Source organism: Pelmatolapia mariae, linkage group LG20, assembly GCF_036321145.2.
Source record: "Pelmatolapia mariae isolate MD_Pm_ZW linkage group LG20, Pm_UMD_F_2, whole genome shotgun sequence".
In the NCBI taxonomy this organism is placed as follows: Eukaryota; Metazoa; Chordata; class Actinopteri; order Cichliformes; family Cichlidae; genus Pelmatolapia; species Pelmatolapia mariae.
The window spans coordinates 39,941,844-40,086,022 of NC_086244.1; the positions used below are offsets into that span (position 1 = coordinate 39,941,844).

Below are 144,179 nucleotides of genomic sequence, written 5' to 3' on the forward strand. Positions count from 1 at the left end.
CAATTTTTTTCACACAGGACCAGGTAGGTAGGTTTGGATAACCTTTCTCCCTTAATCAATGAAATCATCAATTAAAAACTGAATATTGTATTTTCTTGGGTTGTCTTTGTCTAATATTAAATCGCAGGCTGCGATAAAAGACATCAAGAGATTGTACACAGTGTAACTTTAAGAAAAAATACAAGCCTGACCATCAGATTGGCTGATGATGTTTCATAGGCTTGTTGACTCAAACATTTGTATCAGGTGTCAGTAAACTGATGATATGGGGCATGTATCTACACTCGTTACATCCATTGTATATTCAGGGAATGTGACATTTTGATGGGTTTTAAAGAACTAATTAAAAGTTTGAGATATATTTTCATTCTTTATTTTCTTACTTAGATTTTTTTTAACATTTACTGTGTGTGTGTGTGTGTGTGTGTGTGTGAGAGAGAGAGAGAGAGAGAGAGAGACAAGTAAAAAGCATTTATAGAATACAGTGCAGTATAAATCTGTGTGTTTATATGTTTGACATGAAAAAGTTTTTGGAGTGGCCTAGTCAAAGTTCAGACTGATTTGATTGACATGCTTTGGCATGACTGTAAAAAGAGTGAATAAAAACAATTCTGCAAAGACACGTGGGCCAAAATTCAATCAGAGAGATGTGAAAGACTCACTCACAGTTATTACTTGCAGATTGAAGTTCTTGCTGCTATGGGTGGCACAACCAGTTATTAGATTTAGAAACCAACAAACAATGCATTCATTTTTATCAGCTCACAAAGTTCTAGTTTTTACTTATTTATTATCATTATTCTCTACCTATTTATTTTGATGACTTCCTAAATAGTTCTGGTCAATAATAGTGACAATAATATATATTTAATCATTGTGATCATGTTACCTCTCTTAGTTATAAACAGATAACATATACTGAATATAATTATTACACATCACTCTTGATGTTATAACTATTTACTGTCATTGCATTGTAATTGTCATATATGTATCCTGAGGCTGCTGGCATCTCGTGAATTAAAACAGTCGGAAGAAATAAACAACTTGAGCTATTTCTTTCACTGCTAACTTTCAGTAATACCTTCTTAAGTTGTCTGCTTGTTTGAACTTTTATTCTTTTGTTTTTGACAGCAGATTGAGAGTTGACAGTCCCATGAGCTCTGTCTCAAACACTACATTTGCAATTACCTACCAAACCAAAAAAATCAAGTCCTTTAACATTATAAGGTATACTCAACATAAACATATATAATTATAATATTTTTTTCATGTGTAGATATTCATATACTTGTCTCACAAATTATCATAGACAAACACTTGGTAATTTAATTTTCTCAAAAGTCAACTCTGCAGTAGCTTTTGAAAAAGACATAATGGGATTAAAAAAGAGAAGACAGATTGCTAAGCCTGCTGTTTTTTCATTTTTTTTCTGAAGAGAGAATCTGTCAGAAAAAAGAAATGCTGATTCTTTCAGTCTGGGATCAAAGCAAGGACAAGGATCTCTCCAACTATTATTATTATTATTATTTTCACTTCATAACAGTTCCAGCTGGATTGCGGGCTTCATTCATTTTATTGTTGGTTTGGAAGTGCACACTTCTCTACACACAGGAAAGCAGTAAAGATGTATATGATATCTAGGTTCTTCATGAAGATACATACCTTAATACATGTATTTGATAGAGAGGAAGACAGACTTACTTAAGACAGAAAACTTGAAGAGGTCAGGCTACAGGATAGCACAGAGACTTTGATCATGGCAGTACAAAAACAGGCCCTAAGCACCAGATCCATAAAGGCAGTCTCTTCCCTCACACTGTGCGTTCTGTTCCTAGTTCTCAGTTCCTAGTGCTAGTCATGTCTTTGTTTGTACATAATTCTAAGTTTGTGTCATTCAGCAATAAAGCTGTGCTTGAAATTATGTCTGTACTTGGGTCCTCACTCTGCCTGCCACACAGCCAGCATCTGACACCCCCCCAGTCAGCGGGGGGTGGGGCACCCTTTAAGCAGGAGGAGAGCATTGTCAGGGAGAACCAACAGACAGGAGAAAGGAAAGACAAACGTGCAGAGAGACCATAAACAACAAAGAGGAGAGAACGCATTATGTGTGAGAGAAAACAGAAGTTAATGACATGGAATAGTGACACATGAATATACACAAGTAGTGAAAAGAAGTGAGTGGAAAATAAATATTTAGTACATTATAAGTCCCTCAGCCCATGAGCCCATAGCAACATAACTAAGGGATAGTTCAAGGTCACCTGATCCAACTCTAACTATAAGCTCCATCAGTGGGGAAGTTTTAAGTCTAAAGTAGAGAGGGTGTCTGTCTCCTGAACCCAAACTAGAAGCCTGGAAAACTACTGTAGCCAACAGGTGGTCTCCATCTACTGTTCTCTTCTCTGTCTGCCTCCACTTTAATGCTGACAGTAAAACATTTTGTCACAGTATTGCTATAAGCATACAAGGCACACTGAGAAGCTGTTTCCACTGCGAATACAGCTTGTATGAGGAAAGTAACATGAACACAACCACATGATTATGGAAGACAGAAGGTTTCTATGGCAACTGGGAGCTCTCCATTGTAGAATCAGATCAGCAGAAGAATTGAAGGAACAGGAGCTGAATAAAGAAAATCAGCTGATGGCTAATTGGATAATTTCAGGACATTGTCATTCTTGGTGAGCTTTAGACCCATCTAGCAAAGTCTTTCAGCAGATATTTTGAAAGTCTGGCAACAGATTCAGAACACACTGAAGTTTCTGCAGGACTTATTTTGTCTGATTTTCTGCACAACATTTGTACATAAGCTGCAGTCAGGTTATGAAACAATGGACCGTTGCTTATTGGCATTCCAACCCTTCAACAAGGGGGGAAGACAGGAATCAAAAGAGAAAGTGTTCTTAGTTATTTCACAGCTGAAGAAAATACTCAGGATCTCAGAAGAGAAAAATGACTTCATGACCTTTATGCTTGTCTTTTGTTGTGGATTTCTTTCCCACTTGTGATTTTAATGTTTCATATGGTGTTCTTCATATCCCTTTGTAGTTATCTTGAATCATTGTAGTCATTTTGCATCCTTTCATTCTCATTTTTAGGTTTTTTGGTTGTTACATTTTTTGTTCTGCATGGGTTATTGCCTTTTTGAGTTTCTCTGCAACTGTTTTGCTTTACTTTCTCTTCTTAGTCTTTTGTGCTTTTGTGCAGTTGCTCGGTCTCTGTAGCACTTCTTCATCTCTTTGTAGCTGTCACTATCTTTGTACTTTTTTATGTGTCTTTGTGGTAACTTTCTGCTCCTTTTTCCAGTCATATCAATACCCAAAAAATAAAAAAAAGAATCCTAAATTTCAGCCCCTTTGCACTTCACAAACAAGAAAGCATTAAACACCTGACATCCCAATGAGTTTAAATTGTTCTGATTGCTGTGCTTGGTTTATTTCATTTGCTTGTTTCTTACGCTTCCACATTACTCTTTATTTTACTTCCATCCCTCACTCCATTTTCTGCAAGTTTTGTGTACCACCTCGCCAATCACACAGTTAACAGTTCCCGCTATCCCATACACAGTTTCAGAACTGTGTGGTAAAATGCCAATGTTAATTAGTGCTAGGCTTTCTTTACATCAGCCAGTTTGAGAAAACTTAAAATCCCAGTCGAAGAAATCATGATTTTGGTCATTAACCTTCTTCTTTAATTCTCTGACATATAATTTGATTGTTCGCCTACCCCAGTCAGGATGCTGATGCTGCTAACAAGACAAGAGTGCTGACGAACAAACAAACAAAAACCCTCAAACACACCCCCCAAAATGCAAACCACAAAAAAACTGATTGACCGAGTTTGCAAATATATTTTATGGCACTCTCTAGTGCTGTTTATGTTTCATGGGATAGCGGGACATTAAAACTCAGTTCAGTTCAATTCAGTTTATTTATACAGCGCCAAATCACAACAACAGTCGCCTTTATATTGTAAGGCAGACCCTGTAATAATACAGACAGTGTTCTGTAATAATACTCTTAAATATGGACATCATACATGTGCATCCAAGTTTGACAGCGTCCTCTAAAGAAATCATGAATAGGTTTGACCAAATATACGTGAAATAAATGTAGATTTTATATTACATGTTTTCTGCTTCATTGGCAGCATTGTGGAGACAGACTTGACAGTAAATCAGGACAACACAAAAATCTATTCTATGCAGTTGTATTCTTGTATTCTTACAGTCATACATTGTTTTTCTTAGAAAATATTAAGTTTTAACCCTTGCATGCTGTTCGGGTGACATTTGATCTGTTGATATTTTTTGACAGTAGTAAATATTATTCTTTTAGCATGAAAACTTTTTCTAAAGTATGTCAAAATATCTAAATATTTTTAAATTCATTTTAAATTTAAACCACTATACAGGAGCTACAAATGCTTTTACCCTGAGACCGTGCGGATCAGATTTGACCCCCATCTATTGAAATACATTTAGACCCACAAGTGTGGTTAAAATCAAGTGAAATGATGGTTTATGTTTGCTTTATGGGACTGTGAGAGTTCAAGGGAGATCTTGACACAGTCTTGAGAACTGCCCAACCACATTTGCCCAGGTTCCTACACAGACAGAACATTGTTGGTCTTTGAAAGATCACGGGGCAATCTCAAAACAGGGAAATAGTAAAACAGCATAAAGAGCCCTTCACTTACACAACCTCAATGGCAACATTGCGCTCTGAAAGCCAATATTTCCTGTTGCTTGCATCACACACGAATGGTTTGCTGCTCCATCGAGCAAAGCGCGGTGACAGAGCTCTGTCTGCGGAGCATTTGAATGCTGTGACATACATTCGCGCAGTAGAATCAATTTATTCTAAGCTAACTGAGATTAAACTAACTGAGAGTTAAAACAGAGTCGTTGGAGATTCGTAAGACTGAACTGCCAGTGAGCGTGGGAAACGGGGAAAGTCTCACACAGGCAAGGTTTCCTACCACTGCTGTGAATGCACAGACTAGTTTACAATAAGCAGTTTTTGTTTTTTGTTCTAAGTGTTGATTAACAGTGAATTATTATTGATAATTTTAAAAGGTAGTAATAAGAATTTTTTTTATGATATAGCCATAATAAATTCTTGTTAAGATTATTATTTGTCATTTAAATCTCATGTAAATCTCATTAATCTGAGCTTATTTGTCTTGATGTCGAGCTCTAGAAAATAATTTCCGAATTTTTTTGATTATAAAAAATAAACAGATGAAACATAAAATACTGTTTATTGCAGACTACTTTGGGTCAAAATTACCACGAGTATTTGTTTTGAAACAATTAAAAAATTTTCTATCACATAAAGTAACACCTTTGTTCTCCCTAAGTGACTCTAAAAGTAACTGGGAATATTTTTCTGGTATTATGTTGTGTACGAGTGAAATTATTCCCAAATTACGCTTCAGCTTCAGAACCACAAACTTTCCTTTGTTCTTATCAGGAACACTATCTGCATGTTTTCCAAACCTGCATTTTCCAGCTTTAACTTGTCCTTGCCATATGCCATATTTAGACTGCTTGCTTGGCTTATACTGTTTGAAAAGCCACCAGATGCTCATCCGCTGTGACTTTTGGAATATAGATGAGTGGCTTGTTCCAAATCACTCTGATCATTGCCAATTTCTCTTGTTGTTGATGGCCTTGTCTTGCATCACAGTTGTCAAAGTGAATCACCCCTAACAACATGTAAAATTTATTGACTCTCCAGACTCTGCATCCCATGAATTGCTGGTAGAATCATTTCTGTATCTGTACACACCACTCAAAATTAGTCTTTCTGGGATACCTCCTTCCAGTTTTCTTTGTTAGCCTGTTTACCCTCTAAGGTGGTCAAGTTTACCACTATGGTTTGGTGAACTTTGTCAGGATACTTGTTAACATGTTGACGGCGTCCAGCCCCAAGCACGGGGCGATCCGCGGTAACTTGTTAACGGAGATTTGCCGCGTTATGGCGTTAATGTCATTTTAACGAGATTAACACTGACAGCACTAGTGGGAACACAACGAATATGACTGCACATTTACGCCGACATCATCCTAGTGCAAAGACAAGTGGAAGCAGACAACAACAAGCAAGTATGCTACAAACTTTACCCGAGTCATTTAGACAGCCGTTAGCACATGATTCTCCTTATGGGGACCTGATATGTTTAATATGCTGCTGAGAATATACCCCAGAAGAAGGGTATAGTATAGCTTTTATTTTGGAAAGAGCCATTTCTCTGCAATAAACTCTCTTTTCCAAAGATGAGGGATTTCTCGATCAGATAGATTTATTTTTTTTAATTACTTTGTTGTTTCAGCAACATTATATTTAAAAACTGTACTTTTGAGTTAAAATATATATTTATAATTTTGATAAATGACAAATTAAAAAGGCATGAACATTTTTTTGTATCAAAAAAATATCGAACCGTGACACCAAAGTATCAAACCGAACCGAACCGTGAATTTTGTGTATTGTTGCACCCCTAATTTTCAGCTTAAAGCCTAACTTTATTCTCAGGTGGGGATAAATTCCAATTCTTTAATTTAATTGTAACAACAGTCTTGCTATCGTCCTTATCACAGAATTGCGCCTCATTGGTCGTTTATTGGTCTGTGCCATCCGCAGCTTGCTTCCTTCTCTAACCTCCAAAAGTTGATTCTGTTCATCTGGACGTAGCGTTTTGTGGGAGAAATGTTTCGTCACTCATCCAAGTGACTTCTTCAGTGTCAGCTGACTGCAGGTTTCCCCTGCAGATTAGATAGATTGGGGAAACCTGCAGTCAGCTGAGACTGAAGAAGTCACTTGGATGAGTGACGAAACGTTTCTCCCACAAAACGCTACGTCCAGATGAACAGAATCAACTTTTGGAGATTTACTTACCTGGATGATTGAGCATGCATCAAGACGTTCCATCTCTAACCCATCCTCACTATCAGTTTCCTGGTCTCTGTCCTCTTCACCAGTCTAATAATCAAATATGTAGTGAAGAGCCTGACTTAGGGTTTATCGTCCAACCATAGTACGGTCATATGGTGGCTAACTTCTTAGCTAGTGTTAGGAAATATCATGGTTTGGGTTAACACACACTCCATCACAACAGTAAACCTGCTTCTTTACAATGACAAGTTACTTACTAATGCTATAACCTGGACTTCAGAGCATAGCAGCCAAAGGAAATCTTATGCATAAGTCAGCCTAAGATAATTTTATTTTACTGTGGTTTCTTTTCTCACTATTTCCTCTTTGAATTTATTCAGAAGGCTAAAACTTCATGTGGTTTCTTTGTTTTTAGTTGCTTTTGTTTGTTTTACTTTTTTATGTTTTGCTCTTGCAGTTGTCTAGATTTGAGTTCACCTGTGCCGTATTATCTATGGTGTGTATGTGTGTGTACTCTGTTCAAGCTGTGGCTGCTACACAAAATGTATTGTGCTAGAGTAACAATGTGAATTTACACAGTTTTGGATGACATATAATAAAAAGCAAAAAGCCAAAAAAAGATGTATAATATACTCAAGGGCTTAAACAAAGCAGCAGTAATAAAATGTAGCAAGCCAAAGGAAACAAAAGATCTTTTTTCATAAACTGTGTAGCGCTCACCAGCTCAGAAACAAGCTGAGACTCTTGAGAATAGTTGAAAGGAGCTGATCTAAAGAATGAAGTTTAGCTGTGGGGAGTAAAGCAGGCGGCAAATTTAAGATCAGGCAGACATCCTTGGTTTGGCTACAGGATATAATGTCAATCCCCCCAGAATGTAATGAGATTACAGAGACCAAGATGAATTACTTTTATTGGTAAAGTTAAAAAAAGGCAAGGGAAGACTATTTTTCTATGTTAAATAATACTAATAAGCACTGGGCCAGAGATCAGATTAAGGCTTCAGGTGGGGAATGTCTTAACTTTCTAAACTTTTAATGGATACAATTAGTTCGATAAAATCTAAAGTAGTAGTTCCTGATTTTTTTATTGATGCCCCCAACCCCAATCATAATATTTGATCTTCTTTTATGCCAGTCTCTGTAGATGAGCTTTTAAGGACAGTGGTAAAAATTCAGTGTTCTTCAAGCTGCGTGGATATGATACGCCCAAAGTTGCTGTGTGTTTTGGATGTCACTGCCTGTTCTCTGTCCTTTGGCAGTCTTCCATAATACTTAAAGACAGCGTGCATGCCTTGATTCTTCTGACTACAACAATTATAGACCAGTCTCAAAGTTACCAGTTTTTTGGATATCATTGTCTACTGGGACCTATCCTGTTTTCATTATATATGCTAACAGTGTCTCACATTATACAGAGATACGACATTTCATTCCACTGTAATGACACCCAGCTCTATGTCCCAGTAAAATCACTGACTTATCTAACCTTACAAAATCTCTAAGAAATATTAAGAAATTAAGGCATCAAGCCTTCTCTATGTCCCACCTTTAAGAAAAAAAAACACATGAAAAAGTTCACCCAGGCTTGTTGCTACCAACTTAGGAATATTGGAAGGGTCCATTCAAGGCTGAGTTTTAGTGACACTCGGACTATCATCCATGCTTATTGCTGCCTCTTGATTAGATTATTATAATACTCTTCTAACGGGTATCAATCAGAAAGTATTCATTGATTTCAGATTGTAAAAATTGCTGCAGCAAGGCTTATTACAAGATCATAGAAAAATTAAATTGTTGCACCAGTTTTAATGACTCTACATTGGTTGCCTGTAACTTTTACAATTGATTTTAAGATTGTACGTGTTACTTTTTAAGCCCTTCGTGGCTTAGCGCAAGAATGTTTATTAGACTGCTGCTCCCGTATCAACCAGTGGACAGCATGCAGAAACCTGTTAGCTGTTCCAACCTTATGCTTAAGGACAAAGCATGTGAAGCATGTGTTGTTGTTATTCCACAGGGAAGCTATAATCAACAAAGAAAAACAAAACAAACAAACAATAAAACCTTGTATTAGTCTTGAGTTTTGTTGTGGATATTTCTAGTTCTTGGTTCTTGTTTGATTATGTTGATTCCCTTTTGTGTCTAGTCTTTCCCAGTCTTGTGTCTGTGTTTTGTGTCTCCTGTATGATATCACTCTTGTCTCCATGTTTAGTTACCCTTTCCGTCTCCCCAGTTGTGTCCCTGTGTCTGTCTGGTCTCTCCGTGTCCCATCTACGTGGTTGCCTGGTTCACCTGTCTTTTCTAGTTAATACGTCTTTAGTTCTCCTCCCTGTTTTTATCCCTTAGTGTAACCATGTCCTGCGTTTCGTCCTTTTGCTGTGTCTTCATATCTTCAGGCCCTGTGTCAAGGTTACATCTGTTAGTGTGGGTCTCTGTGTTTGTGTGTGTGTTTGTGTGTGCGCGCACGTATGCGTGTATATGTGTGTGTTACTTCCTGTTTAATTTTGATAGTCCCTTGTCTCCAGTGCGTAGTATTCAGTTTTGCTTCCCCTGTCTTGTCAGTTACATGCTGTTCAGCTGCGTCCAGTCTACCCTAATCTCCTTCTGTATGTATACTGTCTGCATCTACCACTGGTCCTTATGGCATCCTTGCTCATGGTGAAGGGAGGACAGGCTGTTTAATCAGTTTGTTACAATCCAGCTCAGTTACAGTTTGCTTTTGTTTTCTCTGCAGTTTTGCCAGTGCAATAAAAGCTGTCATTTTAAGTTATCTTCTGTTTGCTCAGTCCCGCATTCCGGATCCACACTCTGCCTGCCACACATCCGTTTCATGACACTTTCTAACAAAACAAACCAATCGTGTAACCTCCTTGGCAGAGGTGACACAATAATTTAAAGCCGTATGCGTGGAGAATACAAACTCACAAGAACAACACAGGAGAAGAGAAATGTAGGACTTTTCAGGTAGTAGTCAGGGTGATTTTTAAGACAGTTAGCTCCATAATAACAAATCATCAGTGTATTCTCTATTGTCTATTTTTTCAAAAATCCAGGGTTCTGCTCAGAGGACTCTACAGCATAACTCAAGAGGTTGGCTAGAAAAAGTAGAAGTGAGCTTTCAAGTTCATGAAAACTATGTAGACAAGGAACAGGCTGAGGCAAAAGGCAGAGTAAATTCAAGACCAAAGAAGCAGAGACCAAGCAAGCAGTGGCATCTGGTAAGTATATAATGAGCTGAGGGGAAATACACTCAGGGGGTTGATTACGAGAGTAGATGCAGGTGAGCAGAGGAGAAGGTGATGCAGCAGGTGGGAGAAGATGACAGGTGGGAGTAGCTGGTCTAAAGAGGTAGGGAATAGTTCATTACAGTAACAACAGCAGCACAGGTTAGCTGACCACAGCCTGTAGACAACTAAAATCAGCTGATAGCTGTGAGCAATAATTTAATTAATAACTAATACTAGCAGTGTGCAATATACTAATATAGCATGAGGTCAAGTTAGCTTGGCACAATAATAGCTGGTAGAAATGTCCTTCAAAGCTTTCTTATTTTGAATACATTTCAGGGACATTTTTCTCAGTATAGAAAACTTTCTTGACTTACAGAGTAAATGAACAGAATGTTTTTTTTTAACTTTTACGTATCTCATCTTAAGTAAAGATGTCTGTCTTGCTACCTCTGGTACACGGTAAACATACACAATCAGACCCGAGGAGATACTTAGAATAGTTTGTTTTCAGATGTTGGTTTATACCACTTTATACCACACACAGCCATAAAGTGTAGATTATAGTAGGAATGTTAAAATAACAATATGACAACCAAACATCTAATTTTCGATCACTCATCCTTGTTTAGGTAGCAGGTGACGCTGTCTAAGCAGAGAAGCCCAGACTTCCCTCCCTCTGGCTCTCTTCCAGCTCATCTGGAGGGACACAGAGTTGTTTCTAAGTCAGCCAAGACATCTCTCCAAAAAGTGCCTTGGGGCCTCCTCCCAGCAGAACGTACCTTGCTTAGGAAGCATCTTATTCAGATGCCTGGATCACCTCAACTGGCTCCTTGTGATGTGGAGGAACAGAAGTTCTATTCCAAGATCCTCTTAAATGGCATAGCTCCTCATCCTATCTCTAAGAGAGAGCCCAGCCACCTTTTTACGGAAACTCTTTTTCCCTGCTTAGTATCTGCAACCTCATTCTTTCAGGCACTACCCATTCTGTCCATTGTGGACACTCCCATTGAAAGTCTTGGCATCTTCAGGAACTGGAAGTAAAACTGGCCGCATCATCTGTGCTTAAATCACACTGACTGAAACAAAATATTTCAGAAGAAACTTCAAATACATTATTTTACACTTTAACGCACAAGAAGGTAAACTTTAACTGGCTCCGACTGACACTTGCAGATTTACATGACAAAAACGGTCATCAAACCTTGTATCCTGTGTACAAACAAAATGTTTACAGAGAGGCTGACCCACCAAAATTACAAGCTTGCCGCCTGACAATAGCAGCAGATTGCTCTGGAGCAGTGGTGTAAGGCTGTGGCAGATTGGCTTGCTGATCAGCTGACTGTTCCAGGGTCGGCACTGGCCACTTTTACTGGGTGGCTGACAGTTGCAGCATCGGCAAATCTTGATACCAACGGCCAATTTTGGATCTCAGCGCTGAATAAACTGTTATTCATATTAGATAATGGAATAAACTAACAAATGGTTTGGACTGCAAAGAAAAAAGAAGGGTATCCAAAGAGGGCTCAGATAGGCATGGAGACAATATGCAAGCCCTATGCAGAGAGACCGCAGATGGGGTTTGAACTTCTTGCTGCAAAAGTGATAACCACTGTACCACTGCATTGCCCTGCTAGTGCTATTTTTAATTCAGCTGAAAATAATTTTCCAAATATGTGATAAATAAGTATTTATTATCTTGCATTACCTTAATTTGACAGTTTTGACCTGATTTTCCTACAATAATACTATCTTCTTTTAAAAAATATATTTCAAATTTTAACGTACATAGTAGTATAAGTAGCTTTACTTAGTCTGTTAATATGCTTTTAATTAATAACCGTATGGCATAATTGTTGTAATAAAATTAGCACATAAACATGTTGCTAATATAACCACATTATACTATTATGATAATTTATTTATCCTTGTATAAATGGCATTGAGATTAAAAATGTCGTTTTCAAGAGTAACCTCTGTAAAGAGGCAGTGGATGTTGTAACAGCTGAACATAATCACACAATAACAATGAATAAACACAATATCCAAATTATACGTAATAAATAATCAAGGTCACTCATATGAAGACCTTTTGGAAAGCTGTGTGTCTTTACTTTTGAAGATGAATACCATCTTAGAGGACCTGCATAGAGAAGTGACTAAGTAGTTAACCAGGCAGCAGCAGCGCCTGAGAGCTGCACCTGACTATTGGCCTCTTTAGAATCTGGGCACCTCTGTGTGCCTCAGACTGTGGCTTAGTTGTGAAAAACAAAACCAAAAACTGTAACGACTGTGTCACAGTCATGCATTCCAGTTTTTTGAACATTTAACAAAAGCCTTTGTTTTATGGATGCATGTTTTTGCACATAATGCAGGTGATGGCTTACATTATTGTCACTCCCTCTGAATGGGGAGCTTTATCAGGCGTTGGTTTTTCGGTTAAGCCGATTAAATACTAGCTTTTGAGATGAGCAGTATTTCCAGACTATTTCACATAAAACTCCTTGCAAATTTGGATGTGTTATATCTCTGCCTTTGTCTCATTCTTTTTAACAAAGTTGAAATTAAGCTATAAGTTTCATTTAAATTTAAGCAACATTTTTCTGATGCCACAATCTTTGTATTACAAGCCCCCAACTTCCACCACCAAAAAAAGCTGAGTCCTTTAAAATTATTGAAGCAGTAGGATTTGCTGATAAAAATAATTAAGTTGTCTCCATGACTGACACACTATGGATGATGGCCAGATAGCGAGAACAGCGTGAGTGTGTGAGAGTGAGAATGTATGCAGAGACTGACATTTCGACTTTCTCTTTCATTGTGACTGATGGTCTTTGCTGGATGAACATGATTATAACAGCTACTGTTCCTGCTAAAATGACTTCAGATTAATTAAATGTTGCAGAATAGATTCGGATTCAGGAAATCAGAACTGGCTCCAACAATGAATGTTACATTTCCTAGGAAAAAAGAAAAGTTATACCTCATTTGAGTTGTGGGAATTTATCTGGGCTGAGAGCCAAAAATTAGTGCTTTGCTAGTTCAATGGAAACACTGTTTTTTTTTCACTCACAAAGGACCTAAAGACTCTAGGCATCCATTAACTGTAGGGATTAGTTCACTTCTTATTCCGTATGCTGTGTTTTTCTTTCAATTTTTCCTAATTACTGAGACATACAGTTTAAGATTAGATGGGAAGAAATGTGAATGGGATTAGAGTCCAGACAGTACTAGAACATTTATTAAGTGTGACCCACTTGCAATGAAAATCACATGTTATTTTATGTGAGTCCTTGTGTAACCCTAGACTCCTGGATAGGACAGGACTCCAGGACAGAGCTGGATCTCTTCACCAGTCTATTAAGTCGTTTCCTATCCCTCTCTGTGTAGCAGATTGAGCTGACTTTGGCCCTTTTTCTACAGAGCATGAATGTTTCCTGACCAGTCCAGTCTACTGTTTACATGACCATCTTTTAATAGTTGTCGGAGAAGAACTAACAACCCTCAAAAGTTGTTTCTGTTCATCTGGAAGTCACGTTTTCAGTGAGAGAAACGTTTCGTCACTCAAGTGACTTCTTCAGTCTTAGCTGACTGCAGGTTCCCCCAGTCTTATAAACAGTACATTTGCATAAGGACTGAAACTAGCACCACTAACAACGGCCATGAGGTCAGTTTCATGATCAATAATATGCAAATTGTCATGACTCTTCTGTGTTATGCCATCATCTTCGCCAGGGGTGTTTGGTTTCCCCGATGTATAAATCATGGCAATCCTCCTGGCAACTCACAGGGTACACTACATTACTCTATTTGTGCTGTGGGACCGGATCCTTGGGGTGGAACAATTTTTGTTGCGGTGTGTTTTGGGGTTTGAAACCCACAGAGACACGGTGTTTAAAGAAAATGCAGCTCAGCTCCCGTACACCTGACGAGGGATCACTAAAGATTTTCGTGTAGGTAGCAGTTGTCCTTGTCTCCTGGATCGTCTGGAACATTTTTTAAGGTGGCTTCCCAGCTTTGACCAATGTCCAGCTGGGATAACCACATTTATTAAGGATGTCTTGATGTGATGTTCTTCTGCTTTCCTGGCCGCTATATCTGTGGGGATAGTGTTCGCTCTGCGTTGTAGATGATGGTGAAGATACCCAGTTTGTGCTCCAGTGGATGACGAAAGTCAAACCTTAAATACTGATAGATAAAATGTTGTTAAACAACACATTAGTGTTTTTTCTTACAGTCACGCAGACTCTGGATTCACTGATGCCAGCCAAAATTATTTGAGTCCTTTCACAGGAGGATACTAATGGGCCTAAAATTACAAATTTGTGCAGAACATTCACATAATTACAGAATAAAGCTTGAAAATGTTTTCCAGTGATCTCTTTGCACCTTTCATTCCAATAAATGCTGCATCTTGCTATGTGCTAACTTGTCTGTTTACAAGGGTATCTGTTAATCTGTTAATACAGCTATACTATTGCCAGCGCTGAGAGTTCAGATATAGGATTCAAAACAAGGTACACCTTATATAACCTTTAATTTTCTACCACACAGTTGTTGACTGGAAGACAAAAGATAGAGTCCTTGGCTTTCTGTGAAGATTTCTTATCTGAGAAAATTCTGAATGGCTTTTTTGGTCTCCAATCAGCTCGCTGGCTACAAGCTAAATCCAGTCGAGTCCTTTGGTTTAAACTAGATTAAAACCAACAATGGTCTTAAAAATTATATATTTTGAAATAAAATAATTAAACATACTAGCCGAAAATGGTTTTTAATTTAGTTTAAAACAAAGCACTCCACTGAATTAGGTAGTAGCCAGCGAGCTGATTGGAGACCAAAACAGCCATTTAGAATTTTAGCATCCAAGTCCAAGTCCTTTTGTTATTGCTGTGATTCTTCTGGGTCAGGTTTTTTGGGTGTAGCCAACCCTCCAGGATTCTTTGAGATAACTGATCTGAGAAGAAACTGAAATTTTTTGGGCAAGCTTTGAACTTTACAAATTCTACTTATTTTCCATGATTCGGGCCCATTTTTCCTTTCATGTAATGTTGTTGTCTTTTTCTGTAAATGATTATTCATGTTGAAATTGACAAAAAAATTACAAGTGAATAGAGTTCATCAAACCAAGTTCTCTGAGCGTGTTTCATTAGTCAACCACTTTGCTCTAACAGTTGAACCTTAGCAGGTGGTTCAGTACCCATATAAATATTATAATCTCTATCCTAACTATTGAAAGGGGTGTTACGTGTGTTTTCTACTTTACAACAAATTAGAGCAAAGCATAGCAACTTCATTGCATATTTTGGTAAGTTCCTTTTACAAAATATTATGCTGATCATGGCTATGTTCCTTTATATTTTCAGACCTGTTCAGTGAAGTGCTGCAGAGACACGGGGGTATGCATGACAGGGATTTTTAATTACCCCGTTGGGTCTCAAAATGGATTCACTGTAGCCCCTGTCATAACCAAGGCCAGGATAAAAGCGGCATTTGACATGCTGAACGCTTGCTTTAGTTCCCTACGTAGTCTTAGAGAATCCCCTGAACAGGCCTGCTGGCTGACTTCTGTGTGTGGCGTGCTCCACAATAGCAAATGAACAAGCCCCACCTGTCTCCCAACAACTCCAACATGTTATTAACCCCACAACCCTGCAACACTTCACCAGCAGAGCCACAAGAGAAGCCATCAAACTGTAATGTTTTTCTTAATCAAAGAAAAAGGGCTTGTTCTGAAAACTTGAGAAGTATTTGTTTTACATTTAAGTAAATAATGACATTGAACTAGATTTCAAGTTCAAGATTCTCCAAATCAAGTTTAATTTGTTATTATTATTTATCTCTTTATTTTTTACTGAGTTTATGGTTCCCACTATGTAGTTCCCACAGTTCCCTTGAATAAATCATTCATAATGTCTGCTTTAAACTGAAAGATGCACAGCACAGTTGTTTGACTATTTACTAAGTAATGTGATTTTTTTTTAAAAGAAAGGTTCAAATGTCACCAAAAACTCTGTGTAGACATGGTGATGACACTGACTCCTCCTCCAAAATTACCATGCCGGTAGAAGGAATTGAGCCCTTGAAGCAGTTGCAGAACACAACCATAACAACTTCAAATTGCAGCCAAGTATCCACACTTTGACAACCTAAGATGGGCAAACTCAAAACTAATTAAAATTGTTATGTATATATAGCAGATAAGACGCTGTCTCATCATCAAGGGCCTGCTCCTGAGAAAGAAAAAGTGTAAATGGGTGTGTTTCTTCCATGATAAGCTGCTACATATGACATACGTAAGTAGCCCAGAGAGAGCTTTACCTCTCGGTGGGACAATGTATGAATGGATGTGAAATCAGAATAAACTGTATAGTAAACTGCATAGTATTGACTGTCTAAATGAGAATTCTGTGTAAGCTAATGTTGTTCTGTTAGCAACATATCAGCTTGACACATACTCTGTATACATAACCTGTTTTATGAGCTGCCACCTGGGCCTGACAATACATCCTCTTAACCCCCTTCATCAAGTGATGACCTTTAACTGTACACCAGTGCAGCTCATCAGTGCGGCTGTACTTATTCCCTGTTGGCTGTGAGCAATTTCAGCACCACTTATAATTTGTCTTTTAGAATTATTTAACCAAAAACCCAGACTGATAGCATTAAAGCCCTGTACTCCTAAGCTAAATCAGCTTACCACTTCTGTTTTTATTTGCTCCCAGGTTAGTTAAATTCCCCAAGCTCTGCAGCTGAAATGAAAGCCTGACGTTGTTATGAGAACATATAAGAAAATATTACTTTCATTTCATTCTTCTAATATAAAAGTTTGTTCTTTGTTCGTGAAGTATGTTTCAATCCTGCTAGCAGATACGTCCATGTTTTTAACAGGTTTCAGGCTGCAAACACCAGGTCACATGAATGTGCTTTTAGCTAGATTGGGAATACCCCCGGTTGACTTATTGGGTTGGAAATTACCTTCACATTCATTGTTTAATCAAATTGCTAATGTACGGCTAAGTAAACCCAGATAAAGAAAACATATCCTGGGTATGTTTAACTTGCTTTAGAGTACAGACCTCAGGTGTAGCGTTTTCTTCTAATAGACACCACTCTATTACGCAAGGTTAAACGTGTATTTTGTTTAATGGTCATACCAAGTTGGCCATGAATGCAAAGCTGATCAAGTGTTTAGAAAATATAGGGTAAACCACTGAACAGTACAGTAATTTCAGTGAACTTTATCGTTAAATGTAGCTTGTAGTCCAAGTTGCTTTGAGAAAGCCGTTAGAATAGAAAATCAGAGCATATGAATTCGACTCCGTGTTGGTGTAATTCAGTTCTTACACCAACACGCAATTTAAACACGCCATTTAACCTGGCAAGGATGTGTTTGAATGGTGGACCACATCTACTACGTTGCTTTCATATGCCTCAGCTCATTTTCTTTTACAAAAATCTCAAGTGAAGCTTTTAAGAAAAATCTAAACATGTACCACAAATTATCTTTTTTTATCCAGTTTAAGTTTGACAATTTACCTGCCACACGAGGCATTATTGCTGTATCCAAAGTCTTACAAACTGAATCCTGTGGTTTTTTTCTCTTATTCATGAGTGTCCTCACCTTCCATTTGTTGCATGTTAATATCCAAGCTGGTGGCAATCATCTGTCAGTGCGAATGGAAAGCAATCCACTAACCCTTTCAGCCCATGTCTATTTCAGCAAAGAATTAATATAGCTCTTTGTGTAGAATGCATGTACGTTTTTATTAAGGATAAGAGCTTGGCTGTCCTATGAAGAGTGGAAAAAAAGACAGTAGCTATTTCTCCTTTCATTAAAGCCAAATAAATCATTTTTTCAGCAGGCCTTTTGGAGGATCTGACCAGTTTATGACTGACTGACTGATAACTTATTTCTTCCCTTTCAGCCTGGAGGCTTCTCAATTCCACATTTTTGGCAGAAGATCTATCTTCTTAGAAAAGTAGTTTTAAGACTATAGACTAAAAGTAAAACCCAAAAGCTTTCAAACACATCACTTTTTGTTTTGCCCCTGGCTGTAGAAATGAGTTTGGGGATATAGTGTCCACGTTCAGTCTCTGTCTGATGAAGAAAAATCTGAGTCTCTGACTCTAGCTTGTCAGTCTAGTACCCACCTGACTCAAACAGGCTCTTCTCTACACATTCCTCAATCATAAAGTACTAATCAACAACCAACAAGAGACAAAGAGGAAAAGTGGACATATATATATATATATATATGATGGTCTGTACTGGCACAAAATGGCGCTAAACATGTTCTAAAAAACTTTGAATTTAAACACCTATTTCTCAAATCCAGGCCGCCCCTCCCTGAGCCTGGTTGTGCCAGAGGTTTCTTCCAGTTGAAGGGAGTTTTTCCTTCCCACTGCCACCAAAGTGCTTGCTCATAGGGGGTCACATGATTGTTGGGCTTTTCTCTCTATGTATTATTGTAGGATCTACCTTACAGTATAAAGCACCTTGAGGTGATTGTTGTTGTGATTTGGCGCTATATAAATAAAATTGAATTGAATTGATTATCCACTTTAATTGTTATTTGTTACTTCATTATTTTTGTCACCATGTCTCCTCACATTCAGTGCAGCATCATCACAATACAGCATGGCTAATAAAACCCATTTGACTATGAAATTTTATTTTACTGTTATGAATAAAAGGATAAGGAAAAAAAATCATGCAAATTGCTTCGTAGATCCCAGGCCATGATGCCAGTCATAGGCCAGCTTTTGTATAATGCACATTATATGCACATTAAGCTATCAAACGATTTTTGTAATGTTGATTTTTATTACATCCACTGACCTCCAGGGCTCTATTTACTAGGAGGGAGTTTTTTCTTTTCTTCTCTTGTTTGTTTGCAGGCCTGCTGTCACACCTTAATGCACAGCTTAAGTCACTTCCTCCTCATTAGTGGACTAAAAGCCTGCATAAAAAAAGCCATACTCATTCACTGCCGTGGGTGGGGCATCTGTGAGGTGGTGATTCTGCTGCTGTGAACTGTAATCCTGTGTACCCAGCACTTCTGTGGTTAGATCTCTTTGTTTTGGTGAACTGGGTTAAGTTATTTTGTTTTTTAAACTAGTTTTTTTTCTGTTTTCTGGCCAGCCAGGGAGTTCAGGCATTGCACTCTTGTTTTGTTAGTTGAGAATTGTTTTTACTTTCAGTCAGAGACACTTTTTTGTTTGTTGTTTTGACCTTGGAGAACCCGAAGTCTATAGCTTGCTTTCTCTTCTTTTTAAGTCACGTGTGGGACACTGAAATTGTGAAAATAAATTACTTTAATACTGAGACAGGTTTGTTCTTTGGTTTTAATTTATGGGATGCTAGAATTACTCTGTATGTTTTTACAATGAATGGTCACAGTGGCTCATTTGATTGGGTTTTTCCCCAGCACCCTGTGAGCTCTGTCCATTAGATGTATTTTTTCAGTGCAGACACTGAAAAAAGCTTTGTGTGTTAGATCTGTTTTCACCCCCTGTAATTCAAAGCTTGTTTTGCCTGCAGAATCCATCAAAATCTTAATACTTTTATCCATTTTCGAGTTGAGCCGAAATACCCATTTTTCATGTAAGCTTACTGTATCTGAGCAGGAGCTTGGCTCACCACTTTATTGCTTTGCCACACTGAGGTATCTTCAGATCATTGTAGTATCTATATCTTTATGTTGGATATGTCTCTTTTGATCAATCCGATTGCCAAAAGCTCAACTGTGGAACATTATTTCTTGCTACTTACCAAGTCATGTCTTTGCAGGAAAGGATTATAAATGCAGAATACTGAGTCAAACTTCAGAAAGAAAAAACAGCCTTTTATTAAGGCAGACTAATGGCTACATAAAGAAGGAATCCCGGACTATTAGCAAAGGACCCAAAACAACAAAATTTTGTTTTTAATAATAAAAATGTCAAACTTTCAAAACCATGACGACTATGATGCCAAGGTTAATTTTTAAATGAATAAAATGATCTTGTTGCTAATGATTTTATTATGAAATGTTGGACTCAGAATTGATTTTAAAGTTGGTTATTTTAACATGACAGTCTGCTGAAAATGAATACATTTCAGAGCCAAACTCATGGCTATTAGAGGGGATGCACTTGCAGCTACACTGGCTTCATTCCTCAGTCCCAGAGGTTTCTGCTTGTTAAGAGCCTATGGTCAGACCCCCTGATTATGATGTTGGTGTCAGAGAGGAAAATAGAGTTAGACAACAAATTAGAAAGACAACAGCAAGGGTATAAACAATGATTCAAAGTATGAAAAAATAAGCGAAAAGTACTGAGCAGTAACTTTATTTATGTTTTTTTTCTGATGGCTTAATTTTTATGAAAAAAAGGCCATTAATATGAACAGAAATGCCTGCATGCCAGCCACCTGAACATAATTAAGAGTGCTACTTAATAAAATCTACAAGTTGAAAGGAAAAACACGTTTCCTTGCCTGTGCTCCTTGTCAGGGTCATGCTTGCCTGATAATCTGGTTAGGGTTGAACAGTTTCCAGTAAATCCCAGGAATGAAGCCAAATCTGGAAACCCTCACTATTCACTGGCCCAACACTATCTTTCATCATAACTTTGGATTAAAGTTACTGAGCATGCCCAAGTTTTGAATATAGGGGTTAAATAAAGGCCATCTGAAGCATACTCATAAAGTATATAAAATTTGGTGATAATGTCAGTACGAATAATGTACTGCAAGTAAACTGTTTGAATTTATATATCTTTTTAAATGCCCGTGAATGGCAGGTCATCTCAGGAGGAAAAGGACATTTCCCCGAACAACTCCAAATTAGGTGAGGTGCAGAGGTCAAATCAATACTGAATTCCCAGAGACAGAATGAGGCTTAATCAAACACATGAGATCAAACAGCAGCCAGTGTTGCTGTTGCTAAATGGCAAAAGCTAGAGCCTTTATGGACAATAATGTCTGTCTTTAATTTATTGAGTATTAATGGCATTATTGAAATAGAAGCTTCACCTGTAGTTGTTGATCATAGCATTTGCAGAGGTAGCATCTCTGTGGGCACAGCGACATATCTATTCACTTGCTTTTTTGGTTGAATTTAAGTTTCGTTATATCTCTTCAACACAATACATTTCCTTTTTTTGATATGAAGACATAACAATTTCTATTACACATTTTGTTGGTGGCTGATTGGTTGATTTCGTTTTTTTATAATTCTGATCTGGTATGGCTCCCCTATAGGCTAACTGATTTGAGGTGAGAAGGTGGACTAAGAATGACACGGCAGGAGGGAATACAGAAGTTAAACCTTACGCGATGATGCAAGGCTGAGTAAAACAGAGAAACTAGTGGAAGATTTCATGAGAGCACGTTGACAAGAGACGGGAACTGGCAACACCCGACCCTGTTGAAGGGTGTTTTTTAATGTCTTGATTTCAGAATCACACACACACATATGTCTACTGAACAAAAAGCATGAAGAAGACAGAGGAAGCTGTTTTTTTCTCTAAAATCTTCCCTAACTTTGCATCTGCAAACCCACTATGATTAGCCTGTCAGCTAAACATGTAAATATAATCCAACAATAATTATTATTTCAACTTATAAAAACCCTAAAAATCAGAACATTTATATTCTTCAACGTAAACGTTGGTTATATTTTATTTTACAAAGTGAGGGAATGTGTTCAAGTGGAGTTTGATGTTTCCTTATACATGAAAGAATGAGTTCCAGTAACTTCCTTAAAGTAAGGAATACAGATTATTAATTTAACACTGGTATAAGATTGGTAGTCAGTATTGGCAGAAACCCACAGCCAAGGTATCTGAAAAACTGGAAATACTAGTTGAACCAGTGTCATCCGCAGAGAGTTCTTCCTTCCTACCATCCCCAAGCGCATCCTCCTTCCTAGGTGATATTCAGTGTTGTAGTTCTCTCTCTCATATATATGTTGCATCCTTACACTACAATGTCATTAAAAATGTCTGTAACAAATACACACAGCAGCAAGAACTAACCAAGCTGCTGCAACAGACAATCAAAAAGCCAAATAAGAAAAATGTGAAATGTTTTTCCTGCCAATTTGAACTTCATTGTGTGTCTCTCTGTTGGCAAACTCAAGCAAAATTGCCTCAGCATCAATTCCAATATCAGGATAGCTGTTCATCACTTCAATTCCACTCAGTGCTTTTGTGAGTCATCATATTTCTGAGATATGTATTACAAATATCATAAAACAGCTGAGCATTGCTTGAATGCCAGATGTCACTAATGTCACTCTGCATTGTTCAAGCTCCATATATAATGTTAGCAGCATTAATGTTTGCAGACTCTGAATCTTCACTTCCCAGAACAGTTTGTGTCTCATCTTCTGTTTTCAAAAGCTTTAAATTTTTATTTACTTATTTCTGTCCTGCTTCTTTGCTAGATAGGTGAGCGAAATCCAACAATGCTAAAGTGGTAATTCATCCCAGAAACATTGACTGTGTAATGATACAGTGAAATAGTCTTTGTGTGTGTTCCTGAACACAAACTGGTTCATAAACTATAAAATGGCTTTACAAGTGTATTCTTCACCCCTCAATTTGGCATCTGTCTGTTTTTCTTTTTTTTTTCTATCAACATCTTCAATTTATGTTATGTCGTTTAGTGTCTCATGTAAAGTGAGAAAATGCAAGCACAGATTTGATATTGACTGGGTGTCAGATTACCAAAAGATATGGTGACAGCTTTGATTTCTACTGTGTTAAAAACAAAATTCAATCCCACTGACGTCATGATTCTCTACATTGAGAGGCAATGACTGATTGGACTGCAAATAATTAGCCCTACTTGTGCTGATGGATTGGACCTGCCTTGATAACTACTCTGGCAGCCTCAGATCTGGTCTCCTACACTTCCCTTTCTCTTTTTATTATTAAACTTGATTAATTTAGACAATGGATTTCAGAAGATGCTGCTTTGTTAATTAAGAGTTTTATGACAAGCAGTCAGTGATGTCCAAATGTCCTGTTGGGACTATTGTTTCGCTGCCATTACCATATAATTAGTTCTTACTAAATGTGTAATCACTTTACAGCCCACACTCTGTTCCTTTCTGCCTCTCTTTCTCTCTGACTCTTTAGTTGTTTTGGTACCCATTTGATTTTAAGTAGTGTTTTGGTGTGCAAGCTGCACTCCAGAGAAAAATAACATCTGTTTTTTGTTAATGATTCCTTCAGCCTAAATAACAAGTGGTCCAAATATATATCTGATAAATTTGTAACTTTTGAGCACTGCTAAAATAGATAATAATAATACATAGTACAAATATTATGACATATAGTATGATAATATAATGCCAAAATGCAAGAACAGATGAGAAACAAATTTACTGACATAATCAGTCTGAACAGGATTGCAAATCCTTTTTTTTTAAAGGCTTTTGGGATCATAATAAGAAATAGATGGGGCAAAAATGGCATCCAAGGAAGAGTTCCAAGGTGAAAATCACAGATGATTAAAAAGAACACAAAGGCTCATCTCACATTTGGCAAAAAAAAAAAGTAATCATGGCTTTTAATGACCCTCAAGACTTTTGGGAAAATACTCTGACGAGACAAAAATTTGAAGGGTTTGTGTGCCTTGAAGCTCAAGCACATTCGAGTTATGTAGCAGGACAATGATTTGAACCCCACCCACAAACACACAAACAAATAAACAAACAAATGAAGGTTTGGGAGTGGCCTAGTCCAGACTTAAATCAGACTGAGTTGCTTTGTGTGTATTAGATGCCATTCCTTCAAGACTGCTTTAACAAGTCCTACCATTAATTAATGCTTCAATCTTAAATATGGTCAGTATATCTCTATTAATGGGCTACGTACCACAGTTCATTAAGTGGGCAGTAATTAAACTATTACTTAAAAAGCCATCACTTAGCTCATTATAGGCCAGTATCAAACCTTCACTGTATCGCAAAAATTCTTGAACGAGTAGATGTAAAACAGTTAACTGATCATCTGCAGAGGATTGTGCTAGGACCAATTCTTTTTACATTATATGTGCTTCCCTGAGGCAGTATCATTCAAAATATCATATGGGTATTATATGATACCCAGCTCAATCTGTCAATGACACACACACCTATAAGCAGGGCTATCTTAAAGGTAAAGACCTGGATGATCTCTGTCCTACTTCTAAATTTAGATCAAACTGAGGTTGGTTTAAAAGTCTTAGAAACCGGTGTCTAACCAGATACTTACTCCAGACAGCATTACTTTGGCCTCCGCTGAGAGGAATCTTTGAGTTGTTTGACCAGGATATGTCAACAAATATGTAGGACTGCTTTCTTGCATTAAACTCTAAAATGAGAAACATCCTACTCAGAGTGATGCTGAAAAATGAGTTGATGGATTTAATAATTCTAGCCTCAACTAGGGTAATTTATGATCATCAGGCTGTCCTAAAGTTGATAAGTGAGGGTACTGACAGGGACTAGAAAGAGAGCATATTTGTCTGATATTGGCATCCTTTAATTGGCTCCCTGTTAAATCTAGAATAGAATTTAAAACCCTTCTTCTCACATACAAGGTCTTGAATAATCAGGCTCCATCTTATCTGAAAGACCTCATAGTACCATATCAATATAGCACTTAACTGCTGGTTCCCAGTTCCTAGGATATTTAAAAGTTGACAGGAAACAACTCCCAGTTTGGATGTGGGAGACAAACACCCTCTCTACTACCAAGATTAGGCTTAAAACTTTCCTTTTTGACAAAGCTATAGTTAAGGCTAGATCAGGTAAACCTGGATCCTCCCTTAGTTATGCCTCAGGCTTAGGCCAAGGCTTAGGTTGCTGGGGTCTGATTCGTGTTCACTCACCTTTTTCACTCACTATTTGTATATACACACACACCACTCTGCATTTAAGCATTAGTTATTATTAATCTACACAGTATGTGTTTTATCTTGTCGTCTTCTTATAAACATCAACCAGATGACAGATGGCTGCCCTTCCCTGAGCTGGGTTCTGCTGGAGGTTTCTTCCTGTTAAAAAGGAGTTTTTTTCCTTCCAATTGTAGCCAAATGTTTGCTCAAAGGGGGTTATTTTGTAACACACACACAAAAAGATTCTAGGTCTGACCAACCGTCTCAGCTGTGGGCAAAAAGATGACAATCAATAAAATTCTAAAAGGTAATTTATTAACACAATAATCAAAAGGTAAAGGCTAAAACAGTCCAGTGTCCCATTTGTGGATTAAGTAAAAACACACAGTCCAAGGCCAGAGCCAGCTATGCCACAACGCCAGATGCACTCCACATGTTGACTTCAACAGGGTTAGCGGTTGTCCTCTGAGACCCACCACCCTGTCACTAGATAGCCAGTGGTCACTCCAGCCTCTGCAACTCAGCTGCCTTTAGGCTGTGGCATATAATAGGCCCTGGCCTGCACAGAGAGACGAAATAACACCTTCACTATACAACTTACAGCGCAGAACCCAGCCATCCCAAACATATCAGGTTTCATCACATTACATACCTGTACAGAGAGACAAAATAACATAGCAATGTTTGTAGTGTGGGCTATAAGTAGACTAGCGTTTCACTGCAATCAATTACACCTGCCTCTAATTAGTCCAACCCCATTACAGCCAATGGCTCACCAGAAATGGGACACACACACACACAACCACTCCCAACCCAGTGCAACTTCACACAATAATATGGAGATGAACTAATACGACAATATGATTGTTCAGGATTTCACTCTATTATTGCAAGTATCTTTAATGTACAATACAAAGGACCTTGAGCTGACTGTTGTTGTGATTTTGTGCTATATAAATAAAACTGAACTGATTTGAATTGAATCTGTTTATGTTCAACCCCCCACCCTCTAAATAGCATTCATAAAAAGAAATTCAGTTTGCCACTGTGTTATTGTCTTTAGGCGATATTGATGAAAAAATGACCATCTAATCCTCTGATACACAGACATTGTGAAGGTAAGATTCTGAACAGTAAACCTAAACACAATCTCCCCTGAATTGCCCTCTGCAACATTTTCAGCAAGATTTGGTAGAGGGGTGTCATTAGACACACTACACTGAGCTACTGCACAATTACAGGAATGCTTGTGCTTTTACAGTGTAGGAAGCCTCCATTTGAATATTTGTTTATGTGTGTGTTATATCAAGTTCTTACTGAGCAGTGTGAGCAGTGTTTAACATGTGTAGCAGAAATATCAAGGAAAAAACACCACCATTAGTCCTCACTGATGAGCTTCCTGTATCTTGGATTGTTGCTCCTTGATTTCCTGAAGCCTCCAGGCAATGTAATGGCCTCTTGCTAAGACTCTGTCCTTAGTGACATTCATTTACAGTACACATATTAATATTGTAGGTCCTTTACCCTACAATATACGGTGACTCTTGTTGCAAATTGGCACTATACAAATAAAACTAAATTGAACTGAACTGCTAATACTGTTCTGTTATAGCTGCAGAGAAATGACATTTCAGCACCCTGTTGGTTTATGTTCACTGATGTATTGTTTGTCCTAAACTAAATGTCCTGTGCCAAATGGTTTGAAATTAATACATATAGCATTATAACTCAGCCTAAGGCAAATATGCTGTGGGGCCTTTGTTGGTTCATTGCGTTCCAATAAAACAACTCTTGCCTGCTGAGATTTGGACTCTGCGGGACCTCTCAAGGTGTATTGTTGTATTTGTCGCTAATATAAATTTTTTCCCAGTACATCCTCTACATCTGCTTCATGGTTTGTTGTTTCCTGGGTATATGTCACAGTTGTCCAAAAGGTCGTAACACCTTCAACTTCTCCAGGTTTCAGGAAAATAAGAACTGAATGTGCACTCTTTTTATAAAAGCGTCTCTATTTCAGCTGGTGTGACTGGTGAAACACCACTGTAAAAGAGTAAATGCAGGCCATTTACCAAAGAGTAAATGAATGTCTCACTTTCTGGTTTAGAGAAAGTCACATTTTATGAACTGCTGTAGTTCACCAAGGTTATTCCCTACTCTTCTCAGCTGACTGTCTCCAGCTAACTCTTACTTTAACGATAAACTCCTTCATCTGTCAGCTTATAGTGTAATAGACCATGCTACATCCGCACTATATCCATACTATCAAAAAATGTTTTATGCTGTAGTAATATTTCAAGGTTTCATTTCAGTTTGGACAAACAGTGTTATATATTTTGGAGAATGTTTTGCTTTTTGTCTTTAGAAAGATACTTTTAAATTTGGAATTGGTGCAAAAGGAGCATATTTATATTGCTTTCTAGGGATTAAACTTTGCTCTTGGCTGCACTTATCAACATCTTCCTATAAGAATGTGCACTATATTGCCAAAAGCATTCCTTGCCTGCCTTCACAAGCATATGGACTTTAGTGGCATCCCATTTTTAATCCATGGAGTTTAATATACTGTTGGCGCACCCTTTGCTGCTAAAAAAAAGAAGAAGCTTCAACTCTTCTGGCAAGGCTTTGTACAGAGTTTAGGAGTGTGTTTATGGGAATGTTTGACCATTCTTCCAGAAGTGAATTTGTGAGGTCAGACAAGGATGCCTGGCAGTATCTACTCTAATTCCACATCAAACTCACTCATCCATGTTTATCCACTTAATATCCACTGTATATATCCACTTAATGTATATAATGTTCTCTCTTTTTGCACAGTCCAGGAGCGTGTCAGGATACATTTCACTGTGTGTTCTACTCATATAACTATTCATGTGACAAATAAAGTATCTTGAATCTTGTGTGATGTAGTCACCCCAGTGGTTTGTGATATACTGTCCTGTTCAATGACAGGACTGAATGACTATTGGCCTGTAGCCCTCATCCTGATAGTTATGAAGTGCTTTCTAAGGCTGGTTATGGCCCACATAAAGGACTCTATTGATGTCACTGTGGACTTACCCTAGTACGTCTACCAATAAAACTGCTCCACAGATGATGCCTTCTCAGTACACACACACACTTGTAGAGTATAGAATTGTTCATATAGTGGCTATTCCTGGACTTTACTTCCACCTTCAATACAATCATTCCACAGAATCCGGTGCAAAAACTCTCAGCACTCAGCACTGCAATTTAGGCCTGGACTTCTTAACCTACAATCTCTGAAGCCCTGCCAAGGAAACAAAGGAGATGATCGTGGATTTCAGGTAAAACAGAAACTCTCCTACGCCCCTAACGACAAGGGAGCTGTCGAAGTGGTCTCCATATTTAAGTAGCTTGGTGTACATCTCACTTGGAATCTTATCTTGCCACAACACTGGTCAAGTAAATTAGTAAAGTTCATTTATAGAGCACTTTTCACAGGCATAAAGCCACAAAGCACTTTAAAACAAGCAAGTAAAAAAGCAGTAACCCCCCCCCCACAGTTGATAGTGCTTCCTCCAGCGGAGTCACTGAAGCAAAGATGGATTCCTTACAAGAAGCTATGGAGCGACCATTCTTAAATGGCGGTGGAAAAAGCAACCCTACTTTGCTGGATCTGGAAGTGATCTATGGGAGATATGATCACCCATAATGAGTGGTGATCATACAACAGAGGTGCAACACAACAATGAAAAAATAGGACCAATAAGACATTTGGAGTAAACAGCTCAAGAATTCAATCTTAAATTTATTGAGTTCTACATAGTGTACTGTGTCATGGCAGCTGCTCTGTGGTGTAAAAGAAGACTGTACTGAGGGTGGTAAAAGCTGTACATAGGACTAAGTAAATTACCAATGTTCATTTATGGAGCACTATAAATGCAGGACGAAAAAGTCCTCCTGGATCTTAAAAGACCCTATTCACCCAACATCCATGCATTTTCTTCTGCTAATCCAGTTTAGGGTCACAGGGGGGCTGGAGCCTATGTTTGTGTAAATATGTATGTTTTCTGTTTTTGTATATATCGCTCTTGATGTTTGTTATTCTTGTTGACTTTAGCCAGGGCCTGCGTGCATGTATTCATGTGCACTCATGTGCTGGAATCACAATAAAAACTTGAAACTTCAATCCCTTATATCAATGACAAAATGAATGTCATTTATTGTATGTACTGAAGAAGACTTGAATCCAGACATTTAGACCATAAACTACATAAATCAAGTGTGATGTAAAATCATATCTGAACAGACATATTTGTTGTTTAATTGAGTTGTGCCTCTGCTGGTTATTAGACATAAAATATATTTTTTTAATTTTCAAAAATCAAAGCAAAGATTGTGTTTTCAGGCTCTCTAAGGAATTTGTTGCAACCATTATCATTGTGATAACAGACTATTGCATGCCATATTAAACATATTAAATTATCCTGATATTGCCACCTTTCAATTTCATGGTATTTCTTTGTTGTCTGTTACCTGTTTGTGTCCCTGATATTGCCACATAAATTGTTTTAAGTAAGAGTATAAAAATGACATTCATTCAGCAGATTCAATTACCTTGCAGCAGCAGGATGTATATATGTATAAGATGTGCTGTACCAATGATGTTCTATTTCAGGGCTGTTATTGAGTCTGTGAATCACCCTGTCACACAGGTTGAGGGATTGGAAATATCATTCAAGGAGGAGATTTTATAGATTGTTCCATGAATATAAGTGACTGCATATAGGGTATAATGTAATATGCTGCATGCACAAATTACGAATATGTCATACAAAAATTGCAGAAACAAGGAGAGAGTTTTATGTGTGTGTGTGTGTGTGTGTGTGTGTGTGTGTGTGTGTGTGTGTGTGTGTGTGTGTGTGTGTGTGTGTGAGAGAGAGAGAGAGAGAGAGAGAGAGAGAGAGAGAGAGAGAGAGAGAGAGAGAGAGAGAGACAGAGGTCACTTTGGTGGATTTATTAAAGTGCAAAAAGAAAAAAAAAGACTGAATCACAAAAAAAAGTAAAAAAATCAAACTTAACTATGATGATAGTACTGATTAATTGTACCTTCCAGTAATGTAATTTTCTTTGCACTTTTATGTTTGACATTCTTGATTTGAACAAGGCATTAGGCAGGGACTGAGTGGTTTGCTTGTAATGAAAGCATGATCCAAGTGAGGATGTTGCAGTGTGGTGTTTTTGTCGTAGTCTCAGTAGAATTTAGGCTCTTTAAAGAGTGACTTGACCAACAGGGCTACAGCAACCTGTGCCAATCCAACACAGAAGTACTCCAGGCAACAGATCTTCAAAGAAGTTGCTTCCAGAGCAGACTCCCAGGACAACTGAGCAGCAGAAGCACAAACAGACTTCACAGCTGGGTAATGATAAACCTATCAAATGTATCTCTTTGAGGGAACTAAGTATATGTAAATATAATAAAACATTAGTTTTATTAATGTTGAACTGTCCCCCTGATTAACTTATTAGAGCTAATAAGCTCTAATAAGACCTAATGGTACAATCCTGGTGCAGCTTCTTGCCTTTTCTCTTGAGCGGTAAATGGCCGTAACAGCTTCAATGGGGTTGACAGGTGAGCACCTCAGTGATTTGTTGATTTGAACCAATTGCTGCTTAGGTTAGCAGCCTCAGAGAGTAACCTTCCAGTTTGCTAAGAGGACTGTTCTACACCCCCATTCTCTTCAGGAGCTTGTGGAGTGTGAACAGTTCACACTAGAACGCGTTTGCTGTCACATTTTATTTGTAGTGTGAACAACCAGACAAAAAAAAAAATCGGATTTGATCAAAAATCGGAATTGAGCATTAAGACCTGCAGTGTGAACGTAGCCTTAGTGGTCAGTAGTCAAATGAGGAGAAGACCTGTGAAAGAGGAGGGCATGATTACTATTTTGATAAGCAGAAAAACATCCAGCAGTACTCAAGATAATCATGCACAACTGATTTGCAGGCAAATGAGGTTTGACAGGCTGACATGAAAGAGATTTTGCAAATATCACAGTGTTGTGACTGAAAAAATGCCATCACAAATTTAAGTTTCAGACAGAGACAGGCCACTGGACAACAGTAGATCCACGTCTAGGTTCATGTAAGTGCACACAGCACAAGAGTAGACAAGTTGATTTAAAACACTTGCAGTTGAAAGCTGACGGAAACATCAGATGTTAGCTGCTGGCAGTTGAAACTGTCTTTAAAGACTAACCCTCTGCCTAAGCTGGTGTTCTGTAACAATAATTACATTCTGAAGGGGCAAGTTCAGAAAAAGGGGTCAACTTATCCATGTTTAGCCAAGTTTCTGTCAAAGGAAGCCAATCCAGCATTAACAGGCCCCAAATCTGATTAAAAGCAAGTTGCTGATTGACTGGGATGCATGACCCAGTTGGTGAAGTAAAACTCTTCCACCTCTGCGAAGAGGAGGCAAGTGATGCATTGGAAGCTAAACAGGGAGATGTGGAGCCACATGTAGGATCTACTGATAAGAAGGTAATGTTGACAGATACACTTTCTCTTTGCTCCTTATGTAAGATGGATGTGAAACAGTCCAGGTATTGTATTTTATACAATACACAATTTATACAATGCACATTTTCACAGGTAGTACTGTATGGCATACACTTAACTTTTGTTTTGTATCTTTTTATTTGACTGCATTACCCTTTCTTTACAAAATTCTTTAACAAGAAAATTGCTAAATACAGTGTTCATTAAGCATTCATGAGTTTAGACCTTTTTCGGGGGTGCTCAGGCCCCCCTAAATTTTATCAGAGCCCACTCTAAATATTGGACATCGGATAGATGTGCAGACGATGTCTTGGGTTCGTTTATCAATGACCATTTCTGGACATCTGTACGACGTCCAAAACTGGTCCACAATTTGGACGTCCAACCATGACCTAACCTGGACATCAATCCAGTTCAACATTTGAACTTTGGACTGCCTAATTTTATGGACATCATATGAACATCTATGACAGGTGCAGGACATTTATATGATTAATACATGTAATTTTTTTTAATTTATTCACTGTTCTATTGTGAAGAGCTTTGTAAGACGATGTGAATGGTGTTGTGATCGGTAGCCTGCCATGGAAAGTAGGAGAAGTGTGGCTGTATGAACCCAACTATCAACTCGACAGTCTTTGTCTGTACGCACATTTTGCAAACTGCCTGTCAGAAGATGACATTTCTGCTCCAAATCCACCGCGCAGCTGCTCATTTTTGTCTTAGCTCAAGAGTCTCTGCCATCTAGCAGATGTCTGCTAATCACTATGCATTCCTTCACACATAACTGTTTCTGGAAACATGAGCCTATACATGTAGAAGCATTATAAAAATGATGCCTAAAATAAGTTTGACATTGAAAAGATGTCAACCATATTTGAAAAGCCCGTATACGGTGGTCCTACGGACAATAAATCAAATCAAATCAAATCAAATCAAATCAAATCAAATCACTTTTATTGTCACGTCACATGTGCAGGTACACTGGTACAGTACATGAGAGTGAAATTCTTGTGTGCGAGCTTCACAAGCAACAGAGTTGTGCAAAATACAATAACGTAAAACAAGCAAAATATAAGAATGGCTAAATCTGAAAGTAATAAATATATGTACAATATGCATTACTGGATGTGTATACTAAATATGTTTTTCTACGTGTGTGTGTGTGTGTGTGTGTGTGAGTGTGTATATACATATTTTACAAATGAAATAGAGTAAACAATAAAATAAGATATATAAAATATACAGAGGTTGGTAGTTGACATGTGCAAAACAGTGGCATTAATGTACAGTATGGAGTGCATAATGTTGAAGTTCCAGTAGTGAAGGTGAGGTGTCTATGACGTGTTCAGCAGTCTGATGGCCTGGTGGAAAAAGCTGTCTCTCAGTCTGCTGGTACGGGACCGGATGCTGCAGAACCTCCTTCCTGATGGAAGTAGTCTGAACAGTTTATGGCTGGGGTGACTGGAGTCCTTGATGATCCTCCCCGCTTTCCTCAGGCACCGCTTCCTGTAGATGTCTTGGAGGGAGGGAAGCTCACCTCCAATTATCCGTTCAGCACACCGCACTACTCTCTGGAGAGCTTTGCGGTTGTAAGCGGTGCTGTTGCCGTACCAGGTGGTGATGCATCCAGTGAGGATGCTCTCAATGGCACAGCGATAGAAGGTCCTGAGGATGCGGGGGCTCATGCCGAATCTTTTCAGTCTCCTGAGAAAGAAGAGGCGCTGCTGCACCCTCTTCACTGTTTTTTTTATGTGTACTGACCACGTAAGATCCTCAGCCAGATGTACACCAAGGAAGCGGAAGCTGCTCACTCTCTCAATAACACTAGAAGTTTAATAGACGTCAAAAAGAAGATGTCGCCGGAAGTTACAAAACAACCCCCTCAGTGGACCAAAATTGTACATCCAAAAATGACTTATAAAACACGTCACTCCGAAATCAATTTGCACAGTGGGCCCCTAAAAATAACTATTAATAGTATTAATAATAGCATAGTCATCAGTAATGAGACTTTCATTGCTGCGGGAGAAAGTCGACAAAGAGGGAATTTCATGACACACATCAGTGATCCAGATTTAAAACACACTTTAACTGAAATACAGCAAAAGTTTAAACTGTTTTGATTGTGCGGGGACGTTACTGTGACTTCTAAAGTATCTGCTTATTTTTGTTTGTTCTCTAAATAGTGTCCAAATCGTTAGCTAATGTAGCTTTAACCTTCTGATTCACTAGTCTGCTGGTATGCCAAAGAGTCGATGTGCATTATTATTTTAGTTAAAATTTTTTGATTGCTGTTCTGATTGAATTGAGCTTCACTCTTTGTTTACAGTAAAGCTCTAGATCCAGGTGACAAAACGTCAGAATGATGTTACCTGTCTATGTCCCGCAGCAGTTTGTATTCAGTGTGATATTGCAATAAACTGATATGGATCAGTTCGTTTTTTTATTCACTGTAACACTTAAATTTAACAAAAATTATAAAGCTGTAGTTTCCACTTTACCCACATTCATTGATAATGATTTTACATAGCTAAGCAGTCTGTTGTACTATTGTTGAATGTGGATCCCCCACTTACTCTTATAATAATTATTATAAGATTATATTGCTGTCATTTTCCAGTTTCTAGTTGAGTGAGGAGGGTGGAAACAGAGGGAGAGGACAGAGAGATTGTACAAGAACAGGGAGAACAAGGGAGCAAATAATGAAGTTGGAAAAACAGAAGTAATTTTTCATGTAGTTGATGGATGATTTGAGTGCTTTCCAGTACGACACTTAAAAATGTCTGTGGACATTCTAAAGAGAACATATTGATATGAAGTGTGGCAATTTGCAGGATCCATACCACTCTAAACATGGCTCGAACAGGATGGTTGCCACTATATTGATGTTCTTTAACTTTAACTTTGCCTCATTTTTGATAACTGAAGGCACTACTGTAAAAATGGTGGATTAGATTAAAATCTCTGATTATTGACTCTAAATTATTCTTAGAAATTACAGTAGGCCCATCCAATTAATTAGGTTGCTTTTGGAGGTAATATTTGCAATGTCTATCCAATTGAATTGAGATTTGCAAATGTAAAAAGGGTTGATTACATTTGGAAACAGCATATTCCATCAAAAGTAATTACAAGACACTGCATGCATACATTATGATTGGGAGCTAAGCTCCCCAAACTAAGTATAGTTGTAAATTACTTTTCAGCTTTTAGTTTTGGCATCATTGTACCAACATAAAGTGAAGTAAAAGAAAGGGAGAACAGTGAGGAATGTTGTCTGTGACCCGGCCATTTCTAAGTGACTGGTCTCCCTTCTCTGTCAGACTGCAGCTAATGAGAGTGACGTCTCCCTCATAAAAACCTGTGGGAAAGCCATCTCTAAGCTCCTGTGTTGGCTCTGAAAACTATTTGCTGTGCAAATTCCCAGAGATTGGATTTGAGTACCTCCTGTGTTGGTTTACCTACCTCCAGTGACTGGGCAGTAACATGCTGTTCATACGCTTGACCAAACCTCTCTCCCTGTCTGTCCTCTTGGTTCTCTTGCTTAATTTATACATCCAGGTTTCTCTTTGTCCATATAATTTTCTGTTTCTCTCTCTCTCTTCTTTCTCTCAACTTTCAATTATTTTTCCAGAGTCTTCCTTTGACATTTTTCTCTGTACATCTGCATCCATCTGCGTTAGTGTAATGTAACTGGGAGAATGAACAGGAGAAAGATGGGAGTCATGGCTCATTCAGCAAGTGATGTAAATAAAAAAGAAACCATGTGACATGTAGCTGTTTATTCTCACAGACTCTCCAACCCCATTTGAAGTTGGATCAATAATTAGACGGCTTTTAGTGATCTGGACACTAAACACGGCATTAATTAATGAAATTAATTTGTGATGCGTGCTTGAAAAAAGTTAGAATCCCAAACAGCTCTGTTCAAAAAAAGAAAGCAGTTCACTGGAACCCATTTAAACGGGCCCAAGCATGAACCCAACTGAACACCTCTGGAGTGATCTAAAAATGACTCTCCACTGACATTCCCTCCCTGGATCCTCACCCTCTATCTCACCTGATGGTCATTCTGGCTCATTGCCCCTGACACCATTTAAGGCCTCTTTGGAGTGCTGGTCCTCGCTTGTGCTATTCTCAGTCAGTGTTGCCCGGCTATCAGTTGTTTTCTTCCTTGTGCTTCCTAGTTCTCCGGTTAATTGTTGTTCTCCGTCTCCCCTGCACAGGCCTCCCTGGACCCCAGCCAGTTTTCCCTGGTATCTACTTGGATGATGGAGAGTGTGAGTGAGGCGTGGCGGGGATTTCTGGACTGACTGTGTTTCCTTTCTCAAACGGAGCAAAGAGCCCTGGACATACCCTCGGACCCCTGGACCCCTCTTCCCCCTGACTCATTGTACGGTAGATTTTTATTGTTAAGATATTCTTCAGTGGTAGCATCAGTTGGGTTAATCTTTGATGAGTATAAAGTTTCTTCTTTAAAAGGTGTGTGTGTGTGTGTGTGTGTGGTGGTTTTTTTTTTGTTTTTTTTTTGTTTTTTTTTATTAAACATGAATAATTTCAATGAAACCACTCTTTCATTGGCTAATGACTTGTCAATCACAAGTCACTTATTATTCTGACCATACACAGAATAGTTCTCCTTTTTTTTTTTTTTTTTTTTTTTTTTTTTTTTTTGAAGCATTATGAGGAAGATTTACAAAACAGATTAAACTTTTATACATTATAACCCAAAATGAGTGACCTCCTCATCACCTCACTCAGCATTCCACTGGCATTTCTCTCTCTCTTTCAGCGACCTCTGTCCACAACCCACGATTGCTTCTGACTCATGTTTAGATGCTCGTCCAATGTTTTATGAACTTAAGTATTTAACTTGTGTTTCTGTTAATAAAGTCGCACTGAAAATCCAGCAGTTTTGCCTCTGCCTAAATCTGCATTTGGGTCCTTTTTCATGCACTGGCCCTTGCTGGCGTAACAGTAACCCCCGAACCAGATGGTGGACATTGAAGATGAGGGGAACCATCACCCTGAAGGAGTCCTGTTGGACTTGGTTAGTCTGTGGGAATTCAGAGGCAGCCGATAAGTACCAACAGTCCAAGCTGAATCGGTTCCGGCAGTGACTAAAGCAAATATTTGGGTGTGGGAGGAATTTAGAGAGGCCATGGAAAAAGCCTTTTAGACTGCCTCGAAGACATTCTGGAGAACCATCAGGCGACTCAGAAGGGCAAAGCAGTGCCCTGCCTGCACTGAACCAGATGATGCTGCTGCTGGGAAAACAGTTTCCCCTCTTTTAAAAACTGAAATAATGCCTGATAACTTTTACTTCCCGATTCCTTTTGCAATAAATCAATAAGGTCCAGTTTGATTTTTATGTTATTGAGGTTTTGGATCAATTGTCTCCTCTCGACCTGATACTTCTGACAATGCAATATGACATGTTCTATAGTTTCCTCTTCCCCACAGTAATCACATTTCCTGGTGTTATGTTTCCCTATCATGAATAATGTAGTGTTCAAGCCAGTATGTCCAAATCTCATTCTTGATATGACCATCTCCTCCTACTGCACCGAAATCCATAAAGAAAAACAACTGTAAGTCCCATCATGTGTATTCGGAAAAGTGTTTGCTGAACTTCTGCTAAAACAACCAGATGCAACTTGTGGCGCTTGCCCTTAATTGCACTCACCTGTCACCCATTATATAAGGACTGCACTCACCTGCAGCTAACTCTTCCTTCACTCCCACATGGGGCGGCAGCTGAGGTGAGTTTCAGTTTGTTTCCCGAGTTCATGTATTAGAGTTACTGAATGACTTAAATCACAATTTATTTCCTTTCAGAGTTAGCAGTCCATGTGTGTCTTTCCTTTTCCTCATTATTCAATAAAACGAGAAACCTGCAAGTGATTGCTGACTGTTCATTCTCATCCTGACCAGATGAGTGATGATGGTAACAATCTCCAACCTCCTCTGAGCCTTCCTTCAAAACAAAGCTGCTGACTTTGACTGAGTACACTGTCCAGCGTACTTCAGTTGTTCTTTACGTCATTCACTATATGTATGTATGTATGTATGTATGTGTATGTGTATGTGTATGTGTATGTGTATGTGTATGTGTGTGTGTGTGTGTGTGTGTGTGTGTGTGTGTGTGTGTGTGTGTGTGTGTGTGTGTGTGTGTGTGTGTGTATGTGTGTGTGTGTATATGTGTATATGTATATATATATATATATATATATATATATATATATATATATATATATATATATATATATATATATATATATATATATATATATATATATATATATATATATATATATATATATATATATATATATATATATATATATATATATATATATATATATATATATATATATATATATATATATATATATATATATATATATATATATATATATATATATATATATATATATATATATATATATATATATATTAGAATTGGTCCTAGCACTGAACCCTGTGGAACACCATAGTTGACCTTAGTGTGTGAAGAGGACTCTCCATTTACATAAGCAAATTGGAGTCTATTAGATAGATATGAAACAAACCACTGCAGCGCAGTACCTGTAATACCTACACCGTGCTCTAATCGCGCTAATAGAATATTATGGTCAACAGTATCGAACGCTGCACTGAAGTCTAACAGGACAAGCACAGAGACGAGTCCACTGTCAGAGGCCATAAGAAGATCATTTGTAACCTTCACTAAAGCTGTTTCTGTGCTGTGATGAGCTCTGAAACCTGACTGAAACTCTTCAAATAAGCCATTCCTCTGCAGATGATCTGTTAGCTGTTTGACAACTACTCTTTCAAGGATGTTTGATATGAAAGGAAGGTTGGAGATTGGCCTATAATTAGCTAAGACAGCATGTTAGACCACAACACTGGAAATCACTGATCATTAGCAATGTCAACAAATGACATTGCCAAAGAATAGTATTAAAAAAACTTAAAAACAAGTTTTTGCATCTGTTCTGTTCTCTCAAGAAATCTGTGAGGTCTGGATGTAGCTGTTTTAGTGGGAGAAACATTTTGTCACTCATCCACGTGACTTCTTCAGAATGCAAGTTTCTCTAACCTTATAAACTGTACATTTGCATAATGACTGACACTAGCACCACTGACTAACAATTGGTTGTGAGGTCTCTAGCAGTGTGTTTGACATTAACAAATGGATAACTGAAAACTTCATTAACGCTTGATGATGGCAAAATGCTAATTTTTCTAACTGTCCATAAAACCAAATATGATCTGCTTATTCATGAGTTAGGAACATTGGTTCAAAGATTAAAACTAGATATTAAAACTCTTCAGATAACTTCATTAAATAGACAGACTTCTTCCATCCTATGAATATCACCAAAATCACTTCTTCCTGTGAAGCAACAGTGCTAACCACAACAGCACCTTCTGCTCTGTTTATTTTTAATTTATTTTTTATATGTGGGTTATCTACATATACATATATTTTATATATTGAAACTGTAAAATATATATAAAATATATTAAAAAATAGTGAATAAAATGAAATGAAATAATGAAAATATTTTCATCAAACTCTGTAGATAAACTCTTAACAACAATAAATATAAAATTGAAGTTAGAGATAAAATTTAGAGATAAAAAAGAGATTTAGAGATAAAATAGATTTGTTCTAAGGAATCTATGAAATTTGTTAGCAAAATTATCTGTTAGATAATACAAATTTAGCTCCCTTAACTAGAACTAAAAATCATAGAACTAAATTAGGATTTAAATGTACAACTTCCATCTATTTCAACAGAAATAGTTTTTTATTCTATGTGAAATCTGTGGGTCAGAAAAAAATAATGTAACTCTTCAATCTTCCTTATATTTTTATATCCTCCTGAGAACAGAGGAAAAATGAATCTTCCCATTTAACTTTTTTTTTGTGATTTCCTTCGTCTTTGGAGCTAAAAGACGCCACCCAAATGCGTGAGATATTAATGGATTGCCAAGACTTATTAGGATAGCTCAAATAAGTCAAAAGAAAAAGACCAAAACACAAATGTCCATTGCAGAGGACATACATAAACAGGGTGGTTCTCAGGAGAATATTACCAGGCTGTACAGCTGCTGGCAAAGTGAAACTTTCTTTATCTGTTGCTTGTTGATTTCTGCAGCAATAACAGGGTAAAATCTCACTTGTTTCTTGTCAGACCAGCATTATCTTCATTACCCTCACATTTGCTGGAGAGGATGTGCTCTGTAGTGAGTGTTCAGAACAGCTGAACCTCTGCTAATCATGTGTAATGATTAATTAGAGAAATAAAAGCTTAACTTTAAACAAGGGTAAACAGAGTGTGGTACTTTACTCGAATGAGGATCCAACTGTAAGACAAAGGACGAGTGTGGACCAAAGAGCTTTAAGCTGATTAAAATGAAGAAGTCAACTAAGAAGTCAGACTAGGAAAACTGGTGATTTTAAAAATGATATAGTTTACAAAAGTATGTATTGTAATTACAAGTTTCTTCATGGTTGAACTCTGTATCGTATTCTGTTCTGGAAAATCAGTAAAGGTGTTCACTTTAGATAGTGGAGGAGCTGCAGTGTTGAGGTTCTGAAAACTGAATCAAACAGGAGGCTCAGACCAGAGGCTTCTGTAGAGTTTCATTACCTGCTTTACAGATAAACAGGTGCTAATACCTCATGTTATCCCAGAAAATCCCAGACAGTGTGACAGGAATAAGACAGACACAAACTGTAATCTGCATCTCTCCATTCTTTATTATTCCTTTTTATATAGAAACAAAAGCACATTCTGAGAGAAATGTTATACACATCTGCAGAACAGAATCATAGAGTAAAAAAACAAAATACATTGTTAATTTTAACAGCAAGTTGAAAATGTAAAACATCAAAAAACCAAAGAACAAACAAAAACAACCACAACATATCATATGTATAAACTTAGTAATGTTTATCATTTATATTTATTTATTTAAGTACTATATGCTCACTTTTAATTTGATGGATCCACATGTTTTTGTTTTTTTTTTTTTTTAAACTGAGACTAGGGCAATAAAAGACTGAAAATTTTAACTGTTAAAAATATGTGGTGGATCTCACTAGCTAAATTAGCAGGAGCCAAAACATTGGGTGTGAAAAAAAATCCCCCTAATGTAAAGATGGGAAGATCTACTCTGTGACAGAAATAGTTGTAATTGTTTTTCAGTGTAAAATGACAGAGAATAGGTTTAGTCCCTCATTTGCTGTAAGTTATATAATTAAAAGATTAAGGAAATTGTGGAATTTGTTCATAATTCCAAAAATAATTCTCAAAAGTGTTTTAAACTCCACCATGCGCTCTTCCAACTAATAATTAAGGAGCCCATTTAGCTTTTAAATTTCTATTAGTGCACATAAGTAATTTGCACATATATGTTGCATGCGGAAAATGTCCAATTCAGTTCATTTCATTTTCATTTATATAGAGCTAATTTCATAAAAACAGTGCTCTCAGGGCATTTCATATTGTAAGATAACAATATTAGAAAGAAATCCCAACCACACAACCCCCTATGAGCAAGCACTTGACGACAGTGGGAAGGACAAACTCCCTCTGGCAGAAGGAACCTCCAGCAGAACCAAGCTCACATCTGTCCACCATGACTGGGGGGGTAAGAGGAGAGAGCAAAAAGAGATAGGACAAAAGGCAAACTTTAGGAGAGAGAGAGAGAGAGAGAGAAAGAAGGAATGGCCTTTTTTTATTCAGCAAGACAATGTCAAAAATATTCTGTGCATATTTCATCAGCATGGAAGCACAGTAAAAGAGTCTAGGTACTAAACTGACCTGCCTGCTCTCCACACCTGTCACCCGCTGGAAGCAGTTGGCACATCAGGAAAGGACAATACAAAAAATGCCATGTTTAGTCTTTTCTGATACACGTAGCTGGAATCAAATTCAAAATGAGCATATGTTTTTTTGTTTTAAATAAAGCAGCCACAGTTTTAACATTTGATATCATCTAAAAAAAATCCCACCTTCACCATGTCACAAGATAATTGTCTAGGGCTCTGATTGGGTTTCATTATAGCTACTTGCTAAATAGACACATTCTCATAAGCTGTGTGTTTGCCAACTCTTATTCGAATGTTCACAAAAGGCAAAAAATATTCTACAAAAACACAAGTAATTAAGGTTTATTGATATTGTGGTTTTTTTTAGAACAAAATTCACAAAGTGCTTTACAATACAGAATAAGATACAACAATTAAAACTGTATAAATAGATCAAACTAAATGAAAGCAAAAAGCCTGAACAGGTGAGTCTTAAGTTTCTTTTTAAGGGTATCAGCAGTGTCCACCGATCTTTGGTCTAATGGAAGTGAGCTCCACAACTTCCACTGGATATAAGATCTACATAGCTCAAATATGTAAGTCTCTAACACACATTGGCTGCCAATCACTTGTTGGATGGGCATTTCACGCAGTGTCCCACTTAATTCGCTGTAGCAGAGGTATTACAATTATTTCTGGACTAGGAAAAATAACAATTAGAAAACATCTATGTAAAGGTTCTTACCGTATAGTTTACAAAACAACAAGTACATGTGCATTGTATTAATTTGTACATTTTTTGAGTCAATTGATTTTGGGTCAATTTCTGTTTTAGGAAATCTATTGTCTGGCGAAGTTCCAATGAGGCACATGCAAAAGAATATACAAACACAAACACGCCATAGGAACACATTTCAAGTCGTATTACAACAAACAGCATATAACTGTCACCAATAATAAAAACAAGGGTCAGTTTTTTAAAAGGAACAAACAAGACACAGAGGTTAAACCTTTTTTAAAACACTTTTGTACGGGTGACAACCTTTTTCTATTTATGAAACAACACCATGTAGTTCACAAAGTTGTTGTTATGTGGAGAAAAAAAGGATTACCAACTATGAAATTGATATCCCAGAATATTCTGTGCATATTTTGCATATTTGGGCCCCAAAGCGTAGCCTTGATTTGTTTTTTGGAGGGGTGGTGATGTGAGCTGTTTTTGTTTATTTTTTCCCTCTGGGAAAAACTGCAATCATCTGGGGGTTATCACTTTATTTTTCCATCATAAGGTCAAGGTATTAGTTTGTTCAGTGCTTTGATTTATACCTAAATATTTGGAAAACCCATGACACACCCATCAGCCACAGCTGCAGTTTCTATTTAGCCAGTGCTTGCATGCTACAGGATCCTTTGATGTATGCTGGCAAACATAAAAGCAGGCTGCAAAAGTAAAACTCAAAAGTAAGACTCTGGTAGAATAAAAAGTGCAATGAGTGATTCTACTTCTGTGATCTTCACACTTTACCATTACTGCATTTTTCTATTATGAATATCATTGATATCTCCAGGTAGGTTACATCAGTGCATAGAAGGTTCTGTTATAAATGAATTAAAAGCATGGGCTCTCTTGGTAGCTGCTGAAAATAACATCTTGTGCATCACATGGTTAACTGCTGCTAATTCACTGACACCACCGTATATATTAAATCAGAATAGGTGGTGTTGTATAAATTAGTGCTATAAGTTGTAAATCACTTGCACTACATGCACAACGTATTAACTAAGAGTCGGTGATTAAAGTGTTTCTCTGACTTTACAACATACAACAAACAAGTTTAACATAGCAGGGCTTTTTCAGTATAAGCTGGCTTGACAAAACCTAAAACCCCAATTAGAGATGCATAATGCATTATTAATGCATTATCACAACACTGGTTATCAGCTTTCCTTATTAAACCAGTACTTTGTGCTTCGGAACCTGTGCACGGTATTATGCAGAGTGCTCTCTGCCATTTATTTCTTCAGCATCACAGCTTCAAATTAAAGCTAAAACTTTGACCTTGATGTATTCAAACGTTAGTGTGTTACCTCAGTACTGCCCCATGCCCCAAAATATAAAGATCAGGAAATCATATTAGGTTTTATTTATTTACTTTTTCTTCTTTTTTGGGGGGGGGGGGGGGGAAATCAAAGTGTTTTAATGTTACTGGGGTTTTTTTTATGTTTGTTTTTTTACTGTTCACCTCCTCACTGATAAGTAGCCTATAAACAGATTTTTCCCCTTTTTGTTTCCCTTTTTTGTGTAGATAAAATTCTCATTCAGCAGGTTGCAAGTATAACACTTATTCCATATCAGCAATGAGTCTGCATATCACCAGGAAAAGAATGAAAATTGAATCAAAACTCTGAACATAAACTACTCCCTGATTAAAACTGGTGACCGGATGATAGCTAAAGAATCACAGACAACCAGATGTCGATGTTATTCCCACACAGAAGATAGGTGTGATCAGACTGTCTCTTATAAAGTGAAAAATGTCAATCTAATTATTGCAATGAAGGAATTATCAACGTCTGTCTTTTTCTTTTTTCCCCTTCTTCCTATTTAAAACAACGAGAGCTGATTTGGTTACTGTGGCTGCCACACAACATCTTTTCCAGATTAGGAGACCTGTATGATTGGAGTCTGTTTTTTTTTTTAATATAAATAATACTTTGCAGGAATGGAACAGTCAGAAACAAAATGTGAAGAGTAAAACAATTTTTAACTGCAGACTTAACTATGGATTGCACCAAAAGGAAAGTATGTTATTCATCCCTAAACCATGCTCTGTCAGGTTATCATTAGGCATCCTTTATCAACAGAGGCTGAGAGATTTTTTACCCCACATCCTTGTAGGGTGTTTAGTTATCTGACACAATAACCCCAAGTTAAATCACAATGTTTGTAATTCCCAACATCATGTTGTTAATCCTTTCTAGCAGCTTGTGTGTTTTAACCATTCAGATTGTTTCTACATCGTTGTGTTGGTCCTGAAGAAAATCTTTGCTTCCCACATCTCTGTCAGCTTCTGCAGCACTGTATCTGTTACTACTCTTTTCTCCATGTGAGGATATTTGCATCCATGCATCCACTGCAATTTCCTCCAAATGGCCTCTGCTGGTTCTTGAAATACTTTAAATAATCAATTACAGCCACTTCTGTTCTGTCCACAGTAATTTCACAGTTTCTAAAAACTGCCAATAGTATTGATTAGTATGTAAAATTGCTAAATGAATATCAGCGTTGAAGCAATGAGGACTCTCTATTATGTAGATTTGCCTCATTTTCACCAAGAATTTAGCTGAAAAGCTTGTTCTGCAAAAGCCAAATCACACAAGAGAAGTAAATTTTAATGATGCAAGAGATTCTTCCTATACAGCTGTCAATACAACTTAGATTTTAGAGAAATACATGTTCCTTGCACTGTTTTTTCTAACATCAAAGCTAGGTTTCTCCTCAGATCAATCCATCCGAAAGGAAGGTTACATCATAGCTGTTGTTGTGGTCAAAATATTTCTACAAGGCGTTGTTTTTGAGAAAATACTTTTAGGAGTTACATAAGCTAAATGTTTAGAAAAACTGAATCAGTGAGGTACACCACCCATTAAATTCATTTCAATGATTGGTGAAATAAAAACATATATGTACAAACATACAGTATAAATAATTTACATCAGTATCTTTTGTAAAGTCTTGCCTTTCCCCCCCCTCTTCTTCCATCCATCGTATTTTCTTTTTTGATTTAACAATCTCATGTTAAAGGTATGAAACACAATAATCCATGAGAAAATGTGTCTGAAATTAAATCAGAGCATTTAATGAGTGAGAATTTAACCTCACATGACGATGATGGTGACCACATTCTCCAACTCAATGCCAGAATTTCCTCTGGGAAAATGGAATCAAGATGTGGCAATGTATGAATTTATGACAACGTGAAAGAAAGTGTGTTTATCTGCAGCTTAATCAGTATGCTGTCTCTTTAATGATGTTAGTGGAAAGGGTGTGGCTACTGGAGATGCTAATGGAGTGGCGGTTGAGGGGGTATGGTTGCTTCCTGTTTGTGTGACGGCAGGGCATGCAGAAGTACCGCAACGTGGAGAAGAAGATCTGACGGTAGGTGGCTGATACCAGGTTGTAGAGGACAGGGTTTATGGCCGAGCTGACGTAGAACAGGACATTGGTCAGCATGTAGAAATAGTGGTAGAAGTCATATAACTCACTGGAAGAAAACACAAGGGAGAAGTATAAGGAAATAGTTATATGTCCAATGTTTAAGGCTAAACATAAATATATTACTTTTAATGCTTTGTATAAAAAAGATACACAGGTGCACTGTGACTTGTACAGCAAAGTTAGTGCATGTGAACAGCCTCCGGAGCACCGCATGGTGTCGAGACTCATCCAAAACGGAAAAAAAACAAAAACAAACAAACAAACAAAAAAAATCTCAACTACATGTGGTACTTGTACTGCCGAAAAACAATAAAATCAATAAAAAAAAAACATGGCTGTTTCAAAATGCTAACTTTAATAACTGACATTCAAAATGCAATATCGACATCGAGATAGACTAGTAATGTTGCAGTCTTCATTTATTTATTTTTTACCTGTCCCGTTTGGTTCTTTAGCCTTCAGAATTGATGTCTGAAGGCCAACAAAGATACCCAACGGATTTACTTTATCAAGTGGATCATCGGGGCCTTGCCTTGATTGACCTTTGTTGTTATTATTTATTTTATTTTATTTTATTTTCAGTTGTTACAGACGGGACAGACATGGCTAAGGGATAGGAAAACAATGGGGGGGGGGGCTCCCCTGTGTGGGTGGCTGTGGTGGAGCGGGAAGAGAAGAGGAAGGCAGTCGGGGATGGCAGTCGGGGATGGGGAGGAAAGGAAGGGAAGGGCAAGCAGCCCCTCCCTGGGGCCAGCTCCCCCACTGACCCCAGTAGGCACCCCCGCCATCTGGAACCCACCAAGGCCCATCCAGACCGGGGCCCACAACAGCAGCACCGCCAAGCTCCACAGACCCGGGGCAGCCCACCTGACCCCACCGCAGAGGAAACTGTATCCACCCCATCCCACATAGCAAGGAAGTCTGGCCCAGATCTGGTATCAAGCCGGCACTGCTGGCTGACTTCTGGCATGATAAGACATATGTCATCCAGATATGGGCCAGGCCTGGCATAGACGGCACTGTCTATGTGATGGCATGCCATATCTGACTCGATTGTGGTTTGGTTTATGTGGTCCAGGCCCATAGAAAACAGGTCTGGCCCAGATCTGGCATCAAGCTGGCACTTCTGACTGACCCTTTGTCATAGCAGAGTGTATGTCAACCAGATGTGTGCCAGGTCTGGCAATGACGCCACCGTTTATGCTATGGCATGCCATTTCTGGCCTGATTGTGGTTTGGTGTATGTGGCCCAGGCTCATAGAAAACAGGTCTGGCCCAGATCCGGCATCAAGCCGGCACTTCTGACTGACTGGTGTCATGGCAGGGTGTATGTCAACCAGATGTGGGCCAGGTCTGGCAATGATGGCACTATTTATGTTCTTATTTTCCTATTTGAGTTAGAAGATCCAAATGCCATGTTGCAATACTATACTGTTATGGTAGTTTCAAATGCAGGTTTGGTGGCCCAGATCTGGCAAACCAGATCTGGGCCACCAAAGGGCCATCATTCTTTGTGGTATGTGGGCCATGTGTAAGCACATTGTGTGGGCCAGGTCCGGGCCATACCAATTTTTCTATGTGGGATCATTCAATCATCTCCCATGCTACACAAGACAATAGACACCCAGGTTAAGTCCATTCTCCACCTCTCCTATGTCTTTCCCCCACCTACAGAGTGAACTCCTGCAAGGATGAAGAGCCCCCCGGTTTGCACTGATGCACCAGAGGCCCCCTGCACCAGGGCTGAGCGCTCGTGCACCCACCCGCCCACAACCTCAGCGACATACCAACGAGGACCGAAGCCCCCAAGACCCAGCTAGAGCCCCAGCATGGAGGCAGAGCACCCTGAGAACCCCAAGCCCCCACCCTACACCAGCCCTGCTGCATGCAGCCATGAGGAAAACACCATCTAAGAGCCTCCAGAGCCCAGTCGCAGCAGATGGCCCCGCCCCTCCCTGAGCCTGGTTCTGCCGGAGGTTTTTTCCTGTTAAAAGGGAGTTTTTCCTTCCCACTGTTGCCAAAGTGCTTGCTCATAGGGGGTCATATGATTGTTGGGTTTTTCTCTGAATCTATTATCGTACGATCTACTGTACAATATAAAGTGCCTTGAGGCGACTGTTGTTGTGATTTGGCGCTATATAAATAAAATTGAATTGAATTGAACTGAATTGAGTAGAGCCCCTAACCAGGTCATGACCACAACCTCTGGGATAAGCCCTCCAGGGATAATGTCCCTAGGAACTCTCCAAATGCCCTAAACCCGTCCCTACCTCCACATCAACCACAATAGCGAAGGTGGGACCAAACTACGACCCCCACCCCAGCTAGGTGATGGAGCCGATCAAAGGAGCCCAAAGGGATATATCGACTAATGTTATATATTAGATGGTTTCTATATTGATTAGAATTAAGATTGTTTTAATTTTTCCAGTTCATAAGGACAATTTTCTTGGCAATACATAGGGCAGTAAAAACCATGAGGTTTATACAGTGGCTTGCAAAAGTATTCGGCCCCCTTGAACTTTTCCACATTTTGTCACATTACAGCCACAAACATGAATCAATTTTATTGGAATTCCACGTGAAAGACCAATACAAAGTGGTGTACACGTGAGAAGTGGAACGAAAATCATACATGATTCCAAACATTTTTTACAAATAAATAACTGCAAAGTGGGGTGTGCGTAATTATTCAGCCCCCTGAGTCAATACTTTGTAGAACCACCTGTTGCTGCAGTTACAGCTGCCAGTCTTTTAGGGTATGTCTCTACCAGCTTTGCACATCTACAGACTGAAATCCTTGCCCATTCTTCTTTGCAAAACAGCTCCAGCTCAGTCAGATTAGATGGACAGCGTTTGTGAACAGCAGTTTTCAGATCTTGCCACAGATTCTTGATTGGATTTAGACACCAGACAGGTCAGGGATAAAGTTATTGAGAAATTTAAAGCAGGCTTAGGCTACAAAAAGATTTCCCAAGCCTTGAACATCCCACGGAGCACTGTTCAAGCGATCATTCAGAAATGGAAGGAGTATGGCACAACTGTAAACCTACCAAGACAAGGCCGTCCACCTAAACTCACAGGCCGAACAAGGAGAGCGCTGATCAGAAATGCAGCCAAGAGGCCCATGGTGACTCTGGACGAGCTGCAGAGATCTACAGCTCAGGTGGGGGAATCTGTCCATAGGACAACTATTAGTCGTGCACTGCACAAAGTTGGCCTTTATGGAAGAGTGGCAAGAAGAAAACCATTGTTAACAGAAAACCATAAGAAGTCCCGTTTGCAGTTTGCCACAAGCCATGTGGGGGACACAGCAAACATGTGGAAGAAGGTGCTCTGGTCAGATGAGACCAAAATGAAACTTTCTGGCCAAAATGCAAAACGCTATGTGTGGCGAAAAACTAACACTGCACATCACTCTGAACACACCATCCCCACTGTCAAATATGGTGGTGGCAGCATCATGCTCTGGGGGTGCTTCTCTTCAGCAGGGACAGGGAAGCTGGTCAGAGTTGATGGGAAGATGGATGGAGCCAAATACAGGGCAATCTTGGAAGAAAACCTCTTGGAGTTTGCAAAAGACTTGAGACTGGGGCGGAGGTTCACCTTCCAGCAGGACAACGACCCTAAACATAAAGCCAGGGCAACAATGGAATGTTTTAAAACAAAACATATCCATGTGTTAGAATGGCCCAGTCAAAGTCCAGATCTAAATCTAATCCAGAATCTGTGGCAAGATCTGAAAACTGCTGTTCACAAACGCTGTCCATCTAATCTGACTGAGCTGGAGCTGTTTTGCAAAGAAGAATGGGCAAGGATTTCAGTCTGTAGATGTGCAAAGCTGGTAGAGACATACCCTAAAAGACTGGCAGCTGGAATTGCAGCAAAAGGTGGTTCTACAAAGTATTGACTCAGGGGGCTGAATAATTACGCACACCCCACTTTGCAGTTATTTATTTGTAAAAAATGTTTGGAATCATGTATGATTTTCGTTCCACTTCTCACGTGTACACCACTTTGAATTGGTCTTTCACGTGGAATTCCAATAAAATTGATTCATGTTTGTGGCTGTAATGTGACAAAATGTGGGAAAGTTCAAGGGGTCCGAATACTTTTGCAAGCCACTGTATTTATTAGGTATGTGTGTTGTTGAAGGGATCCCAAATGCTATCATTTTTCTGTTGAGTAAATTTACCTTACCTATAGGTATAAAGAAAGTTACCTTACCTCACCTTACCTTACCTTACCATGTGGACTGTATTCATTTCTTTAGTGACATCATCCAATTTGCCCAACAAGCACACTAAAGGGGAGGTTGGAATTTTACATTTCTGACACTTTGATAAGTCTTCACATATCCCGCATCAAAACTTCTGAACTGGTGGACAGAACCAAAGAACGTGGATGTGTATTGCCTTGACAATGTTGCAGTCTTAAATACAATCTTTAGAACCTGATTACCCGCTGATTTACTGGGAATTTTAAGTTTTTGGTCTCTTACTCATAATATCTTTAACTTGCAGGCTTCAATTCATTAATTGTACTTACAGTGAAATTGTGATCTAAACAAATGACGTAACAGAAAATGAGTAGTTTTGCAGTAAACAGTGCTAACTACTTTTCCTGAAAATAGACTTAAATAAAAACAGCTGCAGGGTGATGAACATTTATTTTAAACGTTATATTACAAAATTACAAAGATAATCATGACCATTAATATTTTGTAATGAAATGCTGTATTTTAAAGTTAACTAAGCTTTTTTAAATACAAAAATTACAAAAAGTGGTGACATAGTAACCCAGGTTCTTTAAGTGGCGGGACTATATCTCCGTGCTACATATTTCATATGTATGTGTGGACTGATCTCGAACAGTATAACTCACATGGATAGTGTTTAAGACACACCACCTGTGGTGGCAGTGCAGTAATAGACGCTTCTTCGGTAGACCTTAATAGGAATGTCTTTCTAAGCGACTTGTAGCTGGAGTACATATTTCATATGTAAGGGGACTTGAAAACTGAGCAGAAGCAGCTGCTCCTGCAGGAGCATAGAATGGCAGTTGAATTTAAAAGACACCTATTTCAGAATCAGAATTAGCATACTTTATTAATCCCTAAGGAAATTGTGTTGGTTACAGTTGCTCGAGTACAGTAACAGAAACAGACTAGACTATTTAACAATACAATATGTTACAGATTTACAGATTAAAGAAATAGCACAATATATACAAATCACTCAATAATAAATATCAAGGATTGACAGAGGTGAGTATAAATAAATATCAAGAAAACTGACAGCAACATTACCGAGTAAGAAAAGAGTGTGTGCAAAAAGGATGTAACTATTGCAGTGTTTACAGTGTATGGAGGAGTTGTACAGGGAGATGGCTACAGGCAGGAATGATTTCCTGTGCCGTTCAGTGGTGCTTTTTGGTAATCACAGTCTCTCACTGAACGTGCTATCCTGTGGCTAGCCAGCACGTCATGGAGTGGGTGGGAGGTACTATCCTACATTGTCTTTATCTTGGACAACATCCGCCTCTCCGGGAAGGAGTCCACCACGATCCCCACAACATTACTGGCCTTCCAGATCAGTTTATTGAGTCTGTTGGCATCTGTGACCCTCAACCTGCTGCTCCAACATGCAACAGCATACAGGATAGCACTGGCCACAACAGACTCATAGAAAATCCAGAGCATTGTCCAGATGTTGAAGGACCTCAGCCACCTCAGAAAATAGAGAGGACTCTGGCCTTTCCTGTAAAGTGCAGTGGTGTTTTTAACCCAGTCCAGTTTACTGTCTATGTATACTCCAAAGGATTTATAGGTATTTATAGTTTGAGAGTTGCACACAGGCTACATTCACTACACTTAACTCCAAAACAACAACTGAAGGAATAGAAGAGGTTACACACTCATACTGCTTATATACCCATGGCAGCAATTAGTGTGTGTGTGTGTGTGTGTGTGTGTGTGTGTGTGTATAGACACTTTTTCCTCTTAATAAATAATAATTTAAAAGCTACATTTTGTATTTTTCTCTGTGTAACATAAAAAAGTAGTAAGGGGCCAAATACTTTTCACAGCACTGTGTTACACTGAACCTATAATGCTGATTTTAATCCTTGTTGGTCCACTACCAGAAACCCTTCCAACGTCATTATCAGATCAACTTTTGAGGAAGTGTTTCCAAATTTGTAATCTAGGCTGCCTGCCAGTCTCCAGATTTATTAATGATGTCAAAGCCCCTGCACGAAAAAGGGAAGAAAAACAATTTCCTACAAACGCTAGAATGAGATCGGCTTTTCAAGTCCAAGTGGTACAAACCTAATCTTCAGTTGGCTGGAAAAAAACACAGTATTTCTGATTCCTGTCTACATGGATAACCACAGAGAGAGTGTTACTGCAAGTGGAAATGAATCCTAAATAAAAGGAGCATTTACATTTCATATGAAAAGCTGAATATCACACTCCTTTCACAAATATTGTACTACTGTGGTGCAACACAAAAAACATAAATTCAGACATAATTACATATTTCAGAAAAAAAATATAAATTCAGAAAAAAAGTTTTTAATTTACAAGAACATTTTTTTTCTCAAACATTTACAAGAAATAAATGTTTTTAGTGAAACAGCAAAATCCCTTCAATTCTGCTGGAATTTTAACACATAGTGGAGACATTCCTGCGCGTCATCAGAGTAAGTAGGATCTGATGAATCGATGCGTTCTGCTTTTGCAATGGACAAGGGTTGGTGAAGTGTGCAGCAAGTCAATAATGTCTATATCTGTCTGCATACAGGCACACTATTAAAGATGAATGAGAGGAGAGCTGAGAGGGACAACAGCGACAACATTGAACACAACCTTTTTGTTAAATATGCACTCAGGTAATTCTGTATACAATGTTTATTTAAGGAAGGTTGACATGGACTAGAAGTGAGTCTTTGCTCTGACAGAATTTTGAATCCCTCAGATATATTTTACACTAGTTTCCTAAGTTTTTAAACAAAACCAAACATATTTACCAGCTTACTCAAAAAAAGCTTCCCTCTGCCTTCACTCACTTCTTCTTGTTGATTTACAGTCATTTACAGACAATCTGATGTTGGCTCTCTTACCTTGAATGGCTTTGATGCATTCTCTTTAATAGTGTAGCCTTTAAGTGTTTGAAAAAATGTTTAATTTAACTTAATATTTCAAATACCAAAAATATTTTAGATTTACGTTTCTACAAAAACCATCCCTGTTTATCATTTTCAACTGTCTTAACTTTTAATGACGTATACATCAGTGTCGGGCAAGTTACTTTGAAAAAGTAATTAATTATAGTTACTAGTTACTTCTTCAAAAAAGTAACTGAGTTAGTAACTGAGTTACAATATTCTAAAAGTAATTAATTACTTGAAAAGTAACTATTGCGTTACTTTAAAAAAAGTAACTTTGGAGTCCAGGGTAGAATTGGCCATTTTTAACTACTTTTGATGTTTCCTCTACATTTCACCTTTAAAAACTATTTACTTTGTCTTGTTTGGTATCATCCTTTTCAGCACAACCTCACGTGTCTGAATTTACAGTTATGTTTTCATTTTTTACATACTGTATTAACACAATTGATCTAAAATCAGACAAAAAACATAAAATCAGAGTAGAAAAAGTTATATTTTTTACTGTAACAACCACAAACATGTTTAATGAATCATATTTCATAACTTTAAATGCAAACATAAATTGTCAATTTTAAAATCCTATGCACAAGTTTTGCAAACAACAAAGTTATTTGCATCCATTTACCTTTTACCTTGATTTTTTAAATAACCATTTCAAACTATTTGTATAACAATCAGCTGTTCTTCAATAAGATGCCACACAAATTATTTGTGCCACTCCAAAAAAATAATTTCTGTCCACTATAAAGGAGAAGATCACAGCCTGATACCTGCAGGTCTGACAGCAGCAGGTGTATCACTGCTTTCTACCTGGAGACAGCAGTCGCCTCATTGTTCTGACACACAACACAAAACTATCCACAACATTACACACTAACTACACAAGACAGCACGTTAACTACACACTCCAAACACGCTAAATGTCATAAATCTCTCAAATCAAATCATATCAAATCAAATCACTTTTATTGTCACGTCACATGTGCAGGTACACTGGTACAGTACATGAGAGTGAAATTCTTGTGTGCGAGCTTCACAAGCAACAGAGTTGTGCAAAAATACAATAACGTAAAAAAAGCAAAATATAAGAATAGCTAAATCTGAAAGTAATAAATATATGTACAATATATAAGAGTATATGCATTACTGGATGTGTATACTAAATATGTTTCTCTACGTGTGTGTGTGTGTGTGTGTGTGTGTGTGAGTGTGTATATACATATTTTACAAATGGAATAGAGTAAACAATAAAATAAGATATATAAAATATACAGAGGTCGGTAGTTGACATGTGCAAAACAGTGGCATTAATGTACAGTATGGAGTGCATAATGTTGAAGTTCCAGTAGTGAAGATGAGGTGTCTATGACGTGTTCAGCAGTCTGATGGCCTGGTGGAAAAAGCTGTCTCTCAGTCTGCTGGTACGGGACCGGGTGCTGCAGAACCTCCTTCCTGATGGAAGTAGTCTGAACAGTTTATGGCTGGGGTGACTGGAGTCCTTGATGATCCTCACATCTCAAAACTCGCTCTCTCTCTTTTTCTGCTATCTTTCTCTCTCGCGCGCGCTCTCTCTCTCTCCGTCACTCCTAAAACTTCCCCTGTTTTTTTTTCTTTTGCTCATAAGCAGAGAGTGCTTGCTAGCGCTGTCCTTAGACAGTAAACGTGACAAAACTATTGAGGAAAAAACGCCGCGTATATATTGTTTATCATGACTCTGGTTTTATGTAGCCTATCAACACAATTTAAAACTGGTATATATCATCTTGTTGCTTTGTCTTTAAGTGATCATGTGATTGGCTTACCACGACTACTTTATTCTTCCTCAGTCAAACAGCAGCACTCATGTGATTGTTTTGCCCCCTTAGCTCCAGGTGTTGTGCTAGACAGTGATTGCGATTACTGTCCGTGGGAGTGCGCAGCTGCTTAAAGCTGTAGCGTCCAGATTACTTACATAGTCAGCCACTTTCGCACAACTGATATAAGATGCGGTAAGCTGAACACAGCTTCAACCGTCTGTATGTTGAAAAAAAGTAACGGACCGCGTTTTCTTGTTAGTAACTGTAATGGCGTTGTAACGATAAGAATAGTAATTAGTTAGATTACTCGTTACTAAAAAAAGTAACGCCGTTAGTAACGCCATTACTTGTAACGCCGTTATTCCCATCACTGGTATACATATATTGTATATAGTATATAAGCTTTAAATGCAAACATTATAACAACTTTGTTCATTCTAGAGGAGTTTAACATCATTATATACAAAAGAACCCTGCGGTGAAGGACTTTGTTAATATAAGGCAGAATGTTGACCTGTACTTTAAGTCCATAAAATTGTGTATGAAAGCAAATTGTATCAGATTCCATTAGCAATGTTGACAAATTAAATAACACAACCCTCTGACAGACAAGTTGCAACCATAGGACAAAAGAAATGGAAAAGTCTTAATTTCTCCCCTTCTATAACCATTTATGGTGATGGTTTCACTAATTTGGAAAAAGCATAGAAAACATTATGGAAACAAATATGATGCTCAACCAATACATAAACAATTTTCATTATCATTGTGCAAAAGGTTATTTTGCTAAAAAGCTGTATGCTTTTATGAGTGCCTGTTCAAAGAGGCCAAGATGATATTCAAAGCTCGTAACCCAGCGTGTAAGGCTGACATCCAGCTGTGTCTTCTGTATATTCTAGTATTTCAAGTAAACACATTTTGACAGTAGATTCACTAGCTTTTGAAGACGAGCTTTCCCAGTGATACGCAACTGAAAACTGTTTCTGATACTGTCAAGCTCTTAAAATTCTTCACACAGTCTCTGAAAAATTTATGTTTTGCTTCAAATCTCATTGTCCAAATATGAATGAGTGGCCCAATTTTTAGAATTCACCTAGATTAGTGGACCATGAAATGATGTTTCAGGATAAAGTTTTTTGATGGGTAGAGTTCTTTGAGGCTTCGGTCGTGTTGCATAATAATGGGCTTTAAATACTCTGTCATTGGTGACTGAGTATGAGAACACAATGTCTATAAAGTTCAAGAGCAACAAAATCAAGCTCCAGAGCAAATCCTCTGGTACAAGTCACCAAATATTAAAGGTATGTTTGTGTTGACATCAGATCTATCCCATGTCCTCCACACACTTTTCTTGTCCAGGTAGCCATAGTTAAAAATATATTCTATTTAAAAAGCTTTCTTTAGAGACAAATTTTTTAAAAAAAATACTCAAATAATACTTTGACTTCATGACCAACTGACCAACCCCTTCCAAAATATTCTGTATGATGTTAATGCATGGAAAATTTTAATATTGTAGAACATTATGCTGGTATGTACGCTCCTTCTCTTTATGCTAAGTGAAGAAATTAATGCTGCTTTAATCCTCATCAACCAAAAGAAGCATAATGCTAATCAGTTGAGAACTGGTGATCTTAATGTCAAACATGGGTCATCTCAATTTACTGAATGAAAGATTTCAAAATAAAAATTGACAAAAAAAATTGCTCTAAATGACTCCTGAATGGCTTATGCATTCTCAGGTTGTCACCAGTAATTTGAGCAAGACTGCCATGTGCAGAAACATCAGCCACTCACAGACTCTCTTGTGCATGAAACAATGATACCGAATGAATGTTAGGGTATGGTAGGGTAGAATTCAGGCTGGAGGGAAGATTCGTAAAGAAGATGCAAAGGCAGCTAAATTTACACATACCTTTTTTAGAACCTAAGAAATTTGCTTGCTCAAATTTGTCATAGTGCAATAAGATTGGGAGGGCAAACTAAGGAAAAACAGGCAAACTGAAAAAAGGATGACTTTTGACATAGCTTCAACACAGAACTCCTCATATTTGTCACACTGAGTATGTATTTGCATCAAATTTTTTCATCTTTAAAACTGAACTGGAGTTTTCACTATGAGAATATTTATGAATTTATCACTAAGTGAAATTTACTTAAAGATTCCAGTTTAACTATTTTGCCTGGTATCATACCTTTCTCTTAGACGCTGTTCAACTTAGAGTACTTATCCCAATTTTTAAAAATATTTTTAAAAATATTTTTTCCATTTGCTATCAGAATTCCACTGGCTCAATGGGTTGCCATTACCTTGTGAGTAAATTCAATACTTGGTCCTAAATTTTAGATGACAAATGTCCCGCAAACTCATATTCACAATTGTATAAAGAAGTCCAATATTTGGTGCACTATTTGAGAAATTATTTTACCGTATTTTAGTATTATTTTTTTTATTCCAGGATATATTCCAAGAATAAATGTATATCAGAATCCGAATCAGAATCAGAATCAGAAATTTTATTGTCATTGTCACAGGTACAACGAAATTAAGAAAGGTCCCCGATCATTGCGTCATCCCTAACAATATCAAAATATAAATAAAACAATAAAATTTCAATAAATAAAATAAACAAAATAATAAATAAAATAAACAAAATACTTAAAATACTAATAAGACATATCAGTAAACATTCACATACATTCCCACATACATGCTTCAGATCGCGAATGGATTAACACAAGAGTGGCGTGATGAACATTTTTTTGCAGTATTCAGATGTGTTATTGCGGTTGGATAAAAGCTGTGTTTGAGTCTATTAGTCCTTGAACTGATTGCCCTGTACCGTCTGCCTGAGGGCAACAGTTCAAACAGGGAGTGGCCAGGATGTGAGGTGTCTTTAATGATGTTTTGGGCCTTTTTAAGACAGTGGATGTTGTGTAGAACTTCCAGTGTGGGGAGAGGGCAGCCAGTGATCTTTTGGGCAGTGTTCATGATCCCTCGTAGTGCTTTCCTCTGAGCTCCTGTGCAGCTAGTGTACCAAATGCAAATACAGTAGGTTAGAACACTCTCAATGGTGGCTCTGTAGAAGGACACCAGCAGTCTTTGTGTGATGTTATTCCTCCTGAGAATTCTCAGGAAGTACAGTCTCTGTTGGGCCTTTTTCAGCAGCTCGGAGGTGTTCACACTCCAGGAAAGGTTCTCCTCTATATTGACTCCCAGGAAGCGGAAGCTTGCCACCCTTTCTACGCAGTCCCCATTAATGAATAGTGGTTGGATCTCTGCCTTTTTCCTTCTGAAGTCTATTATGAGTTCTTTGGTTTTTGAAGTGTTGAGGAGGAGGTTATTGGCCTTACACCATGACGTCAGCTGCTCCACCTCGTCTCTGTACATAGACTCGTCACCCTTGGAAATGAGCCCCACCACAGTGGTGTCGTCTGCGAATTTCACAAAGATGTTGCTGTGGTGGCGAGGAGTGCAGTCGTGTGTGTATAGAGAGTAGAGCAGTGGACTGAGCACACAGCCCTGGGGTGAGCCAGTGCTGAGACTCAGGGCTGAGGATGTGTGATGGCCAACTCTGACTCTCTGTCTACGGCCCGAGAGGAAGCTATAGATCCACGTGCAGGTGCTGTATGGAAGCCCCAGGTCTTGTAGCTTGGCCACCAGTTTGTGTGGGAGGATGGTGTTAAAAGCTGAGCAGTAATCCACGAAGAGCATCCGCACCTAGCTCCCATGCTCTTCCAGGTGTGTTATGGCAGCATGGAGTGCTGTGGCCACAGCGTCTTCCGTGGACCGGTTTGCTCTGTAGGCAAACTGGTGTGGATCCAGGCTGCGGGGCAGTGCTGCTGTGATGTGTCTGCGGACCAGCTTCTCAAAGCATTTCATTACCACTGGGGTGAGTGCCACCGGTCTGTAGTCATTCAGGCTGGTGATGTGGGGCTTTTTAGGCAAGTGGACTATGGTGGAGGACTTCAGGCAGAGAGGGACAGTCGCCTGTGCGAGGGATTTGTTGAAGATCCTGGTGAAGATCCCAGCCAGCTGTTCTGCGCAATCCCTCAATATTCTACCTGGCACACCGTCAGGACCCGCCGCCTTCCTCGAGTTAACAGCTTGCAGCATGTGCCTCACCTCGTGCTCTTCCAGGGTGAGGGTGGTGCTGCTGTGGGCGGCGTGTTGCTGCTGTGGCTCCATTACCACCGGTGCCGTGGTCTCAAAGCGGGCGAAGAAGATATTCAGCTCCTCCGCCAGCGCCAGGTCACCTTCCGCAGCTCCGAGATTGATCTTATAGTTGGTTAGCTGCTGGATGCCTTGCCACACCTGCCGGCTGGTGTTACTCTCCAGATGGTCCTCAATCCTCCTCCTATAGTCCCCCCTCGCCTCTCTTATGCCTCTCTTCAGGTTGGATCGGGCTGTGGTGTAGTGATCCCTATTGCCAGACCTGAACGCAATGTTCCTCTCCTTCAGCAACTGCCTGACCTCCCGGGTCATCCAGGGCTTTTGGTTGGGATAAGCCCGGATACATTTAACTGCTGTAATAGTGTCTATGCAGTGTTTTATATAGCAGAGAACACAGTCTGTGAACATTTCCAAGTCCTGATGTTCAAAGATATCCCAGTTAGTCCTGTCAGAACAGTCCTGCAGCTGCTGAGAGGCACCCTCTGGCCATATGGTAATATTCTTTGTGATGGTAGGAGCAGTTTTCTTGAGGGGGGCATATGCAGGGATTAGAAACAGTGACAAGTGGTCAGACTGACCCAGATGTGGCAAAGGTCTGGCCCTGTAGCCTATTTTGATGTTGGAATAAACTTTGTCCAGAATCTTGTCACCCCTAGTGGCACACTTGACGTGCTGATGGAATTTGGGGATTGCTGTTTTTAAGTCTGCGTGATTGAAGTCCCCTGCTACGATATGTACAGTGTCAGGGTAAATGCTCTGTTTATTATTTATGTTTGTGTGCAGGAGTGCGATCGCCGAGTTAGCATTAGCATCAGGTGGTATGTAAACAGCTGTTATTATGACAACGGTGAACTCCCTAGGTAGGTACATGGGCCTGCATTTTACAGTCAGATATTCAATGTCCGGTGAACAGTGACGGTCTGTTATCACTGTGTTGGTACACCAGCTGTTGTTCACATACATACAGAGCCCCCCTCCTTTGCGCTTACCGGAGTCCACTGTTCGGTCATGTCGCTGTGTGGTGTAGCCTGCTAGCTCAATAGCAGAGTCTGGAATGGATTGATGTAGCCAGGATTCAGTGATAAGCAGGATGCATGAGTCTTTGATGAAGTTATTCGGTGCTATTTGCAACCTCAGTTCATCCAACTTGTTCGCAAGGGATCTGGCATTTGTGATGAATAGGCTGGGGAGCGGTGGTTTGAGTGGCTGCCTCCGTAGCCTGGCTAGCGCGCCGGCCCTGCAGCCTCGCCGTCTTCTTCTCTCTCGACGCCGCCTGCGCCTCCACCCCGAAGGGATAACAATCCATGGGGAGCCCGGACTCCTTGCTATTTCCACCGGTATCTTGTGTAAGCGGACAAATTTGCTAGTCACGCTCTCGCGGTAATTTACTCCAATCTTGAGGAGATCATGTCGGCTATAGATGTTATTCGCTTGGCTGGTAGAACACAAAAACAAACATACGGCGTACAAAATCATCCAAACATAGCATCGATCGGTGGAACGCTGAGCTGCTGCAACTACGTGTGCCGCCATCTTGCATTAATATGCAAATTCGAAATAAACTGCAAACTACTGCCATATCTATCCAAGACTATCCATATAGAAGCTTGAAATCTGCCCTTTTGAAGATATGAAAAGATATGACTCGGGGTTTTCTTTAGTGATAGTTTGGTGATTCTAGGCTCTGCTGGAACTAAAACACAATGGAAAGCAGATCAATATGAGAAATTATGGATCATACTCTGTGTACCCTGCTAGCCGTGCAGTTTGCCATTCAGTGTTAATGAGACAAAGCATGTTTGGTAAACATACAGCTAGAAGTAGAAATGCTGCATAATAACATAAGCTAACAATACACATACAACTAAACTTGACTATATTGCTATCAACTTATCTTCATCAGGCAGCTAACTAGCAAGGTTGACTAGATTGACCACTTTTTAAGCAGGCAAAAAAATCCTCACAGTTTAACTTGTTTAGTTAGTAATAGTAGTAAGTTTCAAAGGTAGGTGAATCAGCACCTCAGTGAACACCAAACCATACAACATCCCATATATATGTATGTGTGCTTCTACATGCAGGACTGGTCACGTTGCTTCCATATTAATGTTATCATGTGCCACAGTGATAAATGATATCAGACGACTAATGTTACTAACTGCTAATAGTTAAATAGCTAGCATTAACGTGTATACTGGCCAGGTTAACATTTATAACAGTGTAATACTTAAATGTTGTTGAAACAGAAGCTTCAGTTAGTTTTTTTTAAAGTGCTGTTCTGTGTTTTGAATGTCAACTACTGCTCATAGGATCAGCTGCTAGTGAGGGGAGGGCTGTGTGTGCAGCTGGATGTTGGTATTAATACTGAGTAATAAATTTTAGCATCGTTTAGTTTTGATTAGTATCTTAGTATCATTTTTTCTGACAAACCCACTACTTTAATCACACACAATCCCAGCAAGTCAATCAGAGTTTCTGCATGTCTGCTGTATCAGTGGAGTGTCTAAAAAAACAGATAGCCTTAGCATCTCAACAGGTTAGCAGAAATAAAAATAAATAAATCCTTTCCAGCTGACTGCAACCAAGCACCCCTATTTTACTTCTGTTTTTCACCCTACAGAACAAACATCTCTCAAAAATAACACCCTTTTACATTTGATATTGAAGATAGCTGTCATTTTATACAGTAGAGAAAGGGAGCATTGACTCATGCCATTTATATGACAGCCCTGCTGATGCTATACCCTGCAGTTACTTTGGTGCCTGTGGCAAAAAACCTACTGAGAGAATAATAATGATGCTGGCCTCTCAATTAGTGATGTGTTGGTTGCGAACGAAACGGTTCTTAGAGCTGCCTCTTTGAAGTGAACGATGCGAGCCGGCTCCTTACTGGGAGCCGTGCTTTTGTTTTTTTTCTTTCGCTCACCCTCTCTCTCTTTCGCACTTTTTTTCGCTTCACTCCACATGTGAGCATTGTGCTTGCACTGAGCAGAGGGGGGAGGGGCGATAGTTACACTCGCAGTAGCACAGGAACAGAGCGGGAGGGAAAGAGAGAGAAAGAGAGCCAGGGACAACAACAAGAGACAACATTGTCATATTAGAAAGGTATAGTAATCATCCACAACTATTTTCAGTTATGGATGATAAAGGATTCAGAAAGTTTATTCATGCAGTGAATCCTATGTATGCAATTCCAAGCAGGAAAACACTCTCCCAAAAAATCATCCCAGGCCTATATGACAGAGAATGTGCATCCTCTTTTTGTTTTGCATATTTTAATTTATATTTTATTGTGTTGTGGTTTGCAGTGTTTTGTGTTGTTTCACTTTAAATTTGTTTAAAAGGAGAAAGCTGAAAATTTAAATAGTTAAAAGTTGAAATGTAAATAGTTGTTTTTTGCATTTTCTATTTTATTTATTACATTTTATGTGGAGTGAATAAATAAAAGTATATTTACGGTGGCCCCTAGAGACAAAGCACATACAAACTCCAAAACACGTACAAACTCCGAAGCACGTACAAACTCCAAAACACGTACAAACTCCAAAACACAACGGAAGTGCTCCAGGATGCTAGGGGCAGTGTTGAGCTTTTGTTACTTAGTGGCTACACAAGCCAGGAAGTACCAACGACCAGATTTGGTGTGTGGTAGTAACAGGTAAATGAATTTCTTTTTTAATTATTTGAATATATATATATATATATTCAAATAATTTGTGTTTGTGTATAAATACACAAACAATAAGACATATGCTTTCAACTGTGTAATTTAAGTGATCTAGGTAGCTCTGTTTTGGAAGTTCAGTTAATGCTAGCAATTTTTTTTGGAGTTTGTACGTGCTTTGTGTCTGTGGCCCCCGTATATATTTATATATAAACGTTTATAAATAAAACCATGTTTTTTTTACATTAGTAATTCCTTTTGTGCATAATTTTATATTGTTTTTGATAATAAATTAATTAAAGCAACAAAACAACCTGAAGAGCCGGTTGGGAGCCGAAAGAGCCGGCTCTTTTTAGTGAGCCGAGCCGAAAGAGCCGGTTCTCTAAAAAGAGCCGGAATTCCCATCACTACTCTCAATAATACCTCCCCTGGAGGCATAGCGCAGGCGCACCAAACCATCACACCACTCTAGTGTTGACACTTATTTTAACCTTCATTTTGTGTTCATTTCATGTTAAACAATTTTGTGTTCTCAGTCAAAAATGGCCATTACATTAAGACTCATGATAAAAACTATAAACTGTGACGTTTCGACTTTGGATATATATGAGTGGCTGGCGCTCCACACACTTGTCCCAGACTTCTCTGATCACTGCCATTTGTCTTGTTGACGGCGACCTGGTCATGTATCATGATTGTCAAAGCGAATCACCCATAACAACATGTTAAACTTCTTGAATGACATGGTGGCCTGAAAAATTGTCTGACCATACTCTGCATCCCATAAACTGCTGGTAGAATCCATTCCGGATCTGTGCACACCACTCAAAATCAAAAGACTCATGTATGCTTTCACATCTTTCTGGATTATTTCCTTTCAAATGTCTTTGTAAGTTTGTTTTTTCCCTTCCAGGTTGGTCACATTTACCACTGTGGTTTTGATGGACTGTCATAAACAACTCAAAGCAGGATTTGTCATCAGTCCAGGATACAGCATATTTTCTAGGTCCTGAGACATTTTCAGCTGAAAGCCTAACTTGATTCTCAGGTGGGGATCAGTTCCAATTCTTTGATTTAATTGTGACAATTATCACTGAATTCCTCCTCATCAGTCATTTCTTGGTCTGTGCCGTCTTCAGCTCCTGACACTTCCTCCTCTAATCCATCCTCACTGTCAGTTTCCTGGTCTCTGTCTTCCTCATCAGTGTGGCGATCAAATATGTAATCAAGAGCCTCACTTAGGGTCTATCGACATGCCACGATGCCATCACACAGTTAACTGTGAGCAAGGCATCAAAAAAGCATTAAACACTACAGCTAGAAAAAAAGTTCAACGCTACTGAAACAACGTAGCCACTAAATCGGCCAAATTTGACCAAAACACAACATAACATTTAAAGATTACATTTTTATTTTAAAGTATGAGTAAAGAGTTCATTTCACTTTTTTAAACATGCATTACATGACTTACCATTTGATTTAATTTCTTACAAAAAGAAATACAGTGAACAATATTGATAGATATTTTTTTTTTGATGTCATGACCACAATGTTCAGTAACAAAGACAACTGAATATGACTGGAAACCTGGAAATGAAACAGAAAGGCAAGACATACGTTTTGATTGCATGTTGGGGGGAGGGCATGAATGTGGCCAGGGGGTTATTCCCCACAATATTCTGTGCAGACAGACACTTCATTTCCTGCAGTCTGGTGATTATTTTATACACCAGTGTACATTCATTTCTTGCCGTAGTTTTATTTATTTATGCAAAGGAAAATACAAAATTAAGCAATAATGCAATTATCTTAAATCAGTTAAGCAATAATCGTAAAGCTCTTAGGCTATATGTGTTGTTTTCAGAGGTTCATTGTCCCTTAGAGCTTCCTGCTGAATCAACACATACGCATGATTTACTATACTCTTCTCTTTTTTTTCTTTTTGTTGCCTCACAGCATGAAGGATCTAGGTTTCCTTGTGGAACTTGCATGTGCTCCCTGTCCAATCCAAAGTCATGCATATTATATTGATTAGTGATTCAAAATTGTCTACAGATGTATGTCTATAGATAGATGGATGTAGATGTAGTTGCTTTTTAGCTCAAAGTGGACCATGAGTGTTAAAAAGAAAAACTGTCAATTTTTGGGTTAGGGAACTGGGAGATCTACAGGTTAATATAGACAGGGATACAGTGTGGTCTAATCTGAGTTTGATTTCTAAGAACCTGGCGCATCAACTAATTCATTTCAAAACCATACACAGAACATATATTACACCCTTTAAGAGATTCCAGATGAAACTACAGGCTACATATCACTGTCACATATGCAATGATTCGTCACCAGGCACGTTCTTACACATTTTTTGGGACGGTCCAGTTATATCCGACTTTTGGGTCTTGGTAAACTCTGTGCTATCTGAGGTGCTGGAAGTTTTTTATATCCCCAATTCTGGTCTTTGTCTCCTTAATGATACCTCTGAAATTTCCTTAAAACAAATACAATGCAAAATGTTGTTCGCCGGATTCACATCCGCAAAGAAGACAATTACAAAGCAATGGTTCAGTCCTGACATTTGTCATCCGTATCATTAATCTTGAACATACCACAGCAAAATTAAATATTTCAGACATACTCGGTAGAAAAGAAAAATCTATTTTGCTGTTCTGAAAATAAAGCCAACATAGTAGTGCTATTAACCCGCATTTTTTTAACAGTCGCCTGGGGCAACCCTCCGCCCTGACCTCTGTAAAAACTCTCCTGAGACTCAATCACTCATTTCGAGTTATACTGAATAAAACATTTTTGTAAATTCCCAGTCCATTTTGTAAATGTTTTTTCTGAGTGTCAGAAAGAAAGATTATATCCCTCACTTGTCATATCCAGTTTTAAAATACCAAGATGATGATAGCAAAAACACTTGGGTATCAACAGTGGCTTTTATACTGTACGATTTCAGACACTAATAAAAGGAAACCGAGGTACTACCCTGCACTAGTGCTGTCACAATATCAGAATTTTACTTTACCTGTAATCTATATATAATTGTGGTCAAAACTATTCACCACTGTGCAATTTGTATTTAAAATATAATTAAGCTGAAATAGGGCCCCAAACTGCAATGCAGTAACACTTGTGAGTAAAGGAGCTAGGTGAAGTAGAGCAGTCACACCAACAAAAAGACAATAAAGAGTAATTAAATTAGGTATTAATTACTCATTAGTCAGCTCAACCTAACAAATTTACAGCAGCTTAACTGCTAACTGTGCAAGTGACTCAGTCTGACTTAGCAGGTTTAATGCGAAAAGTGTGTGAAGTGATCGAAATTTCAAGAGTCTTCCTTTCCTCTATAAACTGCAATATGAGTCATGAGTATGACTATAACTGTGGTGTCACTAAAGTGATTATGATTTTATTATATTTGGGGGATAAAGTAGGCTGGAAGGATGTGGAACAGCATTTCAGGACCTTCATGACTAGATAGGCTTGTAGCTACCAGCCCTGCTGCTGGGTTAATGCCCTTCCAATCCAGCTCTTCTCATGTAATGACCTGTCTTGTGGCAGCTCATCAGCATTCTTGAGACTCTTCTTGGGGGAGACAGCAAACGTGTTTGCGACTGCCGGATGTGAGAGAGCTGTAGGTACCATCACATGCTAGTGACAAAGCCATTAGCAAAATCCAAAAATGGAGAAAAAAAACAGTTAAGAGGAATAATCTGTGGCCACAGCCTGAGAAATGTTATTCAAATTCATGTAAATAAATTGTTATTTAGCATATAATTCCTCTACTGTTATGTTCAGTGCCACGTGATATCACAGTGCAGAGCAACTACCTAAACGTTATTCCTAGTGTCAAATCTTCACTGCCTATGACCCCGACTCCTCTGCAAAAGAAAGACCCAAATCAGAAGTTCTTATCTCCCTGGTATGACTGACAAACATGCACCCTAAAGCAGATAATCTGTAAGCTGGACACGAAATGGTGTCTCACTAATTTAGAGGATCTTCATTTTGCCTGGAAAAAGACAAAAAGATGTTACTCTGTAAAAAAACAAAACAAAACAAAAAAAGACAAAAAGATGTTACTCTGTAAAAAAACAAAACAAAACAAAAAAAGACAAAAAGATGTTACTCTGTAAAAAAAACCAAAACAAAACAAAAAAGACAAAAAAGCCCTACATATATTCATCACAGAACCGAAACAACATTAATGAAAGTTACAAATGATCTTCTCTCTGACAGTGGACTCTTCTTCATGTTTCTCCTGCTAGACCTCAGTGCAGCTTTTGATACTGTTGACACAGCGTTTACACCATTACAGAGATAAGAACATGCTGTTGATAAAAAAGGTACTGCATAAAACTTACATAAAACTGAGGTTGTTGTACTGTATTTATATAGTGCTAAATCACAACAGCAGTCACCTCAAGGTGCTTTATACTGTAAGGTAGAGACCCTACAATAATTCAAACATAATGTTTAACCAGATACTCTGGATGGCGTTAAGAGAGTAACACTTATAGTACTGCTTTCTTGCACTTGTGCAATGTCTCTAAAATCAGACAGATTGGGTCTCAGAGTGATGTTGAAAAAATAATTCAAGCATTTTTTACTTTTAGTAACAAAGTCAATAAGAAGGGAAACTTAAGTTCAATTATATATACATTCAATTTTGTGTTTACTGGATTATTTTTAATTTGAGATACTTGTACTTATTAGAACAGTTTTGTGACTTTGTAATATATTGTATTTTTTAATTTAGTTTAGTTAATTGCTATTTTTACTGTCTTGGAGCTACTGTGATCACTCTTGGATTTTCTCTTGGATTAATAAAGTATTCCGAATGTGAAGGGGTTGACTATTGTATGTCATTATTTATCAGGTCATTCTAAAAACTCCCTGAAAAGCCTTCAGTTGATCCAAAATCCAGCAGCGAGAGTACTGACAGGGACTACAAAGAGAGCGCATATTTCTCCAATGTTAGCTTTTCTTCATTGGCTACTTGTTAAATCCATAATTGAATTTTAAAATTCTTCTCATTACACACAAGGCCCTGAATAATCAGGCCTCATCATATCTTGAAGAGTTCATAGTAGCATACCACACGAATAGAGCACTTTTGGGCTGTTACCCAGACTACTGTGGCCGTTGACAAAGGTCTCACTCAATCATGCCAATCGATTGGAGAGGCTAGTGAGCTCCTACGTTAAGAAGTGGTTCGGACTTCCCAAATGCCTCAGCAGCGTTGGGATACTGTCATTGCCTATCCCTAGCCTGGATCAGGAGTTTAAATGTGCAAAAGTGAGGCTTGAGATGTCACTCACGGACTCCCGGGACTCACCTGTTTCAGAGAACTTTGTGCATATTTTGTTAGTTTCAACTGAAGGGTAAGACCTCTGCTGTAGAAACTTCGCTGCATGCCAATGTTCAAGATTTTTTTCCCCCATTTGCATGCAGACATTGAAGCTAATGTCTACATGGAAATGAGATGTCAGACATCAAATGAGACAGAAATCAGCTATGACATGAAGTGGCAGACTCGACTCAGAAAAATACATGAATAATATACTTTATTTGGAAAGTCTTCTGAACAGTTCAGGTTTTAAAGAACCCTGTAACATAGTCAGTTTTGCATCTCTAATGAATAACTAAATGTTAAACTATCTGCTTGATGTTAACTCATCATGAGTAATTGCATTTCAGAATAAATGTAACACTGTCCCCTGCATGAATGCATCAAAAAGAGTTTGATCACATCATTATATTCTTTATTTACATATTCATGTGGTTGTTCATTCTGACAAATATGTTTTTGTGGTATACAGTTTGACAGTTCAACATATTTAAATTCAGAGGTCCTAATTGAGCTCTATGTGATTTTCTGGTGTTTTTACTGAGGTTGAATACTACAAACTTATTTGTTAAAGTAAAGCTTTCTCACAGTTTCCCTGACAGGATGACAGTTATGCTACATGATCAAAATAGCTGCCAATACATTCTTTTAGACTTCATTCATATTTTTATCATCATAAAATATGTGTTACTGTATCCAAAGAGATCAATTAAGAGTTTCTTTCAGCTACAAGCAAATCAGGTTCACAGCTTAATATTTGGCCCTGTTGTAATAGGGCCATTCTGTCATGGTCCTGGGTCTATAGCCCAGTGTTTAGTGTTTTGGAATTATTTATAGTTATTTATAGTTTCTAGTCTCTTGGGTTCTGTCTCTGTGTCTCCCCTGTGTTCCTTGTGTCATGTCTAGTCAACTTAAGTTTTCATGTTCGTTCTTCCCCGGTTCTCATTCTGTGTCTCATGTTTCCTGTTTTATTTTGATAGTTCCTTGTCTGGTGTGTGCAGCGTGTTCAGTTTTGCTTCTCCCCTGTCTCGTGTGTGATTACTCCCAGCTGTGCTCTCCTCTTGTGTCTCATTCCCCCGTTATCTCTCTGTGTATTTAAGCCCTGTGTTTCCCTCTGCCTGTTGTCATGTCGCCCCTCATGTTGCTGTATGTCTCTCCCATGTTCCTTGTTTCCCCGAGTGGTTACTAGTTAGCTCCTGGCTCCTAGTTTTTCTGTTTATTGTTTTCCTAGCTCCCTAGTTTAGTTTCCTGTTTAGTTTATGTTTTGTGTTTTCTATGCTCGGATGTTCACATCCATGTCCAATCCTGCCAGCCACACAACGCAACCTTGACAGAACAATGCGACCACACCATGGACCCAGCAGATTCTGCTTACCTCGAGAGGGAAAGGGATCTCACTCGCTGTGAGCCCAGGAGCTGGCCAAACTCATCAGTTCATAAAGACTGTTTTTCTTTGAAGCTCAAAAACTTTGATTTTGTTTCTAAATCTGAAGAAGCAGAAGTTTCTGTTTCTGTTTGTGTTGAACCCAAGCTGGGCCCCAAAGAAACTGGACTGTGTGTTTCCCAGCTCTCAGAAGCTGTGTTTTCTTTTCCTAGGGTCACCCATTCAAAAACTGTGTATAGTGTTTTGTGCCACTCGGTCGGTACTCTGAGACTGTCCCCACTCTTAGCTGTCCCTGACTGTTCCTCGGGTGGGAACAGCTGGTGTCCAACCGTTACCTGTTCCCCAGGTGAAGGCAGCCGTGACTCAGTCTTCCTCTGCACCTGTATCTGTCCCTCGGGTAGAGGCAACTTGGCCTGTTCATGAGTCTGTACTCGTTCCTAGGGTAAGGGCAGCTAGGACCCTGCCTGTCCTTGCACCCATCCATGCTCCTTGGGTGGGGACAGCTGGTGATTGGAAGGAAGGAAACAGGTTCTGGCTGCTGCCTTTAGAGCATCCTGAGCAGGCTTTGTAATCTGCTCCAACCCAGCTTCCTCTGCTCAGCTGGTGGCTCAGGTGAGCCATTTCAGTTTTCTGTATCACCAACTGGGAGCTCAGATGAGTCGACCCAGCCTTCACCTGTTTCAGCTGGGAGCTCAGGCAAGCTTATCCAGCCAGCTAGGGACTCCACATTGCTGTTGATGCCAGTGGAGCCATTTGAACAGACTGCGTACACTGCACAGCCCCAGCCATAGCATCCTGGGCTGGCTGTGTGTCCTGCACAGCTCCACCTCACTCTGTCTCTGCCAGAGGTTTCTACACTGTCTGGTTCAGGTCCTGTTTCTGATCTGCTAGAGGTTTCAACGCTGTCTGGTCCTGTCCCTGTGTAAGGGGCTGCTAGCCCCGTTATGTAGGGGTATAGAAGTGCACAAGCTGCCTTGAACGACTAGGGGGTAATGGGATCTGGGTCCGTGACCTCCCCTAGTACAGTTGACCTGGATACTTACTACTGTAAGAATGGTTTTAGCTGTCTAGCTGTTGCTGGCGCAGAAGGGGGGGCTCCAGGGCTCAAACCTGAGAACAACGGCTGCCCGGAGTGCACTATGCTGTCGAGCATTAACTCAGCCTAGCCCCACATACCTGTACCCAACCAGATAACCCAGGTGCCCCTATTCCAAGGCAACCTGGTTTGACAGAAACATACTACAGTCACTTTTAAATCACGTGTAACCCTTTTATTTGTTCAACTGGCCCTCGTGAACCTACACTGTCCACCAATGTTAGCAGGGCCCTGAAGAACACAAGTAACAGAACCCCCCCCCCCCCCCCCCCCCCCCCCAAAACACTCAAAAAAATAAAGAAATCCAATAAAACAAATAAAACAGGCTGTTATTCCCCAAAGTGGTGAGTTCTCACCCCCTCCCGAACCACTCTAGCTATGGAAAAAGGGCCCAACCATCACAATTCAGCAAACCAATGAAAGGTTAACACAGAAACTTATTTAGGATGGTTAACACAGCTTCATCAGTCTTTAAAGTAAAGTCTGATCCAGTGTCAGCACCTGCAAATCGGAGGCCATGGTCCTCAGCTGGAAAAGTGGGGGAACTCCACTAGACGAGAGAAAAGGATTCTTTTGAATGACACATATCAGGATAACCTAGGCAACTAGAGCAATGTTGGTACATGTTGGTATCGTGAGAGATGGAATGTACGTTATCATCTACACATTTTCTTAACCATTTAAAATAACATTCATACTTTTTGGGAGGAATCCAGAATAGAAAGGCTCAGGAGATTTAAAATGTGAGAGTTTGTCTTTCTTGCTGTGAGGGGACTGTGCATACAACTATAAAGTGCTATACTAAAATACAAAAATGGAGTAGTTGTAATTGTATTAAAAATGTAAAACTTTTAAAACTTATGGGGCAGTACTTTTTAAATTCATTATTTATCTGAGAACTTTAGTTACTTTTATGTCAATAATATAAATTGTAGCTTATACAGAAGCAGAACAGAAGACCTTGGTTAATTCACCAAACATATATTATAAACTATTTTGATAATTATTCATTATTCATTATTATTATGCACATCAACTAAAGTGTTTTTTTGGGTTTTTTTTGCAACAAGCAAACATGCTCTGCAACTTGTGTTGCTCTAATGAGGCGCCAGCCACAGAAGCCGTGTGGTTACTGTGTTTCATTGAATAGGAAGTGTATTTAATTACTCAGGATGTATGATTTTTCAGCTGCCACATTTACAAGCTGCTTATCCATTATTCATATGGAACAGAAGAAAGAGACTTTTCGAGTAGGACCATTCAGCTGCTGAAATGTTGTTTGTTTGATTTGATTAATGAAACAATGCAAAGGTTAATTGTGGGGGGGCAAGAACGAGAGGTTGAGATTTTTAAATGAAGTCAGTCCAATTAGGATGATACATAACACCCAGCACGCCCCTACGGGCGGTTTATCCTTCAAGCTTGGGTGCTCTACCAGAGGCCTGGGAGCTTGAGGGTCCTGCGCAGTATCTTAGCTGTTCCCAGGACTGCGCTCTTCTGGACAGAGATCTCCGATGTTGTTCCCGGGATCTGCTGGAGCCACTCGCCTATATATATATATATATATATATATATATATATATATATATATATATATATATATATATATATATATATATATATATATATTGCTCCGTCTTGTCAGGCATTGCTGACATCTGGTCCTATAATGACTTTAGTCAATATTAGTATGTGTGTACATACTAGGATTGGCCCGCATGTGTGTGAAAGTGTGTGTAAAGAATCATGTGTGTGTGTATGCAGCATCTGTATGTTTCTGCATGGATTAAGTGACTAAACCAAGTAGTGAATGTTCCCTTGCATGAAAGACTGAGAGGAATCGTTACTCACTCTGACCACTCAGTTATGTAGCAAAACATGAGACGGCGAGCGTGATAGGGCAGCCAGCAGACCACAAAGGCTATGACCACAGCTCCTGAACACAAGGAAGAGGGGAAGCGTTAGAAACCAGTAACTAGGCAAACAGACACAGAAAAACAGAAAATTGATTTGTTAATGGAAAATACTCATTTGCACACTGTGCAGGATGTTGACACAATTATCTTGCAAGTAATTAGGAATCAGGCTTAAACAAATGCTTTGATTGTTGATTTATAGCAAGAACATCAGAACAAAGAAACCAGTGAATTTGTTTGATTTAAAAGATCAACAGAACAGTATTGTGACAGTGTGTATAAATTTCCTGTACACATCACTGAAATTATTTTTCAGTTGAATTTTTGAAATCAAAAACCACATGGATTGAATCCAGTATCTCCTGCCATAATTTGTTAACAGCCAGATGATTTATTTTGTAATAAAAGAGAGACCTTTTTTATGGATATTGGAAATTCCCTGTACTGATTATTTATCATGTTCATGATGACACACTATGTCAACCAGCTGGCAAATATTTCAGTTTCACTTAAAACTCAGAGTAGATAATACTGTAGGAGTCTTTCTGATCTAAAAGGGACTCATACACTGTCAAAAATATTCAGGTAGAATATTAATTTTTAATAACTGGACAGGATCATAAATGTTCTGCTCAAACCAACACAGAGGGCCTGAGACAATAAACACTATTATCAGCACTATGTGCTTAATTTATTTGATTAATTTACCCCTTTTTCCTGCAGATCTTTGCAGCTCAACCAGTCTGTATCTGTTTTTATGGAACCTCCATAATTGCTATAGTAATTACTATACTACTGAAGTATAGTATTTGAGTGGCCCTTAGCTCATGCAAATGTTTACCTTATGTGGACCTTGTGGTTAAGTTTGTATAATTCAATACTTGAAAATTTTATGTAAAAGTCAGACAGAACAAAAGAACCATTAATATTAGGTATACTTAAATTAGTTGTACATCATCAGTTGCATTATATATGACTGAAATCCTTGTAAGAAAATGGATGAAATAAACTCAGTAAAGAGCCTTCAGAGACTGAGAGAATGATACAAAAGTTTATTGATAAAAGTTGAGCAAGGGAATTTACATATAGAAAAAAAGTGCAATGAACCCCAAGTTTACTACTTTGCTGGATTCCATCCAACAGAGTACATAAATACTCTCAGAACTCATCACCACACAAGGGTATTTGATTTGGAGTAACACAGGAGGGAAGAAAAACTCCTAGTTCAGTATTCTTTGGTCACTGGATACAGCATACTGGGGACCACTGTATTTGACCATATGGAAAAACTGCTTTGACGACCTCTTAAATCTTGCAAAATTCTGTCAGTGTCAGTGTCACAGAAACCCCTTTTTTCCAAAAGAGTAGAGTACCTAGATATGGCTGACAAAAGTTAAAAGAATAAATGTGAAACTTGCATTGGATCTCAGCTATAGCTAGGCATTATCCCCAAATAGCAGATTACTGTATACCTGACATGTAAGTTCACATCTCAGACGACCTCACCTGGACCACCAACACCACCTCCATCACCAAAAAGGCCCAGCAGCACCTCCACTTCCTGAGACGTCTGAAGCGGGCCAACCTCTCTCCTCCCACCCTCACTACGTTCTACAGGGGGACCATAGAGAGTGTTCTGACCAGCTGCATCTCCGTGTGGTTTGGAAACTGCAATGTTGATGATCTCAGCAAACTACAACGGATTGTTAAAGCAGCTACCAAGATCATTGGAACATCTCTCCCTCTGCTACAGGGCATCTTCCAAAACGCTGCATCAGTAAGGCCTCAGGCATCGTGCTCGACCCGTCACACCCCTCACATGGACTCTTTTCTCTCCTCCCATCAGGCAGACGCTACCGCAGCATCGGGGCCAGATCCATCAGACTCCTGAACTCACTACCAGCCCTCCCTTTCCCCCCCACCACACACACCCACACAATCTGTTAACTGACTTTTTTTGCACTTTACACACCACTACCTCTGTAAGACACGCTACTCTATGGACAATTTATGCTGCCCTATGAACAATCTTCTTCACTCTGGGTTTACAAGCTGCTACACTGGTCACTTCAAACCACACCAACTGTAAATTGTAAACTGTAAATTCTAAGTGTAACTTTCAAGCGTATATTTATTTATTTTCTTCTCATTTTTATATCTATTTATTAGCTTGCTTTGCATTGATGAAACCAGAGCCTCATCGTCTCATCTCTCTGTATGCTGCACTGGATATAGCAGAGATGACAATAAAGTTTACTTTAACTTTGACTTAATGAATGAATGAATGAATGATTGTTTTTACTTTTACTGTAAAGACCAGTGAAAGTGTAAGTTTCTTGAAAAGTATAGACATGTGTGTACTTAGTGATGAAACATTAGTGTAACATTAAATATGTGAAGATTGTTATTTTGGTCTTTGGGTCAGGCCATTTTGAAGTTGTAGAGCTTGTTAGCGTTGTGTTATGGTAAGCTGTCGACAGGTTTTGGACCCATTATGCAGGACATTAATTAATTCTTCAATCTTAAATATAATCAACCTATCTCTAATAATTGGCTATGTACCACAGGCCTTCAAGGTGGCTGTAGTTAAACCCTTACTTAAAAAGCAATCTCTAGACCCAGCTGTCTTAGCTAATTATAGGCCAATCTCCAACCTTCCTTTCATATCAAAAATCCTTGAAAGAGTAGTTGTCAAACAGCTAACAGATCATCTGCAGAGGAATGGCTTATTTGAAGAGTTTCAGTCAGGTTTCAGAGCTCATCACAGCACAGAAACAGCTTTAGTGAAGGTTACAAATGATCTTCTTATGGCCTCTGACAGTGGACTCATCTCTGTGCTTGTCCTGCTGGACCTTAGTGCAGCATTCGATACTGTTGACCATAATATCCTATTAGAGCGATTGGAACATGCTGTAGGTATTACAGGTACTGCGCTGCAGTGGTTTGTATCATATCTATCTAATAGACTCCAATTTGTCCAAGTAAATGAAGAGTCCTCTTCACACGCTAAGGTCTATTATGGAGTTCCTCAGGGTTCAGTGCTAGGACCAATTCTATTTACATTATACATGCTTCCCCTAGGCAGCATCATTAGAAGACATAGCATAAATTTTCACTGCTATGCAGATGATACGCAGCTCTATCTATCCATGAAGCCAGGTAACACACACCAATTAGTTAAACTGCAGGAATGTCTTAAAGACATAAAGACCTGGATGGCCGCTAACTTTCTGCTTCTTAATTCAGATAAAACTGAGGTTATTGTACTCGGCCCTGAAAATCTTAGAAATATGGTATCTAACCAGATTCTTACTCTGGATGGCATTACCTTGGCCTCCAGTAATGCTGTGAGGAACCTTGGAGTCATTTTTGACCAGGACATGTCCTTCAACGCACATATTAAACAAATATGTAAGACTGCTTTCTTCCATTTGCGCAACATCTCTAAAATTAGAAATATCCTGTCTCAGAGTGACGCTGAAAAACTAGTTCATGCCTTCATTACTTCCAGGCTGGACTACTGTAATTCCTTATTATCAGGATGTCCTAAAAACTCGCTGAAAAGTCTTCAGCTAATCCAAAATGCTGCAGCAAGAGTCCTGACAGGGACTAGAAAGAGAGAGCATATTTCTCCTGTTTTGGCTTCCCTTCATTGGCTTCCTGTTAAATCCAGAATTGAATTCAAAATCCTGCTCCTCACTTACAAGGTCTTAAATAATCAGGCCCCATCTTATCTTAATGACCTAGTAGTACCATATCACCCTATTAGAGCACTTCGCTCTCGCTCTGCAGGCCTACTTGTTGTTCCTAGGGTATTTAAAAGTAGAATGGGAGAGAGAGCCTTCAGTTTTCAGGCCCCTCTTCTGTGGAACCAGCTTCCAGTTTGGATTCGGGAGACAGACACTATCTCTACTTTCAAGATTAGGCTTAAAACTTTCCTTTTTGCTAAAGCATATAGTTAGGGCTGGACCAGGTGACCCTGAATCCTCCCTTAGTTATGCTGCAATAGACGTAGGCTGCCGGGGATTCCCATGATGCATCGAGTTTTTCCTTTCCAGTCACCTTCTCAATCACTATGTGTTAATAGACCTCTCTGCATCGAATCATATCTGTTATTAATCTCTGTCTCTCTTCCACAGCATGTCTTTATCCTGTTTTCCTTCTTTCACCCCAACCGGTCGCAGCAGATGGCCGCCCCTCCCTGAGCCTGGTTCTGCCGGAGGTTTCTTCCTGTTAAAAGGGAGTTTTTCCTTCCCACTGTCGCCAAAGTGCTTGCTCATAGGGGGTCATATGATATGATTGTTGGGTTTTTCTCTGTATTTAATATTGTGCTATCTACTGTACAATATAAAGCGCCTTGAGGCGACTTTTGTTGTGATTTGGCGCTATATAAATAAAATTGAATTGAATTGAATTGACTCAGGAAATGGGCAAACTGAAAACACCTGGGGAGCACAGCTGAACAGCTATTCCACAGTCACCTGCTCCACAGGTGAGGGCAGCCATGGCCAAGTCCTCCTCTGCACCGGAATCTGTTCCTTGAGTGGAGGCAACTGGTATCTGGCCTGTTCCTGCGCCTGTCCCTGTTCCTAGTTTGGGGGCAGCTGACACTCAGCCTGTCATTGCACCCACTGGGAGGGGGTGGCTGGTGTTCGGCAAGCACCAGCACTGTATCCATTCCCATGAGGAAAATGGCCAGCACTCCACAGTAGCCTTAGCTGTGGCGTCGTGTGCAGGGGGTGTGATCTGCACAGCTATAGCCAACTCCGCCTCCACCTGTCTCAGCTGGGAGCTCAGCCGAGCAGTCTCATTGTTCTGTCTCTGCTGAGAGCTTGAGCGAGCCGACCCAGCTGCCTGTGTTGTCTGCTGGGAACTCAGGCAAGCTTAACCAGCAAGATATGACCTCCACATCTCCACATCACCATGTGATCCAACAGAGGTCTCCGCACCGTCTGGTTCTCATCCTTTTCCACTAGAGGTTTCTGTGCCGTCTGGTCCAGCCATGTTTCCACCAGAGGTCGTTGCGCTGTCTGTTCTGCACGCCTGCCAGATCACATCCTGCGCGGCATGCATGTCCACATCCTGCTCGGCCACATCCTGCACGTCCTCCTTCTCCTCCTCGGCCATCAACCAACCACACCATCACAGGCCACCTTCCAGGCCACCTGAAGTTTTATTTGACGCTGCTATCGTCCTCCAGATCTGTGGGCTAAGGAGCCTCACCATCAAGGGCAACCCCCAGACCTGCCCTGCAGTTGCCGCCACTTCCCATGTGGTCGGCCTCCCGAATCATCTCATCGCTGCTGCTTCTCACCCAGATGGCTTCAGTCTCCCTGAATGTTTCTCCATGCCCCTCATTTCCCAGGTTATTTCAGAGTCTGTTCCTAGTTTCTTAGGTTCCTAGTCTCCTAGTTTTCAGGTTCTAAGGTCTTTGTTTCTAGTTTCTAGTTTTAGGTTATGTTTTTTTATTTATAGTGTTTGGACGTTCACAGCTGAAAAAAAGCTGCCTCTTTGAGTTTATCCCGTTGCGAGTCCTGCATTGGGTCCAATCTCGCCTGCCTCACAGTCAGGGTCAGCTGACTACAGGCTACAGTGCTACCTTGGGTAGCGTAGCCACTATTACCTCTTCCCAAGCAGATTTTCCCGTGCAGCCAGGAAAACAGGCTGCCTGGGTGACAGTGACAAAGAAGTGCAGTCCTACCATCCTGTTAATACAGTAAAAGGATTGGATGTTGTAGTCCCTGACAATGCATTGCTTTAAATGGCGAGAATAATCCTATCTCTAAACATTTTTTCCCCCTCTCTGCAACACCGCCAAGAAGAATACTCTGGTTATTGGCAATCTATTTTGAAACGTGTGATACTACACAGCAGCAAGCATAGTGAATTCTCTTCCTGGGTGCAGAGCAGGCGACACTGAAGGAACCCTGAAACCGTTTGCTGAGGATAAACCTAAATTCCGTACAATTATAATTCACGTTGGCAGTAATGACACATGTTTACGCCAATAAAATATAATAGTATAAAATATTGAACCTGTTTCTAACTTTGCCGTTATTGGACTTTGTAGTCATCTCTGGTTCCATGCCTAATGAGACCAGGAGTGACATGTTTAGCCTCATGTTCTCTCGAAATTGTTGGCTGTCTGAGTGATGTAGCTCGACGTCTTTCAGCAACGATGTCTTCGCCGGATTCTGAAGATCCGCTACACTGACCACATCACCAACCAGGAGGTCCTGCGAAGGAGTGGTGCGGTCAAACTTCACAACATCATCGCACGCCAAAGACTCTGACTGGTTGGCCATATCCTCCGCATGGATGACGCACGGATTCCAAGAACAGCGATGTGCTGGCAACCCCGAGGTGTTAAAACACCACGAGGACATCCCCGCAACACTTGGCAAAGGTCATTCCATCAAGACCTAAAGACATCGAACATATCGTTGGAAGAAGTTGAAGCCCGGGCACAAGATCGAGCCTGGTGCCGTTTGTTTGCCGCCCGATATGCCACATAAGGCATGGGAGGATTTAAGTAGTCTGAGTAAGTCTGAGTGATGTGGGCCTTATAGATAATTGTGAACTTACTCTGGAAAACCTGGTCTTGTTAGGAACGATGGTATCTATCCCCAAAAACATGGGCCTCCAGATTTGGAACCAAAAAGCAGAGTTGCATTCTCTCCTCCTGTTACCCCCAAAAAACCCCATGCCATAAAGCCCATGTCTACCCCCAGATCACTATAAAAACACAAAACAAAAAAAAAAACACAAAGACGGAACAATGTCATATTCGCAACTGCACCAAAGAGTAAAAACTGTGAAATATGGATTATTAAACATTATTTTTCTCTTTAAAGTCCATGTTAAAAAATGATTTAATAATTGACCAACATAGTCTGCCTTACAGAAATTTGGTTACAGCAGGATAATTATGTTAGTTTAAAATCAACACCCCCGAGTCATAGTAACTGTCAGAATCCTCAAAGCACAGGCCAAGGATGGGGAGTCGTACAGTCTTCCAATCTAGGTTTACAATCAACCATAGAGTCAGACAGAGTTTTGATTCATTTGAGTTGCCTTGTCCACCCTATCAGGAAAACTCACAAGCCAGTTTTCCTTAATGTTATCTATCTTTCACCTGGCCCTACAAGTTTAATTTTTCGCTGTAGAAAGAATTTTTCTTCCAACGCAGAGTGTACAGCGGCCCTAATGTTTTTGTCACTTTTTACAGAATCAAACTCAAAGTAATGTCAGTACTTCCAAGCTTTATTTGCTGCATGGTCGTACTCTCTCCAGCACTCCATATTATCCATTGTTGATCTACACACGTCTGTTGTTACCATGGATGTCGCACGCTCGTACGTAATTGTCATGAGTAACACAGTAACATAGCATGCTTACGAGAAAGTAACCGTAATCTAGTCACTTTTAATCCCTGTACTTCTTAGTAATCGAAATACAGTAACGGGTTACTTGTAACGCAGCAGTAACACGTTACTGCCCATCTCTGGTCACAATGTCATATCACCCCAATAAAGCACGTCACCGTCTGACTGCTGGTTTACTTGTGGCTTCTAGGCAATTTACAGTAGAAGTAGAATGGGAGGCAGAGCCTTCCGCTTTTAGCCCCCTTTTCTGTGGAACCCGCTCAGAGTTTGGGTTCAGGAGCCAAACACCCTTTCTGCTCTCGATATTAAGCTTAAAATTTTCCTTTTTGACAAAGCATGTATTTAGGGCTGGATCAGGTGACCTGTGTGGTTGCTTGTGTGGTTAAAAAACAGACAGCTACGTTCCTGGATAATTCTAGGCTAACTATGGCTTACTGCTATAACACCCTGAGTATACCAGCTCATCAGATCTTAGAAGCTAAGCAGGGTCAGGCCAGGTTAGTACTTGGATGGGAGATTGCTTGGGAATTACAGGTACTGTTGCTATTCGATGTTTAAGTGATTAACCGGTTTCTGGGCCCAAATTACCCTGCGTTTAATAAGGCTTTTGTATTTTTAACATGTTTTAATGCTTTGTATCTTGTTCTATTTAATCTCAACAAGCCCCTAAAAACAGTCTGTGATCACTGTCGGCCTCTCTCGGTTTTTATTACCGCTAATCATTTTAAAGTTTAGTTTTTAAAACCTTAAGATGTAACTACAGCCCAGCCCGTGCAGCAGTATATTAATGACTAACCTCGTTTTGTGGATGGATTATCTCAGTTGTTCTCCTGGCTGAAGTTTCATCCATTTACAGAATTCTGCCATGCGGCTGCATTTGTCCCTGACCAAATAGCTTCACTGTTTATATTATGCTAACATAGCTGTGTCACTAGTGATCACGTAGCACATCATTATATACCAGCTAGCCAAACTTCAGTAACCCTATGAATGCCACTGCTGTTTAGTTCTGTCTTCATTTATGTTGGAAGTGATAGCAGAGCTGTAAGTTTTAAATGTTTCAGAAATCCCTCAGTCTGAACATGGTATATTATATTTAGATGGAAACTAGCAAGCTAACTCCCTGCTAACTTCCAACTCCATTAAATTTAATAAAATCTGTTTTCATGGATGCCTGGATGTTAAACTTAATTATTACACCCGGTAGAGCAGCGACACTGATCATTTTATTACAGATGAAAGAATTTAGACAGTTTTTAACTCTCAGTGATGCTGCAGTGATTGTTTTACTTAGGGACCTGCAGCATAGTTTGGGCCCAGACACAACTAATGACGTCAGACTTAAAGACCGGAAAGTTATAACTTGGTATTTTAAAGATTGGTGGTTCAATTCCTGGCTCCTCCAGTCCGCATGCCAAGCATGCAAGACACTGAACCCCAAGTTAGTTTCTCATACATTCATCAGAGTGTGACTGTTAGAAGGAAGGCACTTACGTATAGAAAAAGTGCTTGTGTGAATAAAGCACTTTGAGTGCTCAAGTAGACTAGAAAAGTGCTTTATAAGAACCGGTCCATTTACTTGAGTGACACAGACTTGAAATCAGGCTGAACTCATTGATTTCACCACAAAACTTTTTTACTCAGATTTCATTGTTTTGGAGTGACCTGTAAGAATGAATACTTAGTGATACAGCAAAGTTTGTGATCTCCCTAGGTTAATTATCTATTACCTCAAAGTCCCAGTGTGGCTGAATAATTGGTGGCAGTTGCTGCTGATAATGCCTACTGTTGTCATTTATGTCTGCTGGTTTCCTAGCAGCTTCTTAAAGATCCCCGCTGTCATATCCAGAATGCAAAATAACACATGTAGTTAAAGAAACCTCTCTAAACGGTGTTTATTGTTCTCTGTTATTTCCTATCACTGCATGATAGGCAGGCAACAGAACAGAGACCCCAAAGATATTCAAGTGCTGATTTTTATGCTTGTGAGGAGAGATTATTACTGGGTCAAACATACATTTACTCTTTTATATCTCTGGGTATGAGATTCTGTCTACAGCAGGTGATTGATAGTCCTTTGTTTTCCATCTTTTTGTGCCCTGTCAAGAAATACTTGTCTCACAATATCCCACAAAGTTGGCAACACTTAACATTGATATTTTTGTTGTTGATTCCTCAGTGGGTGTAATAACATCTACTGTTTGTTGAGACAAGCCTCAACAGGGCAATTTCCTGTCTTTCCGTAACCTTAAGTACATAAACAAACTGAAGAAGTAAAAACAGTGTGTATTTGTGTGTGCATGAGTTGGGGTATTGCTCATGTTGTGGGGACAACATTAGTTATGGTTGTGTTCTAAATTAGTCTCCAGAAAATGAATTTAAATTAATGTAATGTCCTGCTATCATACATACACGAACATGTTTATTTATGCGTGTTTGCATTACACCCATATAGTCAATCAATAAGTCAGAGGCAGATCTCTTTTCTCTGTAGTCTCCAGCACAATGACAACGTAGTCCTCAGCATTCTGCTCATTACTGTTTGTCACTGTCAATACGTCTGTTCAGCAATTCTGAAACCATGGTACCTTCCTCGGTCATGGCTTTTTTATGCATATTGTTAAGTAGAACTTAACCATAGCACTATGGTGAAATATTTGGAACCGTACTTGTCTAATAAGGTCCTTTGCAACCTTCCACCCCCCACCCCCAACACTGGCTCACCAATCCCTGGGGCCCAATGTGTAGATTCCTAACTACCACTGTGCAAATACACAAACAAAAGAAAAGTGTACTCACTCTTTTGGACAGATTTATCTGAGTGTCGATAAAATTTAGTACACACTAAATTATCTGGAGGGGCATTTGTGAATAATAAATTGTACATTCTAAATAGAGGTAGGCATGTTGGTAAACATAAAATACATTTATGATTTTATATATATATGTATATATATATATATATATATATATATATATATATATATAAACATAACCTGTGAAACAGTTCTGGTGTGTGTAAAAGTCTGTCTCATCTTAACCCCACTTTTTTGGACTTCACTTGAAAGCATGTTTACCTTATAAATAAAAAGTTATGTTGCTTTTATAATTATATAAGGTTAATATCATGGTCCTGGGTCGGTGACCCAGCGTTTTGAGTTTATTGTTGTTATTTTCTAGTTTCTTCTGCTTTTGTATTAGTTCTTAGGGTTTGGTTCTGGTGTTCAGTGTTTTATTATCCCTACCTGTATCTTCCCCTTGTGCTCTGTTCGTGTCACCTAAATTTGTGTTGTAAAACAGTCTGTGAGTTTCCTGTTTTACTTTGAAGGTTTGTGTCTCGTCGTGTCTAATTAGGTTCAGTTGTGTTCCCCTCTGGTGTGTCATTCCCTCATTTCCTTGTGTGTATTTATAGTGTGTGTGTGTCTGCCTGTGCTCCTCGTGGGATCGTCTGTGTTATTCTGTGTTAGTCAGTGTTTCTCCGCGTCTCTCTGTCCTGCTTTCTCCATGTCATCTCCATGTATCATCCCGTGTCCTTAGGTTTTCAGGTTTGGTTCAGCCCTCGCTTTTGTTATGTATTGTGCACTGTAAATAAACTCACTCACATCATCGCCGCTGTCTGCAACTTGGATCCTCCTTCTCATCACCACGCGACTGCTGTCCCAGCCGTGACAGTTAACTTATGAAACTTATAAGTATTCATGAATACTTCCTCACTGTGTTTATGTACTTGTAAGCTTGAACTGATCAACCTGTAAAGTCAAAGAATATGACCGTTAGAGCTTGTTCCGGTCAGTGATAGGTACATCCTTCCTGTCCCCTTGGTATTTTCCCAACACGTTCTCATCCCAAAGCGTAACATATTATGCCATGTGAGAAATCGTCGGTATGTTACGCTTTCGGCCACCTAACACGTCTCTGTGTTACACGTTTGGAAACGTCAGGAAACATGAGAACCATTTGGAATGAATCTACATGTACATTTCGTTTTACTTTATCATCATTAATTACTTTGGAAAACACTATCTAATATGATTAAGACTGTGGTTAAGATTAGGGCTGGAATACACGGCTGGAACAAGTGTTACTGCCGGGAGCGTCATTCTACTGGATTCCATCCACAATACAGCGCATGTCATAGGGCGCCTATGATATGCGCAGAAGGTTACCTTTCGCGTTCCTATGGGACGCTTCGGGATGTGACAAATCATCGGTATGTTACGCGTCGGATTGAGAATGGTCTGGGTCTTATTTAATTTAATTTTTTTTTTTTTTTTTACATTTTATTCTTTGTTTATGTGAATAGGTCTCTTTATTTAATTCCATCTATGCCTTTAAAATGAAGTGAGAGCTACAGCCTTCCTTATAGTTCTCTGGCCCAGCCCATTAGATTTGCAGATGTTTAGATTTGGTTCTTGTTGGGGTCGGGTGGGCTGTCCCGGGCTCTGTGGGGCCGGGCGGCGCTGCTGCACTGGGCCCTGGTCCGGATGGGCCTGGGCCCCCTTTCCCTGGCGGGTTGCAGAGCATGGGGGTGCCTACTGGGGTCAGCGGGGGAGCTGGCCCCAGGGAGGGGTCACTTGCCCCTCCCTTTCTTCCCTCCCCATCTCCAGCTGCCTCCCTCTTCCCGCTCCACCACAATCACCCACACATGCAGGGCCTTGGGGTAGGGGTGTGTCACCAGGGTGCAGAGGAGGCATCCCCCCCCTCTGTCCCCTTCTGGCTGCCTCTGCCTCAATTTTATCTCACAACTTAGACATTCACATTACTCACACTCTCATAACACATACATATAGGATCTTGGGGGTGGGCTCACAACACGGACTCCAAATTACCATCAGGGTGTACACCTCACCCCTGGCGTCGTTGCCCACCTCTCAATTTTAAATACACGTAGACATTGAGGGCTATCAGGAGGGGCTATGCGCTTACCTGCTGCTCTCTGGCAGGTAGCTCCATGCCCTCCTGGGTTTTAATTGCACCTTAGAACACATATACATCAACACTACATATGAGCGGGTAGAGGGAGGTTTGGAGTCTTCTCACACCCCCGGTCTCTGCGGCCTGCTGGAGCGGGGGGGCTAGGAGGAGGAGTTGGCCGTCCGACTGGGGTCTGGGGTGTGGGGCCTCCCTGCTGCTGCGGAGTCGGGGCAGTCTGCTTCTCCCCACTGCAGGGAAAAGGGTAACACCACCTGGGTCTGGGTGCAGTTTCCCCCTCCAGGGGCAAGGGTACCTAGACCCGGTTCTTAGAGTACGCTTGGGGAGTGTGATTGTGTGTACAGCGTCTCTTTATGTCTGTCTCCACGTTGGTTGAGTGTGGAGTAATTGCCTATGAGAGCATGAGGGTGGGAATGGATGTTTGTATTTGAGTGTGCCTGTATGTCTGTGTCTATATGTCAGGTTGGGTATCAGACGCCACCTCTCTGGGGACATCTCAGGCCCTCCAAGGTTTGGAGGCCTATCTCCCCCCACCACTTCCCCTGCCGGTGGCAGACGCCCTCAGACATCGATGCGTTGGTGGTTCTTTGTGTCCGGGGGTGGGCGTCCGGGTACACACCGGCTCACTCCTTGGTGGCTGCTTATCGGGGCCTGGAACCTGGGGCTCGCTCGGGCCACTTCGGGGGTGGGGTGCCCTCGGCCTCTCGGCCTGGGGCTCGGTCACTCAGGCACAGCTGGCTGCCGGCGGAGCTCACGGGCACGTCACTGCAACCCCCCCTGGCTTCTGCTCCGCGGCTGCTGAGTGATCCCTCATCTGGGACTCTCCTCAGCTCTTTCTGGGACAGTGGCGCGGCTGCCCCTCTGTTGGTCTTCCTTGGTCTCTTGTGTTCTGGGGGCCTCTGGATGTCTGGAGTTTTGATCTCCTCCATACCTGCTTCATGCCCTGGAGGATGGGACTGTGGCCCCCCACACCCTCTAGCAGATCATTACATTAAGGAACCTTTTAAATACAAGCGCGCTCATGCTCACAGGTGTACACACAGGTGATCACACACACAAACTACACCCTTTTTGGCTCCTACCTCAAAGCACACTGTGCGCTGTCGATCTTACGTGCTGCACAATAATGTTTAATATTAAGTATGTAGTGTTATATTCCCATATATCATTGTGATGTTGTTTATTCTATTACTCTCGTTTTCTTCTGCTTGTTTTCTTTTTTCTTTCTCAACAGGTGATCCAGGTGATCGATATATGTATTTTTTGTCTGCTTATTTTGTTGGTTTTTGTTTTTTGCCCTTTATCCCCGTCCCTGTTCTCCGCTGTTTTTTTTTTTTTGTTTGTTTTGTTTTTTCCCCCCTCTTTCTTTCTCCCTTTTCTTTTCCCCTGTCCCGTATCTAGCAAGTAAAAAAATAAAATAAAATAAAATAAACAATAAAAGGTAAATCAAATGGACCATTACGGCAAGGCTGGGATGGTCCATTTGGTAAAGTAAATCCGTTGGGCATCTTTCTTCGCCTTTAGACAATAATTCTGATGGCAAAAGAACCAAACGGGACAGGTTTAAAAAAAAAAGAAGAAAAAAAAAAAAAAAAAAAAAAAAAGATTTGGTTCTTGTTTTCTGACAAATGATCAATTTCTGGAAAACCTCGATTGTAGGCTGGTGAATTGTTATTGACTTGAGTGAGCCATGTTTTGTTCTGCTACTGTGCTAAGTACACACAGACACACACACACACGCGCGCACACACACAGGCATAGAGTGATATCTGATTAACATATGAGAGAAGGCAGTATGACCATAAAGAACTGAAAATTGCATTAGAGTGTCACTCTATACTGAAATAGAATGAGTTGGGGGAGTATTTGCTCTGTATGGCTGTTTATCCTGCATTAGAATTAGAATAACACTTGCAAGACCCCTACAATTCTAAAAGCTTCAAAATTTAAAGCTATATATATGTATATATTTCAAAAAGCATTATAAATTGTAGGTTGTTAGATGTTAGATACACAAATGAGCATTAAAAAAGTAAATTACAGCTAAACCAAACAAACCAAACTTATTTGAAGAAAAATAAGATCAAAAATTGAAATTCAAGTACTGAACAAGTCTCTGACCACCAATATTAATAATGACCCAATTCAAAGTTCTACCAAAAGCAAGCACAGATCATGTACTGGCAATGCTGGGAAGGCAACTGAAATCTTCTGGGTGATGGGTGATAAAGGCAGAAACATCAGTGACAAAACCCTGTGGGCAGATTTCATGAATCTTTACTAGATTTGTGGTTTTTGTAATAAAAGCTTTTTTTGAATTGTCAATGATAAAACAAAGACAGGTTATGTTTTGACTGGGTTCAGAATTTGGACCTATTCAACTGTAATTATCGCACACACATATGAAGAATAGTTCTAATTAAGTAAAGGACATGGAGTGGGAGTGAAAGGAAGGGAGGGACTGGTCTGTTCTCATAACCCAAGACCACATTATATGTGAGGCATATTACAACTAAGATTTGCCTGTCTCTGTATGATAATGATAGCACTCTCAGTCAGAACAGTATGAGAAATCATTACAAAATGTATTTTTTCTGTATTTAATTTGCCTGACATTATCCAGCTAATTGGATTGTCACTAAAGTGCGACATTACTTTGAGTACAGCAGGACAGATCACAGCAACTACTGCTATAATTGTGAATATTAGAAAAAATGGAACCCATTTGGATACAACGTTCCCCCTTGATCCAGTTAAGCTTGAAAGTCAGTCTGTGATATGACAAAGTGGGTCCGAAGAATGAAAATTGAATTATTATAGAAAGACATTATATGTTTTATTACACAGTGAATTTTTCATGAAATGCCAGAGATCAGGTATCGTGTGTCGTTTCATCAAACAGGGGATGAAAGATATTTTCAATGACTCTCAAATAAATGGAAATATATATTCCAGGGTTTTTTGCCAGTGTCATATGAGCCAGGTATTAAGTGAACCAGGCCCAGACAGTTAAACCACTGCACCCTTCCTGAGCTACGGGTAGAGGAGGTAGAGCAGGTCATCTGCCAATTGCAAAGTTGGTTGTTTGATCCTTAGCTACTCCAGTCTGCATGCCAAATATCCTTATGCAAGATACTAACCCCACATTGCTCTCTGATGCATTCATCAGAGTATAAATATGGGTGAATGATAGAAAGTAATGACATAGAAAAAAAGCATAGAAAAAAGTGCTTGTATGACTGAGGCAAGTTGTGTAAACTGCTCTGAGTGCTAAGACAGAGTAGAAAACTGCCATGTAAGAACCAGTTCTTTTAGAAAATGTGTGTATGAAGTAGCTGGCTGTGCTAGTTGAATATGACTCCTATCAGGAAAAATGCTTCTGGAAATTCTGCTGTTTCTTTTAATGGGTGAAATCAAAATATCCTTTTTTCTTTTTTTCTTTTTTTTACAATTTCTCTGAGCAGTGTATGGTCTGACCTTGGGGTGAATTTCTTGGGACTTCCACTCCTGGGAAGATTAGTAACTTCCATTTGTGAATAATCTTGTAGAATGAGAGACTTTAAATTATTTGGAAAGAAGCTTCTAACCATTCCCAGATTGATGGGTGGCAAAGACCTGAATGCTTCAGAACAGCAAACTGCAAAAACGTCTGCTTTATATTTACTGATGATCAGTTAATCAAGTGCACCTGATTAGCAGTACCCGGTTGCTAGTTACCCTTGTAATTTCTATGGAAGCAATAAAGTCTACTTAGTTTTTCACACAGTGCTTCTTTGCTTCGGCTTTTGTGTGCCCAATTGCTGAGGATTTTATTTTTAATTATGTCCTGATGTGTAAAGCCTTAATAAAGAAAGAGGGTGTACTTTTTTTTTTCATACAGCTGCAATTTATTGACCAGAACTATTGAAAACATGGTAAATAATTGTCAGAAGAACAATTGTTACCACACAGAAATTACATTTTTGGACTAGAGCTGTAAAGGCTGGATTATCTCAAAATATTACAGATAGGCCACTTCAGAATCTGGACTCTACTAAAATTTTTTAACAGTTTTTCATTTTGCCTCTGTCCATTCTAAGTAGGCCAGGAGAAGACAGCAACATTTCTCGAATATGCTTTTTTATTAGAGCTTAAACCTGCATTTGTGGATGGCACAGAGAGCTGTGTTCATAAACAGTGTTTTCTAGAAGTGTTTTTGACCCCATGTAATGATTTACATGCCAGACTCATGATGCATGAGGGCCCAACTATAACAGGCATCCAGTATTTATTTTCAGACTTGTCCCTTGCATGTAGAGATGTGACATTCATAGTCTTCTTGAGAAACATTATTCTGAAACGGATTCACAATCTGTAGGTGCAGTTATTTTGTAGATTGGTGAACACCTGCCTATTTTTTTTGGAGAAACTCTGAGATGTTCTTTTTATACTTGATCGTGTTGCCAATTAACCTAATTAGGAGCAAAATCTGATTCCAGCGGTTTTTATCAAACTCAAAATATGCATTTTTTATGATTATGCTTAAACATTTGTTTTTCTTTTTTGTTCTATTTTGAATAGAATATGGGTTTAAGATTTGCTAACCACTGCATCCTCTTTTTATTTACATTTGACAGTGTCCCAACTTTTTCACAAGTAGACTATGGATAGTGACAAAAGTTTTGTCACTGTGGAAAAAAAAGTTAAATGTAGTAATGCTGCATTGAGTCAGTGAAGGCTTCTCTCAGCTGTGAATCTCAAAAGCTTTGTACACATCAGTGGAATTGCTTGTACCAAAAGTAAAATGACTGCAGACAACAATACAAATAACCATTAGTTTAAAATATAGATATAAATTAAACTTGATTAAATCATAGAGTGTGATAGATGTGGATTAGGTTATTTGACAGGCTAGTGGTGGGTAAGTGATGCACTCCCTTAATTTTAAGTTTAACTAATCATTTTTAAATATATTTGGTTGTTCTAGGATAGTATTAAGTGGAAATAATCTATTCTCTGTTTTACTTTATGATGGGGAAAGAAAAGGGGCAGTTAAGGGGAACTGAAGGCTAATGAAAATACATTAACAAACATTTGTAGCTTTTGTCTTACACAAAAGTTGCTCATGCTTAGGACCAGTCTTGTGTACAGCCAGGATCACCCTGAAATAACATCATTAGATTGACTGTCACTGTTGAAGTTTAGCATTTTGTAATGATGAAAATCGAGGAAATTTTAACAACAGGAATCCATCGGGAAATTTTAGGTGTAGGTGTAGTCATAAAAAGATGTTGGAAGACATGTTTAAAAGATGTTTCCTGTTTTGAAAAGAAAGAAAGAAAGAAAGAAAGAAAGAAAGAAAGAAAGATTATTTTTGTGTGTTGTTTCTTTGGGTCTCTGATGATGACTATTTGCAGCTCATAATTTATCCACATTTGATTAAAAGGATACGTCTAAGGAAGCCTCCTTTGAATCATTTACAGGGCTGGAGTGATGGGTATGTGGATCACTGACAGACTGATGAAGCTGCTGAGTTAATGCAGGTGGATATCGATAAAGTGCACATGCTTGCGTGCATGGAAGCTTAGTGAGTTTTATGCCTCTCATAGTGGGTGATGGAGTGTACCCAAGCACAAAAGGTTGAGGACAGCTTAACAGGCTATTAATACCCTCCAAAGCTTGAAGTCTGTTAACACCAGCATCTAAAATCCAAGGCTTTATCATAACATTTTGTGAACATTTCTCATTTATTTAAAAAATGTTGGTCATCATAGTGATAACCTTGTCATATAAGTAAATCTGTATCATTTAATTTTCAAGCTGAACATTGGCTATGAAAAAAGAACACCACTGCACTAAAACCTCTGCAAATGGTGTCAAATAAATCCTGGTAATTTGTAATTCAATCTTTTTTTTTTTATAAGGGAGTGAACCATGACTAGTAATTGCTTAAAGCTTTTTAAAAATTTGATTTATGAAAATGTATTTTTGCTCATTTAAATAAACTATAATAAATAAATTATAAGCATTTTCAAAATGTCAGAATTTACAGAATTCTAGTGTTTTACAGAAACATCAATAACACTCAAGAAATGAATAAAAGAGGATATAAAACATGATTTCACCTTTTGTATTATCTAATAGATCCCTAGGATCCGCTACAAAAGTTTGTCTCTATACATTGAACATACTTTGTACAAATTTGATATAATTATAAGATATCACTATTTTTACTCTCACATTTACATGCTATGCTATGAATAGAGCTATGTTCAGTTGCATGTTCAATGACAGCAGAAAATGTCTTGATGCCTCAAGTCAAAGGAGAATGACCAAACTGCTTTGAGCCGTTAGCAAAGCTACAGAAAACTAATAACCACTTGCTACAATTCAGGTATGCAGAAGAATGCACAACCTGCTAACCCTTGAACAGCAGCAGAAGACCACACCAGATCTCATTCCTGTCAGAAAAGTGTTGGAGTGTTTACTTACGGAGAACAAGAACTCCGTGGCGTAGCGACTGAGCACGGTTGGACTCCACGGTGAAATTCAGCATGGTGGGATTTGTGCCAATCATGCAGACACGGTTGTCTTGCTCAGCCTCACGGAACATCCGCAACAGCTGATTGGCAATGACCCCATTCAGAACAGATATGGCCACCATCGGTATGACAAAGGACAGGAATGCATTTACCTGTTCAAAAAGAGAGAAGGCTGTAAACACTGGAGATTAGTGCTGACAGAAAAACTATGTATCTGGTGCACTAAGATAAAATGTATATATGTTATTTAAAAAGCAAACAAACAGAACAAAAAACCCCAAAACTGTTAGGATGCTTGGGTCGTTGACCCAGGGTTTTGAGTTTATTATATTATTTATCATTTCTAGTCTTTGGTTTCTTTGTTAGAGTTCTGTCTTATGGTTTATGCCTCTGTGTAATCCTTAGTTGCTGTCTCCCCTGTCTGCTATTTCCCCGTGTCCAGTCAGTGTCTGTGTCTGCCCTGGTCCCATGTCTCTGTTCCCTCTGTAGTGCTTGCCTGTGAGTTTGTGTCTGTAAGTTCAGTCTGTGTTATGTTTCCTGTTTTACTTTGAAAGTCCGTGTCTCATGTAAATGCGTCTAGTTTTGCTTCCTTTGTCTCGTTAGGCCTGATTTGCCCCAGCTGTGTTTCCCTCCTGTTACCCATTCCCTGATTGCTCCCTCTGTGTATTTAAGCCCTGTGTTTCTCTGTGTCCATGTCGCGATCTACCGTTTACTATGCTGTGTGTTCTGTCTGCTTGCCTGAGTTTATTTGGAGTCTCAGTTTTGTTACCTTTATTGAGTTCAGCATTAAAGCTGTTTTGAGTTCACCTTTTGCCTCCGAGCGTCTACACTTTGGGTCCACCATTCCTGCCTGCACACAGCCCCCACATAACAAAAACAAAACAAAAAACCAGTGTCCCTCGAGGCTGATGATTGGCCCTTCCGCCATAATAGGTTGCAGATTAAAGATGGCTCCCATGTTTCTTCTGTTTGTATCTTGCTGAATGTGTAAGTATATTTTTGGCCCATCTTTCAGTTTACTTCTTGTTTTATGTCAAGATTACCCATATGGAAAAGATATATATAAATCTTATAAAGTTTTTTCTATTTATTTTCCATATGGGTACTTCCTCAAGTAGCTTTTTGTATTTTAGCTTCCCTCCCTTTTTCCTTTTTTTGACCCTTATTACTGTTTCGATTGAGTTTACTTCTGCTTTACAATTCTTATACATATCTATCTATCCACACACACACACACACACACACACACACACACACACACACACACACACACACACACACACATATATACATATATATATATGTGTGTGTGTGTGTGTGTGTATGTGTGTATATATATATATATATGTACACATATGTATGTATATATATATATATATATATATATATATGTATACACACACATATATATATATATATATATATATATATATATATATATATATATATATATATATATTTTGTGTGTGTATACACGCACACACACATACATATATATAAAAATTCCTCAGTCACCCCTGAGTGTCCTGGTGCCTCGTGTGCTTATGGGCACCCTCATGTTCAGACATGGTGTTCGTGGTGGACAAACTGTGTTTTGCACATAATTCCAGCAAGAGAACACTGCTCTGGTTCAGATCTGGCAGGTCATTCCTCCCAATCACGCCCCTCCAGGTCTTACTGTCATTTCCCACATGAGCATTGAGGTCTCCCAGTAGGACAGCTGAGTCCTCAGGTAAAGCACCCCACCCATGGACTTGAAGAAGGCCGGGTACTGTTGTCTGCCACATAAGTGCAGACAACAGTCAGCACCTGTTCCAGTTTCCTTGCCCAGCACCTCTCCAAGAGACTGGTTCCAGAGCCCAAACCATGCGTTGGGTGAGCGCGACTATATCTGGCCAGTACCGCTCAACCTAATGCACTAGCTCTGGATCCTTCCCCACCAGAGAGGTGACTTTCCATGTCCCAGTTGCTAGTCTTAGGAGCTGGGGATTGTTCCGTGAGGGTCTCCGCACTTGCTTGTGGTGCCAGGGTGGGCCATGTCCCTACTTTGAGCTACGCCTTCAAGCAGCCTCACCAGGACTGGCTCCAAGCCCGGGCCCCTGTAACCCTATGCTTATAGCCCCTGGGATCCCTGGAACACACAAAACCCTATACCACAACAAGGTAGTGATTCATGGAGGGGGTTATGATTTTGAACTATATAAATAAAATTGAACTGAATTGAAAGACTGCACATAAACATTAATCATGGCAGCATGGGAACATGCACTAACCACAAGATCCATAGAGGCTGGGGTCTATCACAGCTGGCAAGCTCGAGAAACACCAAGGCCTGAGAGAAGAGCTCAAGGAGATGTGGTAATCATTGCACTCTGGGCAGTGACCCAGAAACTGAGTGAGTGGCTCCAGCTCATCTGGGAAACGATGACTGAGATCTCTGTCCAGTGCCTCAAGATACTGCGCAGGACCCTGGTAGAGGACCCTCATGTGAATTTTTGGTTTATTGTATGGCTAATATATCATAAGCTTCCAAAATTTGTGTATTGCTAATGTATCATTAGTTTCATTAATTAACATCCAATGTATGGCACATTATTACCCTGTTGTTCAAATACGGTCACTACTGGTTCCAAAATAAACAAGCAAACATAAAGAACACCAAAAACAAACAAATACAAACAAAAAATGGAACACATAAAAATGCTAATGTTTTTTGGGCTTAAAAATTCAAACACAACAAAGTCTACAGTTTCACATTTTTGATACAGCACAATACCTGAAAGGTGCCACTGTATATGGCAATAATAATAACAATAAAATTAATATATTTTAATAATAATAATGCAATAATATTTGTTATACTTTATGATGGTGGGTTGGCAGTATTTATTGACTTCTGTCAATCATATGTGCATCATTAATAAATGAAAGGGAATCGTACCAGGGGCTAAAAATGACACGATGGTTTGTAAACTAGTGTCAGGCTTGTGAGTGTGAATGCGCTGCCACAAACAAGCAACATGCAACTCTAATAAAAACAGACACATGGAATATGCAAATTGCTGCACAGGCTTGAGGGCTTTAAAGGCAAAATGTTTTTCTGCCACTGGACAAAAATCCATGATAACCTTTCGGCATGTTGTAATTGAAGCGATGTGAGGGAGAATGGAACTCTTATTCCTCCTGGGCTCTGTTTTTCAGGCTTTAGACAGGAGGTCATTCTCAGTTTTTCTTTCTTTTTTTTTCAGAGCACACCAGTTAATAGCATAAAAACCATATTAGAAGTAAACTGTGCTGATTTGATGGATTCCATGGATTTAGAATTGACCACAATGAGGCATCTTTAATAGAACAGAATAGAATAGATCTTTATTGTCATTGTTACAAACACAATGAAATGCAGTTTGGCATCTCTCCGTGTGTGAAGTACACAATATCATAAGTATTTACACAGACAATAACACAGACAAATTTACATTTACAAAAGAAAGATATGTCCAATTTATACATACACCTGCACACATACAGATACACCCATACATACATACACGCACATACATGCATATATGTATATACATGTGTATATATATACATGCGTACATACTTACACACACATATTTCCCCATACACGCCTACATATATATATACATACACATACATGCCATCTGAGGAGCAGGTGCATTGTGATCAAGATATTGCACATTGAGTGTGAGTGTGTGTGTGTGTGTGTGTGTGTGTGGGGGGGGGGGGGGGGGGGGGTGATATTGCACATGGAGTTGGTTGATAAATAAGGTGTAATGTCCATGAGTGTTGGCAGTGCAGTTATCCTCCAATCAGGGTGGAGGTAGGGCATGTTTGACAGCCTGTGGGTAAAAACTTCTATTGAGTCTGTTTGTCTTTGTCCTGATGGACCTGTTGTATTTACCAGAGGGAAGGGGGGGGGGGGGGGGGGGGTGGTGAGTGAGTGTCCAGGGTGTGAGGGGTCTTTGATGATGATGCTGGCTTTCTGCTGAAGTCTGCCAGTATAAATGTCTCTGAGGGGGGTTAGTGAGGTGCCAATTGCCCGCTCTGCTGCAGTTTCCTCTTGTCCTCCGCGGTGTAGCAGTTGAACCAGAGTGTGCAGCAGTAAGTCAGAAGGCTCTCGATGGTGGAACGGAGGCAGTTTCCTGCCTCAGGCCCAGTACAGCCTTTGTTGTTCTTTCCCTACCTGGTAGGAAATGTTTGTGGACCAGGTAAGGTCAGCCGAGATGTGAACTCTCGGCCGCTTTCTACCCTTTCTACCTCCTTAAAGCTTTCTACCCTTTCTACCTCCTCCCCATCAATGTAGAGGGTGGAGTGTTTAGATCGCTTTGTTCTCTATAGTATATTATACGTATATTACACTTGTGTCACATCACTTGCAGTTATTTATTTATTCATTAATATTTCAGTTTTCTTGCTCTAGACCACTTCAACGTGAAATGGTGGAGCCAGTCCTTAGCTTTGGTAGACTACATTTGAAGATGAACAGGTGCTATGAAAAAAAGCTTGGATGAGATATTTGAGACGCATTATTCATATTTTTGAGATGGCTCTGTGACACAGAGTGGGCTCTATATACCCTGATGGCTGACGACTGAAGTGAAGTTGCTGGAAATTTTGCACAAATCAAGCCGAACAGGCTTTCCTTAAAACAAACTTTTATCAGATTAATTTTCAACTGGCCTTAAGCAGATTTCAGTGGTGTGATTTCATTACAGATAAAAACCCTCACTTCACAGATGAGAAAATCTTTAGGGGCGAGGAGAAAGATTCAGAATGACAGAAAGCTGATCATTTCTATCACATTAGGTTATGTATTTTCTGCTGCAAGCAATAGTATATGCAAAATGAGCTGAACTGGAAACTACAACACAGATCATATGTGAATCACTGGATAAGACTGGGTGTAAAACATCCCTGTGGCCTGACAAAATGACAAAAGGATTATAATGCCTGTGTGTTTTACAGTCGCGCACAAAGACAGTTTTGGCCTCAATGACTTTCCACCTAGACAACTGTTTATTGCTTTTTGAAACTCATCCACTGGAGTTAGCTGAGTTACTCAGTGAGTCAGCTGTAGCCAGCAGGTAACTGCTATTCTTCATCCAGTAACTGGAGTTACTGAACTTGGTCTTTTGACTGTGTCTGTGCTCTTTTGTGGCTTTTGGAACATTTTGTATTGCACTAGCAAAGTACATGGCCCACTGTTGTGCCACAGACAGAAATTTAGTGCTTGAGCTAGAGTTAATAACATTATATTATAGTATTAGTATGATACCTACTGCTTTGTTACTTTGTTGCCCTGCACATACATGCTTTGTTACTAGCAGGTATTCGTAGGGCATACTTTGGTCTTCACTTACGGTGTTACCCTAGACCATTTGTACATAAATTAAATTGCGTTCAGTAACCTTGCAGTGTCTCTTAGAATGATTTTTTTTTACTTGTTTTTATTATTGATTCTGTTTTGTTGTTGACTCTGTTCTTTCTTCTCTCTTTCAATTTTCATCTTTCTCTAATGATAATATTTGTAAATTCTTTATTTTTTGCTCATTCTTTATTAATTCTTTTAGTGCACATTATCTTGTAATTATAGACCAGGTCTCTCCTTACAAAACCACTTATCACTATTTTGTTTCTAGCTCACTCTGACGCTCCCGTCAAAAAGCATTATTGACAACCACTGGTTTGATTGTCCATAGAGAATATTTTTAAAGAATTTTTTCTATTCTCATAATGAGGCAGTGAAAGAAGCCAGATCTTCTTATTTCACTAATCTCATAAATTGTAACAGGAAAAAACTAGGGTATTATTTGAGCCTATTAACAGCATTGTTTTGTCCCCACCTGAGCAGGCTGTCATACTCTGTGATGATGGCTGTAATACATTCCTTAATCAGTTCGTTAATAAGGTGATGGACTTGAGATCTAAAAGTTCCTCCCCTTATGAAGAGGGCCCTCAGCATCCTGAGTCAATTACCTTATTAGCTCCAATTCCACTAAATGACTTCACTACAATAATGGGTAAAATTAAGCCTTCATCTTTCTCATTAGAGAACAATTTGGAAGTCTTATGGTACAAGCATTTGGCCTTCATTGCTAACCATTATTAACAGCTCAGTGAGACGAGGCTGTGTTCCTTTCGTACTGTACGCATGCTGAGGTAACTCCTATACTTCATGCCATCTTTTTTTGTAATTATTGATCTTTAAATTACATTGCCATTTATCAGCAAATTATTAGAAAAAGTTGTGGAAAGATCCTTATTATTTTGATTACAGATCTCTGAATGTATTTCTGCTGCAGAGGCAAACTGCACAGAAAGAGTCTGTTTGGGGATATCTGTTGCAGAAAAATGCATCTACTTGTTTAAGACACCTGCACCAAATTTGACACATTCACCATTGGAAAGGGATGTAAAAAAAGGTTTAGGTGGTTCATGGGATGTTCAGTACTAAGCAAATATCTTTTTGCCATTAGCTGGAATAAACCGCAGCACACTTTTTAATCTGTTAATTTAAGATTTAAATACTGATTTGCTGAAAGTGCTGAATGGTGTTCTAAGTTGTTCCGGCCTACATTGAACCTTGGCTTCAAGTGTGTATTTTCTTTTTGCATTGTTACTAGACCACGATAATTAAATGTTTGACATTTTCAAGTTTAAAATAAATAAATAAATAAATTGATAAATGAAATCTGTTTCTTGCTTGTTGATCCCAACAATTTTACATTTTAGGAAGCCAATTTTGGACTTGGTTTTTACATGCTGCATCACAGTAGACATGAGATCCCAAATTAAATGATATTACATGACCTCCTCCTTAGCAGTTGCCAGACACTTATCATGACTGCTGCAGACAATAGTACAAATACTTCCACAGTGTAACAGGGGTCTTTCTCTGCCATCAGGCTTGTGGTTACAACAATAGGACCGGCTGAGTGCCACAGAGTCGGCAACAGATAGAAACACAAAAAATGTATCAGATATTTTTGTTAATTTTTTAACAAAACAGGGAAAATTGCTTATTGCTACTAAAACACACTATATGCTAGTCTTGTGTTTGACAATAAAACTGAAGCAAAGAGATGAAAAATTGACATACGCTCTGATTCAAAGGTATTTCAGTATCTTTTGTGATTTGCCATTCAATGAAACTTTAAATAAAGCCAAACATCACCCTGTATGGCATCACTCTCACTTGAACTTTTTCTGTCTTGTCTGAACATTTTGATGAAGTCAGTGAAAATATATATTGCCATCTCAACGCAAACACATATTTCTATGGAACTATCTCGGATTATTCTTCTAAAGCAACCACTGAGTTGACTGGTGGAAAAGCAATAAGATTGAAAGCCTATTAATAGAGATAATGTGAGAGATAGCGAAGAAACAAAGTATCTAAAAAGAATGCTGAAAACACAAGGTATTAAAAGCACGTTCAGAGAAAAATTAGAGAGATGGAGCACAACAAAAGTGAGTGGGTGAGATTTGGTGCTGTTGAAAACCTTTTTGCAACAAATGGGATGTTGTGTATCTTTTATTTATTTAATTTGGCAAATGCATGAAGCAGTAGTTTGTAGTTCTTGTTTACTGTTACTGAGGAATGATGAAAACATCAACAGTTCCACTGAGAAATAATTTAAAATCCTCAATAAAATTACATTTTAGTGCCAACTTTGATTTTTGGCCAAATAATTTTCATCCAGCTGTGCTACCTTTGCTGTACACAAAATGGAGAATAAAGTCAGCATTAAAGATTAATGAGGGAAAATAATGAAAGGGTAAAAAAGAAGAAAGGGAGAGGAGGTGCTGTTTGACATCTTGCTGTAGCTGCTGTGGAGCTGCCTGTATGGTGAAAACATGCGCTGATGTCTGCCTTGTTAATTTGTGTGGATATTCGCTTAATCAATGTATGTGTAACAGCTTTGGCATCACTTCTTCCCAAAGGCATTCGCTCTCCACCCACCACATACTCGCACAGAGGCACACAGCGATGCAGTGCTGTTGTTTTTCAAAGGGATAATCGTGAATGAAAAATGTTAATGGTTTTAATGAACAGGCTGGCTGACTTATGAGGTTCCCCCTGCCTCCTAGACAAGAATGACTGATTAAAGCTGATAAGGAGAACAGCAGAAGTGGTGCAGCAAATCAAACCCTTAGCTTTAGAGTGAGACCAAACTCCAGCGTTAGTGCGAAATTCTGGAAAGCCAAAAAATGGGGGCGAGCTAATGTGGATAATTGGGAGTAAAGTGCAAGAAAACTGAAATATTAGGCATTTAATTGTGGTGAAACCTTGTTCTGACATTTGACACATGCAGAAGAAATATCAAACCTCTCTGTCTACATACACTTTTTTTTCAATTGTATTTCTTTCTCGTGACTTTTTAATATGTTTTTATTTGTCTTCCTGTTTCAGTGCTGTTCAAACCAAGTCTTACAAGATGAACTTTTACACATTTTCCATTTTGCTGTACATGAAATAAAATAAAATCTATGACAAGGAGGGGCAGGTTGTAATCCAAGTCAAACTGTGGAAGTCACTATAGTCATGCTTCACTAAATTATAAGGAGGACCAATCAGCATCTGCCAAAAGCATACACATATAAATAAGTTTTGCAGAAATTTCTGAAAAAGATTACAAAAGCGGGCTCAAAGAATGAAGAGAGGCAAATGAAACTCTGTAAATCAGTTCCACATTTGGAACCTTGTGGTCAAATTTGTATAAGTGGTTCTGCTTTCTGTTAGATGACATAACTCTGTCTTGAATGTCATGAGTAGCTCTCTTTATGGCCATGGAATGATTATTTTAGTGTCAAATGCTACATTAGGAGCAGATGTCCATGCTCCTATATTTCTTCAGGGTTTCTTTAGCAAATTGTCATTATATCTTCTATTGCCTTTACAAATCATTCCGTTCATGATATTTAATTTATTTCCTGGTGTTCATCGCGCTTCCTTCTCTTTAACCCAGTAACGCCAAGTGTATCATATTTGATGAGCTTTTGTGATTTTTTTAAATGCTGAAAAACCTGAATAAATTACACAATAAATATTTAAGCAATTAACTGCACAAAAATGATGGATGTAGCAAAAATGAACTATTTGATTTCTTCTTTTTTTGACTTGTCAGAGGGTTCAATAAAAACTCCAGTTTAAAAAAAAAAACGAACTGAAATTTGTGGCAATTATTTCATGTTTACGGTTAAAAAATGGGTTTTTGTCTTGAATCAGTTTTACACATACCAAGAAAATAACCATTTGTTTGCAGTTTTGTATTTCTGCAATTTCATCGTCCCAGAAACCCAGAATCAGCTTTGTAGATTTGATACCAGGTCATCTCAAACACTAACTAAGGCTCCTTGCTTACCAGAGAATTCACATCACACAAAAACGAGTCTGCATCACCAGTGGTGAACATGTTCAGGTTTCTGTATTCACCTGCTATCCAGCTCACACAACAGTCGATTCTAGTGCATATGTCTATATGTGGTGGGTCAACAAAGCAGGAGCTACATGTCATTTTTTTGGACTATGGCTAGATGAGTCTTAGTGGTTAAGGCTCATAAGATGCTCAATGCTGTGCTTCACTCACATGTCTGGCTTCATGTCTGGACCATGGATTTCCTTTCCCAGTCAAGGTAGTGACCTCCTACTGAACCATTTCACAAAGCTTTTTTCAAAACATGGATTTTTACTATAGGAAATTGTAGCAAAAACTCAGTCAGCTGAGGTTCAATCAAGACTACAAGAAGTTCTCTCCTTAAAAAAGTCAGTTTTCAAGAGATCTTGCTGTTACTCAAAAGGACAAAGTGAAGTGCCAAAATACATCAGATGTGGCATTTTTGCTTCTGCTTGATAAGTGAGCTGGTCTGCTTCCTCCAATAGCTTTCAGCAGTTTTCTCTGTTCATTAGCCACCTTATGTGACAATAAATTACATCCGTGGTTAGAGATTATTTTGGCTTCGAGGTTTTAAGTTTCAAAAGTGTCAGTGTTCAAAAAGTTTAATGATACAAAACTTCTTTTTCTCTTACAAATTCATCCCTATGAGCAAATCCATTCCAATTAAGATATTGCTGCAAATTTTAAATGCTTGTATGACTGAGCACACAAAATAATGTGTTATCACCAGAGCAGCAGATATACTGTAGTGTGCTCAGCTCAGATTTAAATGTGTGGGTGTAAACCCATAGTGTCTGCAAATGGAAACGTGATCTGACTGCTGAACGAGTGTGAAGGGGTTCCAGCTCGCGACAAACAAGAGGACTAATGCTTTTTTAATTCACATGTAGAGCAGCCAACGTTGTCTGCCTCACAGAGAAAAATTTCACCTGGAATACCCATTAATATTCCATTAAAGCAGGAAATTGAAAATCAAAGGAACCTCTGCTAGATTTCTCATAAGAACTGCAAAGTGAGCCAGAAGTGTAACCAATGGAAGCACCAGCTATTATTCTCATTTTTTTGTCTCTCGACGCCATCACCTTAGTCACAAGACCCACTACTAGGCAAATATACTGACAGGCATGTATGTTGCTGAGAGCTGCATGGCTGTAAAGCTCGGGGAATTTTGCCTTAATAATGAATGATGGCCAGTGGGACAGAGAACACTCAGTCTCATTAGTTCTTAGTTCTGTTCTTAGACACGGACTAATAGTGAAGACCTGCATTTTAATTATCACCATTCACCATTAATGGATTTACCCAAGAAACTGAGGACACTAGGCATAAACTTCAATTTTACTTAATCATACAGGCATGGATTTTAAATGCTTAACATTATTTACCCGCAGGGTTAGGCTTCGTTTCACTTCTGTCTCTTTGTATTAGATTTCCACCTATTTGGCTTACCTAGATGGGAATCTCATATTCATTTTGGCCTGACAGATTTTTTTTATGCATGTGACTAAAATAGAACATGTAACCTGACTCAACTACTAAGCGGGCTGTTATTTATAAAGTGAATATTGTACTGTAATTAAGAAGACCTTTGGTGCTAATGGCTGAGATCACAATAAGGAAAATGCTTACTGAGGTTGTATATCATATACATGGGAAGCAATTCTGTTTCTCATGCAGTCACCAACTGCAGACCATTAGAAAGAAGAAAAAGTTGATGTACTGCCACAGTGGCTTCAGATTTCTTGGGGAAAATGAGAATCAGAGTGAGCAGCAACATTTAGCAAAGTTTGAAATTAAATTCAAGTATGTCCAGAAGATGAAAAATCACTGTTGTTTGTTGCCTGGACTTTTGTAGGCTTTCTTCTTCCTGAGTCTAACTCACTCGTGGTGATGATGTTCCAGTTTGTGCAATCTTAGTTGCCATAATTTCTCACAAAATTGAACATTTTTAGAAACTAAGTATAATCTTTGAAATCTGTCACATGTATTTTAGCTTTTACCTTGTCTGCGGCATATTTCTATTTCTTGTCATCATCTGGTCCTTTTGCACATTGCCACAGATCAGCAGCTTATTGTATCATACTACAGCATTTTAGCTCCTTAATACTATTATACAAATATATTCAGGTTTATATGTTATATTCTGTTGAATTTAGATTGTATTTAGATGTTTATTTAACAGTTTTATATTACTGAGCTATGTTTAATGTTTTGGTTTCTTTAACAAAGAAATTTCTCAAGTTTTTGGCATAAATGATCTTATCTTATTAAAATAAACACAGACACATTGGCACAAACATCATGCAGCCAAAGCCACACAGCTGCCCCTTGATACAGCTGAGTTTTGATCACTGTTCTTAACAGCCTCTTTAGATGTTGGCCCTGTGCAGCTCAGCTTTCAGCTTGGATCAGCTAGACAAAGCTCATGAGAGATGGCAGATGCTCGATTGGTGTTAACAGACTTGCTTTCATGTCTGTGAGCTGCCCCTACGGATAAAGCCGCGTTAATATTTATCTCTCTGGTGAGGTTTCGCATTCGTGCTACAGCTTGATTTAGCCAGCACAAATATGGTGGTCACTAAAGTCATATACCAAAAACTAATTGATATCTATTATCACACCACCATTTTAAAAAAGCTTTTAGCATTCTTTCTGTAACGTGTCATTTACTACATGGTCATAACAAATTTATGCAGAATGCAATCATGGTATGATTAGTGCATAAAAAACAGACTGAACAAAATGTCCAGTCTATCCCAGGTAGTAGGTAAATAAGCTGGCAATGTCTTCAATCATTTGATAAATAATTACAACTTAAAAGACAGTTTTATCAGTATCTTAGTGGCACAGGCTCAACAAAAACTGGTTTAGGAATGTCCATTTCTGCTGCGGCTGCAGACTGTACTTCAGCACCGGTAGCACAAATCACGAACACAGCCTACTTTAAGTGACTTTATTAATAATGAAATATTTATAGGTTGCAGTAGATCCAGAACTTCCCTAATATGGAAAGGCTTTAGCGAAGCTACACTGAAGTGCCAGACAACCGTATAAACCAAACACACTGTAGAAAAGATGGAAAGCGCAACCATAATGTCACCCATTGTTTTCTGGTACCTGTTTGAAGAGAACATAACTAACCTGTTACTGCGCAAATGTATATTTTGTTAGAAAATAATAAAACAATTAGAGAAAAGGGATTTACAGATCAGTTCCAGAAACATAATAAAGTAATGACAATAGAGATGACAGTTTCGCTGTCCTCAGTTATAATCAGATACTCGCTGTGTTTCCAACTGAACTGATAAACAAGGGATGCACTGCCAGCTAGGACTGAGAAAAAGTTGCCAATACATTTTAATGCTCCCACAAACTGTTATTGTCAACAACTGTTATATTTTGTGAAATGGTAGAAATTATATTTTTTTCTCTACCTCTCAGAGTCTCACATGATGAATGCTGTTTACCAGAACCAAATGCTGTATGCTGTGTGCTCAGTAAACATGCACTTTATCATTCTAGTTTCTGGACCCAGTGCATTCACACAGTAATATACTGCAAGTGATAGCAGTCATTTGGCCAAAAGGACACACAGCGTGGTCAGTAATCGTTTATAACACACAATGGTAAATATACAATATCTCAATCTCAACCTCTTTTCTTTTTTTTTAATCTTTAGTTGGAATGGGCATGCTGCATCATGGAACCAGCTGTACATCTTACCTTTCTATCACACAAAGCTAGTTTATCCCCACAGGGTTGTGTAACAGCATAATTCAAAACCTTTGTTGCTTTCTCAATGGAAGCATGTACAGGGCTGCAGTGCTGTTGAAGAACAGAAGTTAATACAACTTTAATGTCTTCAGAACTACTGCATCCATTGTGTTATGCATCTGTCATTTTCTAAGGAAACAATGCATATTTAAAAGTGTTATCAGTCACACTATGCTAGGTTTTTACACAGAGAGAATAAAGTAATCATGGAGACAATAATTATCTCTGAGCTTTTCAGTCTCTCACCCTCACAAAGACTGTTTATTGTTTACCAAAGAGTCTCTAATCGTACAAATAGAATATTTTTCTGTAGTCAGTTAGTGGGCAGTGAGATATGGCAAGAACACATAATGCATGGCAGTTTTGTTTGGTTCAACAACATCAAGGATGTGGGGATTTATTTACTTAAGCTAAGAGCATTCTCGGACTCTTATTACAGACAAAAGCAAAACACAGAAGTGCCACAGAGAAGATGGTCAGTTTTCAAAATAAAACACCCCAAGCAGATTAAATGCCCTGAAATGTTCCCAGTGTGATTAAAAGCTACAACCAGTCCATTTCCAGGGAAACTAGATTGAATGTTTCTATAGTCAATCACATACCCTGATACTGGGAACATGCAGAGATATAATATTAATATCTTTAATAGGATAACCATTCATTTTGTTGTGTTTTATGTACATATAAACTTCCCTAGCAATAGGAAGTAGCAAGTAACCATTAGCAACTGGTATAAGCTAGTTAGCAACTTAGCAACTGGTTGACTTAAAAGCCAAATACTAGGCTTTTTAATAAATTTTTCAAATGCTTTTTCCTTTTTTTCAGGAAGATAAGATGACGATGAATTTCCTGAATGCTTTTGGAGTTGAATAAAAAGTGGACATTAGATTCAAATTAAGTTAAATTTTTGTGGATCTCAGTTTTGATGAACTGCAAAATTAGGCACTTGTCTTGGTGGAGGATATGTTCGCTGAGTGACCTGATTAGCGATGGTAATCAACAAACAAAATGCTTCAAAATGGGTTTACTTACACTTTTAGTTTATTATTTTTGCTCTAAAACCAGTCAAATTAGATAATTTGCAAGGTGTTGGAAAACAGCTCCTCCTGATATCTATAACCCAGATGTGGTGAGTAAAGAAATCAATCTAGTTTTGAGGAGCTCAGTAACAACATTTTGAATTTATGTGGATTTCTATCAACTTCTGCTAATCAGTAAATCTTTGGTGAGTCAAAGCAGAGAGTTAATCAGGCTAATTCTCAACATTAAACCAAATGAAGTATGACAATATCAAGGTCATATTTAAAAAATAAAATATAAACAGCTGGATTGAGATACATTTACAAAATTAAATTTGCATTAAAGAAAGCCTGTTTTGAGAGTCTTGAGTTTAGAAAGCTGAAGTTTTTATTGAGGAAAATTAAAGATCAGATTTAGACCTCTCTGCACTGAAACATACATCGTATTAATCTCTGTCTCTCTTGAATAGATCAGCCTGACTTAGATTAGGTCAGGGGTGTCCAACTCGAGGCCTCAGTGGTGTCCTGTCCTACAGGTTTTAGATGTGTCCTTGATCCAACACAGCTGATTTAAAGACTAAATGACCTCCTCGACATGTCTTGAAGTTCTCCAGAGGCCTGGTAATGAACTAATCATTTCATTCAGGTGCGTTGACCTAGGGTGATATCTAGAACCTGCAGAACACCCCTGGATTAGGTGCTAAAAACATCTTAATTTGACACGACTGCTTCACTTTTGAATCTCTAATGTACACTCGCCTTAAAAGAACTGATCTGAAGATGATGATTATTTTGAGAATTTCTCATTTCACAAAATGTTTTGGGTTTTTTACCCCCGTTGGTAAGCCCTTCTTTACATCTGTCTCCTTTTCCTTTCTCATATCTAAAACTGGGAGCAATTGGAGTAAAGAATATGAGAGGAATACGAAATGATAAACAAAGAGGGAAACAACATGTGACAAGAAGAAAACACAAGTAATGCAAAGTCTGTTAACTACAGCTGTTTCTTTCACTTTTGCCTATCTCCTACTGAGAAGCCAAAAAGACACAAAGAAAACGTCATCATTGGAGGCCAGCTCATGCTCTGCTTTGCACATATATTTTCATGAAATTTACAAAATTAAGTTTTAAAGTTTAAATTTAAGAAACTGTATGTATCACTTGACTGGGCCATCTGTTCTGTACCAATTTTTTATCTGCAACTCTCTCATGGTTGATCTGAGTTATGACCTTCTTCAATTCTTTTGAGTTTCCTTAATCCCCTGGCATTCTAACTTGCAGTTTGTATATTCTCCCACCCCCAGCAAAAACTCTACTCTACCATGCTGGGGGAGTCTGAGGACATTGAGTCCAAAGGGACCATACTACTGAGGCTGCTCCAAGGAGCTGTGGCTGCAAGATGGTTGGTGCCTGTTGTGATGGTAATTCCCAAAGTCAGATGATGGACACCAGAGGTGAACGGAGCCATCAAGCTGAAGAAGGAGTAATATCAGGCTAGGAAGCAGCTGATGAGCACATTTTACATTTTGTTTGTAAGCCTTTTTTTCTCAAAAGTTCTGTTAATGGTATGGTATCCAAGTTCAACAAGCCAGTACTATTTTTTATATGAATTCCTTCAGTATTTACCAGCTTCAGCACCTAACATACATTTCTTCTTTGGCTCAGATTTATCAGATTTGTTTAATTGCTGAGGCCATGGTCCTCAAGCCAGAAAAAGGGGGAGTGCCCACTCCGGGTCAGGGATGAGTTCCTGCCCCAAGTGGAGGAGTTTAAGTATCTTGGGGTCTTGTTCATAAGTGACGGGAGAAGGGAGCGGGAGATTGACAGACAGACTGGTGCTGCAGCCGCAGTGATGCGGATGCTGTACTGGTCCGTCGTGGTGAAGAGAGAGCTGAGTGTAAAAGCAAAGCTCTCGATTTACTGGTCGATCTACGTCCCTACCCTCACCTATGGTCACGAGCTGTGGGTAGTGTCCTAAAGAAGAAGATCGCGGATAAAAAATGAGCTTCCTCCGAAGAGTGGCTGGCCTCTCCCTTAGAGATAGGGTGAGAGGTTCAGCCATCCAGGAGGGGCTCAGAGTAGAGCCGCTGCTCCTCCACATAGAAAGGAGGCAATTTAGGTTGTTGGGGCATCTGACAAGGATGCCTCCTGGGCGCCTCCTGGGTGAGGTGTTCCGTCATGTCCCACCGAGAGGAGGCCCTGGGGCAGACCGAGGACACGCTGGAGAGATTATATCTCTCGGCTGGCCTGGGAACAACTTGGTGTTCCCCTGGACAAGCTGGAGGAGGTGGCTGGGGAGAGGGAGGTCTGGGCTTCTCTGCTTAGGCTGCTGCCCCCGCGACCCGGCCCCAGATAAGCGGAAGAAGATGGATGGATGGATGTTTAATTGCTTTGGTTAATTCAGGACTATAATTTTCCAGGAATGTTACTGAATTTTCAGCCACTGTTTTCTAAGTGGTGTGGCAATCAAATTTTTGTTTCATCTCTGTCATGTTACTGGCAATGGTTGTGACAGCGTTGCAATTCCTAACTAAGTGGTCATCGATACTGTCAAGTTTAGATCAAAGCTAAATGAAGTGTCTTTAGTTCCATTAGCACCGCTTTCAGATCTGCCATGTTACTCAGAGCTTCCTTGTAATGTTCTGGCAGAGAAGTGTTGGTTTTTGAATTTTTTGAGTTGCATTTTCATATGAAAATATCATAGTTTTTGATTACATGGCTTGTAGTCCACAGCCCTTTGAATGGTCAACAACACTAGAACAGCATTATAAAAATATGAGCACATTGTAGCTCAACTGGCAATAGCTTAAAATGAGGTAGAAGTGAAGCCTTTTTTAAAAACCTGAAGAAAAAAAAACTTGTCATCTTTTTGTCCATCCATCCATCCATTCGCTTCCGCTTATCCTTCTCAGGGTCGCAGGGGGCGCTGGACCCGATCCCAGCTGTCATAGGGCGAGAGGCGGGGTCATCTTTTTGTTAGATATAAAAATCAATCTTAGATATAGAATAGGACATTTTCCAGGGGAAAGATTAGCCAGCCATGGATGTCTGGATCTAGTGTTGAGACAACAAGTTTTTGAGCATAACAGTATCGTCTACTATAGCAGTGAGACTTTAAACCAGTGCAATCACAATCCATTACCTATCTAACTCATTTGACAAAACGTCACACTCTGCTGCACTGTTTGTATATTTCTCTTGACAATTTGTGAAATAATAATAGGGCTAGGATGTCTGATACAACCAGCTTTAATCAAATATCTGTGATAGAGTTCAAACTATGGTTGCTTATAATCAAGTAAGTATTGAGGTTCAATAGCAGGTCCACTATTTTTCACTTTGTATATAAATTATGCTTTACTGTTGTACAGATCTTTCTGAGCAGGGCTTGATAATATCCAGACTGGAAAGGCTGCAATGAAACTGAATGTTCATTGTTCATTGAATGTTCATTAATAGAAAACCTAAATATTGATCTTTAAACACTATTATCAGTTTGCTCACATAATAGTATTCAAACTTTTGGATGGTTTTCCTTCTTTTAGAATGTAGAAGGGTTTTTATTGGCAAAAAACCTTAGAACAGGGATATTGTTTACATCTATGTTGCCTCCTGTTCGGTTCACTGTCTAGAAACTGTGTATCATAGCTTTTTCTTTTCATATTAAATGCATAACCTCACTTCCCCCAAAAAATCAGTAAAAATCTCATAAACACATATTTTATTCACAATAAAAGAGAGTGCATATTAAATGTTTAAATTTAGACATTTTGCGAAAAAATATTGGGACAGAATTTGATGGCAGCAACATGTCTCAGAAAAGTTTGGAAGAGGACAACAAAGGGCTAGAAAAGTAAGTGATACTAAAAAAGCACTCACATAAAAAGCTTACATCTCTGGTGGTATGGGTGTGTATCAGTGCCTATGGAATTGTCATTTTACAGATCTGGAAGGGCACCATCATTGCCAAACGTTATAATGGTTGCCTGGATAACATATGCTTTACCACCATCATATGCTGTATGTTGGTACAGCCATCTTCTGTTTTGAACCGTGGTTATGAAATAACACTGTCTATGAAGACCACACAAAGGTTTAAAGATTTCTCAATCCCTAACATGCACGTGGAGCTATAATTGAGGATGCAAGTGTGTCCTTTGTGTCTTTTTGCTCCTTCTAAATCCAGTATTCAAGTATTGTTACTATGTTATAGTTATTTAAGACTGTCAATATAACTGGCCTTCATATATGAATATGTACTATATTGCCAAAAGTATTTGCTCTTGTCTGCTTTTACATGCATATGAACTTGAGTGAGAGTCCATTCTTAATCCATAGTGTTTAATAAGATGTCGGCCAACCCTTTCCCAGCTATAACAGCTTTCCACAGGTTTTTTGTCCAAAATGTCTTGGTATGCTGAAGCATCAAGAGACCTTTTACTGGAACTGAGGGCCAAGCCCCAAACCCTGAAAAACAACCACTCACTATATACCCCCTCCATCAAACTTTACACTTGGCACAGTGCAGTCAGACATGTACCATTCTCATGGCAGCCACCAAACCCAGACTTGTCTATCAGCTTGCCAGACGGAGAATCATGATTCGTTGCTCCAGAAAACACGTCATCACTGTATCTGACACGTAGCATTGTGCTTGGTGATGTAAGGCTTGGATGCAGCAGAGATGGAAACCTATTTCATGAAACTCTCTACACACACTGTTCTTGAGCTAATCTGACGGCCACATGAAGTTTAGAGGTCTATAGCGATTGACTCTTCAGAAAGTTGGTGACCTCTGTACAGTATGTGCCTAAGCATCCACTGACCCCACTCTGTGATTTTACTTGGCCTACCGCTTCGTGGCTGAGTTGCTGTCATTCCCAATAGCTCCCACTCTGTTATAATACTATATTATAATATAATATAAACTAACTGTGGAATATTTAGTAGTGAGGAAATTCACGTCTGGACGTGTTGCACAGGTGGCATCCAATCACATAACCATCCTGGAACTCACTGAGCTCCTGAGAGCGACCCCTTCTTTCACAAATGTGTATAAAAGCATAGGATGCATAGGTGCTTGATTTTATACACCTGTGGCTATGGAAGTGATTGTAACACTTGAATTCAATTATTTGAATGTGTAAGTGAATACTTTTGTCAATGCAGTGTGTTAAAATTTGTATCTATTTTATCTATTTTGTGAATTTCATGAAGAGAAGCAGTAAACACAATAGATCAGAATCTAGTAGACCACAATAGAAAACGGGCAGACGACGCAGCTTCATCACACATTTAAATGTCGTGGCTTTTCTAGCTCCAGAAAGAGTAAAAAGGCAAATAATAGAAGGATTTTTTTATTCTGGAGAAGCCAAACACCTTTTGCTGTAGTCGGTGGTGGCATGCTGTTTACAACCAATTGAGAGGCCATTTATCTGTTCTACGAGCACAGTGTTCCCATAATGGCCAGTTTGAGGCCATTATGGGAACACTGTGCTCGTAAAAATAGGAGCTTGTAATAGTTCTCTCTCACCTCTCAGCAGGGAATAATCCAAATATTTGTATCAATGTTGACATAGTTTAAACAAAACACTCTGCAGAGGCTACATGCCACATGTCATGTGCTGTTTTATAATTGTATGCAGACCCAATCCCTGACGTAAATAAATCTGTTTTTTGTCTGGTGTTATGTCTAACATCCTTAAAGCAGAACCCAGAGAAATACAAATGCTTTTACACTATTTCAAATATTATAAAATTTACAACGCAAATTGAGAGATTTGCTCTCTCTTTTTTTTCACAATAAATGTTCAGTACCAAATAACTTGTCATAATTTTCTTATGGGGAGGTGTCTGAGAAAACAAAACAAAAACAAAAGCCCTGAGCTCCAATAGAAGAATATATTTTTAAGTCACTACACACTATGAGAAGCTAAGGCAGACTTTTTAAACTGTAGACCAAGTCAAAGTACCTGGTCTTCAGACCTTGGTGGCACACAAATGTATATAATGTATATAATATAATGTCACCAAAACATTTTTCTGTGAAGCGGTCTTTGGACTCAGTACTTTCTGTCAGCTCTGTGGTTAAAGTCATAGTCAGTGACACTATAATAATTTAGCAAATTCTCAGTTGTTGATTCATCCCAAGACTTGTTTCAAGTTAAGAGGGCTTATGCTTATAATTTGTAAGTGGTTCGAAATTACACATTTTAAACTTAACTATATATTAATGAACTCCTCCAAAATAAAACCAGTATCAGTTTTTCACATATGCAAGAAGACACACGAAGAAATCAGTCGTCAACATTTTCACCTAAAAAAGTTTAATCAATAAAAATTCCCGCATCAATGCGACCTAGCTAACTTTGAAGTTGGCAATGGGAAACAAAGTTTATCTGCCTTAATAAGATATTATTATCTTTTTCGATGACATAGGTGTGTCTGTTTCTCTATTGCAATGATTTTACTTCAAGACTCTGCTGCAGTTCTTTATTCTCCATCATGCACATGGCGTGGAGCAGATACATGCAGAGAGATGGAGAGGTGATGTAATATGAAGAGCACAACTGTTCCCTCTAAATTATTTTTTGTTAAGGAGAGAAAAGAAGAAAGGCAGATGGTGGTGAATTTTTACGATGATGGAGGTTGGAAATGGCTGTCGCGAACATGTAATTTAAGAAAAGGGAAAAACAGAGTAACAAAAGAGTAGAGGAAGGTGCACACAGGTGGACTTCATCTTATGCAGAAGGCAAAATCTGCAAGAGACAGAAGAAAGTGGACAAGGAGAATTGATGGTGGAATGAGGAAGTACAAGAAAGCACTCAAAGAACGAGGTTAGCAAAGAAAAAGTGGGATAGTCAGGAAGATGAAAAAGGAAGAGACGATTATTGGGAGGCTAGGAGTACGGCAAAGACAGAGGTGGCAAAGACAGAGGATGTGCAGCAGATTAGGACGCATGCTGTTCCAGGATTTTCCAGTTCATTGCAGACTTGAACCTTGATGTTTACTATTTTGCTCCTCAACAACCTAACCAATTTCCTCTCGTTTGAGGGTGATCTTAGGTCATCTTCCGGACGTTGACAAAGTGGTGACACATTTTAATAACTTCTTCTTATGCAGATGTCTAGAAATGACCCATTAGGCCTCTGGAATGACCTTCTGAAAGCCCTGATATCAATCTTACTGAAATTTTGTGGACTATACTACGAGGAAATTAACTAATTTAATTCTACCAATTATGTCCAAGAAAAGGATTCTAATATTCAGCCAGAGTTATGTCAGAAGCTTGTTTATGTTCATACCAAAATTGCCTAATTGAGTTGCAAATTGCTAAAGGACATTTAACCAAATATTAGTGGGAGTGTTTGTGTACTGTGACCCTGTGTGGATTCCAACTTGTGCACCCAAATCTTGTTTTTTTTTTCCAAGTTATTAAATATGTATGCTGTGCAATTCATCAATCATTAAAAGTGTAAAATAACATAACATTCATGCCTATGATGAGTGTGTGCAAACCTCTGACCACTACTGCATATCTTCTGTAGTGATTTAATGCTAGCCATAAATAGGATTTGAAGTGACTTTGATTGTGTGAACATTTTACAAATAGAAATCAGTTAAATATTCCTCAAATGCAGTACAGACAACGCAAGACATTAGTGATGAATCTCTATCTGATCCTGAAAATTCCTATTGTGGGAGGAAGGAATTACCAGGAAAATAATCGTCAACCCTACACAGCTTGCTTCTTCCAAGCCAAAAATAACTATAACAAGTGAGACGCAACAAGATATTACACACACTAGTAAAACAGATCTAAAAGATCTGTCGAGAGTTGTCATAAAGTAGCCTCTGTATGGAGCTAGAAAATCAAATGTCAAATACCAGCAGGGGCTTCAAAGCAGCACAGCACTTGAGGCTGATAGAGAGGCCAAATTTTATTATGTCATTTAGATTTCAACTACCACTGCTATGAGAATGTAAACATAACCAAGGCTCTGTTTTTCTTGCAGTCCATTAAGGTCTTGACCAATTCCTGTGAAGAGGAAGACCAGGCACGGGAGGCTGGATATACTATAGTCGGAGAAGGGATGTTTAAAAAACGGGTTCTTACTTCATGAAGACACACAGGACAATAGTGAGATTGTAGTTACACCAATTCAATGCATTATTCAGACTTCATTCTGCAGTACAAAGGCCATTCGATCAACCAGCTGACTCTTGGGTGTTCAGCTGATCAACCATACTTTTGGTCACAAAGCAGATGCTATGTAACTTTGTAAAATCATTTTTGAGACTATGTTGTAGCCTTGCGGTTATTGTAAGCAACATCTGCTTCTTTTTCAAATTAATTGTGCAAAATGTGGCAGCAGATGGGACTTTCTGGAAAATATGGCTCATGTCAGCAAAGACAGATTGGTTTTGACAAAAACCATAATGAATGCGATACTCCTCCACTTAAATTTCAGCTGAAGGTTCTAGAATTTGCAGTCATGGGTAGGTGGGAAAAACAAATTCTCTACAGCATACACAATAGGAGATGGGAGCAAGAAATACAGGGGTGTTATAAGAAGTGCTGACTTTATTTGGACAAGTGATACATTTTCTGATTTATCTCAGTCTAAAATTCCCCAGGACCTCACTGTCACCAGGAAAGACAGGTTTTATTCTACTTTCATCTCATTTCAGTTCAATTCAATTTTGGTTATATAGCAACAAATCACAACCTTATGGCGCTTTCTATTGCAAGGTAAAGATGCTACAATCATAGAAAGAAAGCCACAACAATCAGACTTTGAGAAGGAAAAACTCCCTTTTGATAGGAAGAAACCTCTTGCACAAACAGAGGAAGGAATGACAGCCATTTGCTGTGACTGGTTGGCAGTGAGGGGAGCGAGACAGAGCAAAAGAAACACGGTGGAAGAAAGCCAGAAATTAATAATAACTAATGATTAAATGCATAGTGGTGTATAAACACATAAGCCAATGAAGACGAAGCACTCAGTGCATCTTGGGAAGGCCCAGCAGCCTAGGACTATTGCAGCATAACTAACGGAGGGTTCAGGGTCACTTGATTCAAGCCAAACTATAAAATTTATCAAAAGGAAAGTTTTAAGCCTAATCTTAAAAGAAGAGAGGGTTTCTGTCTCTCGAAGCCAAAATGAGAGCTGGTAAAAGGCGATTTGGATTTGTAAAGATAAAGTGATTAGTGACAAAATAAATGTGGATACTGTTCTAAACAGAATATGTAGAATAGTCTGCATGAAGAAAATATTATACATGTAGTCCAGAGAAGGTCAATCGAAAAGTGGAGTCTGACAATGTATCGCAAGGGATCATACTAAAGGTTTTTCACATAGGCACTTCAGTTCTAAACTTTTCTAGACATTGCTCATTGTACCTAAGAATGCAAAGTGTAAAAAGGACAGATCAGATACTAAATGGCATTGTGGAATGTTTTTTTCAACCATATCCGCTCAGTCATCCAAATTTTCCTTAATAGGTAAAGCTGGAAGCATACCACACTTCACATTTGATTTTTACATCAAACTGTTCATCTGTAACCTGACAGGGACACAAAGCAGATGAACACACATACACCGATATGACGCATCAAATTATTTAGACATGGTAAGATGTACACAATTTCCAGTGGAAATAATGTTGCAGTTCAAATATTAAATTTTCAAACCTTTCAAATTGTTACTCAACAGCATTTAATGATCACATTTCAAAGTGTGAACATATTTCATCATAGAATGCAGGATCAGATTCTGCAACCTGCTTTTTAAACTACATATAGTGACTGAAAGTCATTTCAGTCACATCTTCAAGATTCCAGCTGTGACAGGCATTTTTCCTTCATTGTGACTGATTACACAGCAACAAATGATTCATGGCTGATTAGTGGTTTGTGTATTTGAACTCTATACAGATTAATTTTATTTAAGCAGCAACACAGAGTAAATGGTTCAGCAGCGGGGAACTTGTCCACAAGTCACAAAGTTTTAGAAATGTAGATAGCCTATTTGATTTTTAGCTGAAAATAAATCGGCATTGCCCAGTGACCATTCATGACTGTTTAATTATAAATACTCTCATGTGAAATATAACACCAAACAAATACCTAACTGTGACTTTGTGTAAGAGAAAACCTGGAGTTTTTTAGGCTTGACATAGTCATTTTTTCATGTTTTTCTAAATCTGCTTTCTGAAATAGGGCCCTGTAATGTATAGATTTAAATGTTCTTTTTGTAACTAAAAAGACTAAAACCTTCAATTTGAAAGATCATGAAGTGTCAAACATTTTTTCTTGTTTTTTTGCATTTTTTATGCATTTGAAAGTGTTATTTCACACTCAAGATCTATTTAAAGAAACAGCATGTGTACTGAACTTTGAAAATGTGTACAGTGGCCAGACATTACTAATGCAAGTAATATTGCGAGGCACAGTTATTGGAAAGGAAAAATAAAACTACACCCCGATTAACAATGCAGGAAAAAACACACAGTGAAAGGAACATTTCATTCAAGCAGAAAAAAATGTAAACATCCTTCTCCCTCCATGAATTGGTCAGGTTAAATTCAATCTCCTGCACTAACAATGAGACCCTGAGTAACCCACTCCCTCACAGCTTGAGACCACTCAGTGCAATAGCAGTAAACATGCTCACAGGTATACCAGCCCAGGAGCAGTTCACACAGCAGCACTGCACTACAATACTGCATATAGATGAATCCCTGCTACACTGGAATGTCTTCTTTACTTTCAGGCTCCTCACACTCTGCAACAATTAAGAAATAAAAAAACAAAAACAAATTCACATCCTTGCACATTTAGATTTCTCTCCCCATCTTACATTTACCTTGCATATTTTACACACATACACACACATTTAACAATTTTTTTCCTCTATGATGGAAGAAAACCAACTAAACATCAAGAACATTCTGGAAATCATTTGTGTTTTCTTCCATTTACTTATATTAATGGTAAATGTCCAAATATTGTGGCTGGTATCTTTTTTAAATCCACTTTGTTCAGGTACAGGAAGTTTAATTATACATGCTGCCACGGTGCTTTTTCACATATGAAATCTGCCAGTTCTACAGGGGGCAATAATTCTCTTGTCATCTGTATGTAACTTTGATCTAGCGGAGTACTATTAGTTTACCCAGCTAATATTTGTTTCTCGGGTAGCTTTTTCAAGTAATTGATAAAAGGTCAAATTGACTGATTGATAAAATATAACTACTCTATTGGATTCTAGCCTTGCACACCTGTTGCTTTTTTTAGTTGGCAGTCAAGGTACAGGGTAGAGGCCCTTTCATACTAGGACCCAGTACTACAAAGAAAGTTCAGTATAGCCAAAACTTTGGACCCTCCCACTGTCCGTGCACACAGATCCGAAATTCCTCCAAGAATGGTGACTTTGTTTTCTGGAGAGTTGACTCTCAGTCAGTATGCAATGATATTATACCAGTTCATGTCTTATCCGCTCTGGAGCAGGTCAATTCCTTAAGCATAAGTTAGACCTGAACCGCCTTTGTAGTACTAAAAAGTCAGGGTTAACACCAAACGTAGCTAGATAAGCCCACATCCCATTTTGAAGTAAACGCCTCAGGTGTCCTTTGCTTTAGTTCATCTCCACAACACCTTACATACCCAAACTACAGCCTGACTAGATCATGACTGGTGCTTCCCCCAGTGCATCCCATTTTTTATTTTTATTTTCTTAATTTTTAAATTGTAGAAATGATACAGAGCCTCTGTTGTTTTAAATGCTTTCATAACCAACCCAAAGTTCTTTTAGAATTAAACTTTGCTACATGGCAGAAATTGCTGTGTTTATTTTGACATGGCAAGATCAAGACTGAGATGAGACAATAAATTATTTTAAACAGTCACCAGAACAGAATAGAATAGAATCTTCAGCCATTTCTGTTATAAAAAAGACAACAAAAGCATTTTAAATGGCACTGAGAGGAAGTCCTCATGTTAGAGATGTGAAAAGGCCGCATAAGGACGTTGCAATGGTGGCTGTGGAATAAAGTACAGGTTTATCCTGGTCTCCTTCTCATGTGTTTTGCACTTGGTTTTACTGTCTTTTTCACTCTCACTTGCTGCTAAGGTTTAGGAACTAAGAACTACTTGATGAAGAAGTTCAGTAAAAATACATACACCTTCACAGCAGCTACCCTTTGCACTGAAAAATAAGGAGTTGGAAGAGAGCACTTTCTCACTAATGCACTGCTGCTAAAGGACACCCGGTGTGTCTAGAACATACCAGCATTTACTAAATGATATGTCTTTAATGCTTTGTTGAAATTGATCCTTTAACAGTGTAAGCCATGTGGGAAAGCCATGAAGGAAAATCATTTTCCCAGTCCTGATCCAACTTGATTGGTCAGTTGGAATGACATTAATTATGATGTTGTAGGAACAACACCATATCCAACACATTTTCAAGTGTTACCTTAAATTAAAGCTGTTGTTAGCTCTAGTGAGAGAACAATGCCAACAAGGACTAACATCTTAGTTAAATATTAGTACAAGTATAGAAAATATTTAACATTTTTGAAACCCTTGAGAGATTTCGTTTGACGGTTTTAAGAAGCAGATCCAGGAGTCCTGCATTATTTATATTTGCCATTTAAAGTACAGTTTAACTCACTGTGCTGCAGTTTTAAGAGGACTGAACTCCTAACCCAAGTAGAGTTAGAGCCATGCTCCTCTTATTAATCACCCTTCTGGCTTCCTCCTCACTCTCTGACCACTTCATCATTCTCCTTCTCTTCAATTTCTCATGCAAGCGCGCGCACACACACACACACGCACACACACACACACACACACACCCTTTCTTTCCCCTCAGAGTATTTCACTGTTGTCCAAACAGACCGAGCGTGCGGTGACCCTTTACTGCAGCAGTGCAGCACGGTGCCTCCTGAACCGCTTACATCGAATCTATCATAGATGGACAAAAGAGAATATGTACACAAACACTCAAAATGTTATTGTAGCAATTCAACTGTGTGATACCATCTGCTGCCAGATCCCACCACCCCAACTTATATTTCTACAGAGAACTGTGTGGAAAATGTAGACTTTTTAATGCAGCCTGGCTCACTTATAGCCTGAATGAAAGCAATGCAAGATAACAATTGCTATCCTTGGCACAGCTTCAGTTAGTCATGCAGGAGTGATGAAAACAGAAAAAACAAAAACAAAAAATGAGACATTGAAGGACATCAAAAGAGCAGAAAAACAGATATGGAAAAATATATTCAGCATGATGCAGAGAAGCAGGGGGCACTAATCATGATGATCGCTAATGATTACACTGGAACCAAAATCGCTTTTCTCCACAACCTCAACAAGTTTTCAGTCAATGTGAAGTATGTGGACTGTCAAGTGAAGGGAGACTGGCCTAATCACTTACACAACCTCTAAACTTGTTGCTCTGTGGGAAGGCCTGGAGACAGTTTTGAGAAATATCTTTTCATTAGATGTGGGTGCCACGCTCTCAGTAAAAGCTCATTGTCTTGACTTCTATCCAGAGCTCAAAGGACAACTGCCATAAGGCACTTGTAGATTATTCCTAGGGTATCTACTGTCAGACACAGATCAGCCTACAATGCACATAGTCCATGGACTGAGGCACTTAAGGCATTTTCTCTTCTCTGGCATTTCAGACAGTTGCTCAAGAAAACTGAAGACCATAATATTTAGCCGTAATTTGTGTACCTGTCCATTACCATTAATTTCACAGAGTTTAAAGCTATGATTCTCAAAGTTTTGGTGGTTGAGAGCCAATTTAATGGGGACACATTGGATTGAGGGCTGCATGGGTTAAATGCGACACAGTGGTGGTAATGTCATGGGAGGCCAGACAGCTGGCCATCATTGATAAGTTTCACATTATGTATGTCAAATTTCACATTTGACATTGTGACATTTCACATGTAATAAGGGTCAAAAGCATTAATTCAACGCTATGATTGAATTGAATTATTGAGACTGACATATAGAGCTGCAGAGGGACTCTGCAAACATCCTTACACATCATATGTAGAGTTAGAGTCTAGCTGATATTTTTCCGGGCCAAGGGAGTCCGAACAGAATGTCTTAGATAATACGTAGAATCAATAGGCTGAGAATTGTTAGATAATATTAATGCAGCAAGGTTAGGTTAGGGAGGTGTTTTTCTTTCTCTATATTTTTCCAGAAAAGGAGCAGATGGTAGATGAGGTCAGACGTGGACGGAGTGGAGGAGAAGATCCGCAGGGGGAGAAGACAGAGCCGGCCACGTCGTTTCCCAGAAGAAGATAGTCGTAATAATACTTGTTTTTGTTGTGGTATAAAACTGTAATGCCTGCTTACAGGCCCATTCTTTTTGTGAAGCAGACCACCGGTTCACATTGAGGTCCAGCATGCTGTAACTTATAATCTCAACTGCTATACTTCCTTAAAGAAAGAACAACGAACAGCAACACCCTTTTTGAATTATATTTGTAACTGGTCTGGTCAGGGGGTTGTGTATAGGATTGTGCTTTATGTTGTTTTATTCTGTCATTTTGCTCTATTTTATAGTTCTCTAGCAATTTGGGAAGTGGCTATTTCTTTTCTTATTCCTTGGCAGTACCTGTACTTCCTGGTGTTAAGATATTTAGTCTGCTGTGATGATGAGTTGAATTTCAAAAAGAATACTCCCTTAGTGTCCTCCTGTGCTTTTATATCATATCGTATAACATGGACTGTATGAATGAAGGTAAAGTGACATATTCTTCTCTTGTCACCATCACAGAGTGCATAATGTATTATAAGACGGCTAGTTCCCCACATGAAAGCAACCTACAGCAGTTCTGTGGGTGCTTCCACCCTGCAAAATATTCAGTCTGCCAATATTCAATGTCAAGGTCTGATATTATTTTTACAAGAAGCATTTCAAGAAACAGAATATCTTTGGAACCTGATCTTTTTTATTTATGTATTGTTCATTTTCACAGCTTGCATAAGCTGTAATGGTCAAATCTCTGGTGCTCTGTATGAAAAAATATAGCTATAATCTAACTTTCAAGTGTGTTTATGAATGAATCTCTAATCATTCGAACTCTACCAGCTTAAAAACAAAGAAGAAAGTGAGCCAACACAGAAAATGACATCTGTAGCGGCATACATGCTGTGCTTTCTTCACATGTGAAGATGATTTAGGCTTTAGTGAATTTGCTCACCAAATGTTCATTTTCAACAGATATATATAAATATAAAAAACTGAGGTCGACTAAAAGCATTATTTTCTGACTTGCAGATCATTTGCTTGCAGTAGGAAACACTGTTTTTGACGGACTTTGTTGACCCTACACGGTTTAATAACTAAAATGTTTTCATGAGCAGCCCACCATTTAGTTTTTTTCCCTCGACGAAACAACAACAACAACAACATGTATAGATGCGCACAGACGATAATGGTAAAGGCGAAGTTGCGCGTAAAGCCCTGTTCTTCAAAGCGCTACAGCACACACAGAACGATCCCTCGCAGCCATCTCACCTACTACTTGTGGTTCAAGTACTACTTGTACCGTAGATTTTTACTTTGTCTCGTTCCGTAAAGAAACCACAGTGGGGACCGTTTGCGATAATAAAAGCTTTCCACGACACCCACCTGCAGCACGGTCTTCACCGTGACCGGAGAGACCACAGTGGTGCATATCTTCTCGCCGTTACGCATCCCTTGGCCCATGATGAAGGGCATCGGTGTCGCGAGGGCGAAGGAAGCGAGCCACATGGCGCTGATGAGTTTCTTGGTGCGGCTGCGGGACATGATGCTCTTGGCTTTGAATGGGTGGCAGATGGCCATGTAGCGCTCCACGCTCAGGCTGGCGATGTTAAGCGCGGTGGCATAAGAGCAACTGTCCCGGAGGAAGTAGTAACCCCTGCACACGGCGTCCCCGAACACCCATGGGTAATGGAACCAGATAAAGTTGTAGAGCTCAATAGGCATGGACAGGATCAGGATGAGCAGGTCCGACACGGCGAGACTGGCCAGGTGATAGTGTACGGTGCTCTGGAGGTTCTGCAGCGTCTTTCTGGTAATCAGGGTATAAATGGTGATGGAGTTGCCGAGGGAGCCTATGGCGAACAGAGCCAAGTAAATGATAGTGACAATGACTTTTGCGTACACATTCGTATTAACTTCCAGGTCCTCCTCATTACTTTTGGGACCGACGGTGCTGTTATCAAATGGAGGCAGTGAGTTATTCTCAAAAAGTTTCTGCGCCAACGAGCCAAAGCCGATCAAGTCGCTCCCCGAGAGCGTGAAGTTTAAATCCATTCTGCTTTTCTTCATGAAGGTATGGAACGAAAAGGTACAACTGAGCAAGCCGAGTGGATATGTGCCGACGCGTTACCACTTGAAGTAAAACGGATTCGCTCTGGTTTAAGTCAGAGGAGACCACCCTTTATAATTTGGCACGACAGAAGGCGTGCTCGCTTATTGGTGCTGCTGCGATGACGCACGACCATTCACTTTGTCCGTTTGTTCCATCTTGTCCGTTTATGGTTCACCTTGGAAACAAACAGTGCGGTGCAACAACGCATCAAGAATTAAAGGAATTTAATTTCAAGTATGGTTTCTAATATAAGTTTTCTTTTCTTTGCTGTTTTTCTCTGTTATTTTATTTTGAACCCTTAACTTTCTCTCCAAGAAGCTTTTGTCATCTTTCTTCTCTCAGTCAGCCTTACAAGTAGAAAGAGATGACGTTATGTGTAAGCTGGAGACTCCACAACAGGGTACCAGACTTTACTCTGGGCCCCAGATAATGATTATGCTCATGATCTACTCCCAGTGTGAACTCCTTTGGACAAGAAGTAGAAAATGATTCTAATGGTTATTTCACAGCAGTTGGCACTGAATGCAGTGTAGCAAAGCAAGCTCACCTCTTTTTGACATTTTCCCCACATTGTTTATCACAAAGTTGTACATCTAAAGATTTTAATGTTCTTTTATGCATATCATTTCAGTTTTCGCTCAAGCCTGGGTGCTCACTATTATTCATGTGTTGCTCATACATTATATAAGGCTTTAAAGCATTGTTTTTGTGTTGCAAGATAATTTCTGTTGTGTGACTCTGCTGAGCATCAACAACCTGTCCATGACACCCTCCAAACTCTGATGAAACAGAACATAGCTTTCTGGTTGCTGCTCTGGGTCCCCTACAAAGCAATACAAATGTATAGAATAGAAATAGAACCAGTGGATTATTTAACAGTGGCTATTGTTTTAGTTATATGATTAAGATTTGTGGGATTCATAAAATAATATTTCTCTAAAAAGATAATTTCATAGTCATTTGTCTAAAAAAAGGGGAAAGGAAAAATCCCAACATGCAACATTCAGCATGGTGCAAAAGTCTGAGCCACTTATGATTTCTGTATATTTTGATAGGAAAACAATTATATATTTTTACAGTTGCAACAGGCTTGAAAGTCAACATTTGGCATGATCACCTTTATGCTTCAACACTCTCTTAGGCAGCTTTCCTGTAATTTCTTTAAGGAGGCTTCAGGAATAGTTCTTCAGGCTCATGGAAATGTTGGCTGCCTTTTGTTCTGCTCTCTGTCAGGATGATCCCACACTGCTTCAATAATGTTATGTTGGTCTAGGATCTGGGAGGCCAGCTCATGATTGATGTATGCTTTTGTATCCAGACCTGCTTTTTCCGCACTGACAATTTGTTTTGGGTCACCATTGTACTGACAATTGAAACTGTTGCCAATCAGATGCTTTCCAGATGAAATTGCATAGTCAATCAAAATCTGATGTAACGCACTATAGAAACGCACTGTGATACCATTCTCCTCACCTCATCCTTAATGATAATTTGAATTTTGAAAAATTTCAAATTTTGTTTAATCACTTCATAAGACATGTTGCTTCTGACTTGCTACTGGCTTCTTAACAGCCATGTTTCTACTGAGACCATTTTTGATAAGGCTTCAGCAGACAGTAGGTGGATCAAATGAGGGGCTAGGGTTAGATGCATGTCTCCAGTGCTGTGTCAGGTCTTTTGCGCCTTATTTCATACTGCTTAATAACACGACTTTCAGATACTGTTCACCACTTATCCTTTTGACCTCCACTTGTCCAGTTTCCTCAAATTTATATGGACATACTGCACAGCATGCTTTCAGGTAAATTTTCAGGTATTAGCTCTTTGGGAATCACCTTGCTGATACTAAGGTGCCTAATGATGCAATTTAAAGTGGACATGAAAAACATGTATAAAGGCTAATTTACACCGTGGAGGAGAGCAAAATATAGACATGAGGGGTGGTTCAAGACTTTTTCACATTTCTGTATGTGTTTTTTTTTTTTCCAAATTCACCAAATTAAAGAATAATATTGATTGATTGAATATTGAACTGTTTGTGGAAAAAATATCTTTTTGTTCTTCTCCTATTTTTGTAAAACACATTTTACTGGTGTGATATAAGATAACAATCCAATAGTAATAACAGGCAAAAATACTAATAGTGCTAACTCCTTTTTAAAATGTTTAGTATCAGAGTTTACTTAAACAGATTTGAATCATGTACAATTTCTAGGCAGTCACTTACCCTAGGTTTGTTTTTAAGGAAAAACAGTGTGTCAACATTAAATTGTAAGGAGAAGCTTCTTAGTTTTAATAATGAAAAGACAATTTAAGCACTTATTCAACCTTCATGACTGAATTAGTTGTTGTTAAAAATGTGGGGAATTTGAAAAGTCATTTATAAGCACTGCCTGCTTTTAGGTATAGCATAAAATGTGTAGAAAGTCTTTATAATTAAAATATAAGATCTAAAATATAAGCTTTTAAAAGAAATGTCATGTCTCTGACTGTCCGCTGTTGACCCTTTTAGCAGTGCCCCTGTGACTTATATTGTAAGTATCTTATGTTGCTGTCTCTCAGTAAAATTTGGGCACAATAAAACTGGTGTGAAAGCCACCCCAATTTTTTGTCATATGTATATTTTATCCACAGCTACAGTTAAAAAAAATGAAGCAAATATGTTCTGCTAGAGAGTATTGCAGAGAAACGTTTTAAAATCTGACAGTCTTCCATGGCATCCCTACTCTTAGTTCACAGGCAGAAAGGAATGAAAAAGAAAATAGAACCTTAGAGAAAACGAAAGTGAAGGTGCCATAATGGTAGCGATGTGTCGTTTGTGAATGAGCCGGTTCTAAGAGTCGATTCTTTCTAGCAAATGACAAGAGCTGACTCCAGCCAGGGAGAGCCACATCTTTAGCCTACCCTACTGAGAACTCATGCATGTAGGGATGGGATATTGTTTTGATTGCCATACCATGTGGCCAATCACATGCAAAGACAGACCATTATGTGAAAGAAGGAAGGTGGGCAGTGATTTCAGAGACAGCATGTTGGGAAAATAACAATATTTTCAACTTTACTTTCACTAAAAAGTGATGAAATGAGTGAAACATGAAAATAAGCATCTGACTGCATTTCAATGGTATTGGAAAATGCAAAGATAAAATTATATTTATTTTTTCAACCATTTGCCATTGTGGAGGACAATAGATTTAAAACTTTTTTTCCAGGCCTTAAACTCCATGTATTTTCTACCTAGTAGTTGCATATGCATAAAATCTAAGTTTTTATGAAAACACTGAAGAAAAAATTGCTTCACAAAACACAAACCATTCATAATTGTGAAATTAGGTTAAATAGAAGGCTCTGAAATGGGAAACAAGCCAAAAGAGCAGAATCTTTGAAAAGAGCCAGATCTCCCATCACTACATCATAGATACAGCATATTCTTACAAAAGCTACAGAAAGCTGCAAGCAAACCTAAATTTGCACATCATCTTTCAGGAGCTCCCTTTAGGGGTCACTACAGCAGAACATCTGCCTCCACCTCACTGTATCCATACCATTCTATTCTGTCAAACCAACCAGCCAACCTTCTTTATCTTTATGTGTGACAGCTCCATATTCAACATCCTTTTCCCATTATATCCACTCTCTTTCTTCTTTAGCCTTCTCAGCTTTGTCTCTTTAACTTTGTCTTATCCTCTGTTACCTTTAGCTGTGCCTCTTGTCTTTTTGTCAGTGTCACTGTTTCCAACATCATGGTAGGTCTCACTACTATCTTGCTGCTATTCTTGTGTCATAAATCACCCCTGGCACTCTCAACCTGCTGAATCATTTCTGCAACTTCATTAGGCGATGGGAATAGGTAAGAATTTAGCTATTCCGATTCCATTATAGATATTAATTATCGATTCGATTCCTCATCAATTCTCTTATTGATTGTGATTGGGTTCCTACTGGCTCTGTTTTCTGAGTAACTGCCATTGCTAAGCAGCAATAAAGAAATTACATTCATGCAAATTAATTGCATGCTGTGGATCAAATGTTTCTGCATGTTTGTTGAGGTATTTCCCCTATCTGTTGTGATCAATGTAGGAGTCATTACTTAAAAAAGTAATTATTACACATATTATGCAGAACATGTTTCTTAAAAGTAATCCAGTACCCTACTTAACTACTCCCAGGAAAAAGTAATTTATTATATTACTCATTACATTACTTTCATGTTACTCTGTAAAATAGCTGAAACACACTGTCTCATAATCACCATTCAACAAACATAAATCTGTAGCTACAACCCCGCAAACCGACACAAATCCCTAATAAGGACAAACATCTTTAAGATCTTTCTTTTAGTAGAATACAAAGTTGACCGCACAAAGCAAAGATGAAAACCAGCACACACACAAAAAAACGATTGCCACAGAGATTCTGATTTAGAAACATGAACAGGTAGAAAGGGAGGCTTCAGCCTGACTGCTCATCTCTTTGCTACTTGTTGAAGTAAAGGGTCCAGCTGCTGGGGTTGGCATTCACCCAGCTTTCACTCTGGGTTCTTGGCTAGCTTAGTATTAGCATGCTGTGGTTGTTTCTTTACTAGATTGCCATGTATCTTGTCTTTTTGTGCAATAAATATAAATGTCCATATTCACACTCTAGACTGCGTGGCTATTTTCTTCCTCTGACTGTGAACTGAAATCAGCTGATTGTAGTGCGCAGGCAGACTAACAGTTCTAAGGAATGGGCTACTGGGAACTGATTTTCTACAAGAAAATTTCCATTCCTAATCTTAATTTTCTTCCTGCATCAGGAACTCAAGCCTTGTTCATTAAGGACAAACCTGCTGCTGAACCATGCAGCACCTCTGTATGGGTGCACTATAACATCATGATATCAAGATACTGGACATCAGACCTGGTTTTGTTCAAATCTAAAGATATGCCCAACACCTTTTGGCAGTTTCCCTCACTATGACAGCTGTACTTTCCTAGTCATCTGGTAACTTCCATGCCACCTAGAGCCAGTCTTATCTCCTTCCTAAACTCTGCAGAACATCCTTACTTGTTCTGCTTCCACCGTTTAATCCTTGCCTCTACTGTCACTTGTTTCCTTGTCCTCATGTCAAAAGTCATCCTGTAGACTACAATTCAGTGTGTGCTACATTGTCTCCTACCACCATCTTGCCTTCTTTTACCTTTTTCATATTAAACCTTTTGCATAAGATGCTGTACATTGTCATGTTATGTCCCTCTTTCGTCCTGAAATATCTCTTCACAACAGCCATTTACATCCTTTTTTGTTTAAATCCACTACCATCTGGCCTTCTGCATTTCTCTCCTTAATTGGAAAATGACATCATGACGAGTTGCTTTCTTAGTCCCCCACTGTTCTTGGAGTTTTATTGCCCACTGAAGATAACATCATATAAATATTTGTAGTGTCTCGGTGACTATTCTGGGGGTAGTCTCCAGAACAGTGAGAAGGGCTCCTGAAGAGGTCAGTGGCTTCCTAACTTAGCTGCTAGCATAAACCAAACATTTAGCTATCACAGAAAATTTAGTAGTTATTTAATGTTAAAGTTGTTATGGCTTCAGCTGAACTAAGGATATCAATAGTCGTCTTACTTGGAAAACCAAAATCAAACCTGGCCTATTTTAGAAAAGTGCTGGATCAAAACTACAGGCTGTAAAACCATGTTAGGCCGAACATACAAGGCGTATTTTAGTGGAGCTTAATCCAAAGACAAATTTTGCAGGTAGATCCAGATGCTGCAAAAGTATTCTACCTTGACAATACCATTAAGAACTAGCAACTTGGCTATGACATAGAGGCTATTTTACACAGAATAAAATAGAACAGAAAAAAATAGCCCTTAATTGTGGCTGCTCCACACCAAATGTGCATGGTATAAAAATATACAGGTGTGTCTTAAAATATTTCCTATCACCTCTGTGTGTCTTGGACACAAAATGCTTGAAAACTACTGCTTGTTAGCCTAATAGTAAATGAGTTAGAAATTGTCTTAGCCTGAAACAAAGTGCGTGATCGTTAAATACCAAGAATATATGCTTCATTTAATTTTGTCAATACATGAATAAGTGTCATGGTAGCATCTACATAGAGCGATGCAAAGATTATCTGTCACACCGTTGTCAAGAGGACCAGTAAAACTCTCACTGTCACTCAAATTGATCCATACAGAGCCTTCATTCTGTGTTGGTCATTAATAGATACAACCACAGAGCAATAATGTGACTTTTTGTGAAACAGGGATATCTTCTTCACCAGTTTCTGGGCAAACTATTCCTCACCTTATTAAAATTTACTGACCACTGACCACTTACTAGATTGTATTACTGTGACTTTGGGATTTGAAACTGAGTTTGGACCCGGAAACAGCTAATGATGTCAGACTTACACTTTTATTATTAAAATAGGTTACTTTTAATTTTATTAATTTGCAAAAACAAAACTGGGGTCAAAACAACTCACATAGCTTAATAGTATTTCTGTTTTAATGTAAGCTTCCCCTCACTTATTGGTCACAAAATTAAGTAAATGGTTAACAAAGAATTTGATTTATTTTCATTCTAGAATTCAATGAAAGCAATAAAAAGATTGCATTTTTATTACATTAATACTAAGTTAACATATTAAATCATGAATATCCCACTGTGGAGTCATACGTGGTAAAAGATTATGGCTTGCAATGGGGCATAACACAAGAATTCCTTAAGCATGTCGTTGTTTGATAGTAAAAGTTGCCATCCCCTGCCCCAGTTGAATGATTATGATTTATTTGCCCCATTTGCTGCGCTGTATAGCTGCGTGTGGGCAAAAAAGACTGATGAATGACAAGAAGAAGCTGCTGAAAGTAAACACTTTATGGTGGTGTCCAGTCTTGTGGTGAGCTTAGCAAATGAAATAAGCAACAGGTTTCTCCAGAATTTAAAAAATAGCTTTTAAAGTTGAGCTGTAATTATTCTATTCTTCATTGAGGGTTTTTTTTTTTTTTTACCAGGAGGAATGGACTGGCATTTAGAAAGGATGGCAGTGCTGCAGCTAATCTGTAGCTAATGAGCTTTTCTTTGAACGTCAGTCGATGGGTTGGACATAAAAGAATAATAAAAAACAGTTTTTCACTTGAAATACAGATATATTCTTGCATACCTTAATGTGGAGGCAGTGTGGTCTGTATGCCTGCAACGTGGTGGCAGAAAAAACCCCATTTGATTTAATGTAGGATAAAAAAAACTCTGCGATTGTGTCATCAAAACTAAGAGATTGTACTTTCACACAAGCTGACAAATACACCTGACCTGTGGTTGTCAAACTTTTCCTCTAAACCTTAAGATAAATTCACTCATTAACAGTTAAGAGTTATTTAATCAAGTTCAAGGATCTTACTCAAGTGCAGCATTTAGTGCAGGAGAGCCAGAATCTTGCCAAAAATGAATTTCATTAAAGTATTATCGTTCAATTTGCTACTGTTTGCATACAAACATCGAGCTATTTTATCATTGGAGATTATATCTGTTATTATTCATTATGTATGCAACAGATGCACAAAATGAGCAGGTTAGAAGCTGTGAAAAACCTCAAACTGCCTGGCTGGTGACCTCCAGATCTCCCAGAAATGCCAGAAAGATGATATGTGTAATATGTGTAATAATAACCTTTTCATTGCAGTGTTACTGTCCATAGAGATGATGTGACACTACCACTGTCGTCATTCCCATGGTCTGCCAGCAAGTATTAATTACCAGGTAGGGGTGAAGGGTAAATACAATGTATAGAAGATTAGAGGGAATTTACAACAACATCATACTGAAGCGATTATGATCATTACTATCATAGCTATTTTTAATATGGAAATAAAAGTGTAAAAGAGACATATGGGAAATACAAATGGTTTCTCTTAAAAACAAAAATACTCCTGAAAGAATGAATTATTTAAAGCACTCTTTAAATTCCACTCTTTGCCCAAATATAGACAGTTTTGTGTATTTCATATTTAGCATGTCCAATAGAGCTGGAAGATGGTTAGTTGGTTAGTGGGTGAATAAAAGCAAGCATCCCTTTTAAGAGGCTGGTAATGTCATGAAGTCAAAGAAATTGAGGTGGGGCATCCATTTGGAGCATCACTTGTGCATAACACCGGAAACTGCAAGGACTATGGATGGAAATTAGCAGCTAGATCTAATACAATCCATTGATTCTCTTACTAACATTAATGTTTTTCTACATTGTCACTGACAAATAAATACAACCTCAAATCTAAAAAAGTTGGGAGGCTGTGTAAACTGCAGTTAACAGAAGGCAATGATTTGCAAATCCCACCAACACACATTTTAGTTACAGTAAAATGTAGCAACCATATCAAATGTTTTGACTGAGAAATAAAATTATAAAATTACTAGCCCAACAAGTGCATCCCAACCAGTAAAGTAAAAATCTGAATTGTTTTATCCTAATAAGACAATGGGGCAAATTGTACTGACAAACTTGTCAGTATTACTGCACACAAGGATCATTTAGAGTTGCCAAATCTACACAATCTCATTTTTAATTCTGATACTAAGGTTAAATGGAAACCTGGCGAGATCAAACAAGCTGCTAAACTCTTAATAGACCACTGTGTACTTCATAGTTCACTGTCTATGATAAAGTTAATTTTGAAATGTCTTTTAGAGTAAAATTCCTGTAGGAATCATATTCATTTTCTATGTGGTAAAAGCTCCCAGTCCTAGAGGAGTGGGGCATCTGCTAGTTACGCTGCAGGTGTGGTAGAGCTAGTGGAGATGTGATTTAGTTTCTAACTGCTCAGTTGATTCACATTTTGTTTTTGCAAACACTTATAAAGTTTGCAGTCAAAGAAACCTGATGGAGTTTGTATCTACAGCTACAGATTTTACACAATAAATCTAGATCTTTGAGACCACAGTATTTTTCCCCACAGTTATAGCAATAATAATATAGCAATAATTAATAACAGGGCTGGGAGATGAATTTAATTGTGAAGTTATAATTCTGTCTTTTAACACTTAATTAAACAAGATTCACTGATTCATCGTCTTGCATTCCTTTAGCTTTGACCCAGACAGTCTCTGTCAGTCGAGACACTGGAACACTGGTGGGACACTGGTGGCGAGATCAGTTGGATTTTGATCTGTGCCACTGGTGAGGAGCAGTCATCCATTGGATTCAGTGAACGCGATTGTGCACATATCAATAAAAATGTTTAGTCTCATTGTGGATGTATCCAAGAACTACGTTACTGTCGCAAAAAAACCAAACAAAAAAACTTCACAGCATCAGGTTTAAGGGCAAGCTCCTCGAGGATTAGTTCTGCCATTTCGACAGCCACAGAGTTCAATGTAAAGGATAATTGGCTCCGGTTTAGGAGCTAGCTTTGCTCTTCTGAGTACAAAACCATCTCGACGCTGTCATCTGTAGTGATGACTTTCAGATAAGCTACTGCTCCTATGGCCCAGTTTGAGGCGTTAGAAAATACACAAAGCTCAGTATATGTAACGGTGGACAAGGGCTGCTGTATGTTCTCTGGGAGAGAGGGTTCCTTCTGCTCTTTCATTTCAGGATTTTTGCCCAGTGTGCAATACAAGGAGTAGAGATGAGAGAGAGCTTGACCACAGTTGCTTGGTAGGCATGGTATGGGTGATGTGAATGGTAGGGGAGCAACCCAGCTCTTTTGCTCATTCTGGCAGAACTCCTGCACGACGTTCAGAAAGCGCTCGTCTTCAATGGACAAAACAGGCTTTTTATCCTTTGTGTGTCTAGTAAATACACTTATCCCAAGTTCTTTTTCAACAGGCACATTATTGGACCCATAGCTGTATGGGCAAGGGTAGATACCAGATCTATGCTCCCTGCCATAGCCCAGCTTATCTTTCACATGGCAGCATGAAAGATGGGTGTCCATTCTGCAGGATGTTAGTCTTGTAGACAGCTACAGTGGGTTTGTGAGTACTGTCAATGCAAACTTCCCCAACTATGACCCATCCCAAAATCTAAACGCTGGCCAAAAGACCATTGTGAGGTCCGTTAATTTGTTGCTTTGCTTTGCGAACACTTATGAGAACTCTTCCAAATAAGATCAAAATCTGTGCTTTAGAGTCTATCTCAGGAATATAAGGTGCCATGGTACCAAGTGGGCATGTGAAAACACAACCTCTGGTGTGGGGATTTTTGACCTGTTGCGTGGAGGTAGGTCTAAGCACACTTCACCATTTAAAGCCTCAATTTGGAATCCAACTGCTTTCCTCCCTGTCATCTCATTGTTACCAGCACACGTCTTTAGCAAATAAGGTGAAAAGTCACTAAAGATGTCAAAGAGCTGGAAAAATGCTGACTTGGCCAATACGCGATTGCTCTGGTCGTCAAAAATAACGTAAACCTTGATTAAGCCTTCTCGCTGTCCCTTTGAAAAAAACTCGCATTGAGCATATCCTACCAGATGATGAAACCACCTCCACAGACTTTAGTGCACTTTGAGGTAATCTCTGGTGTGGAGTTGTTTTGCTGGCCTGTATCTGGCCCTAATGCGGGATGCAACATTTCTGGCGATATAGTCTCTAATAAAGAGCAGTGCAATTCTTCTAAACTTCTGCACTCGTTGGATTGTAGATGCGCCTGAGAGTTTCTGGCAATATTAGTTACTGAGCAACATCTAAAGCACTGTATGTGGTCTTTTAATAACTTCTTGCATTCTGTGAAGCAGGTAGGAAGTGAGGATGAGATCAACAGCGAAGTAGACAGTATTTAGCAGGATCACTAGCACCATTCCTACCTGCTTCTTCTCTACATCCAAAGACTGAATCAGCTACTGCAGACACATTTGTCTTTACAGCTTTGGCCGTTCTCCCACCATCATGCTTTATCATCAGTTTTTCATTCCGATCATAAAAACAACTGCTATTCTTCAAAACAAAACTTGGATCATTCTGGCTTTGACCTCACTGTTGACAAAGTTAACAAAAAAACAAATGGGAGAAAGCACACCCTGTACTGCTTTTTATACTGTGAACCAGCAGAGAGTCATTTTTCTTGTAGGTTTACCGGCAGTCTTACAACAATAGGATTAATGCTCCGCTGAGTATCCAAATAACTAAGACCTGGTAAATACCTATCCTCCTTGGCTGCCAACAACTCCATTAATAGGTGATTCAATTCCCTTAGTTTTATGTTTTCCTTAAAGTCACTTACAGAGAGCGCACTCTATCACTTCTGGGGTTGCATAACATTCCTGAAGATAAATGAAGTGGTGCTTTTGGGTTAATGATATAAGCAGCATGAATCCTTTTTACACGATCTGATGATTCCCTACCAATCCATTTTACAAGTAGATCTAACACTTCACTAGCTGTCAGCTCCAAGTCCTGAATGCCGTTAAGGAAGGATGACTGCCAAGCTCTGAAGCCCTCAGGCTTCATTGAATTTGTAGTTAGATCAAACCTGTAGTTACTAATTTCCTGCATGCTTGCGAAGTCTAAGGTGCCTGGAGATGAAGTTTGAGAATGTTGCTATATATCCTATATCCTTTGGGCAGTATCTGAATACTTCATGGACTCTGTTGTGAAGAAGCCTTAAACGTATGGTGAGCATGTGATGTGGTGTACTGAAGAAAGAATGGGTGTTGTCCTGTAGCTGGTGGATACTCAATTAGCAGTGAGTACCCTGGTTTTGAAGGGTGAAGCATGATATTCTGTATTAGATTCTGGGAGTTCTGTTGACAGTGATGGCTTCCTAACACAGATGGGACTTGGGGTGCCTGGAGAATCTATGATGGGTTTGACGTGACTTAGATGCTTTGGGGATTGTTAAGTTGTTTACATATTAATTATATTTTCACTAGTTGTATCATAGTTTCTCAGCAGTCCTTGTTGTAATCTGTTTACTGGTTTGCGTGGACTTTTTATTTTAGAAAAATCTTTAAAAAAAAAAAACTTGATAATTAAAACACCACGGCAGACCCGATGGCATTTTCATGCTTCGCAGCATCATTTATTCTTACAATAGTCACATGGTTGCTGTAACTGTACATTCAACGGCTGCAGGTCTCCCGCTGCCAGCCTTACACATCACCACAACACACAAGCAGAGCACATTTTTTAAGCTGGCGAGGCATGATTGTAGATGCTGTGCAGGTGAGTCCATCTCACATGCAGCGGCATCGCAGAACATGCCCCACCACATACCCCCATCATCCGGCCGCACTCCGCTGAGCAAGCGAGGGAATCGGCCAGGACCATTGGCGCCCGATGCCCAGGCCCAGCGACGGGGAACTGTCCACTCTGGCGAACATCTGCGCATCCAGCGGCACCTGTGACAAGGTGGTTGCGGGGGCCGCCCGTGCCTCCTCCCAGCGCACTGTTCACCCTTAAAATAATCACACGGTTGCTGTAACTGTACATTCAACTCTCCCACTGCCAGTGAGGAAGAGGTATGCTTAAAGCTGGAGACTGTTGATACTTTGTCATTCTTGTCTGCAGTTTTGACATGCATAACTGCGGTGAAGAATCCCTCTGATGATATGGATTTTCACTGTACTGTTCTAGCTATATGTTAAACTCTCTGAGTGTGAACATTGATTAGCTTGCCAAACTCCCTTTCAAGAGCCAGGAAAGTGAGCGTGCTTGCTCCTTGGATGACTTGATACACAGCAATCACAGTGAAGTGACATCAATGAACTGGAGTAAAACTAGAAAGACACATAAAACAACTCTTAATAGACTATCATATAATCTGGCACTAACACAGTAGAGTACAAAATAAGTATCTTATAGATATACGATCTAATATTAATACAACAGACAACAAGCTAGCAAGAGGTAAGCATACACTTGTATCATTAGCTTACAGGCTACGACATACAAAATTACTACATTTGTAAAGAGGGGGGAAAAATGTCACAAAAAACAATATTTTTAATTTCTAGATAAACATAGAATTAATAGAACTTACAGCCATTACTTTCTGCAGGACTCATCTGTAGGATTGTTTTGGATTTTACATAAATTGCCTCAAAAGTACAGGCATGCTTTTCCCACTGTTCTCTACACTTCCTGTTTCCAATAAATTCAAATTTCAAATGCTTCAAGATGTAAGCCTGTTTTTCTGAGCTTATTAAGAGCTGATTGTTTAGACATATTTACAGGACGTTGAGTACAAGCATTTCTTATTTTAGAAAGTGATGCACACAGAATCAGATAATTTAAAATAAGCTAAACCTTAAACATCTGATGGGGAAAATTTTAGAAAAACAACATCTTTTGATAATTGATGCAATTTGCCAATGACACAGTTTTATATGTAGTGAAACTTTTTCATAGTGTTGTATTGCTATTCTTAGAAAATGAATGGTTCTAAAACATCCTCCAGCACTTGTCATTGACAGCTAATGGTAAATGTTTCAATGAAAACTGTCAAAATAATACATTAAGTGTAGAAAGGTGAAGATGTCCAGAAGAGTACAGCCAACCGCAGGAGGCTGTCAACATGATCATAATACAGAATAAATGAGAGGCATTAGAACATGGTATGTTTCAAGCTGGTCCAGTTTGAATTTGTCTTGTTAAAATTTCTTTGAGAAGATTTCTCCAATCCAGCAATAATGATTTTTTTCACATGGGGATCTGCTGAATTCTTGTGATGGTTCTTATTTGGAAGAGGTAGGACTAAACTGATTTTTGGCTCAAAAGAAGCAAACAGTCATCATTTATTAGTGGGTATACTGCATATTTTATATGTATTAAGAAATACTTCTAAGTAAATCAAAGTATAAATATAAATTAAACACATTTTTAAAATCTATTCAACATCAAGAAATTCTTTTTCTCTTTCAAGAATAGCCTGAATTCACATGAATCCATAAAATCACTATACTGCCTTTACATAGTGGTGCTTTTATTGGGTTTGAGTTGCCAACATGTCAAATGAGAGACGGCAACCAGCTGCTCCTTCATTGTCTTGGTTACCAGGGTGATACCAAGGTTGCCCAAGATAGTGGGGATGACAACATCGTTATTAAGACCTTGTACTCAAATGGTCTTACAGAAAATAATGCACTTACTCCTGGCAAAGCTTTGTGTTAGTGTAGATATATGTGTGGTTAATTTGTAGGAGAATGGTGTTGTTCTCAGGTCATTTGCTTATGTGGATTTTTATTTTTTCCAGGTCAGACGTTGTTACTTAAATTTCAACTGTTATTGCTGCAAATGCTTTTTTGTTTTCCATCGAAACACTACCGCACTAGTGATGGTAAATTCGATTCTTTTTACTGAATCGAGTTTTAATGAGTCACTCACCAAAGTGAATCGGGTTTCTTGAGTCATTTGAGTCACTGAGTCAGTTGACCAGAGAGTGCAAAAATGTATATTTTCACTCAAACTTAATTTGTTTATCTTTTAATGTAAATCCTACTGCTAAGATGAATGATTGTAAAAGAAAACAACTATCTTTAGAGCAAAAAAGAACAAAAAAATTCTAAAGGGAACATTTATTAATTTTTATTTTATTTGTATTTTCCTTAAATATGTCAAATATATATTTTCTCATCTAAATGTCCACTGAGCTGTGCGCCAGGGGGCGATAAAGTGCCTTAACATTGGTTGCCAACCAAGAAGAAGAAGAAGAAGAAGAAGCTGTGAGCCAGGAGGGAGTGGGTGAGTCAGTCCCCGGGCGTTTATCAATATGCGTACTTGTGCGTACTTGCGTTCTCGTGTACTCGTGAAACGTCATCAGTCGGAGACCAAGTACTGTTCCAATTCGAAGTACGCATCACGCCGAGAACGCGAAAAAGTCCCGGATGTGTTCTCGATCCGCCCATTTTATCGAGCATGCATCGGTGTAGACTTGGGACAGCTAAATATCCCAGAATGCATTTCGTCCAAAATTCAACAGCGGACTGCCAGCACATCGTTTTCAACCCCCCCCCCCACTCGCGGTCTTCTCACTACTCAGGTTAAAGAAACCCCAGCAGCTGTCTATAGTATTGAGTGTCCACTAAAATAAAAATAGAAGCGTTCCAACATCTCACCTGCTTGTTTTCATTAAGGTATGTACACGTATGTACATGTACACTATTTTTATTAATAGAGGTTTCACTACTGAGGTTAAAAATGATATATAAGTCACTTAGATCACTTCTAAATGTTAATGTTTGGTTTATTTCAGTGTTTTATTTGTCCCTGAGTAAACCGGTTTGGCTGTGATTAAAGTTAAGCTTCATAACATGTTACTCACAGTTAAATTAAGAGGGGACGGCAGTAGAAACTCCGGACCTGTGACATCATCACGTACGCTGGTGTCCAATTGTACAAATCGCGAGTCCATGCTCGCGTTCTCGGCGAGTCCGTACTCCCGTGCGTTCTCGGCCAGTACGTACTCGCCGAGAACGCGAGTACGTACTCGCGTACTTGAGAATTGAGAAACGGCCAGAGAGTGATTCGTAACAGGAAGGGAGGGGGTGAGTCAGTGAGTCAGTGGCCGTTTATCAATGCCCAAGTACGCGAGTACGTACTCGCGTTCTCGGTGAGTACGTACCCGCCGAGAACGCACGGGAGTACGTACCCGCCGAGAACGCGAGCACGGACTTGTGGGCCGTTTCTCAATTCTCAAGTACGCGAGCACGGACTCGTGATTTGTACAGTCGGAACACCAGCGTACGTGATGATGTCACAGGTCCGGAGTTTTTACTGCCGTCCCCTCTTAATTTAACTGTGAGTAACATGTTATGAAGCTTAACTTTAATCACAGCCAAACCGGTTTACTCAGGAACAAATAAAACACTGAAATAAACCAAACATTAACATTTAGAAGTGATCTAAGTGACTTATATATCATTGTTAACCTCAGTAGTGAAACCTCTATTAATAAAAATAGTGTACATGTACATACGTGTACATACCTTAATGAAAACAAGCAGGTGAGATGTTAGAACGCTTTTATTTCTATTCTGGTGGACACTCAATACTATAGACAGCTGCTGGGGTTTCTTTAACCTGAGTAGTGAGAAGTCCGCGAGCGGTTTGGGGGGGGGTTGAAAACGATGTGCCGGGAGTCCGCTGTTGAGTTTTGGACGAAATACATTCTGGGATATTTAGCTGTACCAAGTCCACACCGATGCATGCTCGATAAAACGGGCGGAGCGAGAACACATCCGGGACTTTTTCGCGTTCTCGGCTTGATGCGTACTTCGAATTGGAACAGTACTTGGTCTCCGACTGATGACGTATCACGAGTACATGAGAACGCAAGTACGCATATTGATAAACGCCCAGTGAGTCCTGAGTGATTCACTTATGCTATGATTCAGCACAGCAAGGGAGGGGGTGAGTACCTCAAATGTGCTGTTAGCATGTTAGCAGAGCGATGCTACTGTGAACCGAGGAGCTATTGTCTTGATGTGAGCTTCTACTCAGGGTTTTTTCTTCCAGTTCAGAGCAGGAATGTTTTTGTTAATAAACTGGCTGTTGTTTATTTTCCCACAATTTTAATTATAAGCTAGATATATTTCTACTAATGGAATTAGTTTGCTAACAGCAACAGGGATGAGTCAGTGAGTCAGTTGCGCTTGTGAATCATGATTCACGAGTCAGTAAAGTGATTCTCGAGTATTGAACGATTCGTTCACGAATCGTTCAATATATCACTATACCGCACTGTAATTTGCCTCATTCTAACCGAACTTGAACAAGTTTCATTTCCAATAAGCAACTCTAGTGTCTTCAGTAAATCCTCTTTTATCTTCATGCTGAAACTACATGCTCCTCTACATTTAACAGTGAAGGGTATGATTCCCTCCCAGCTCGGCCTAATAAACCTCATACTTTGTGGAATAAATAACCTAGCTATAGTAGAACTTAACCTCTACTATAGCTTTTCCTTCTAATAATATAGCACTCTAATTTCTGCATTGCTTTGTTACACTAGGACTATCTGATTGATACCTTTATTTTTCGTTTAGTGAAAATGTTACTCAGCCTATTAATGCACAAGAAAAGGATGTTAGGGAATATGCTGCTCAAACCTCAAGAATTTGCAATGTAATTGTTAATTTCTCCCTCATAAATGAAGTCATCATGAAAGAATTTTATTGGTATATGTGTTCATACTTCTGTCATTCTGCTGATCTACTGGTGTGCTGGCTATGTTTAAATATTGTAAATATTCAAGAACTGTATGTATTAATTTTTCCCCCTGTTTTTCTGCAACATGGTGTGACTGTTTCCAATCTGGAAAAGCCTAAATGTCACAAAAACAATTACTATATGACCTGTTCATCCCTATTGCAAACAAGAAGTGTTTCAGAGACGATCCCTGATGTAACCTACTGTCCTACCCTAACTCTAAACTGATCTGTCACTCCTATCACACACCTCACCAAAGTCTTGCTGTCCTCATACATGTTCTGCACTACTCTCAGATAATTCTCTGCCACTCTTGATGTCCTCATTCGGTACTACTGTTTCTCTTTTGGCACCGAAAAGATCTTGAAAAGTTCTTTGGACAAATGAATGCAAATAAAGCTCTTGGACCTTCTCAATAATCTCAAAGTAACATCTGTGGTGCTGTTTCTCAGCATGAAGCTATACTGCTGCTCACTGATTGTCATCTCTTTCCTTAAGATAACTTCAACGACTCCTTCCCATAGCTTCATGGCATTGCTGTTTAACTTTATCCCTCTGTAGTTACTGCAGCTCTGCACATCACCTTTTTCCCATTCCTCAGACATCCTCTCACTCTCCAAGATTGTGTTATACAATCTGGTCCACTGCCCTCTCTTTTATGGGTATGTCATCTGGACGAACTGTCTTTCCACTCTTCATCCTCTTTATAGCTGCCCTCACTTCCTCCCTACTAATCCTCTGCACTCCCTGACTCACTATGTGTCCTCCATCTGTCCTCCTCACTGTCTCATTTTCATCATTCATCAGCTCCTCAAAGTACTGTAAAAACGTTAGCAGTGCTTATGTCTTTAAAGTATTTTGTAATTGCCCCCCTAAATCAAATAACTCTTTCTCAGCACACTCTTCTAATTTGTTCGTACATTTCCATCTCTATCCTTAATAATCCTAACCTGTTGCACATTGGGTCATCATCACCTGTACTTGCCCAGTTGTCCATCTCAACTCGTTTCTCAACTCTGTGCAACAGTCATCCTTCTTCAACTTCCACTATTTAATTCCAGCTCTACCTGTACTCACTTCCTCTTCTTGGTTTCCAAACTCATCCAGTGCTACCAAGCTACCCTCTCGGCCTGGGGCTCGGTCACTCTGGCACAACTGGCTGCCGGCGGAGCTCACGGGCACGTCACTCACGGGCTTCTGCTCCGCGGCTGCTGAGTGACCCCTCATCTGGGGCTCTCCTCAGCTCTTTCCGGGAGAGTGGCACAGTTGCCCCTCTGTTGGTCTACCTTGGTCTCTTGTGCTCTGGGGGCCTCTGGATGTCTGGAGCCTGGCTCTCCTCCATACCTGCTTCATGCCCTGGAGAACGGGGCTGTGGCCCCCCACACCCTCTAGCAGATCATTGCATGAAGGAACCTTTTAAATACAAGCACGCTCATGCTCACAGGTGTACACACGGGTGCTCACAGACACAAACTACACCCTTTTTGGCTGCTACCTCAAAACACACTGTGCGCTGTCGATCCTACGTGCTGCACAATAATATTCAATATTTAGTATTTACTGTTATATTCACATAGATCATCGCGATGATGTTGTTTATTATATTGCTCTCTCTTTTTGCTTGTTTTCTCTTTTTTCTTTCTCAACAGGTGATCCAGGTGATTGATATTTGTATTTTTTGTCTGTTTGTTTTGTTGGTTTTTGTTTTTTGCCCTTTATCACTGTTCCTCTTCCCTGCTGTTTTTCTTTCCCTGCCTCTCTTTCTTTCTCCCTTTTCTTTCCCCCAGTCATGTCTGTCCCGTATGTAGCAAATGAAAATAAAATAAAATAAACAATAAAAACAAAGGTGAATCAAATAGATGAATACGGCAAGGCCGGGATGGTCCATTTGGTAAAGTAAATCCATTGGGAATCTTTCTTTGCCTTTAGACAATAATTCTGATGGCAAAAGAACCAAACTGGACAGGCAAAAAAAAAAGAAAGAAAAAGAAACATGGCTTCACCGCGGTGAGTCTGTAGCTTTTTCTGAGCTACTTCCTCCAGGCTGTTCATTCTTCAACCTCCCTCAGACCTCAGGCAGGGGGGTGAAGGTTTAGCCACGGTGTTCAACACCCATTTTCATTGCCTTCAAACACAGCAATATTCATTCTCCAGCTTTGAACTCCAGATGTTTGAGCTACACCTGAACAGTCCTGTGCCTTTGCTGTATGCCCTCATATATTGTCCTCTTAAGTCTAATAAGGACTTTATCTAAGAGTGTCAGGAGTTTTCCTGTAATTCAACTCAGATTGGAATAAATGACACTCAGACAGGTTTTATAAATTAACGTGCACGGGAGAGAACTGGACAGGCGCTGTTCCTTCGCTTGACCTCAGTTGCTCTCGTCCGCTCTCCCGTAACACTGCTCTTTTATTGTGGTTACATGAATATGCATAGGTTCATTAACATATGACATCTTATAGGTATACATGTGAACAAAGAATACCCTTCGTGTGTGTGTGTGTGTGTGTGGTCATAAAATGACTTCCTAACCCTGCTGGCCTCGAAGTCCAGCAGTTCATCTAAACAAAATGCACTTAGAGTAAAACAGACATAGATACGTTTATCCTACCATAAAACAATAAGACAAGGTACGACCTCTCCCATGCTCCCAGGATGTGGGTGTGAAAGCCAGAGTGCTCTGGAATGCACACAAGCTTCCTAGGATGAGACATCCTTTCAGGATACTATCAACTACATACTTCTAAACACAAATGATTACATGCAGCATTCTACCATAAGTAAACCTATATAATTAAAAGGTAATACTGACATTATATTTAACATTCTATTAACATTCCCTCCTGTTGTCAGTTTAACTTTTAAATGAGATATCATTATGTAACATCTTGTTGTACATTTCTGTCACATCCTCATTAATCACACAAAATCTTCACGTTCCAACAGGTCAGAGTCATTATCATCATTTGTCACAACTATGTATGCAGTAACACTGGAAACTATTATACGGTTAATCATGAGTTTTAGACATGGCAGGATACATGTTACAAAGTCACAAAATAAAAGTAAAAAATAGTCCAACTCCAATAAGTAGTCTTTCTAGCACCTGGCTTCAACCTTAAGTATTGTGTTTTTGGCAGGTCATAGATGTTCTCACATATTCTTTTGCTGAAGTTTCAAAATTAAAATAAAAAAAATAAAAAATAAAATTAAAAAATAAAGTGTAAAATTGTTGATTTATTATAGAGATCATCTTCCCTCCTGTCGAGACATGATTTAAAGCATGGCTCACTAGAGTGGCTGTTTTGTGTAATGATTTGGGAAGAATGGGAATTCCTGCTATTTCATATGTCATCAGTGTCTAATAATGCTCCGTGTTTTAGCCATTGCGTTTGTTCTTTTAATCGTGCTGCTTCTTGTTCATCCTGCAGTATAGACAGTGGGATAGTGTGATTTTCATAAGTCGTTACTAAGACTGTGGTTGCTATGGCTGCTGCTTTTGCAGCTTTATCAGCAAAATTGTTTCCCTTTGTAACTCCAGAGTCATCCTTCTAATGTGTGGTCTGCCACATATTTCTGCAGAACAGTTAAGTTCTGCAGTGCCGCATATATGTCTCTTCCAGTTGTTCCCATCACTGTCCATAGGATCAGAGTCCAAATGTATGTAGAATAAACATTCAAACATACCAGTTGAGTTTGTTGTTTGTCAACATGGGTCTCAGCTATCTTGAAAGCTGCAGACCTCGCTCGAATTTTACGGCCTCTGCCAACCCCCATCACCTTACTTCAGGCCTCCTTGTCCTGTGGGGGATATTTATGACTCCTCCATTGTCCATTCTCTGCAGGAGAATCCTGTGGAAAGGATACTGGATCCAGTTATCTTACTGCTGTTATGATCCCAGCAGTCTTCAGTGTGCCATCGTATGCACAGTATAGTGACACAGCATTAGGTGATGTTCATAGGAAACTGCTGTCATCACCACCATAGCTTCTGGTTCCGTGCTGTTCACAGAATCATGATGCCATCCTCGAAATCCGCCTGCGCTGTCGATTGGAGCTTGGCACGCTCCCCTCATCCTTCAGGTGCCCGTCTGTCGTCCACAATCTCCTCTGTTGGTCTCTGGAAAGACCCCCTTGGCACAGCTCTCATTCCAACGCAGCTTCGTGGTCCTTGCTGTGGCTCCAAAGTCTGATCTCATGATGGGCCCCAAACAGCTCGACCTTTGACCTCAACCACTGCCTTGGCTGTCAGCTATGCCTGGAATGGGTTCGCTTCTCACTGGGCCTCAGAAGATTTCTCAAGAGATTCCTTTCAGCAAGACTGCTGCACCTGTATTTCCTTGCTAGGAGGAAAAACTTCTATCTGGAAAGCATGTCAATCATCATCGAACCACATTCTTTAGTTCAGTGAGCTCCATCTATGGACCATCAAAGCCTCATCTGAATATGGATGCACCACTTTGCATAGGTTTAATACCTGTAAATAAACTGTTAATCACACAAAAATCACTGCAAAAATCATAAAAACATAGTTTAGAAAACATAAAAAGATAGTTTCATGTAACTCTGTAATTCTGGACCCCTCCTCTTGACGCATGGACACTCCCATGAGTCAACTCATCAAACCTAGATTCCTGTCTGAAATAAAAAGTTAGCGAGATCATGTCCCAGGCAACATCAGGGTGTCTCCCCCTCTGGAGCAGCACCACCCCGGACCTATAATCCTGCAATAAAAGATGTTAGTGTGTTTTGCATATTAGGTTTGCTTAAAACCCCGCTCCGCCAGGAGCCTGCATACACACCATCATGGCCTGGAAAACAAGATCTAGAAGTAAAATCAACCTTCACACTTATAAACAATTGTATAATACGAGTATGAAAGCATTCAGCGTCAAGAGGACAAGTATCATGTGCAGGTTTTCTCAAATCAGTAAACTGAAATTATTGGCATAATTTGCCTCAGACATGGATCATCCCATGTACTCAGTTAACATTAATGTAATCGGTGACTTCCCTTAAGCAAAGTCACTCCACTTAGCTATCACTAGGAGCTCAGTAGTGGCCAGCTAATGAGCCCCATATTAAACTATTCCATAAATACTGTATCTCTCATTTGCTTTCTCATGTTACTTGTCCGTCTCTGCTGAATCCTCTACATGCAAACTTAGAAAAACAAACATTTAGCAACACACATGGACAATCCTGGAGGTCAGGCACAAATTGACAGGGTCCAGAGGTGCTGTAAAAAGACCATAAAGTTAGCCAACCATAACTGTGGACACAAGTGACACTAGTTTCAACACAGGAAATGTTTCACATGTTATTCACATCGTCAAAATAACCTTCACATTTCCCCAACAACACAGTGTAACAGCATCACCAACTCATAACCTGTAAACACAGTTTTCTTCACACATGAACCCAGAAATCCTGTAGTAGAAAAACATCAACCAGCTATCCTGGTATAAATCACATGATCAAC

At 39.1% G+C, this 144,179-nt stretch overlaps 1 protein-coding gene across 1 annotated transcript; it reads right to left on the reverse strand.

The window, feature by feature from the left end:
* Positions 1 to 43,557: 43,557 nt before the first annotated feature.
* ntsr1 (neurotensin receptor 1 (high affinity)) lies at positions 43,558 to 121,579 on the reverse strand. The gene is made up of 4 exons (XM_063465446.1): positions 120,839 to 121,579; positions 90,906 to 91,107; positions 72,053 to 72,137; positions 43,558 to 45,610 (listed from the first exon to the last, which is right to left on the reverse strand). The coding sequence occupies exons 1-4, from the start codon at positions 121,520 to 121,522 to the stop codon at positions 45,355 to 45,357; spliced, it is 1,227 nt and encodes a 408-aa protein (XP_063321516.1). The 5' UTR covers positions 121,523 to 121,579; the 3' UTR covers positions 43,558 to 45,354.
* Positions 121,580 to 144,179: the final 22,600 nt, after the last annotated feature.

Bases quoted from the DNA above. Each gene is read 5' to 3' on its own strand.
- ntsr1 (XM_063465446.1), bottom strand. From the start codon at position 121,522: ATGAAGAAAAGCAGAATGGATTTAAACTTCACGCTCTCGGGGAGCGAC. The intron at 72,138-90,905 runs GTAAGTAAACAC...CCTTGTGTTCAG, and splicing joins CCACGGAGTTCTTGTTCTCC to GAGCTGTGGTCATAGCCTTT. The intron at 45,611-72,052 runs GTGAGTAACGAT...GTTTTCTTCCAG, and splicing joins TACATAACTGAGTGGTCAGA to TGAGTTATATGACTTCTACC.